Raw genomic sequence first — 144,179 nt, 5'->3', positions numbered from 1 at the left:
ACATTTTCTCAATTTAGATAAAGATCTATATGTTAGTTAATAAACTAAGCTTCTTAAATTTCTATTGCTTCTTTGAATAGAAATACACTATTTGAAAAGCTGTTTATTTCCTTAAAAGAAAAAGAGAAAGTCATTCATTTTAATAAATAATGTTCCTCTCCTTTAATAAATAAATAAATAAATAAATAAATAAATAAATAAAAGACGGTTACTACTTGGAAGGAAAGTTATGACCAACCTAGACAGCATATCCAAAAGCAGAGACATTACTTTGCCAACAAAAGCCTCTCTAGTCAAGGCTATGGTTTTTCCAGTAGTCATGTATGGATGTGAGTGTTGGACTGTAAAGAAATCTGAACACCAAAGAATTAGTGCTTTTGAACTGTAGCAGATTAATTCTTAAAAAAAATAAAAAAGATTTCCAGTGGTGTTTACTTATTGAGTGATAAACAAGGGTTTCTCCTTTATCTTATTCTGCAATGACCTTCCTTAAGTTTTCACCTTTCACTTTTCTTTACAAAAACAAGAAAGGTAAGCAACAAAAGGCAAAGTTATACTTTAGTAATTTTGAAATTTCATCATCAGTTTCACTAGTACAGTTTTTGGTGGGAGAGTTATGTCAAATCTTGGATAGAATTCCCAGTTACCATTTCCTACCTCCTAACACCGCAATTGAGTTCAATAAGACACATTGTATATGGCTACTATATACAGAGGGCTTCCCTGATGGCTCAGATGGTAAAGAATACGCCTGCAATGCAGCAGATCTGGCTTCTATTCCTGGGTCAGGAAGATCCCCTGGAGATAAGAATGGCTACCCATTCTAGAATTATTGCCTGGAGAATTCCACAGACAGAGAAGCCAAATAGGCTACAGTCCATGGGATCACAGAGTCAGATACAACTGAACCATAAATTTGAAACAATATATAATTTCAACTTTTTCTGTAGTGAAAGAATAAGACAACAATCAATTATTTTGTATTATTCATTTTTGAAAATTCCTAGGGAAAATAAAATATAAAGAACATCCTTTTGTTTTTTAACATAAAAAGGTAGATTTCCTCAAAATTCTTCATAAATTTTCAATGTTTATAGGGTACATTGAAAATAGAACAAGTGACAAGAAAGATCACCTGTTTGATGGATGACAAAGGCAAACTGTGGAAGCTTCATAAACACTAATCAAGATAAAAAATAGCCTAAGAGTTTTACCAAACACCACATGTATACTTTTATTTTAAATTTAAAATATTATATAATAAAGTTAGTTATCTTTACAGTAGTCAATATTATTTATAATCTTAAAAATCTATATGAAAGTAAGTTTCAGCTAAGGATTCTAAAAAGAGTCATTGTTTAAAAAGTTGCAGAAGCTATATAGTTGATCATTTTTCTTTCTCCAGGTTGGCTAAGTCTGGATGACAAAAATTTAACTTCTAGACAAAAGAATGTAATGAATTCAGAGATTCAGTTTAACTTGAGTAACTATATGTGTTTTTTGCAATGGCGGTATTTTAAGGATTTAATTCATTTGGTAATTTGAAAATAGTTTTTGAAGATAAAATTAGCAGTTAACATAATGCTTACCTAAGGTGAGTAGCACTAATGTATTACTAATTTTTAAAATGACAAAAATGATCACATTTAGTAATAAATGTATGAATAGAGATTTTTCATGTTGTTATACTTTGGGCAATTATATGCTATTTTTTCTGGTGTTCAGGCATTGTCCCATTTATTCTTGAGTGTTTTACCTTATTTCATAATTACCAATCTGTACCTATATAGAAGCCTAGTATGCTCACCCTTCTGATAGGTTTTTTAGTAACAAAATTTTAAATCATTGTGAAAACTATCTAATACATTTATATTTTGAAGTTCTTAAAGTATTTTATCATTTTCATTACTAATTAATATGATGCTATGGCTGACTCAAAGTATAAAGAAAAGATAAGGCATTTAAGCATCACTAATGCAGTCTTTGTAGAAAATAAAATTATGTTAATGATGAAAATAATTCTGAAAAAATAACTAACAAAAGCACACAGTCAAAAGTCAATGTATAGAACTTAAAATGTGTGGTTCAGAAAAAAAAAAAAAAAACCGTGTCTCATTTAACTCAGTTCACTAACATATTTTTAAAACATGTCTCAAATAATTGCCAACATGTTGGTTCTTTTTAATAAAATTGTAAGCTTTTAAAAATGCATATTATCCAAAAGATTTTAGCCTATTTGTATCAAAGCAATAATCAAATGCATTTTACTTCAATAAAATGCTTTATTAAATATGTATCTTCCATCCTGAATTTAAAAATGAAGAACTAAATGTGATTTGTGAGTTAAACTAATATATTTGTTATCCTGAAAAGATTACCTAGTAAAATCTTTGCCTCTTATCTGCTTTTATAAATTATTTCTGAACTTTACTGAATATCTTCTGCTTACCTACTGCTAACCTCCTGAATATATTTGGGCTCCACAGACATGGTGGTAGACAAATATCTATGCTGCCAATGGCACTGCTAATGGCTCATCTCCTTCATTTGGAAATCAGCAGGGAGAAAGTTAGGGATACTATTAGATATTACTATCTACTTTAGGTAGATCTTCCAGAGGCTACGTTCAAGGGCACTCATTTTCATTTGTAGAAGCTTTTCTTTGGGGTTAAAAATAGGTTTTTTTTTTTTTTTTTCAATCTTTAGACATCTATATAGGAGTACAAGAAACTACTACTCCCATGTTGATATGCAAGGTATTACCAACTCAAGAGACCCAAAATTTGAATCATCTCATTCCACCCTCCACCCCCCACATGAAGCTAGTTAGAACTGTCCTAACTTAAGTCAGAAATATCAAACTTGTTAAGGAAGAGTCTAGCCTTGCTAGAAAATCATGCTTTTCTTTTATATAAAACATTTTGCTCCTCCTCTATGAGAAACATCATAGTATATCAATGTACCTTATATTATAAAACCTATTAGAAAGCATTGAACTTGAAAGCTGCTCAGTCATGTCCGACTCCTTGGGCCCCCATGAACTATACAGTCCTTGGAAATCTCCAGGCCAGAATACTGGAGTGGGTAGCCTTTCCCTTCTCCAGGGGCATCTTCCCAACCAAGGGGTCAAACCCAGATTTCCTGCATTGCAGATGGATACTTTACCATCTGAGCTACCAAGGAAGCCCATAGAAAGCATTATTAGCATTTAAGTGTGACTATCTACTGAAAAAAGTTTGTATTTTCAACTTTCAGCTGGCCCAGCCAGTGACCCAGATTCAGTCAGAGCCGATGTTTGCAGATTACTTACCCAGAGACCATCACACTATGCCATATAACAACACAAATAAATCCTGTGAAAGACATTTTTCTCTGGACCATAAATATATGCAATTATAAAGCCCCTTGCTTTCCAACCACTGTGGCCATGAGATTTATGAGATTGATTGGGGAAAGGGTTGCACTTTAGAATGTTGCAATACTCCGTTAGCACTAAAAAATTAATGATATGAAAAAGTCTGCATGACAAAAAGTAATGGAAACGCTCCATGGTTCAATAATCACTCTGGTATTTAGTATTTCAAGATGGGTAGGATTGTTTCCAATGTATCATTCTGCTAAAATGAAAGAGTGCTTTAAACAAAGAAGAACCTGGGGTGTTTAACAAAGAATTGAAAAAAAAAAATCTTAATAGTGTCTAAGAAGATGAAACAACAGCAGCCAGTTTCCCTTTAAATTGATGTGTTGTAAGATGTATTAAAAGCTGAAGCTTTCTATAATTATGGTATTCAAAACATCTAATTATTTAACATATGTGTAGCTCTTTTAAGAAAAATTAATACCTAACATACTTAAATCATAAGCTTTACTACTAATGTTAAAAATAGCATTTCATAGACTTTGAAAAATGCTACCATGCTATTAAATGTCTCATTTATGTTTCACACAGAGTTTTTTGAAGTAGAGACTGATTTACTACTGAGCACTTCTGAACTAAGGGATTAAAGATAGGGAAAATAAAAGGACTCTCAAAAGCATAGAAAATCACAAAATGTTTTTTTCTCAATATCAGAGAGAAAGCTACATTTTCTGTATACAAGAGGCCTAAAAGCAAGTAAAGAAATAAAGTCTTGCCTGGACTCTGCAAAAACTAGTTACAAGATATCCATTCACCATAAATGGTAAGATGTCAGCAACATATTTTCCATAATGATCAATAAACAAAGCCATGGATGACTCATAGAGAATAACTGAAAATTGGTTCATATGTAATCATTTTACATTTGACTATGTAATTAATGAAAAAAAATGCTCATGCCTAAAAGTTTTGGGGAAGATATGAGTTCATTATAATTCTTAGGATAACATCATTTCACCTCATTTATTCTGTAAATATTTTATTTATTACCTACTCTATTCCAGTACTGAGGGTCCTGATAAATGAGACAGACTGGCTTCTCTGTGGAGCACACATCTAGTGAGAATATGAAGAAGAAACAATTCCCACATAAACACAGATAATTTTAGCCTATTGTAAGTGCAGTAGATCTGATTGGGTTAAACAGTGAGATAGGGTGGAAGAGGGGATTTTTCATTCAGCCAGATTAGCCAAGATTAGCCAAGATTTCTTTAAGAGATCATGTTGGAGATGGGCTCTGAATGTTGAGTTGGAATCAAGTATGTAAGGCTATGGAAAAACTGTGCTCCTGGCTGAGAATTAAATACAAAGATCCTAGGATAGCAAACACTTAGGTTTCATAAATGTTATTTGACATTTTGATAGTGGACTTAGTTACTCAGTCGTGTCTGACTCTTTGTGCCTGCCAGGCTCCTTCTCCTCCAAGACTAAGAATACTGGAGTGGGTTGCCATTTTCTTTTCCAGGTGATCTTCCTGGTCCAGAGACAGAATCAGGTCTTCCACATTGCAGACGGATTCTTTACCATTTGAGCCCTTGAAGGAAGACACAAAGTTAATACTACAGGTATGTAAATTCAAAGATCCCTTCATCTACTAAGCTCAAGTAATTATTCTTCTATTATTTTTTCAGTACAATTCTATTTAAAGAAACACAAAAAAACATGATCCAAACATATGTAAGATTGTAAATATCTTTGTTTCAATGTCAAAATTAAGTGATCATGTCTTCAGAAGCGCAGACTTTACTTGTATGATTTATGCTTAAACTCATCTGGCATACCTTTCCAAACCCAGTAGTGCAGAGAAATAACAGGACTAAAGCTAAATTTAAACTTGACTTTCAAATTATTTTTCCACTTTAGAGGAAGTTTCATAAACACATTTTTTTAAAAAGAAACTTTTGCGCATTAAAGGATATTATGAGCAGAATTAAAAACAATCCACAGAATGTGAGAAAATAACACATTTTTATTATCCAGGTTGACATGCTGGATGTAATTTTATTATCCTGGAGGTTAATATCCAGGATATATAAAGAATTCCTGAAATTCAACAACAGCAAAAAAAAAAAAAAAAAACGTGATTAAAACTGGGCAAAGGACTTGACTAGACATTTCTCAAAAACATATATATATATACATATATATATATGTGTATATATATATACACACACACACACACAAATGGCCAATAAGCACATTAAAAATACTCAACATCACTAATCATTAAGGAAATTACTTTATTATAAAGGTTCAAGCTCCATAATGAAATGTGAGAAAGCAGAAAACATTTTTTAAAATGTTATGTGCTGAATAAAACTTATCTAGATATACACTGTTATTGTTGTTGTTCAGTCACTCAGTTGTGACTGACTCTGTGACCCCATGGACTGCAACACACCAGGTTTCCCTGTCCTTCTCCCTGCCTCCCAGAGTTTGCTCAAATTCATGTCCAACAAGTTGATGATGCAATCCAACATGTCATATAAACAGACAAAAAGTAGATATGATTTGATGACTAACTTGTAACATATTTTGTTAAAACTTAAGATGGATGCAAAATTCTAACAACTGCACCTGAACATTATATTACTGGTTAAGAAAGTGATTTTTCTCTGGAGTCAAGTGATTTATAAGAAACACTGCACATTTTACACGACATGACTTTGTATGAATACACATTTATTTCTACTAATGCCATGGTAAATCCCCAAAGTATTGCTTTAATTAACCTTTTCATGAATTAATATAAGCCACAGGTAGTGAGGAACAAAATACACTGCCTTCTTTCAGCTCACTGAGTTACAAAAGCTTTAAGACAAAAGATAGAAACAAAGATTAAAGCTCTAAGACAAAAGATTAAAACAAAGAAGCACATCATAAGATAAAAAATCATGGTGGCATCCTTACATCATGCGGAGGTATTCCAGGGAGCACTTTAGCCTCAAAATCACTAATCTCTGGCCCAAACCTACAAAAGACCATGAGACACTCCCCAACATTTCTGGGCAAAGAAAACTCCCAGGCGCCTGGAAGCTGTTTCCAGTGAACCATCGCTTGTGCTACATGCAATTTATTGCAGCAGAAGTAAGGAGAACTAGGAATAAAAAGACACTATAAATGTTGCTGAACTCTGAGTGCAAAAGCCCCTATTTCAATTCATTCTCCCTTGTGTTTGCTTTGCCTAAACCCATCTCTTTGCCTAGACATAACGCTAGACCCACGCTAGACCAACTCAAGTGACTATGACTGGAAAAGTAAACCAATGGTGATTTTAAAGACTCGTGCTAAATCATAACATCTTATTATCCCACTCAGTGTGCTCTCTCTCTGGATTCCACATTCCTTGTCTTTCTTCAAAATTCCATCTCTTTTCCCATTCTCCTACTCATGACTGGTGACCTCACTCTTTAGTTCACTGAGAAAAAATGTAAGCAATGGTAGCTAACCACCCAAGCCTTTGTGCCCCTGCCCTCTCAATGGCCAACTGACTGCACTCCCCCCTCCATTCCCTCCCCAGGCCAAAGCCTCCCCTCCTGCACTAGATCCCATTCCCTTACTATGATTCTTCCTATGAGAATACGAAGTAAGTTCCTATTTTCATAACCTAGTAATTCCCCTCTGTGACCCCATTTCCCGTCCAACTGCCTCATGCGCTTACTGTCCTTTGTAGCAAAGTACATGGAAGTGCAGTTGCACTACACTTTCTACATCTCACCTCTTGTTGTTCTCTTTAGATTCTGATCATGCCTCTGTCTTGATCTTAACCACTCCTTGAAATGACTGCGCTGCAAAATTCCATGATAGAAGCTGAGATCTTATAATCATGGCCCAATCATTTTTTCTTTTATTTTTTGAAATTTCAAATTGTTACTTTGCTTTTACACAAAAGAAATAAATTCAACGTTGAACAAAGAAACAGTTAAGGAGCATTTATTTCCTGAAATAACCAATTAAAAACGTATTGTCAAACTTCTTCCTGTTTTTCTGTTGTTATACAACATTGCACGATCTTATGTATACAGTTTGGTTTGGTTTAGAAAAAATGGAATTATACTATAAAAGAGTCTCATGATTTATGTATGCCTTCTGATGTATGTTGATTTAACCTAGTTTTTTTTTTTTAATTGGAGTATAATTTCTTTACATTGTTGTGTTAGTTTCTGCTGCTGTTATACAGCTATGTGGATACATATATCCCCTCCCTCTCGAGCCTCCTCTCAACTTTCCGCATTCCACCCACCCAGTTCATCACAGAACACCAAGCTAAGCTCGCTGTGCTGTGCAGTAGCTTACAGCTAGCTACTTTACACATGGCAGTGTATATATGTCAGTGCTGCTCTGTTAGTTCTTCCCACCCTCTCCTACCTGCTGTTATGTCCAAAAGTCCATTCTCTATGTCTGTGTCTCTATTCCTGCCTGCAAATAGGTTCATCAGTACCATTTTTCTAGATTCCATATATATGTGCTAATGACTTATTTCACTCTGTGTGAGCAACTCTAGGTTCATTCACATCACTACAACTGATTCAATTTTATTTTTTTTATGGTAAGTAATATTCCATTGCATATATGTACAACAACTATTTTATCCATTTCTCTGTTGATGGACATCTAGGTTGTGTCCATATTGTGGCTATTGTAAATAGTGCTGCAGTGAACTTTGGGGTACATGTGTTGTTTTTAATTATGATTTTCTCTGGGTATAGCCCCAATAGTGAGGTTGCTGGGTCATATGTTAATTTTATTCCTAGTTTTTTATGGAACTTCCATGCTGTTCTCCATAATGGTTATATCAGTCTATATTTCTACCAACAGTGCAAAGAGGTACTCTTTTCTCCACATCCCTTCCAGCATTTACTGTTTGTAGATTTTTGATGGTGGCAATTCTGACTGATGTGAGGTGATACCTTATGATAGCTTCCATTTGAGCGATGTTGAGCATCTTTTTATGTATTTGTTGGCCATCAGTATATTTTCTTTGTAGAAATGTCTGTTTAGGTTTTCCGCCCATTTATGTCATTTTTTTTTTTTTTAATGTAGAGCTGTATGAGTTGCTTATATATTTTGGAGATTAATCCTCTGTCAGTTGCTTCATTTGCAAATATTTTATCCCATTCTGAGTATTGTCTTTGGTCTTATTTATGGTTTCCCTTGTTGTGCAAAAGCTTTTCAATAACTTGATCTTTTTAATAGTCGATTAACGTTCCATAATAAGGACATACCAAATTATGTTTAATCATTCCTCTTTTGGTAGTCGTTTTCATTTGATTTCATTTCTTTTTTTTAATTTAAATTTTTATTTTTACTTTATTTTACTTTACAATACTGTATTGGTTTTGCCATACATTGACATGAATCCACCACGGGTGTACATGAGTTCCCAGACATGAACCCCCTCCCACCTCCCACCCCATATCATCTCTCTGGATCATCCCCGTGCACCAGCCCCAAGCATCCTGTATCCTGCATCGAACATAGACTGGCGATTCGTTTCTTACATGATAGTATACATGTTTCAATACCATTCTCATAAATCATCCCACCCTCTCCCTCTCCCACAGAGTCCAAAAGTCCGCTCTACACATCTGTGTCTCTTTAGCTGTCTCTCATACAGGGTCATCACTACCATCTTTCTAAATTCCATATATATGTCTTAGTATACTGTATTGGTGTTTTTCTTTCTGGCTTACTTCCCTCTGTATAATCGGCTCCAGTTTCATCCATCTCATTAGAACGGATTCAAATGTATTCTTTTTAATGGCTGAGTAATACTCCATTGTGTATATGTACCACACCTTTCTTATCCATTCGTCTGCTGAGGACATCTAGGTTGTTTCCATGTCCTGGCTATTATAAACAGTGCTGCGATGAACATCGGGGTATATGTGTCTCTTTCAATTCTGGTTTCCTCGGTGTGTATGCCCAGCAGTGGGATTGCTGGGTCATAAGGCAGTCCTGTTTGCAATTTTTTAAGGAATCTCCACACTGTTCTCCATAGTGGCTGAACTAGTTTGCATTCCCACCAACAGTGTAGGAGGGTTCCCTTTTCTCCACACCCTCTCCAGCATTTATTGCTTGTAGACTTTTGGATTGCAGCCATTCTAACTGATGTGAAGTGGTACATCATTGTGGTCTTGATTTGCATTTCTCTGATAATGAGTGATGTTGAGCATCTTTTCATGTGTTTGTTAGCCATCCGTATGTCTTCTTTGGAGAAATGTCTATTTAGTTATTTGGCCCATTTTTTGATTGGGTCATTTATTTTTCTGGAATTGAGATGCAGGTGTTGCTTGTATATTTTTGAGATTAGTTGTTTGTCAGTTGCTTCATTTGCTATTATTTTCTCCCATTCAGAAGGCTGTCTTTTCACCTTGTTTATATTTTCCTTTGTTGTGCAGAAGCTTTTAATTTTAATTAGATCTTATTTGTTTATTTTTGCTTTTATTTCCAGAATGCTGGGAGATGGATCATAGAGGATCCTGCTTTGATTTATGTCCGAGAGTGTTTTGCCTATGTTCTCCTCTAGGAGTTTTATAGTTTCTGGTCTTAGTTTACATGTTTAATCCTTTTTGAGTTTATTTTTGTGGTGTTAGAAAGTGATCTAGTTTCATTCTTTTACAAGTGGTTGACCAGTTTTCCCAGCACCACTTGTTAAAGAGATTTTCTTTACTTCATTGTATATTCTTGCCTCCTTTGTCAAAGATAAGGTGTCCATGTGTGTGGATTTATCTCTGAGCTTTCTATTTTGTTCCATTAATCTATATGTCTGTCTTTGTGCCAGTACCATACTGTCTTGATGACTGTGGCTTTGTAGTAGAGCATGAAGTCAGGCAAGTTGATTCCTCTTAAACTAACAAGAATGATGATATAATTAATCTCTTGTTCATATAATTCTGTTTTTTTGTTCCTCAGAAATCAGAACCTAAAAACAATGGTCAGGTGTGAGGGTTTTGCTAGGGCTTCCCTGGTGGCTTAGTGGTAAAGAATCCACCTTCCAATGCAGGAGCCACAGAAGACTCTAGTTTGATCCCTGACTTGGGAAGATCCCCTGGAGGAGGCAATGGCAACTTACTCCAGTATTCTGGCCTGGGATATCCCATGGGTAGAGGAGCCTGGCAAGCTACCAATCCATGGGATTGCAAAGAGTTGGACATGACTTAGTAACTGGACAGCAACAATAGCATCGTTTAAGAAGCAAGAGTGAGAGCAAAACAAAGCAGGCAAGACAGAGAGCCATACAAAGATAAGCTATTGAATTGGCCACCACTAATTGCTTGCTTGGTCATTCCCTTGAGAATTTTTGAGGAATTATGATTTTCTCCAAGAAGGGAAGGAGAAAGCATTTATTCATTAGCTCTGCTCACTTAACAATCAGTTGAGTGCGTCAAAGGTGGGGTGGGGGGGCGGGGTGCTGCATATGCATGAGTTTTGAACTATTTGCCAAGATGTTCACCATCACTATGTCAACTGTAAATCTCTGGAGCTGTGAGCCAGAAGAGTGCAGAAAAAAAACTGGAGATGTGTTTAGGTCAGGCTGTACCTGTGCAACTCTATTGAGTCCACAAGAAGCCCATTTTCACAGAAATGGGAAAAAATAAGTTAAACCAACAGAATCTAATATGTGCTTAAAGAGATGTTCAACAATGCTCAGCATTTGTACCACTCAAAATTTCCCATGTAATTTCATAGAAATTTCCAAGAGTTTTCCAGAGTTTCTTTTGGAGAGGTAACTGGTTGCAATCTCTGCAGAGACTTAAAGTATTATGATAATAAATAAGCTATAATTCTCACTGCTTCAACATGTTTCAGGGGCACAAATGATATTCAAGATCTCAGTTCTCCACTTCTTACCCTGTTTTTCTTATACTCAGCCAGGATTTCAACTGATTTGAGCCATTAGTTGCCTTGAGATCGTTGGGTTGTGGTTTCCATAACTGTCTCATCACCACTATGCCCAATAGGGCACAGATAAACCCAGGAAATGCTATGGCTTCTTTATACATTCTTTCCTGACCCCACAGTGTCACATCAGTGATGCTTCCTAGTAGTGACCTAAGTTCATGACCCCTATCCCATATAGAAATTCTTTTCTTTTGGTCTGCAGGTATGAGTAAAACTCATAATGGTCAAGTGGTAATCCCAACTTCAATTTCAGTGGTTGATTCTCTGTTTATCCTATAGGTACTAGTAACTAGGACTTTAAGTCTGGTAGACCCTAATTTGAGGTAGATGGGAAAATTGTTGCAGGTGACTTAGAGTAACCAGTCTTTTGTTCCTGAATCTTACTTTCTATTAGGAATACAGCACACACTGTATGTTGAGTTTTAATTCAGCACACGAACAGCATCCTCCTGTCATGCTGTTAGGAGTCAGCTAGCTGTTCTGAAAATAGGGTATGTTTTAAGACAATGAATCATGTAATCTTGTGTCCCCCTTACATTTTTCCCCCTAAAAAATGGGCCTTTTGTTCTGAGACCATATTGTAGGGGCCATCTTGCTGACGTTCACAGGACAGCCATACTGCCTTTACAGTGGACATCTTCTGGAGAGACACAAGTACCTAAAGGCCTTGCAGATGGTCCCACAGTCCCTCCATGTATCTCTTCTCCAGACTCTTATCCCAAATCTCTGAATTCCATCAGGAGCTCTTTTTCAAATAGACAGTGTAGAATACCTATGGAATCCTAAAGGTCTGCATTGTAATTATCCTATTGAGGTTTTTCAGAAATCTATAGGGTTTATTATCCTTTCCAGATAATTCATATTCTGTTGGACATTCTGCATCACTGAGCTGGGAGGTCAGGATACTAGGTCCACCTACCTAACTTACTCTCTGGCTCTGTACTCACTGTAAACTGGGCATCATATTCTGGTGCATGAGCATAGGACCAGTATTCTCAACTGTGATATATACACTGCCTCCAAATACAAAGACTGACAATGAGCTCTGTGCTTCTTTCTGAACACAGGGTGCCCGGCAATAAACTTCATTAAATAAAGACAACTAGGAACTTCAGCAATGCTGACAAACCCTGAATTTATTTTATATGTCAATACTTTGTATTCAGCATTGGGAATATTATTTATATTAGAAAATAAAGCTAAACAAAGGATAGATGAGGACAAACTGTAGCTAGATATATAGAATATAATTTGAAAGAAGAAAAGAGAAAACATTTTGTTTCAATAGGAAGAAAGTAGAGAAAATGACAGAAAATAAAGTATTCCACATTATTACCTCCTAGGTAATAGATGTAAGATAAATATATCACTTAAAGCTGATAGGCTGACTGTTTGACTTTAAAGTTCAATAATGCAGGTAGCTGTGAGCTGGCTCACTAAGTGCAGGTGGCTGTGAGCCGGCTCACTAAGCATGGCCGAGGGGAGCTTCCCCAAGTCCAAGGTCCCAAAATTCAGACTTAAATTGAAGAAAGTAGGGAAAACCGCTAGACCATTCAGGTATGACCTAAATCAAATCCCTTATGATTATATAGTGGAAGTGAGAAATATATTTAAGGGCCTAGATCTGATAGATAGAGTGCCTGATGAACTATAGAATGAGGTTCGTGACATTGTACAGGAGACAGGGATCAAGACCATCCCCATGGAAAAAAAATGCAAAGAAGCAAAATGGCTGTCTGGGGAGGCCTTACAAATAGCTGGGAAAGAAGAGAGGTGAAAAACAAAGGAGAAAAGAAAAGATATAAGCATCTGAATGCAGAGTTCCAAAGAATAGCAAGAAGAGATAAGAATGCCTTCTTCAGCGATCAATGCAAAGAAATAGAGGAAAACAACAGAATGGGAAAAACTAGAGATCTCTTCAAGAAAACTAGAGCTACCAAGTGAACATTTCATGCAAAGATGGGCTTGATAAAGGGTGAAATGGTCTGGACCTAACAGAAGCAGAAGATATTAAGAAGAGGTGGCAAGAATACATAGAAGAACTGTACGAAAAACATCTTCACGACCAAGATAGTCATGATGATGTGATCACTAATCTAGAGCCAGACATTTTGGAATGTGAAGTCAAGTGGGCCTTAGAAAGCATCACTATAAACAAACATAGTGGAGGTATGGAATTGCAGTTGAGCTATTTCAAATCCTGAAAGATGATGCTGTGAAAGTGCTGAACTCAATATGCCAGCAAATTTGGAAAACTCAGCAGTGGCCACAGGACTGGAAAAGGTCAGTTTTCATTCCAATTCCAAAGAAAGGCAATGCCAAAGAATGCTCAAACTACCACACAATTACACTCATCTCACACGCTAGTAAAATAATGCTCAAAATTCTCCAAGCCAGGCTTCAGGAATACGTGAATTGTGAACTCCCTGATCTTCAAGCTGGTTTTAGAAAAGACAGAGGAACCAGAGATCAAAGTGCCAACATCCGCTGGATCATGGAAAAAGCAAAAGAGTTCCAGAAAAATATCTATTTCTGCTTTATTGACTATGCCAAAGCTTTTGACTGTGTGGATCACAATAAACTGTGGAAAATTCTGAAAGAGATGGGAATACCAGACCACCTAATCTGCCTCTTGAGAAATCTGTATGAAGATCAGGAAGCAACAGTTAGAACTGGACATAGAACAACAGACTGGTTCCAAATAGGAAAAGGAGTACATCAAGGCTGTATATTGTCACCCTGCTTATTTAACTTATATGCAGAGTACATCATGAGAAACACTGGACTGGAAGAAACAAGCTGGAATCAAGGTTGCCGGGAGAAATATCAATAACCTCAGATATGCAGATGACACCACCCTTATGGCAGAAAGTGAAGAGGAGCTAAAAAGCCTTCTGATGAAAGTGAAAGAGGAGAGTGAAAAAGTTGACTTAAAGCTCAACATTCAGAAAACGAAGATCATGGCATCCGGTCCCATCACTTCATGGGGAATAGATGGGGAAACAGTAGAAACAGTGTCAGACTTTATTTTTTTGTGCTCCAATATCACTGCAGATGGTGACTGCAGCCATGAAACTAAAAGACGCTTACTCCTTGGATGAAAAGTTATGACCAATCTAGATAGTATATTCAAAAGCAGAGACATTACTTTGCCGACTAAGGTCCATCTAGTCAATGCTATGGTTTTTCCTGTGGTCATGTATGGATGTGAGAGTTGGACTGTGAAGAAGGACTGTGAGTGCTGTAGAATTGATGCATTTGAACTGTGGTGTTGGAGAAAACTCTTGAGAGTCCCTTGGACTGCAAGGAGATCCAACCAGTCCATTCTGAAGGAGATCAGCCCTGGGATTTCTTTGGAAGGAATGATACTAAAACTGAAGCTCCAGTATTTTGGCCACCTCATGCATAGAGTTGACTCACCGGAAAAGACTCTGATGCTAGGAGGCATTGGGGGCAGGAGGAGAAGGGGACGACTGAGGATGAGATGGCTGGATGGCATCATGGACTCGATGGACGTGAGTCTGAGTGAACTCTGGGAGATGGTGATGGACAGGGAGGCCTGGAGTGCTGCGTTTCATGGGGTCACAAAGAATTGGACACAACTGAGCAACTGAACTGAACTGTACTGAACTGAACTAAAGCTGATAAATCAAAGAATAGAATCTTAAGTACATATAAGAAAAACATTAAGTAAAATAACTTCACTAAATAAAATCAGGTAAAAAGATAAAAGGGTTACAATTTTAATTTGCTTTGCTCACACAAGGAAATCCTGAAAGAAATAAACAAAATACACTCTATGCTAGTATAAATGTAATTTATAGAACAAAAGTATGAACTTTATTAAATATCAGAGCTACATCATAATGAAAAACATGCTGCATATGTTATTTTAAAATAAGTCCTCCAGTTCCATTCTTCTTTCTCAAAATTGCTTTGGCTATTCGAGGTTTTTTGTTTTTCCACACAAATCTTGAAATTATTTGTTCTAGTTCTGTGAAAAATACCACTGGTAGCTTGATAGGGATTGCATTGAATCTGTAGATTGCTTTAGGTAGTATACTCATTTTCACTATATTGATTCTTCCAACCCATGAACATGGTATATTTCTCCACCTATTAATGTATCTCTGCCTTGGAAAAGAGAAGTTGAAATAACACATTTTGCTAAAAATTAAAATAAAAGAGTTTTAACTGTAAAAAATAAATAAAATAAAATAAGTCAAAGTAAGATTTACATATGTACTGATTATATGAATAATGTAAATAAGAATGGCTCACCTATTAGAATAATTTCCAGATTGTCTTTCAAAGCAAAAACCAACTCTATGCTACAGACATAAACCTAAGCAAGTTGATTAAGAAAAGTTAAAAATAAATAAAAAAGCAAAAAGCATGTAGACTACTGCAAGCAAAAGGAAAGTGGAATTTTTTTGCTATTAGGCAAGCTAGTTTTGAGTGCAAAAACATTGAATATAAAAATAAACCATTATTCACTGCCATTCACAATGTTTTAAATAGTGTAGCATATATGTATGCTCCAAATATCATGAATGATCCAAATATCATGAATATTTTTTGTGACCATCCCTCACTTCCCGCTTTAAAGAGTAAATGATCTCAAAACTTTTTCAAATATTGAAAAACATAAAAAGAAAATAAACATTAAGTGATTTCTATGAAATATGTATCATAGTTGATACCAGAACTTTAAAAATATTGTAATTAATTATTCTTTTGGTGATTACATTGAAGAGATGAATAGTTCTCTCTCACAATCGCGCCTTCAATAGTTTGGTGATGGTGACTAGAATTTTATGTTGAGAAGGATTCTGAGTGCATCTGAGTGCAGTGAATGTCTTAGTCAGACACTGTTCTCATCAGGATAAAAGTAAGCTGTCATTGGCCAGATAATTATGACTGCTTACTTAAGGCCCAAAAAAAAAAAAAAAAAAAGACTTGTAGAGTTATTGTACAAATGATTTTTATTTTACATCTGTGTGTATGTGTGCATATGCATCTAAGTTTATTATTTTGATCTGTTTTCCACAAACTATATCACAATGATAAATTTAGTTACTTAAGGTAGGTTTCCCAAGAGTAAGTTTGCTGAATTCTAGTCCTGAGTTAGGAAGTGACAGTTTATAAATAAGCAAGTCATATGTATGAAATGCTTCTCTTGTGGCTCAGCTGGTAAAGAATCTACCTGTAATGCGGGAGACCTGGGTTTGATCCCTTGGTTGGGAAGATCCCGTGGAGAAGGGAATGACTACCCACTCCAGTTTTGTGGCCTAAAGAACTCCATGGACTGTGTAGTCCATGGGGTCACAAAGAGTCAGACACGACTGAGCCCCTTTCACTTTCATGTATAATATTGGTCTTCCCAGGTGGCACTAGTGGTAAAAAAAAACCCACCTGCCAATGCAGGAGATGTAGCAAAGGCAGGTTTGATCCCTGTATTGGGAATATCCCATGAAGTAGGGCATGGCAACCCAGTCAAGTATTCTGCCTGGAGAATCACATGAGCAGAGGAGCCTGGCATTCTACAGTCCATAGGGCCACAAAGTCAGGCACAACTGAAGCAACTTACACAAACATGTAACATATTTAGCAAAACTGCCAATTTGGGAATTCACCCTGGGTTAATATAAAACTGGGCTAACTCCTTTGGAGAGTTGTCTTATTTAACCATATTGTCAGAGTTTATAGAAAAGAAACATTTTATGTGGTTAAGAACACAAAATCTGTAATGTAGCTATTACTGTTTAAATGCTCACATCCTGGCTGTGAGACCCTGAGTTACTGCTCTGCCTCAGTTCCTCACCTGCACAGTAGAGGTTATAATAAGACCTGTATCTCAGAGCTGCAGGAAGGTTAAGCAAGTTAAGATGAATTATGGACTGATAATGATGCTAACACATGCTCTGTCCTATATAAATATCTGGGATAAGATATGGAGCCCAAAGATGAATCCTTTCCTCACAAGTTAACAATTTTGACTCATAGTTGACATCAATATTTTCCTGTAATTCAAAAATATCATACTCAACGGGAAAGATATTTACAAATTAACTTCAGAAAAACATTGTTTTTATTTTAATTATGCATAGATAGAAACACAATGCAGTTTCAATTATCCAATAACTAAAAGTGACTGGGTTAAATATTTATATAGTTTGTTAATGAGTGTTTATGAGTTCTTAGAAACGTTTCATAGTATATTTCATCTGAGGCATATCATATCTGTTAAAATTGTAATCTGGAGATGGAATTAGCAATTTATGTAGACAAAAGCCTTTAGAAAGATTCAATAAGTTAGATTTTTAAATTAAACAGTTTTTCCAAGTATCTGAGAGTCACATGTATTGCCTATGTACTAACATTTTTCAATACATTTTATAAGGCTTTAGGTAATGCATGATTTCATTTATAATTTAATTTTACTATTCTCAAAATCCTCCTCAATACCAAAGATAGAGATGTGTTATATTCTCTATCACAGAGATTAAAATATAAATAATTTAGACAATGTTGCCCTATTCTTTTATGAAACAAAGGAAAATGATTAGGAAAAATATTATAGGAACAACTTAAAAATGTTGAATCTAAGTTGTCATTTTAGTTAAGAGGATTTCATAATTTTTTACATTTTATTATAGATCATGAAAAAATTTGTATTTAGTGATCAAAAGTAAACCATATGAATTCTTAGCATTATTTTGCCTCCTTTTGTGACTAGAAATATTTATTCAAAATTATTTTTTTATGACCATCCCTCACTTCCCATTTAACTTACTGAACCTAGATGCTTTGGTTCATCCTTGCCTACACAACTTTTGCTTTATTTTCTTTTACTATTATTTGAGTTGACAACCAGAATCTCACCTTTTCTAATAGATATATCCTGTTTAACTAAGTGTCTTAGTAGGGCACACTGAAATGCTTCTGCTTCGCTATGTTTTCATTAAATAAACATTTCCTGATTGTCAATTGTATTAAGGAATAAGGAGAGGGCACTTTTAAAATCCCCACAATGATATTGGGAAAATAAATATACATCAGTGAAACACTAGAGACTAATTAAAAGGCAACAAATCAGTAAGCCCAAGATTATGTGGTATAATAAATATACAGGAGTACCTGGAGAATAAAAAATTAGGGAAAATAAGTCTTGAGTGTAGTTAGTTCTAATTACACTTCCTAGTAATAAGCCTGATCATCTGGTGGTGATTTTACATTTATTGTCTGAGGTCATGTGGAGCAGTTTGCACATGCAGTAAGGGCAATGCTGCAAAGGTTTATTTTATTCAACTTAAGCACGTCCTTAGTATAATTTCTCTCTTGACTAGTAACTGATATAATTTTGTGTTTTGCATTTTTTTAAATGTCAAAATAGGGATCACATACAAAGAGATAATTCTTTATGGGTCTTTTAGATGGAAAGTTAACCTGTTTTTATCTTTCAATTTCAACTTTGAACTCACACAGCAAAAATTAAAATGCATTTTCCTCATTAAGTATTAATAGCATTAGAATACCAAGAAAAAGATCATCATAGAGGAAGATGAAAATTAAGTTATATATATATATATATATATATATATATATATATATAACTTGCTATATATATACATATATAGCAATATATATTGCTATATATATATATAGCAATAAAGAAACATAGAGCTTAAAGTAAAGCTAAAATTTCCAGTTTTGGTTTCTTCTTCAAAAATAGAATCCCATTTGAATCCAACTTTAGGGAGTGGGCCGCTATTAACATGGAGTGACATTGTACACATACACACATAGCCTAATCACAAATGTGCTTTCATAGAACAGGCAAAACATGTGCATATTTGCAATTTAAGAAAGAGACAGCTCTTTTACCCCTTTAATATTTGCCCATTTCTGTTCCTGTCTAACCTTAAAAACCTAATTATAGGCATGAGATCACTAAGCAATTGATATTAACTCCTGACTTATGCTCTCCTGTATGCGCTCTATGCCTTGCCTAACCTGGTGATTCTTTTCCTAGATTAAAAGAAGTAAGAATGACAATTTAGCAGTTAAAACTGACTAGACCTCTACCCACAACAGTTCTCTAAGCAATCCTGATCACAGTAAGCAAGATAACATCTGAAAGAGTCTCCCAGCCTGCACTCTTGGAGACAGATAATTCACTGGATAATTCACTAAGATTCTTGGATAATTCACTAAGATTCTTCCCCTTGTTTCCCTTAAAAACCGTCCTGGCTGCACAGAATCTTTGGAATTGGTCTCTGGACATGAGTCCAGCCTCTCTGTAGATGGCCCACTTTTACAATTAAAAGACCTTTCTTTTCTCCTGACATTTGTCTCTCAAGTTATTGGCTTTTGAGTGGTAAGCAGCCTGAAATCAGTAACTAAATGATGGTAACTTATTGAACAAATTTGCTACTTATGAGCACTGATTATTCTTAGATCTTTTTGACTAGTGAAGAACTACTTGGAAACATTTTATACTAGAGTTTTGCACATTTACTTAGGCATATTTACTCACAAGATATATGTACATATATTTGCATCTCTAGCTGCCCTGAAGAAAACTAACGTGGTTAATGAGACAGCAAATTTAGCTGTTCTTTCATTTGTGTTTGCCCAAATATTTCTTAAAAAGAAATATATGACTTTATACTTCTATTAACAATGTTTGGAAGGCTGTTTGTTTTTCATTCTCACCAAATATGAGTATATTTTAAAATTTTGTATAGTGAATAACAGTACCTCACTGTTATTTTATTTTACAATATTTAATTATAATGAGACATCCTTTCAAGTTCATTGCCCATTATATTTTGCTAGTTTTTTTTTTTTTTGCCCATTTGTATATTGTTTTCAGTCCTCATTAATTTGTAAGCATTCTTTACATGTTAACAAGTTTAGTAAATTTTCATATATTTCTTAGATTCTTATCTTTTATTTTGTATTACTTATTTTATTCAAAAACATATAACCACATTTAGAAGATAGTATTTATTTTTAGAAATAGTGTCTTTTTCCTTGCAAGCTATACTATAGCAACACTCTATTCAATAAACAGATAATTAGGAATATTTACATTTTCAATATAAAAATAGCCATAACATTATACACTTGTTTTTATTTTAAAGTTACAGATGATCTGGTTAGCTTTGCATACATCACAGAAACCTAGTGCCAATTACCAAGTTTTATGAATTAGTGAACAAGCCAACAAATGTGACTTACAGTGACCAAGACCACATCACAAAATTTGCTTTGTTCATTTAGCTTCACAAATGTAGCTTGGTATCGACTCTTGAGAATGCTTCAGGGTAGACTAGCAAATTTCTTCCAACACATTTTGTGAAAATTGTTTAGTATGAGGGATAATGAGGTCTCACTCTCATTCTCAGCTGATTTGCTACTGAGAACTGAAGGCCTGCCAGGAAGCAGGGTTTTGAAATGATGGGATTTGCAAGCTGTGGAAGAGACACTTAACAAGGTCACTTAATGGGGGAATCATTTTATCTTTTTGGAGAAGTATGTGATTTCATGCCCATTTGTAATTTTAAAAGGCTGTGGTGACACTTGAGTGCCATTGCAATTGAAAAAGAAATGCTAATGAATGAAACGTATTGAGTTGCAATGAATAAAACTATCTGTGACCTCAGAGAAAAAGTGACTTAACAGGCAGAGATTAAAGGGATATCCCGCAACATCTATTTTTAGTTTTCCAAGAACTTTTGTCTCTTTGTTACCATCCATGTGATATGAGTACTTGCATGAATTTTGATACAATATGTTAGCAGTTCATAATGAAAATTATTAAACAAATTTAATATTGATTGGCATTAGACTTTTAGAAAAAGTAGATTACAAGGTACTATATGTGCATTACTACAGGATTATGCATGTGTTTTTGCAAAACTGATTAGGTCATAAAAATTTTTTGATGCAGGCACAATTAGGATGAAAGCTAACAACAAACAAATTGGATGATCATACATGGTTCCAGTAAATCATGTGTTCTGGGAGTTGTGATTTTCATCTGCTCTCTTCCAGCTCTTGTATTTAAAATATATTAATTTGTTTCTAATGGAAGCTTCAGTAAAGATACACCCAACTGAATACACAGTTCCAAAGAATATCATAGAGAGATAAGAAAGCCTTCCTCAGTGATCAATGCAAAGAAATGGACAAAAACAGTAGAATGGGAAAGATTAGAAATCTCTTCAAGAAAATTAGAGATACCAAGGAAACGTTTCATGTGAATATAGGCACAACAAAGGACCAAAATGGTATGCATCAAACAGAAGCAGAAGATATTAAGAAGAGCTGGCAAGAACACACAGAAGAACTAAACAAACAGATCTTCATGACCCAGATAATCACCATGGTGTGATCACTGGCCAAGAGCCAAAAATCCTGGAATATGAAGTCAAGTGGGCCTTAGGAAGCATCACTATGAACAAAGCTAGTGGACATGATGGAATTCCAATTGAGCTATTTCAATTCCTAAAAGATGATGCTGTGCAACTGCTGCCCTCAATATGTCAGCAAATTTGGAAAATTCAGCAGTGGTCACAGAACTGGAAAAGTCAGTTTTCATTCCAAACCCAAAGAAAGGCAATGTCAAAAATGTTCAAACTACCAGACAATTGCACTCATTTCACATGATAGCAAAGTAATGGTCAAAATTCTCCAAGCCAGGCTTCAACAGTATGTGAAATGTGAATTTCTAGATGTTCAAGCTGGTTTTAGAAAAGGCAGATGAACCAGAGATCAAATTACCAACATCTGCTGGATCACTGAAAAAGCAAGCATGTTCCAGAAAGACAGTTCCAAAAAAACTATGTTCTACAAAAACATCTTTTGCTTCATTGACAAAGCCTTTGACTGTGTGGATCACAACAAAATGTGGAAAATTCTTAAAGAGATGGGAATACTGTACAGAGAAATCTGTACGCAGGTCAAGAAGAAAGAGTTAGAACCATACATGGAACAATGAATTGATTCCAAATTGGGAAAGGAGCATGTCAAGGCTGTACATGTCATCCTGCTTATTTAACTTATATGCAGAGTACATCATGAGAAATGCCAGGCTGGATGAAGTGAAATCTGGAATCAAGATTGCCACAAGAAACATCACTAACCTCAGATATGCAAATGACACCATCCTTATGGCAAAAAGCGAAGTAGAAGTAAAGAGCCTCTTGACGAAAACGAAAGAGGAGAGTAAAAACGCTGGCTTAAAACTCAATATTCAAAACACTAAGGTCATGGCATCCAGTTCCACCACTTCATTGCAGAGATGAGGGAATGATGGAACCAGTGAGAGACTTTATTTTGCGAGGACTCCAATTTCACTGTAGGTGGTGACTGCAACCTTGAAATTAACAGACACTTACTTCTTGGAAGAAGAGCTATGACCAACCTAAATAACATATTGAAAAGCAGAGACATTACTTTGCCAACAAAGGTCCATCTAGTCAAGGTTATGGTTTTTCCAGTAGTCACGTATGGATGTGAGAGTTGGCCTATAAAGAAAGCTGAGCACCGAAATATTGATACTTCTGAACTCTGGTGTTGGAGAAGACTCTTGAGAGTCCCTTGGACTGGAAGGAGATCCAACCAGTCAATCTGAAAGGAAATCGGTCCTGAATATTCACCGGAAAGACTGATGCTGATACTCCAATACTTTGGCCACCTGATGCAAAGAACTGACTCATTTGAAAAGACCCTGATGCTGGGAAAGATTGAAGGGAGGAAGAGAAGGGAATGACAGAGAATGAGATGGTTGGGTAGCATCACCAACTTGATGCACATGAGTTTAAGCAAGCTCTGGGAGTTGGTGATGGACAGGGAAGCCCGAGGTGCTGCAGTCCATGAGGATGCAAAGAGTCGGACATGACTGAGCAACTGAACTGAACTGAAGGCCTCACAGACTGAGCCTGGGAGGTTTCTTACTCTGCAGTTTTGGGAAGAGTTTGAGAAGGGTAAATATTAGCTCTTCTCTAAATGTTTGATAGAATTTACCTGTGAAGCCACCTGCTCCTGTTTTTGTTTATTGAAATATTTTTAATCACAGTTTTTATTTCATTACTTCTGATTCTTATGTTCATATTTTCTATATTTTCCTGGTTCAGTTTTGTAAGTTTGTGCCTTTCTGCCAATTTGTCCATTACTTCCATGTTGTTCTTGTTATTGGCATATAGCTGCTTGTAGTTGACTTTTATGATCCCTTGTGTTTCTATAATTTCTCCTCTTTCATTTCTAATTTTACTGATTGAGTCCTCTCCCTTTTTTTCTTGATGAGTCTTGCTAAAGTTTTTTTCAATTTTCTTTGTCTTCTCAAAGAATCAGCTTTTGGTTTCATTGATCTTTGCTATTGCTTTCTTCAATTCTATTTCATTTATTTCTGCTCTGATATTTGTGATTTCTTTTCTTCTACTAAATTTGGGTTTTGTTTTTTCTTCATTCTCTAGTTGCTTTCAGTGTAAGGTTCAGTTTTCTGCTTGGGATTTTTCTTGTTTCCTGATGTGAGAGTGTGTTGTTATAAACTTCCTTCTTAGAACTGCTTTTGTTGTTTCCAATGTTTTTGGATCATTGTGTTTTATTTGTCTCTAAGAATTTTTTTTTCCTTTTGATTTCTTCAGTAATCTGCTGTTTATTTAGTAGCATATTGTTTAGCCTCCATGTATTTGTGTGTTTTTACCGTTTCTTTTTTTTTTTTTTTCTTTCTGGTAAATGATGTCTAATCTCATATTACTGTATTTAGAAAAAGATGCTTGATATGATTTCATTTTTTTTTAATTTACCAAGGCTTGATTTGTTAACCAAGATGTGATCTATCCTGAATAATGTTTTATGTGTGCATGAGAAGAAAGTGTATTATGCTGCTTTTGATGTAATGTCCTAAAAATACCCATTGAATCTGTCTTATCTAATGTGTCACTTAAGTTTTGTGTTTCTATATTAATTTTCTATCTGGATGATCTATGAATTCTTATAAATGGGGTTGTAAACTTTCCCACTATTTCTGTGTTACTGCAGATTTCCCCTTTTATGACTATTAACATTTGCCTTATATACTAAGGAGTTCCTATGTTGACTCACCTGGTGTGAAGGGCTGACTCATCAGAAAAGACCCTGGTGCTGGGAAAGATTGAAAGGAAAACGAGAAGGTGGCAGCAGAGGATGAGATGGTTAGATAGCATCACCCACTCAATGAACATGAATCTGAGCAAACTCTGCAAGACAGTGAGGGACAGGGAAGCCTGTTGTAGCTCATGGGGTTACAGAGAGTCAGGTATGGGTTAGTGACTGAGCAACAATAACACATGTTGGGTGTATATATATTAACAATTGTTATATATTCTTCTTGAAATGATCCCTTGATCATTATGTACTGTTTTCCTTCTCTCTTGAAACAGTCTTTATTTTGAAGTCTATTTGGACAGATTTGAGTGTTGTTACCCCAACTTTCTCTTAATTTCCACTTGTATGAAATATAATTTTCATCCCCTCACTTTCCATTTATAGGTGCCCTTGGGTCTGAAATGGGTCATTTGTAGACAGCATATATATGGATTTTTTTTTTTAAATCCATTCAGCTATTCCTTGTATTTTGGTTGGAGCATTTAAACCATTTACATTTAAGGTAATTATTGAAATGTGGTCCTATTCTCATTTCCTTAATTGTTTTGGGTTTTCTTCAGAAGGTTTTTTTCCTTCCCTTTCTCTTTTGTTCTCCTCTCTTGTGTTTTCTGCCTAGAGAAATTCATTTTACATTTGTTGTAGTGCTAGTTTGATGGTGCTGAATTCTCTTAGCTTTTGCTTGTCTGTAAAGCTTTTGAAGGTAACGGTGACCTCCTTCAAAAGGTTTCATGCATGTGCTGCTACACTCTGTGCACCCAACCCTGCAGTAGGCCATCACCAACCCACGCCTCCACTGGAGACTCCTGGACACTCCTGGGAAAGACTGGGTCAGACTCTTGTGGGGTCGCTGCTCCTTTCTCCTGGGTCCTGGTGCACACAAGGTTCTGTTTGCACTCTCCAAGAGTCTATTTCCCAGTCCTGTGTAAGTTCTGGCAGTTCCGGTTAATGGTAACTTCTTCCAAGAGGGCTTATGCCATACTCAAGTCTTCTTCACCCAGAGCCCCTGCCCCTGTGTCAGTCCACTGCTGATTCGTACCTCCAAAGGAAATGCTGTGAAAGATGCTGTGAAAGATGATGCTGTGAAAGTGCTGCACTAAATATGTCAACAAATCTGGAAAACTCAGCAGTCGCCACAGGACTGTAAATGGTCAGCTTTCATACCAATCCCAAAGAAAGGCAATGTCAAAGAATACTCAAACTACTGCACATTGCTCTCATCTCACATGCTAGTAAAGTCATGCTCAAAATTCTCCAAGCCAGGCTTCAACAGTATGGAAATCATGAACTTCCAGATGTTCAAGCTGGTTTTAGAAAAGGAAGAATCAGAGATCAAAATGCCAACATCTGCTGGATCATTGAAAAAGCAAGAGAGTTCCAGAAAAATATCTATTTTTGCTTTATTGATTATGCCAAAGACTCTGGCTGTGTGGATCATGACAAACTGGAAAACTCTGAAAGAAATGAAAATATCAGAGCACCTGATCTGCCTCTTGAGAAATCTGAATGCAGGTCAGGAAGCAACAGTTAGAACTGGTCATGGAACAACATACTGGTTCCAAATAGGAAAAGAAGTATGTCAAAGCTATATATTGTCACCCTGCTTATTTAACATATATACACAGTACATAATGAGAAACGCTGGACTGGATGAAGCACAAGCTGGAATCAAGATTGCTTAGAGAAACATCAATAACCTCAGATATGCAGATAACACTACCTTTATGGCAGAAAGTAAAGAAGACTAAAGATCCTCTTGATGAAAGTGAAAGAGGAGAGTGAAAAACCTGGCTTAAAACTCAACGGTCAGAAAACAAAGATCATGACATCTGATCCTGGGAGAGTCAATTCCAAGGCAGGTTGATAAGAAGTCTGGAGTTCCCCAAGGAGAGAAGGTTCTGGATTTTCAAGGAGGAGAAAAGGAAAACCCCCTTTTTTTTTTCCTCTACATTCCTTAGGATTATATAACAATGATGTATCCTGCTTGAGGACAGTCTCTGGAAAAAACCTTTTGGCTAATCCTGTTATCTTAAAACATAAATTATGGGAGTGGGTCTAGTGAGGTCTTTACAATCTCCAGACATTCTTTTGATTCACTGTAATAAGTAATTAAAAAGTATATAACTCCATTGCTAACACTAGGGAGGGACACCCTTTCTGGCTTCTACTGATATCTATGTCAGAACCTTTCTCTATGTCTTTTATACTTTAATAAAACTTTATTGTAGAAAAGCCCTGAGTGATCAAGCCTCGTCTCTTGCCCCGGATTGAATTCTTCTCTAGAGGCCAAGAATCCCAACGTTTTTCATGGTTCAGCAACAACATTTCAGTCTCATCACTTCATGGCAAATAGATGGGGAAACAGTAGAAATAGTGATAGACTTTATTTTGTGTGTGTGTGGGGGGGGGGCTCCAAAATCACTGCAGATGGTGACTGCAGCCTTGAAATTAAAAGACACTTCTTGCTTTACAGACAAGCAAAAGCTGATAGAATTCAGCACTGGCAAACCAGCTCTCCAACAAGTGCTACAGGATATTCTCTAGACAGGAAACACAAAAAGAGTGTATAAACCAGAACTCAAAACAATAAAGTAAATAGCAATGGGATCATACTTTTCAATAATTACCTTAAACGTAAATGGATTGAATACCCCAACCAAAAGACAAAGACTGGCTGAATGGATACAAAAACAAGACCTCTATATATATTGTCTACAAGAGACCCACCTCAAAACAAGGGACAATACAGACTGAAAGTGAAGGGCTGGAAAAAAAAAATATATTCTACTCAAATAGAGACCAAAAGAGAGCAGGAGTAGAAATACTCATATCAGATAAAATAGACTTTAAAACAAAGGCTGTGAAAAGAGACAAAGAAGGACACTACATAATGATCAAAGGATCAATCCAAGAAGATATAACAATTATAAATATATATGCACCCAACATAGGAGCACCACAATATGTAAGACAAATGCTAACAAGTATGAAAAGGGAAACTAACAATAACACAAAAATAGTGGGAGACTTTAATACCCCACTGACACCTATGGACAGATCAACTAAACAGAAAATTAACAACAAAGAAACACAAACTTTAAATGATACAATAGGCCAGTTAGACCTAATTGATATCTATAGGACATTTCACCCCAAAACAATGAATTTCACCTTTTTCTCAAGTGCTCACGGAACCTTCCCCAGGATAGATCACATCCTGGGCCATAAATCTAGCCTTGATAAACTCAAAAAAATTGAAATTATTCCAAGAATCTTTTCTGACCATAATGCATTAAGATTAGATCTCAATTACAGGAGAAAAACTATTAAAAATTCCAACATATGTAGGCTGAACAACACGCTTCTGAATAACCAACAAATCACAGAAGAAACCAAAAAAGAAATCAAAATATGCATAGAAATGAATGAAAATGAAAACACAAAACCTGTGGGACACTATAAAAGCAGTGCTGAGGAGAAATTTCATAGCAATACAGCCATACCTCAAGAAACAAGAAAAAAGTCAAATAAATAACCTAACTCTACACCTAAAGCAACTAGAAAAGGAAGAAATGGAGAACTGCAGGGTTAGTAGAAGAAAAGAAATCTTTAAAAATTAGAGCAGAAATAAATGCAAAAGAAACAAAAGAGACCATAGCAAAAACCAACAAAGCCAAAAGCTGGTTCTTTGAAAAAATAAATAAAATTGAGAAATCATTAGCCAGACTCATCAAGAAACAAAGAGAGAAAAATCAAATCAATAAAATTAGAAATGAAAATGGAGAGATCACAACAGACAACACAGAAATACAAAGGATCATGAGACTACTATCAGCAATTATATGCCAATAAAATGGACAACGTGGAAGAAATGGACAACGTGGAAGAAATGGACAAATTCTTAGACAAGTATAACTTTCCAAAACTGAACCAGGAAGAAATAGAAAATGTTAACAGACCCATCACAAGCATGGAAATTGAAACTGTAATCAGAAATTTTCCAGAAAACAAAAGCCCATGTCCAGACCACTTCATAGCTGAATTCTACCAAAAATTTAGAGAAGAGCTAACACCTATTCTACTCAACTTCTTCCAGAAAATTTCAGAGGAGGGTAAACTTCCAAACTCTTTCTATGAGGCCACCATCACCCTAACACAAAAACGTGACAAAGCCGCCACATTAAAGAAAAGTATAGGACAATCACTTCATGGGAAATAGATGGGGAAACAGTGTCAGACTTTATTTTGGGGGGCTCCAAAATCATTGCAGATGGTGACTGCAGCCATGAAATTAAAAGACGCTTACTACTTGGAAGAAAAATTATGATCAACCTAGATAGCATATTCAAAACAGAGACATTACTTTGCCAACTAAGGTCCATCTAGTCAAGGCTATGGTTTTTCCTGTGGTCATGTATGGATGTAAGAGTTGAACTGTGAAGAAGGCTGAGCACAGAAGAATTGATGCGTTTGAACTGTGGTGTTGGAGAAGACTCTGGAGAGTCCCTTGTACTGCAAGGAGATCCAACCAGTCCATTCTGAAGGAGATCAGCCCTGGGATTTCTTTGGAAGGAATGAAGCTAAAGCTGAAACTCCAGTACTTTGTCCGCCTCATGCGAAGAGTTGACACATTGGAAAAGACTCTGATGCTGGAAGGGATTGGGGGCAGGAGGAGAAGGGGACGACAGAGGATGAGATGGCTGGATGGCATCATGGACTCGATGGACGTGAGTCTGAGTTAACTCCGGGAGTTGGTGATGGCAGGGAGGCCTGGCATGCTGCAGTTCATGGGGTCGCGAAGAGTTGGACACGACTGAGTGACTGAACTGAACTGAACTGATAGGCCAATATCATTGATGAACATAGATGCAAAAATGCTCAAAAAAATTTTAGCAATCAGAATCCAACAACACTAAAAAGATCATACACCATGATCAAGTGGGCGTTATACCAGGGATGCAAGGATTCTTCAATATTCACGAATCAATCAATGTAATTCACCACATTAACCAATTGAAAAATAAAAGCCATATGATTATCTCAATAGATGCACAGAAAACCCTAAAGACTCCACTGGAATATTACTAGAGCTAATCAATGAATATAGTAAAGTTGCAGGACATAAAATCAACACACAAAAATCCCTTGCATTCTTATACACTAATAATGAGAAAGTAGAAAAAGAAATTAAGGAAACAATTCCACTCATCATTGCAATGAAAAGAATAAAATACTTAGAAATATATCTACCTAAAGAAACTAAAGACCTATATAAAGAAAACTATAAAACACTGATGAAAGAAATCTAAGAGGACACTAATAGATGGAGAAATATAGCATGTTCATGGATTGGAAGAATCAATATAGTGAAAAGGAGTATACTACCCAAAGCAATCTACAGATTCAATGCAATCCCTATCAAGCTACCAGCGGTGTTTTTCACAGAACTAAAACAAATAATTTCACAATTTGTATGGAAATATAAAAAACCTCGAATCGCCAAAGCAATCTTGAGAAAGAAGAATGGAACTGGAAGAATCAACCTGCCTGACTTCAGGCTCTACTACAAAGCCAGAATCATCAAGACAGTAATGGTATTGGCACAAAGACAGAAATATAGATCAATGGAGCAAATTAGAAAGCCCAGAGATAAGTCCACACACCTCTGGACACCTTATCTTCAACAAAGGAGGCAAGAATATGCAATGGATTAAAGACAATCTCTTTAACAAGTGGTGCTGGGAAAACTGGTCAACCACTTGTAAAAGAATGAAACTAGAACAGTTTCTAACACCATTGCTAAGTCACTTCAGTCATGTTCGACTCTGTGCAACCCCATAGACGACAACCCACCAGGCTCCCCCATCCCTGGGATTCTCCAGGCAAGAAAACTGGAGTGGGTTGACATTTCTAATACCATACACAAAAATAAACCCCAAATGGATTAAAATTTAAATGTAAGACCAGAAACTATAAAACTCCTAGAGGAGAACATAGGAAAAACACTCTCTGGCATAAATCTTAGCAGGATCCTCTATGACCCACCTCCCAGAATATTGGAAATAGAAGCAAAAATAAACAAATAGGATCTAATTAAAAGTAAAAACTTCTGCACAACAAAAGAAACTATAAGCAAGGTGAAAAGAGAGCCTTCTGAATGGGAGAAAATAATAGCAAATGAAGCAACTGACAAACAACTAATCTCAAAAATATACAAGCAACTCCTGCAGCTCAATTCCAGAAAAATAAATGACCCAATCCAAAAATGGGCCAAAGAACTAAATGGACATTTCTCCAAAGAAGACATACAGATGGCTAACAAACACATGAAAAGATGCTCAACATCACTCATTATCAGAGAAATGCAAATTAAGACCGTAATGTGGTACCATTTCACACCAGTCAGAATGGCTGTAATCCAAAAGTCTACAAGCAATAAATGCTGGAGAGGGTGTGGAGAAAAGGGAACGCTCTTACATTGTTGGTGGGAATGCAAACTAGTACAGCCACTATGGAGAACAGTGTGGAAATTCCTTTAAAAAACTGGAAATAGAACTGCCATATGACCCAGCAAGCCCACTGCTGGGTGTACACACCAAGGAAACCAGAATTGAAAGAGACACGTGTACCCCAATGTGCATCGCAGTACTGTTTATAATAGCCAGGTCATGAAAGCAACCTAGATGTCCATCAGCAGATGAATGGATAAGAAAGGTGTGGTACATATGCACAATGGAGTATTACTCAGCCATTAAAAAGAATACATTTGAACCAGTTCTAATGAAATGGATGAAACTGGAGCCGATTATACAGAGTGAAGTAAGCCAGAAAGAAAAACACCAATACAGTATACTAACACATATATATGGAATTTAGAAAGATGGTAATGATGACCCTATATGCGAGACAGCAAAAGAGACACAGATGTATAGAAGTCTTTTGGACTCTGTGGGAGATGGAGAGGCTGGGATGATTTGGGAGAATGGCATTGAAACATGTATAATATCATATAAGGAACGAATCGCCAGTCCACGTTTGATGCAGGATACAGGATGCTTGGGGCTGGTGCACTGGGATGACCCAGAGAGATGGTACTTTGAGCGAGGTGGGAGGAGGGGTTCAGGATTGGGAACATGTGTACACCCATGGCAGATTCATGTTGATGTATGGCAAAACCAATACAGTATCATAAAGTATAATAAAAACATAAAAATAAAAATTAATAGAAAAAAATAAAAAAATAAAAGACACTTCTTGGAAGAAGAGCTATGAGAAAACTAGACAGCACATTAAAAAGCAGAGACATTACTTTGCCAACAAGGGTCCATCTAGTCCAGGCTATGGTTTTTCCAGTTGTATGGATGGATGTGAGAGTTGGACTATAAAGAAAGCTGAGTGCCAAAGAATTGATGCTTTTGAACTGTGGTATTGGAGAGACTTGAGAGTCCCTTGGACTGTAAGGAGATCCATCCAGTCCATCCTAAAGGAAATCAATCGTGAATATTCATTGGAAGGACTGATGCTGAAGCTGAAACTCCAATACTTTGGCCACCTGATGCAAAGATCTGACTCATTTGAAAGACCCTGTTGTTGGGAAAGATTGAAGGGAGGAGGAGAAGGGGATGACAGAGGATGAGATGGTTGGATGGCATCACTGACTCAATGGGTATGAGTTTGAGTAAACTCAGGGATTTGGTAATGGACAGAGAGGCCTGGAGTGCTGTAGTCCATGAGGTCACAAAGAGTCAGACAACTGAGCAACTGAACTGAACTGAACTGAAATAAAAGGTTTTGAGCTCTCCATCAAATCTATATGAAACCCTTGCTCGGTTGAGTATTGTTGGTGTAGGTTTTCCCCTTTCATTACTTGAACACTTTCCTGCCACTCTCTTCTGACCTGCAGAGTTTCTGCTGAAAAATCAACCTTATGGACATTTCCTTATGTGTTATTTTTTTCCTTTTCCCTTGTTGCTTTTAATATTTTTTCTTTGCATTTGATTTTTGTTAGTTTCATTAATATGTGTTGACGTGTTTCTCCTAGTGTTTATCCTGCATGGAACTGTTTGCACTTCCTAGATTTGGGTGGTTATTTCCTTTCCTATGTTATGGAAGTTTTCAATTTTAACCTCTTCAAATATTTTCTCAGATCCTTTCTCTTTTTCTTCTTCTTCTAGGACCACTATAATTTCAATGATGCTTCATTTAATGCTGTGCCTGTGATCCTTGAGAGTGTTTTCATTTCTTTTCATTCTTTTTTCTTTATTCTGTTTCATGGTAGAGATTTCCACAATTTTGTCTTCCAGACCACTTATCCATTATTTTGCCTGAGTTATTCTGCTATTGTTTCCTTTTAGTGTATTTTTTATTTCAGTTGTTTTGTTTATCTGTTTGTTGTTAAGTTCTTCTGTGTGTGTTACTTGCTCAGTTGTGTCCAATTCTTTGTGATGCCATGGACTGTAGCCCACCAGGACCCTTTGTCCTTGGAATTCTCCAGGCAAAAATATTGGAATGGGTTGCCATTCCCTTCTTGTTAAATATTTTTCTATCTTTTCAATCTGTGCCTCCAGTCTTTTTCTGAGACCTTGGAACATCTCTACTATCATTACTCTGAATTCTTTTTCAAGTAGATCACCTATCTCGTCTTCATTTAGCTGTTGTTATAGGTTTTTAATCTTGCTCCTTCATCTTTGTCATTTCTGTCAAAACACTATATTTTTAGCCCCCTTTGCTCAGACTGTAGGATAATAGCTCCTCTCGCTTCTGGTATCCTCGTGAATGAGTTTGATCCAGAGATCTGTGCCATTATCCCCTTATAGGAGGTTTGACTCATATTATAATGAAAAGAACCTTCCCTAGATATTGAGCAGGGTCTCCTCTTTGCTCTGTGGTTGTCCCTTCCTTACCAGAGGTGGGGTCTGCTCCATAGTTATTGGAGTAGAGGCCCCAGATCTGTTTTCTAGCTGTGATTCTTATCCATGGTCCAAAGTAGGTTGAATTGGAGCATTAACACTAGGAAAGAAGCCACTTAATATCCCTCCTCTGGAACTGTTCACCTGTGAGTGAACTCTAATGTGTTCCCTTCTGCCCGTGCTGTGGGCTTATACAGTACATTGCTGTTGACACTGCTCTTGATCCTGACTCAACTATGGGTATGCTAGTAATTGACCCTGGTGATTCATAGGTGGTGTTTTCTCGAGATCACTGGTGCTAATCCACTAAACTCAGGTCCCAGAACTGCAGTAGTTGTGCATCAGGACTTGCTGTGGGAGCTATGAAGGGAACAGAGAGTCTGGTCTGACCCATATCCTATGTGTATATGCCCACAAAGCCCACAGCTGCTTAAACAAGACCCACCCCAGCTGCAGAAGCATTTGTTGTCCTTTCAGATGTTCCACAGGTGCCATCAACAGAGGTGTGACTTTGCAATTCCTGCATCTGAAAGGACAGATTTCAGCACTTCTTCCTTACTCACTCAGCCCCCGGAACTCAGCTGTGATTTCAGTCTATCAGTGGATTTTCTTGTGTGGGCTGCTGTGACTTTCTGACACAAGGTGGGTCCTGGCACCACTGACAGATTTCCTAGTCATAGAAGTTCTCTTCATCCTCCTAGGACAATGTGGGCAGGTCCTATGTCCTGCTGGTGGAATTCCTAGTGAGAGAATCTGTCTGTGCCTTTCCAGTTCAGCAGAGGTGGGGCCTGGTGTCTGCTTTTAGGTATGAAAGAGAGAGCCAGTGCCCAGCTATGGAACCCAAGTTGGCAGAGGCAACTCACACCTGCCCCTGGAGCTCCTGTTGCCTGGGAGTTCTCAGAGAGATAGAAGTTCTTATGGTGATCTCACTTCTCTCCTCCTGTGCCTTCCACTAATGGTCCTCTGCCTCTCTGGTGGGCCCATGCTCCCTCCTAGTACACCTTCATTTGCAATAGCCTGATGATTTCAGGCTGTTTCCACATTCAACCCTGGCCCTCTCCCTGGGTTTGACCACTAGAGTCTGAGGTTTATCATCCAACCCCCATCTACACAGACAGGGGTTATCTCAGTTTGGGGAGTGCAGGGTGATGCTATTGATCCTCTGTGAAGTTTAATCTCTGCTGTGCCTCACACAAACTATTCTTGCTTTCTCTCCTCTTAGGCTCAAGATCCTCCTCTCCATCTAGACTGATTCCCCAGCTAATGAGAAGACTTCCCTAGTATGGGAAAAATTCCTCCTTCACCACCCTGGGGTGCAGGCCCCATCCTGATTCCTTCTTTTTCTTTTGACTTTTTTCCTATCCAGTTATGTGAACATTTTCTTGTCTTTTTCAGACATCTGGCATCTTCTTTCATTGCTCTGTAACTGTAGAGTGTGAACTGTTTCACTTGTAGATGTATTTTCACTATTTTTGTTGAAGAAGGTGAACTCTGCTTCCTACTTCTCTGCCATCCTGATCGAACTCCTGAACATTTTTTTTCCCCACAAAATGAAGCTTTATCAATCCAGCTAATAGACCATGATTTATTTCAACTTTGAAGCCTGTTATCACAGATGAAACAGGTCACAAAATTTCCTTAAATTTTGGGAAAAAAATATGACTTATAGAATGTAATGGAAAATATTCAAGCATGATGGCAGGAAGATATGACGACATCACTGTGGCATATTTTTACTATACTTTGCAAATAACTTTTTAGAATTCATATCAAATATACATGGAGCCATGAAGACTGTTTGAGAAATACATAGGAACTTGTTGAAGGTGCACTTAATGACATAAATGATGACAGGAAACGGCTGTGATAGAAAGATAAATATATCCCAGAAGTGACATGGGTAAAGCTTTACATCAAAGCAACTCACATCAGTACTTCATGATATTGAAAGAACAAAGGGTAATAGATCTGTTATGTTATCTATAAATTAATAATATGACCACATTTCTCTGCAGTAGTAGTTGAGAAATGGTTTAATTTAGCAGGTTATGTACACAGCTAAACACTCGAAGTTTTATTATTCTGCAGGAGAAGAAGAGACTGGATACTGGGAAACACACAATAAAATATGCCAAATATTCCAGTTTTGTATTTTCTCCTTCAAAAGAAAGTTCAATAAAATTTATGACTATATCCATGAATTTAAATCCAATGGGCCTTTTTTCTGTATTTCTCCCATTGTTTCTCTCAGCAACAATGGGCAGAGTTTCTTTCTTTCTTGAGAGGATCTCTCAGCTTGATCTCTGTGACACAGTAGTCTCTTTGATTTCCTTGATTTTTTGGTCATTTGCATACTCACTTTTTTCTATTTAGGAAATGCTGGGGTCCATTATGAGTAACACTACAGTGTTTTTCTCTATATTCTATGCCCTGTAGGCAAAGGTCTTATACAGATATATGTCCTCTCTCAGCTCCCCTGATCTATGCCACCAATCAAGGCAAATTCCAACACTCCTCATCCCAGTTAATGGCACCCAGGTTGAACAATTCCAGGGCTGACACAGTTCCTAGTTTACTGTGGGCACTTGACGTATATTTGTGAAAGAAATAAACTCTGCACCAGTGGGAGGACACCCTATCCATCCAAGAGGGTCAGTGAAAAAAATTTGTATTGAAGCATAATTGATTTACAGTGTTGTATTATTTTCTACTGTAGAGCAAAGTGATTCATATATATATATATATATATATATGTATATATGCACATATCTATATTTATCATAAGAAATTGAATGTACTTCTTTGTTCCATACTGTAGGACCTTGTTATTTATCCTTCCTGTATATGAAAGAGAATCATTTCTTTAATACTAGGCTATATTCTGTACTTACTAAAGATGACCACACTGAGGCCTAGGGAGATGAAATTATTTTATAGAGTCACCTAACAGAGAGAAGGAAATCAATTCAAAGCAAGGTTTATCTTTCTGCAAACCTATGGTCTTTCCAAATGCTGTGTCTGTCTTGACAGGGTCTGAAAGAAGTGAGAAGAACAGAGAAGGAGGACCATATGGCAACTAATTTTACAATGTATTATATGTAGGAACAAAAGAGAAGAATGTGGAATTTTGAATTTAAGTCTTTTGAAATTCCCTGTGCTCTGAACAGAAAGAAATATCAAGTTGAGTTTTCATTTGTTGTTGTTTAGTCACTATGTCCAAATCTTTTGCAATTTCATGTATTGTAGCCTGCTAGTCTCCTCTGTGCATGGAATTCCCCAGGCGAGAATACAAAAGTAGGTTGCCATTTCCTTCTACAGGGGACCTTCCTGACCCAAGGATCAAACTCACATTGCGTTCATTGGAAGGCGTGTTATTTACCACTGAGCCACCTGGGAAGTCCCTTTTTTCACATAATACATTTAAACTGCTAAATATCTAAGTAAGATTTCCAAAGGTTATTTTGAAGAGTGGTTCTAGATGTACACCCTAAAAGTAAGAATTGGTACCATCAGGAAGATCCCCTTGAGGAGGGCATGACAAACCACTCAAGTATTCTTGCCTGGAGAATTCCATGGATAGAAGAGCCTGGCAGGCTACAGTCCATAGGGTCGTACAGAGTCGGACACGACTCAAAGACTTAGCACACATGCATGCACAATATATGGTTAAAATACCAAAAAAGGAAGTATTCAAATGGGGAAAAAAAAAAAAAAACTTTTTGATAATATTTTCTTTGTGATGCTTCTGGCTTCTTTGGCTGAATGTCACATTTACAACAAACTTTACTTTCTCGTGAAGTCTAGTCTTGATAATTTGATGGAAAACTCCTTTTATCACTTCTGACCCCTCCTCAAAAATTTCCTTGAACTGCAGTTTGCAGGTTACTCACTGTTCTTTTCCCTTTGTTGTCTATATGGGAAAGAAATCCCTTCTCTGTGGTATCAAATCGTTTTCTTTATCTGCTCAGTTATGATTGTAATGTACATATATATTTACTTCCTATGAACCTTCTCAGTTTTTGAAATCAATGTCCAGTCTAATGAAGCTGGTAATTTAAAGTGTTATCCTCACTTGAACATATACTTGGGTCTTTCCCACATTTTTTTTCTGTTTTGATAAATCAGTTCAGTTCAGTTCAGTCACTCAGTTGTGTCCAACTCTTCATGACCATATGAATCGCAGCATGCCAGGCTTCCCTGCCCATCAAAAATTCCCAGAGTTCACTCAAACTCTTGTCCATCGAGTCGGTGATGTCATCCAGCCATCTCATCCTCTGTCATCCCCTTTTCCTCCTGCCCCCAATACCTACCAGCATCAGAGTCTTTTCCAATGTTTCAGGTCTTCACATGTGGTGGCCAAGTATTGGAGTTTCAACTTTAGCATCACTCCTTCAATGAAAAACCAGGACTGATCTCTTTTAGGATGGACTGATTGGAACTCCTAGCTGTCCAGGGGCTCTCAAGAGTCCTCCCCAACACCACATTTCAAAAGCATCAATACTTCGGCGCTCAGCTTTCTTCGCAGTCCAACTCTCACATCTATACATGACCACAGGAAAAACAATAGCCTTGACTAGACAGACCTATGTTGGCAAACTAATGTCTCTGCTTTTCAATATGCTATCTAGGTTGGTAATAACTTTCCTTCCCAGGAGTAAGCATCTTTCAATTTCATGGCTGCAGTCACCATCTGCAATGATATTGGAGCCCAGAAAAATAGAGTCTGACACTGTTTCCACTGTTTCCCCATCTATTTCCCATGGAGTGATGGGACCAGATGCCATGATCTTAGTTTCCTGAATGTTGAGCTTTAAGCCAACATTTTCACTCTCCTCTTTCACTTTCATCAAGAGGCTTTTTAGTTCCTCTTCACTTTCTGCCATAAGGGTGGCGTCATCTGCATGTCTGAGGTTAGTGATATTTCTACCAGCAATCTTGATTCCAGCTTGTGCTTCTTCCAACCCAGGGTTTCTTATGATGTATTCTGCATATAAGTTAAATAAGCAGGGTGACAATATACAGCCTTGACATACTCCTTTTCCTATTTGGAACCAGTCTGTTTTTCCATGTCCAGATCTAACTGTTGCTTTCTGACTTGCATACATGTTTCCCAAGAGGCAGGTCAGGTGGTCTGGTATTCCCATCTCTTTCAGAATTTCCTACAGTTTATTGTGTTCAACACAGTCAAAGGCTTTGGCATAGTCAATAAAGCAGAATTATATGTTTTTCTGGATCTCTCTTGCTTTTTTGATAGTCCAGCAGATGCTGGCAATTTAATCTCTGGTTCCAATACCTTTTCTAAAATCAGCTTGAACATCTGGAAGCTCACAGTTCACGTATTACTGAAGCCTGGCTTGGAGAATTTGGAGCATTATTTTACTAGTGTTTGAGATGAGTGCAACTGTGCAGTAGTTTGAGCATTCTTTGGCATTGCCTTTCTTTGGGATTGGAATGAAAACTGACATTTTCCAATCCTGTGGCCACTGCTGAGTTTTCCAAATTTGCTGGCATATTGAGTGCAGCACTTTCACAGCATCATCTTTCAGGATTTGAAATAGCTCCCTTAGAATCCCATCACCTCCACTAACTTTCTTTGTAGTGATGCTTTCTAAGGCCCACTTGACTTCACATTCCAGGATGTCTGGCTCTAGGTGAGTGATCACACCATCGTGATTATCTGGGTCATGAAGCTGTTTTTTGTATAGTTCTTCCGTGTATTCTTGCCACCTCTTCTTAATATCTTCTGCTTCTCTTAGGTCCATACCATTTCTGTCCTTTGTCGAGCCTGTCTTTGCATGAAATGTTCCCTTGGTATCTCTAATTTTCTTGAAGAGATCTCTAGTCTTTCCCATTCTGTTCTTTTCCTCTATTTCTTTGCATTGATCACTGAAGAAGGCTTTCTTATCTCTCCTTGTTATTCTTTTGAACTCTTAACTCAGATGCTTATATCTTTCCTTTTCTCCTTTGCTTTACACTTCTCTTCTTTTCACAGCTATTTGTAAGGCCTCCTCAGACAGTACTTTTCTTTTTTGCATTTCTTTTCCATGGGGATGGTCTTGATCCCTGTCTCCTGTACAGTGTCACAAACCTCATTCCATAGTTCATCAGATCTAGGCCCTTAAATCTATTTCTCACTTCCACTGTATAATCATAAGGGATTTGATTTAGGTCATACCTGAATGGTCTAGTGGTTTCCCCTACTTTCTTCAATTTCAGTCTGAATTTGTCAATAAGGAGTTCATGATCTGAGCCACAGTCAGCTCCCAGTCTTGTTTTTGTTGACCACATAGAGCTTCTCCATCTTTGTCCACAAAGAATATAATCAATCTGATTTTGGTGTTGACCATCTGGTGATGTCCATGCGTAGAGTCTTCTCTTGTGTTGTTGGAAGAGGGTGTTTGCTATGACCAGTGCATTTTCTTGACAAAACTCTATTAGCTTTTGCCCTACTTCATTCTGTATTCCAAGGCCAAATTTGCCATTACTTCAGGTGTTTCTTGACTGCCTTATTTTGCATTCCAGTCCCCTATAATGAAAAGAACACCTTTAATGGGTGTTAGTTCTAAAATGTCTTGTAGGTATTCATAGAACCGTTCAACTTCAGCTTCTTCAGTGTTACTGGTTGGGGCATAGTCTTATATTACTGTGGTATTGAATGGTTTACCTTTGAAATGAACAGAGGTCATTTTTGAACAGAGGTCGTTTTTGAGATTGAATCCAAGTACTGCATTTCGGACTCTTGTTGACCATGACGGCTACTTCATTTCTTCCAAGGGATTCCTACCCACAGTAGTAGATATAATGGTCATCTTTGTTAAATTCACCCATTCCAGTCCATTTTAGTTCGCTGATTCCTAGAATGTCGACATTCACTCTTGCCATCTCCTGTTTGACCATTTCTAATTTGCCTTGATTCATGGACCTGACATTCCAGGTTTCTATGCAATATTGCTCTTTACAGCGTTGGACTTTGCTTCTATCACCAGTCACATCCACAGCTGGGTATTGTTTTTGCTTTGGCTCCATCCCTTCATTCTTTCTGGAGTTGTTTCTCCACTGATCTCCAGTAGCATATTGGGCACCTATCAACCCGGGTAGTTCCCCTTTTAGTATCCTATCATTTTGCCTTTTCATATTGTTCATGAGGTTCTCAAGGCAAGAATGCTGAAGTGGTTTGCCATTCCCTTCTCCAGTGGACCACATTCTGTCAGTTTTGATCCATATTCAGATGCAAAATTTTTTTCTGGATTTGATGAGGTTTTGATAGTGCTTAGGTGCTGCAGAAACTTAATAGAGAACATAACAGAAGTGGAAGAAATTGGTGAAATATGGGTTCATTTGTGAGATATTGAAAGACTAAGAAGATCACGTGATGATGTTAAATGCATCAGAATTTTCTCCAGAGTCGAAATTCCTTGATGACTAGGAATGGGTCATGTTCATTTCTATTTCTTCAACAGTTAATCCCTTATCTGGCACATAGAAGGCACTTGCCATTTTCAACTGAAATAAACTGAATAGTTAAATATGTTTTTTCTCACTAAAAAATAGACAAAATTCAAAGCTAAATTTCTACTAAAATAGAAAAAATTTATTGCCTTAACCAATTGATGGATTCAAATTCGAAAATATTTCGGCAAAAATTGTTAAAGGCCAGAAAAAAAATGTTTGTTATCACTATTTACAAATTTAAATTCATGAACCAGTTTTATCTATTGGTAATACAATTGAAAAGGTAAAAAAGCAAAAACAAACATAGAAACAAACCCAGCAAGGACAATTTGCTTCAAGTGAGTGAAAATCACTCAGTTGTGTCTCAGTCTTTGCTACCCCATGGACTATCCAGTCCATGGAATTCCCCAGGTCAGAATACTGGAGTTGGCAGCCTTTCTTTTATCCAGGGGATTTTCCCAGTCCAGGGATTGAACCTAGGTCTTCTGCATTGCAGGTGGATTCTGCACCAGCTGAGCCACAAGGGAAGTCAACTTACTTCAAATTGTTGGAAAATTGGAGGAATTTTTTACTCTTGAACATAGTGCCACACAATTTATCATGATTGTTCTAGCGATTGTGTATGCCTTTAGGGGAATTTCAAAGCAGGACTGTGTATTATACTACCTCAGCATGATCTCTGCAGGCAAATACATCACCACATGGCAGTGTGCCACACTGAAACAAACTTCCCTGTGCAAGTCTGAAAATGATAACTCCGAATCCCTGTAAGATGGATGACAGCATAACACTAACTGCTTTCCATTCCCTGGTTTTTAAAGCAATTATACTGTAGGCTGCAGGGCACACAGTTAGATGCATTTCCATCCTTTTCTTTAGCTCGAATATTTTTCCAACATGAACATTTATAAATTACTACGGATACTGAATACGAAGCACAGAAGTTGTAAAAGCAACTGGAAAGTCTGAGTTTTGAAACAAAGAAAGAAAGGGTAACTTATTCTGGGATTCAGTAGCAAAGAAATAAACTCTCTCATACACAGCTGTGCTTCCTTAATGATATTTATGTGGATGTTAGCTATTTCAGTGCATCTTGACAAACTTGAATTTTGAAAATATTTAGTAGCTCATTGACATTTATTAAGGATATGTATTTATTAGGAATTCTAAGAGTCTTTAATATCTCTATAGTAAGTGCTTTTTCTCACAAAGTATTTGAAAAGGATGTGTGGATACCCATTAAATTTTTAATAACTCTGTAACAAAAGAGTCACTTATAAATGTGATTAAATGCATTTTGCTTGAATCATATTTCACAGAGTTCTGTTTTCCTTGTGCTTATCTTTATAAAATGGACAAAAATAATATGAAAGTTGTTTATACCAATTAGCAGAGAAGAACAGCACTTCACTGTAGTGTAAAGTAGGAGTTGCCCACTCTACACATGAAAGCTGAAAGAACATCTTGTTCCCTCTCTCTATCCCTCCATGTGTGTCTCAAATTTATTACCCAGTGGAAGTGAAAGTAAATTATCTGCCATGGATGGTCAAGCCTATTGTAATAAGTTGACATGAAAAAAATTCTGCTCCAGGAAAAGAATTAAATGAAGACATTGAATTGAAAGCAGGCAAATATATTAACCTTTGATCTCTATTGGTGGGTTCATCTGTGGACCCTTCCACAGCCCCTTTAGGCAGCTACAGTTTCCAGGGTTCTGTAGTTCATATGGCACTCACTATTATTCACTCATTTATTTATTCACTCAAAAAAAATTTGAACAATTCTAAATGTTATGTTACGTGCAAACTTAAAGAGTGGGAGAAAGAGGTACTGAATACCTAAATTCAAGAAGTATGTAAACACATAATTTCAAAAATTGTGATACATTCTTTGGATGAAAACCCAGGATAATAAGAGAGATTGACACCAGGGCTAGTCTTCAGATTGGATGGTTTGGAAAAGCTTTCAACTATCTGGCTAGTCTACAAATGCCGCTGTTCATACCTTAGAAGCAGTTATTCATCAGGACCCAAATATATTTTCACTAAATGTTAAATCAAGATGCTTCACTTCCAAAGACTGCCCATTTTTTATTGTAGCTGTCACACTGGCAGTTTCCTTTGTTTAGCTCTTCGACCAAAGATAATTTCTCCAGGAAGAAAGACCTGACTGCTGCCAGAGTGAAATTCTTCTCATCTAGAGATACATCTTTTCTCATCCTTGAAGCTGGGCTGTCTCTGCCTTTATGCTCACATAGAGTAGACTTTGCCACAACTCAGCCAAGATATGCTTTTCATATTTTTAAAAGAAGAGTAAAGAATGTTTCTCCAAGTGAATACTGTCTAATTTGGGGGGTTATAAATACTATATCTATATCTACTCTGCTTAACAGAATAAAGCTTTAACTATATTACTCATGCCCAAACCATATATTTCTCACTTCTCCCCTCCACACCAACCTAAAATCCAAGGTCAACACTGTTAGCATATTGCCCATGAAATTTCAGAGATGACTTATTTTAAATACTTTCTGCCTAATTCAGGGTTTTAAGACTATGAAGAGTAATCAAGCAGGACTCTGAGATCTTTCTCTTTCAAAAAGACTTTCTACCTGATTGGCGATCTAGCAACTGAGAGGGACCCTATCAAATCTTCACAGAAAAACTTAGCCAAAGAAAAAATATAATCAGAAAAGTGAGAAAATACAGAAAGAAAAGAAAATGGTCAAACAGGAAAATAATACTTTAGCCATTAAACAAAGTATAGGACCTTTAGATCTTCCTCAAAGATTACAGGTAATATTCTGGGCCATGTCTTTTGAACTGTTTTGCAGATACTGAAATTTCCACCATGTGGGAGAAGTTAACTATATTCTGCCCATCAGCAGATCGACCCCCAGAATGGTTGAAACCAGAAGGTTGATGATGCTGATTCTCACTTGCCTCACCACCAACCAATCAAAAGAGTGTCCACGAGTTGACCACTACCTCTATGAACCATTACTATAAATCTCTTCACTACATACCCACAGTTTTGAGGGCATTAGCTCACTGTGGTCCGCTTTACCTGGCAAAGTAGTAAAGCTATTTATTTTTACATCACCCAAAACTCTATTACTGAGATTTAATACAGCATCAATGTTCAGAGACCAAATTTGGGGAACAATCTCTGTAGGATTTTGTTGGAAAAAACAACAACAACAACAACAACAACAACAACAAACTCTATATTCTATAAGAGTATGAAATCACTCATTTACTTAAGTATATTATGTTTATTTTTTTTTTAAATTCAGGAATTGAAGCAAAGTATGTGACTCACAGCATCAGTACGTCTTCTTTTCATTCACCCATCAATTTTTCCCTTGCCAAAAATACACTGTTACTTGTAATACGCGTATTAAAAACATGACATATACAAAAATGATACAAGCAGGGAAAATAAAAGTTGTGCCCAAAACTGGATTCTCCTTTCCTTAGAGGTTTACCATTTTAACCTTGCACTGCCTCTCAGAATTATCCCAGACTAAAATGCTTCCAAGAAGGCACAGTCTCTTTGGGAGTGCAAGGAAAAATCATTTACAAAAAGCAGTCTAAAGTCAAATATACATCCAACCCAAAGTCAGAACCAAAGAAAGAAAAAAGTTTGCTAAATGCAGCCATCAATTCATTTCACAGTGCTTTTATTCTTTCCAATGGCTCAAACTAATTGAGCACTTGTCACCTGTCAGACTTAATGAAAAAAGAACAAAAGGTCTAGTTAAAATGTTGTAGCTTAGGAGTATTAAGTGAATGCCTCAGAATGACACTAGAAATACTGCTAGGCAATTCAAGAGAAGACAATCTATTGACCAAAGTCACTAATATTCCAAGCTTGTGACAGTTTAGTAAAGGTAAGAAATTTATCCTTGATAACCTCTAGCTGTTTTTTTGTTCTGTTACAATCACTAAGTAATAACACATGTAGACATGGTCACTGCTATTTAGACTTCAGAACATAAGAAACCTAGAATCTATTTCTTATTAGTGGTTTGTCACAGGATTGTTGTTTAGTTTCTAAATCATGCCCAAGTCTTTTGTGACCCCATGGACTATATAGCCTGTCAGGATCCGCTGTCCATGAGATTTCCTAGGCAAGAATACTGGAGTGGGTTGCCATTTCCTCCTTCAGGAGATCTTCCAGACTCAAGGATCAAACTTGTGTCTCCCTCATTGGCAACATGTACTTTACAGCTGAGCCACCATGGAAGTCCTGTCATAGGATGAGGGAAATCAAATAGCAAGTAAGGAGATGTATTTTTAACAAGCTCATCATTGAATACATTGGATGAAACCTATTATTCAAGCCAGCTTGAATTAATATATAGATTTCCCAATAGATATATTTCTAACAATATTTTCAGTACATATTATGCTTATTTCATTGTTCATATGACATCAAAGTTCATCTCTGCTCTTCTAAAATCAAAACAAAATTTCCTTTATTCCTCATTGCTGCTGCTCTTTTTTGCTATGATGTTGTTGCCTTTTTTTTTTTTAAGCACTCTTCTTAAGCTAAAGAAAAGTCAAATTCCAAGATGCAAAAGTTTCCTAAAATGTCTTCATTATAGTGCAATTCCTGCCCTCACATAAATATTTAAAGTCTGGTGATTTTGTCTCCAGTTCTGTTGTTGAACTTGTGCAGCATTTTATTACTTTCTCTGCCTAGAAACTGTCTGCCTTGTGCCTTCTATTCCATGTCTCTGGAGTGCTCTTTTTACCTCTGTGGTCTGTTTCACTAGTTCTTTAGCACATTCCAGTCCTTATAGATACATCCTCCAAATACTCAGTTCTGCCCATTGCTGGAATTTGAAAAATCTCAGTTAAATTTCATCATTCACAATATCCATCATATTGTCAAGCCTCAGCTTTTTTCACAGTAGTGGAAGTATAAAAATCATAGCTGGATTTAGTTAAAGAATTGCAATCAGAAGGGGCGGTCCTAAGATGGCAGAGGAATAGCATGAGGAGACCACTTTCTCCCTCACAAATTCATCAAAAGAACATTTCAACGCTGAGTAAATTTCACAAAACAACTTCTGAATACTGTCAGAGAACATCAGGCACCCAGAAAAGTGGGTCATTCTCTTCAAAATCAAAGAGACGAAATCCAGCTCCAGCCACCAGAACTCTGACACAAGCTTCCCTAACCAAGAAACCTTGACAGCCATTAATACAGCCCCACCCACAGCACGGAAACTCCATAATAAAGAGAACTCCACAAACTGCCAGAATACAGAAAGGCCACCCCAAACACAGCAATATAACCAAGATGAAGAGACAGAGGAATACCAGCAGGTAAAGGAACAAGATAAATGCCCACCAAACCAAACAAAAGAGGAAGAGATAGGGAATCTACCTGATAAAGAATTCTGAAAATGATAGTGAAAATAATCCCAAATCTTGAATCAAAATGGAATCACAGAAAAATAGCCTGGAGACAAGGATTGAGAAGATGCAAGAAAGGTTTAACAAGGACCTGGAAGAAATAAAAAAGTGTCAATATATAACGAATAATGCAATAAATGAGATCAGAAACACTCTAGAGGCAACAAATAGTAGAATAATGGAGGCAGAAGATAGGATTAGTGAAATAGAAGATAGAATGGTAGAAATAAATGAATTAGAGAGGAAAAAAGAAAAACGAATTAAAAGAAATGAGGACAATCTTAGAGACCTCCAGAACAATATGAAACGCTCGAACATTCGAATTATAGGAGTCCCAGAAGAAGAAGACAAAAAGAAGGACCATAAGAAAATACTTGAGGAGATAATAGTTGAAAACTTCCCTAAAATGGGGAAGGAAATAATCACCCAAGTCCAAGAAACCCAGAGAGTCCCAAACAGGATAAACCCAAGGTGAAACACCCTAAGACACATATTAATCAAATTAACAAAGATCAAACACAAAGAACAAATATTAAAAGCAGCAAGGGAAAAACAACAAATAACACACAAGGAATTCCCATAAGGATAACAGCTGATCTTTCAATAGAAATGATTCAGGCCAGGAGGAAATAACAAGACATACTTAAAAGTGATGAAAGAAAATAACCTACAGCCCAGCTTACTGTACCTAGCAAGGATCTCATTCAAACATGAAGGAGAAATCGAAAGCTTTACAGGCAAGCAAGAGCTGAGAGAATTCAGCACCACCAAACCAGCTCTCCAACAAATGCTAAAGGATATTCTCTAGACAGGAAACACAAAAAGGGTGTATAAACAAGAACCCAAAATAATAAAGTAAATGGCAATGGGATCATACTTATCAATAATTACCTTAAATATAAATGGGTTGAATGCCCCAACCAAAAGACAAAGACTGGCTGAATAGATAGAAAAACAAGACCCCTATATATGTTGTTTACAAGAGACCCACCTCAAAACAAGGGACACGTACAGACTGAAAGTAAGGGGCTGGAAAAAGCTATTCCATGCAAATAGAGACCAAAAGAAAGCAGGAGTAGCAATATTTATATCAGATAAAATAGACTTTAAAACAAAGGCTGTGAAAAGAGACAAAGGACACTACCTAATGATCAAAGGATCAATTCAAGAGGAAGATATAACAATTATAAATATATATGCACCCAACATAGGAGCACCACAATATGTAAGACAAACGCTAACAAGTATGAAAGGGGAAACTAACAATAACACAATAATAGTGGGAAACTTTAATATCCCACTCACAACTATGGACAGATCAACTAAACAGAAAATTAACAAAGAAATGCAAACTTTAAATGATACAAGAGACCTGTTAGACCTAATTGATATCTATAGGACATTTCACCCCAAAACAATGAATTTCACCTTTTTCTCAAGTGCTCACGGGAACCTTTCCAGGATAGATCACATCCTGGGCCATAAATCTAGCCTTGATAAATTAAAAAAAAAAAATTGAAATCATTTCAAGCATCTTTTCTGACCATAACACATTAAGATTAGATCTCAATTACAGAAGAAAAACTATTAAAAATTCCAACATATGGAGGCTGAACAACACGCTTCTGAATAACCAACAAATCACAGAAGAAACCAAAAAAGAAATCAAAATATGCATAGAAACGAATGAAAATGAAAACACAACAAACCAAAACCTGTGGGACACTATAAAAGGAGTGCTAAGGGGAAATTTCATAGCAATACAGGCATACCTCAAGAAACAAGAAAAAAGTCAAATAAATAACCTAACTCTACACCTAAAGCAACTAGAAAAGGAAGAAATGGAGAACTGCAGGGTTAGTGTAAGGAAAAAAACTTTAAAAATTAGGGCAGAAATAAATGCAAAAGAAACAAAAGAGATTATAGCAAAAACCAACAAAGCCAAAAGCTGGTTCTTTGAAAGAATAAATAAAATTGACAAACCATTAGCCAGACTCATCAAGAAACAAAGGGAGAAAAATCAAATCAATAAAATTAGAAATGAAAATGGAGAGATCACAACAGACAACACAGAAATACAAAGGATCATAAGAGACTACTATCAGCAGTTATATGCCAATAAAATGGACAGCGTGGAAGAAATGGACAAATTCTTAGACAAATACAATTTTCCAAAACTGAACTAGGAAGAAATAGAAAATCTTAACAGACCCATCACAAGCATGGAAATTGAAACTGTAATCAGAATTCTTCCAGCAAACAAAAGCCCATGTCCAGACCGCTTCACAGCTGAATTCTACCCAAAATTTCGAGAAGAGCTAACACCTATCCTACTCAAACTCTTCCAGAAAATTGCAGAGGAAGGTGAACTTCCAAACTCATTCTATGAGGCCACCACCACCCTAATACCGAAACCTGACAAAGATGCCACAAAAAAAGAAAACTACAGGCCAATATCACTGATGAACATAGATGCAAATATCCTTCACAAAATGCTAGCAATCAGGATCCAACAACACATTAAAAAGATCATACATCATGACCAAGTGGGCTTTATCCCAGGGAAGCAAGAATTCTTCAATATCCACAAATCAATCAATGTAATTCACCACATTAACCAATTGAAAAATAAAAGCCAGATGATTATCTCGATAGATGCAGAGAAAGCCTTTGACAAAATTCAATATCAATTTATGATAAAAACTCTCCAGAATGCAGGAATAGAAGAAACATACCTGAAGACAATAAAAGCTATCTCTGACAAACCCACAGCAAACATTATCCTCAATGGTAAAAAATTGAAAGCATTTCCCCTAAAGTCAGGAACAAGACAAGGGTGCCCACTTTCACTGCTACTATTCCACATAGTTTTGGAAATTTTGGCCACAGCAATCAGAGCAGAAAAAGAAATAAAAGGAATCCAAATTGGAAAAGAAGTAAAACTCTCACTGTTTGCAGATCACATGATCCTCTACATAGAAAACTCTAAAGACGCCACCAGAAAATTACTAGAGCTAATCAATGAATATAGTAAAGTTGCAGGATATAAAATCAACACACAGAAATCCCTTGCATTTCTATACACTAATAATGAGAAAGTAGAAAAAGAAATTAAGGAAACAATTCCATTCATCATTGCAATTGAAAGAATAAAATACTTAAGAATATATCTACCTAAAGAAACTAAAGACCTATATATAGAATACTATAAAACACTGATGAAAGAAATCTAAGAGGACACTAATAGATGGAGAAATATAGCATGTTCATGGATCGGAAGAATGAATATAGTGAACATGAGTATCCTATCCAAAGCAATCTACACATACAATGCAATCCCTATCAAGCTACTGGCGGTATTTTTCACAGAGTTAGAACAAATAATTTCACAATTTGTATGCAAATACAAAAAACCTCGAATAGCCAAAGCAATATTGAGAAAGAAGAATGGAACTGGAGGAAACCACCTGCCTGACTTCAGGCTTTACTACAAAGCCAGAGTCATCAAGACAGTATGGTCTGGCACAAAGACAGAAATATAGATCAGTGGAACAAAATAGAAAGCCCAGAGATAAATCCACACACATATGGACACCTTATCTTAGACAAAGGAGGCAAGAATATACAATGGAGTAAAGACAATCTCTTTAACAAGTGGTGCTGGGAAAATTGGTCAACCACTTGTAAAAGAATGAAAATAGAACACTGTCTAACACCATACACAAAAATAAACTCAAAATGGATTAAAGATCTAAATGTAAGACCAGAAACTATAAAACTCCTAGAGGAGAACATAGGCAAAACACTCTCTGACATAAATCACAGCAGGATCCTCTATGATCCACCTCCCAGAATTCTGGAAATAAAAGCAAAAATAAACAAATGGGATGTAATTAAAATTAAAAACTTCTGCACAACAAAGGAAACTATAAGCAAGGTGAAAAGACAGCCTTCGGAATGGGAGAAAATCACAGCAAATGAAGCAACTGACAAACAAATAATCTCAAAAATGTACAAGCAACTTATGCAGCTCAATTCCAGAAAAATAAATGACCCAATCAAAAAATGGGCCAAAGAACTAAATAGACATTTCTCCAAAGAAGACATACAGATGGCTAACAAACACATGAAAAGATGCTCAACATCACTCATTATCAGAGAAATGCAAAATAAGACCGCAATTAGGTACCATTTCACACCAGTCAGAATGGTTGTGATCCAAAAGTCTACAAGCAATAAATGCTGGAGAGGGTGTGGAGAAAAGGGAACCCTCTTACACTGTTGGTGGGAATGCAAACTAGTACAGTCACTATGGAGAACAATGTGGAGATTCCTTAAAAAGCTGGAAATAGAACTGCCATACGACCCAGCAATCCCACTGCTGGGCATACACACTGAGGAAACCAGAATTGAAAGAGACACGTGTACCCCAATGTTCATCGCAGCACTGTTTATAATAGCCAGGACATGAAAGCAACCTAGATGTCCATCAGCAGATGAATGGATAAGAAAGGTGTGGTACATATGCACAATGGAGTATTACTCAGCCCATTAAAAAGAATACATTTGAATCAGTTCTAATGAGGTGGATGAAACTGGAGCCGATTATACAGAGTGAAGTAAGCCAGAAAGAAAAACACCAATACAGTATACTAACACATATATATGGAATTTAGAAAGATGGTAACGATAACCCTGTATGTGTGACAGCAAAAGAGACACAGATGTATAGAACAGACTTTTGGACTCTGTGGGAGATGGAGAGGGTGGGATTGTTTGGGAGAATGGCATTGAAACATGTATACTATCAGGTAAGAAACGAATCACCAGTCTAGGTTCGATGCAGTATACAGGATCCTTGGTGCTGGTCCACTGGGATGACCCAGAGATGGTATGGGGAGGGTGGTGGGAGGGGTGTTCAGGATTGGGAACTCATGTACACCCGTGGCAGATTCATGTCATTGTATGGCAAAACCAATACAGTATTGTAAAGTAAAATAAATAAATATATTAAAAAGAATTACAATCAAATGTAATAATATAAATGAAATTAAAGCATGAATTTAAATCATTTATAAAGATATGTTGAGCTATGTCTAACTGATTAGAATCACATTAGCAAAGGAGTGCCTGTGACAGAGACTGACCAATCAAAGAATTTTTTTTTTTTTTTTTTTTTTAGTTTCTCCCTGAGCTATCAAGGAAGACTCTTTCTTATGATGGATAAGCTGGAGGATACAACCATATTGGGCCCATCTTACAAATAAAGGCTATTAGAGTCACACAGATGGGCAGAGTCCAATGATGTAGTCTGAGGGTTTGAATCCACCCACATTGTTGAATGCTTCTGTAAAACAAAGCAATCATTTCCTCTTGAAACCTGTTTAATTCTTATTTTAGGCTACTGAATGACAACTGTTTAATAGCATACTTTTCATCTTGTTCAATTAATGGTGGATAGGTGGCTTGACTCTTATCAGGAAGAGAGTGATGATTTATTTGAATACATGTGTTATATTACTTACATCATATTATCAATATAATAAATGTATTTATATTGTCAATGGACATGAATTTGAGCAAACTTTGGGATTCAATGGAGGACAGAGGAGCCTGGTGTGCTGCAGTCCATAGGGTTGCAAAGAGTTGGAAACGACTTAGCAACTAAACAACAACAAATTTATATTACTCATTAAAAAATGTCAGAGGCTATAAGAAAATGAATATCATAAGGCCTTCTCTACTTAAACTGAAATTGAGAGCTCAAGCAGTGTCAAGCCCCTACCTTGTCTGCTGACATTTAGCTATTTACCTTGAATGGCATCCTTCTTTCTCATGCTTTTACTCTCAGTTGGAACATTATTAAATATTTCATAAACATCAAATACCATTTCACTTTTTAAGATCCTTCCCACTGTAAAACAGGACACACTCCCTTCCTTCCCAGGGTTCTATTTCTATATTTTTATGGCAGTCCTTTGTTTCATTATCTAGACACCTCTCAAATATCTCTTAACTATGAAGGCAGGCACTGGGAGGGCAGTCAATTTCTAGGTTAGGCCCATCAATAAATAAATAATAAAAGATTCTCTGGATCCTCTATCTTATTACATAATGGGATCCAAAAGATATTTCTATTGTTGCTTCTTCTCATATCTGGAACCACGTTATTACAAATATTTTACATTATAAATATGATCTATTTCCTTAAGATACTAAGCTATCATTAATTTGGCCAGAGGCTGGTTATATATCATGTAATACAAAAGGCAACAATCATATAAATTAAAAAGATTATAAATAATAAGCTAATAGCATGATTAAAGCTACAAATAGTGATTTAAGCCATGAGTTTCTAGAACCAAACTGTCTTTTGAAAACATCACCTATTTGAGGATTCATCTAGCATATAAACACAACATTCAGTTTGAATTATAGTACAGGTGCCCCCTTGAGATGCTGTAAGGAGATCAAGGGCCATATGATTTTGTAAGACAACATTTCTTACATAGAGACCTCAGAATTTAGTATATTAATAGTCTGGTTGCTACCATTTAATGCCTTTTGAGTGAATTTTGTTAAGGCTTCAATGTGAGAAATAACATTTTCCAATCCTACTGAAGGCACAAATAGCTGCTAAATGATCATGCCAGTGAAATACAGATCTCTTGGTCCACAGGGTTCATATTAATGGTAAATTTGCCAGAGTCACATCTAAGATTGTTCATAAGTAGCTTTGAGCCCAAGGGAATCATAAAGTATGCCTTCTTAGCCAGCCTGGTAGAAGCCATGATCATAGATTGTACCCACAAAGCCATTGCATCCTGTTAGGTGCCAGTCAGTATATTTTTGGACATATGATCCAATCTGTTGCTTACCAATCACTGTCTTTAAGAGAAATGGTATATTAGCAATTTTCAAAAGACACCCAGCCTAATTTTCTACTGCTATTAGGTTGATTATCTTTGGTATGATTTAATTGTTTCCAGCATAGGGGTGGCCTTTAAGCTTAGATTACCATAGCCTGGTGTTAGCCAGATAATCCATCCCATAACTGAGGAAATGTCTCTCCTAATAGTCTAGAGTTTACATTTTTTGACTGGAATTCAACTTGTTGCTCTTACTGAGATTGAGTAACCTTAAGAGAAAACATGTTTATGGTCAGGTTCAGAATAAGTATGTTTGATTGGCCAAGTGAGTGGGTCCCATTTAGTGATATCAATAGTAGCCCAGATAGAACTGTAATTCTTTTCTTTCAAAATAAACTTTCTAAGGGCCATACAATCAGAGCCTTGGAGGGGAGAAATGCATCAGGGTAAACCAGAAGTACTGGATGCAGGTAATCAACCACAAACCCAACAATTTAACTGATTTTTAAAATTTGCATAAGATTTTTTTTTTTGATTCATAAATTTTTTTGATTCATGTGTAAGAGCCCAAGAAACTAAGAAGAAAACTTATGAACAATCATGTGGATCCAGTCTGGCATCTTGAGACAGCTATTTCTGAAGTCATCTTCTTCTCTTCCTGGCATTGGTATTCCCTTTATATCAGAGCATTTTTTTAAGGTGAGTTTGAAGGTCATCATTTCTCTCTGTAGACCAGCCTGGTGCAGAAGCCCTTTTTAGATGGGAAATATGAATCCAAGAGTCAATTACCTTTAGTTACACTACAGGGAAAGAACCTGATAAGGGCCTTTCCATCTAGTTTGGAGGGAGTCCTTTAAATGATGTCTTTTTTAATATACATAATCTCCTGGTTGTAAGTCTTAGGACATCTGATCTTCATTTGAGGGTATATTATTACAATAAGCTGAGAAACATGTTTAGTATTACTTTTAAATAATTTGATTAAACCCTTGTAATAATACAATATATCTCCTTTAAGTAATATTGGTTCAGTTCAGTTCAGTTCAGTCGCTCAGTGATGTCCGACTCTTCGTGACCCTATGGACTGAAGCACCCCAGGCCTCCCTGTCCATTACCACTCTCGGGGCTTGCTCAAACTCATGTCCATCGAGTCAGTGATGCCATCCAACCATCTCATCCTCTGTCATTCCCTTCTCCTCCTGCCTTTAATCTTTCCCGGCATCAGGATCTTTTCCAATGAGTCAGTTCTTTGCATCAGGTGACCAAAGTATTGGAGTTTCAGCTTCAGCATCAAACCTTCCAATGAATATTCAGGACTGATTTCCCTGAGGATTAACTGGCTTTATCTCCTTGAAGTCCAAGGCACTCTCAAGAGTCTTCTCCAACACCACAGTTCAAAAGCATCAATTCTTTGGCGCTCAGATTTCTTTATGGTCCAACTCTCACATCCATACATGACTACTGAAAAAATCATACCTATGACTAGACAGACATTCATTGGCATAGTAATGTCTCTGCTTTTTAATATGCTATCTATTTTGGTCATAGCTTTTCTTCCAAGGAGCAAGCATCTTTTAATTTCATGGCTGCAGTCACGATCTGCAGTTTCATCTGGCAAAATGGCAGAGTAGAAAGACATACACTCATCTTCTGCTGTGAGAACTCCAAAATTATAACTTACTGCTGAACATCTACCAAAAGGAGAATGTTAGATCCCACCAAAAAGAAGATACCCTATACCCAAGGGCAAAGGAGAAGCCCAGTAAGATGGTAGGAGGGATGAAATCACATTTATAATCAAACCCCATACTTGCTCAGCTGCCCTTGTGGCTCCGTTGGTGAAGAATCCACCTGCAATGCGGGAGACCTGGGTTTGGTCCCTGAGTTGGGAAGATCTCCTGGAGAAGAGAAAGGCTCCCCACACCAGTAATCTGACCTGGAGAATTCCATGAACTGTATAGTTCATGGTGTCTCAAAGAGTTGGACACTACGGAGCGACTTTTACTTTCATTTTCCATACCCACCAGAGACTCTCGGAGGGCTCAAATGAAACCTTAAGTACTATAGGATCATCTGATCTATTATCTCATTGGTCTCCTTGCAATAATTTCAAAGGGAGACAAGTGATATTTGTCAAAGGAGATCTGAGGTTGAGAACCAATGGAAGGTCCTTAAGTCAAAGGAAGGAATAAACATCTGTAACTTTAGCCAACTGAGTTTTAATTGTTCCATTTGTCTTTTCTATTAACCCAGAAGACAAAGGGTGACATGCACAATGGAAATGTTGCATCAGTTCAGTTCAGTTCAGTCGCTCAGTCGTGTCTGACTGACTCTTTGCGATCCCATGAATCACAGCACGCCAGGCCTCCCTGTCCAGCACCAACTCCTGGAGTTCACTCAGACTCACATTCGTCAAATCAGTGATGCCATCCAGCCATCTCTGTCGTCCCCTTCTTCTCCTGCCCCCAGTCCCTCCCAGCATCAGAGTCTTTTCCAAAGAGTCAACTCTTCGCATGAGGTGGCCAAAGTACAGGAGTTCCAGCTTTAGCATCACTCCTTCCAAAGAAATCCCAGGGCTGATCTCCTTCAGAATGGACTGGTTGGATCTCCTTGCAGTCCAAGGGACTCTCAAGAGTCTTCTCCAACACCACAGTTCAAGAGCATCAATTCTTCGGTGTTCAACCTTCTTCACAGTCCAACTCTCACATCCATACATGACCACTGGAAAAACAATAGCCTTGACTAGATGGACCTTAGTCGACAAAGTAATACCTCTGCTTTTGAATATGCTATCTAGGTTGGTCATAACTTTCCTTCCAAGGAGTAAGCATCTTTTAATTTCATGGCTGCAGTCACCATCTGCAGTGATTTGGGAGCCCAAGAAAATAAAGTCTGACACTTTCCACTGTTTCCCCTTCTATTTCCCATGAAGTGATGGGACCAGATGCCATGATCTTCATTTTCTGAATGTTGAGCTTTAAGTCAACTTTTTTACTCTCCTCTTTCACTTTCATCAAGAGGCTTTTTAGCTCCTCTTCACTTTCTGCCATAAGGGTGGTGTCATCTGCATATCTGAGGTTATTGATATTTCTCCCGGCAATCTTGATTCCAGCTTGTGTTTCTTCCAGTCCAGCGTTTCTCATGATGTACTCTGCATAGAAGTTAAATAAGCAGGGTAACAATATATAGCCTTGACGTACTCCTTTTCCTATTTGGAACCAGTCTGTTGTTCCATGGCGAGTTCTAACTGTTGCTTTACTGACCTGCATACAGATTTCTCAAGAAGCAGATCAGGTGATCTGGTATAATCATCCAAATTTTACAAATTCCCTTAACAATTTGTCCATAAAAATGGGTCCCTCTGTCATTGCGTAGTTGAGAGGGGATTCTCCAGATGGGAATCCATCTTTCTAAAACCAACTTTCTTACCGATTGTGCCATGGCTCTTCTGCCTGGTTAAAGATTTGAAAACAATGCAGTTAGGAAAAATGGATATTTTTGCAACAAAACATTTTAGTATTATTACTAGAATTATAACTAATAACATTATTTCAGAACATGGCAGATGTTAGGGATTCTATGTAAAATTTGAAACAGTTGTATTAGTGATATTTATCTATATATTACAACATAAAGTTTGCACTTGACAAGGTCTTTGAATTAAAAATACCAAATAAATTTAACATTCGTCTCTGTTTCCTCAGAGATGTTTCCTCAAAGGATTCATTCCATAGTCAGCTGGAGGCTAAAAAGTTTGGGGAGATTTTGGTCTGCGGGAAGTTTTCAGAAATATGAGAAACATTTTAAAACACAGGATCATAGGTCACTAAAACAATACCTATTCATTTAACCAAGGCCACAAAGAAAATAAATATAGACTATAGATCATTTAAGGGCACAGAAACTCAGTTCATTTAGTGCGTTTTTTTAACCTTTCTGAAGTCATCAGGTTTTCCATTAGAATTGCTTAATTTCTTACCCAGTTCAGAAACTTTTATTTATCCAAAAGTTCTTCCAATAAATCTTTTTCAAGAAGAATCACTTTTGTGAGAAACTTGGTTAGTGCTGTGACAACACTAAGATAATAAGTAACTAGGATTGCAACTGATAGCATTTTACCTGAACTTTTCAGAATTTTAGGAACTGCATATAGTTTCTAGGATATCTATATAAGTAACTTTTACCATATAATATAACCAGAGATTTATTACTCAATTGACAATACTTCCCATGTAATTCTGCATATAAAATGACCCAAATTAGTGCAATATCTCTCTTTGGGATGTTTCAGGGGCCCTCTGAATCAACCCAAAGTTAGCTAGAAGTTAAAAGTGCATCATTAGAATGATTTAGGAAGTTTTATTAACAAATATCCAAAATGTTTAGAACACTCAGTCAGGTAGGACTATAGGTCATTGTCAAACAATAGCTATTCATTTAGTCAAAGTAATGATAAAGAATTTCAGACGCAAATAGAGATCATTTAAGAGGTAAATAAACTTAAATCTATTATCAAAGGCATTTCAGCATCTGAAGAAAGCATATCCTCTTAACAGAAAGAAAAGCCAAATTCAAGTTGCTTTATTATTTTGCATCAAGCTACTTTTTTTAATTTATTTTAATTGGAGGTTAATTACTTTTTTAAAAAATTCATTTAAAGATAAACTCAATTAAATTTATTTTAAACTTAGTCCTAACTGGTAAGTAGTAGTTAAAGTAGGAAAAAGGAGTCCAGAATGGTGGTGGCTAAAAGGCAAAGAAGGGGAAAGACTACGAAAATAGAATAAAGGAAGGTCCAAGGACTGGAATGAGAACCTCAGGTAACACAAACAGCCCTCCTGGCTAGGCTAATTTACATAGGGCAGGCTCAGGGAGAGGAGAAAAAAAAAAAAAAAAACATTTAAAAAGAAGAGCCAAAATTTGGCCGGTTGGGGGCAGGGGGAGGTTCTCTTTTTGAATCTTTTGGGTTGGCATCCCCTCATGCCTCAAGGATGTATTTTCCTTTACTTTCTAAATAAAACTAAATTTTAACATGGGGCTGTAACACTGGTCCTTCGAAGAAAATTACATGGGGCTATAACATTGGTCCGTCTGAGGGCTATAGCACTGGTCTATCCATTGCTTCAAATTTTTGTTGCGATGAGACAGAACCGAAAAAAATCACAAACTGCTACAGCATCTCTGGTGCCATTTCTCAGTTTTAACTGGCTGAAAGAACCTTGGCTTGCCCCCGTGAAGGGGAGGCCAATCACAGCAGAAGCCCAACTCAGTGAAAACTCCCATGGTGGAAGAAGTGAAGTGAAAACAGCTCAATCAAGTCCAACTCTTTGTGACCCCATGGACTATACAGTCCATGAAATTCTCCAGGCCAGAATACTGGAGTGGGTAGCCTTTCACTTCTCCAGGGGATATTTCTAACCCAGGGATTGAAGCCAGGTCTCCTGCATTGCGGGCGGCTTCTTTACCAGCTGAGCCACAATGGAAGCCCCAGAATACTAGAGGGGGTGGCCTATCCCTTCTCCAGCGGATCTTTTTCACCCAAGAGCCAAACCAGGGTCTCCTGCATTGCAGGTGGATTCTTTACCAACTAAGCTATCAGGGAAGCCCTCCCCAGCACAGGGGAGGTGACAAGAAGCCCAGTGTACTGGAAACCAGGACAGCAGGAAAAAGAAAAACAAAAAAACAAAACAAAAAAAAAACACCTCAGCAGAAAGCTTACTTGGCTCATCTCAGATTCCAGAAGACCTCCGGTTAAGGTAGGAGGTCCTCGCTCCTATGACTGGAAGGATTTAGGGCTAACAAAATCTTAATTCCTTTACAATCTCATTTCTTGTTTCCTCTAACACTTCTGCAAACAGGCAAGTGGCAGTGAGTGCAATTGAAGGACTCTGGCAGGGGCTACTCCTCAGTGTGTCCCAAAGGCTCCACTATCAGTTAGGCCCTAGTAGCTATTGCCCAAGCAGGTGGGGGTTCTTCTGTCCTTAATCTTCTTTGTGCCAAGTATCAGGCCAATGAAAACTGTGAGCACAGGTCAGGTATTTAACAGATTTTCCAGCAGGTTATGAAAGGGGTTCTTCATTTTTACCACTTCTTTTTCCTCCCATCCTTCAGCTCCTCTCTCCCAGGACTTGAGGCCAGCCAAAACACATAATGCCTGACTTCAGGACCTAATGAAGCTCAGGCTCTGATGTCTCATTGCAAAAATTCGGTGAGAGACACAGTGGTAGGTAAGAGGTGGATTTGTTCGGATTCAGAGAGAAGCACATTCCACAGGGTGTGGGCCATCAGACAGGAGAGTGCAGTAGCCATGGAATGTAGTGGTTAGCTTTTGCAAGCTGGATGATTTCATATGCTAATGAGTGAGAGGATGATTCCAACAACTAGGAAACCACCCAATCCTCAGTCTTTTCTGTCTTTTGACAGTGCCTTGGAACTGTCTGGGCACCTTAGCTTGCAGATTAAGGATCAAGGTTTAGTTGAATTTAACTTGTCATCTTGGACCTATTTTATTTTAATCAGTGTGTTATGCTCTTGGGCTATGTCGTTCTTTCAAAAGTTGTGCCCTGCCCTCTTCCCTCCTGTTTCATGCTTTTTTCCTGAGCCCCATCTGATCCCACAATGTTGGCTCTACAGTCTTCTGGTGAGGGACAACCAGAAAACAGCTGGCCCTTGGAAGAGAAATACTGTATAATATCCAACCCCTCTAGATATTCAGACCTTCATTTTCCATGCTTCCTACAGCATGTGCAACAACAGCATCTCTCAGAGAACCCACTAGGGCGGGTGACAGATACACTATGCCTGTTAGAAGTTCATCTGTTGGTGGCATCACCTCAAGGGCAATTGGGCTTCCAGGGATAATGTTTGGGAGTTAACCCTGCAGGCCAATTGGACCCAAATCCTTACTACCCTTCTCCTAAAGTTACAAACATACCCCCGGATAAAATCTCCACTCCACTTTAATGGAACATCTGGTCTGTTGCCTCATCAATTTGTTCTTAAACCACTTACTAACTCCTACAGTCAGGACCCTGCCTCCTTATAGGCACCAGTGCTTCACCCCACTTATTATTAAAATACTCTTAATGCCCCTAACAGGACCAGATAAGCCACTCCTATGTCATTACTTGTGTTATTACCTAGAGTGGATCTATGACAATGAAATGTTTACCATTGGAGACACCCTAAACTGCTCTTGTGGAGGACTAGAGGAAGAAATCAGTGACTTACTTTCCCTCAGAGCAATAAAAGGATAAGGCTTATGTCTGTTTCGCCAGGTTCCCAGTCTCAGGGCACAGGCTTAGATTGCTTTACATCATGATATCTATTCCCATCCGCAGTGGACAAACCAGCAAAGAGTTAAGATTACAACCCCTTAAACCTACACAGCACTGGTCACACTGGAGACCATGGGGATGCCCAACTCCATTCCGGGCATCCCAAGAGGCTGACTTGCCTCAACCTGAGTAGGGATCTGGTCCTTGAAAGTTGTCACACCTCAGTCTTCTCGGGGATCTACCAGTTCAGGGGTCCTAGGAGATCGACATGCCTTGACCTGCCCAGGAATCCACTTCTCGGGAAGCTGACCTGTCTCGACCTGCCTGGGAATTTGATCTCCAGTAGGCTGTCATGCCTCAGCCTGCCTGGGGATCTGCACCCTGACCTGTGGATGTCTGGCTCTCAGGTTACAACAGTACTGGCTAGGATAAACTTCAAGAAGACTCACTCCTAAGGAAGTCCACCCATGGAAATTGAAGGAGGCCTATTAGGTTTTTGTTTTTTTTTTTTTTTTCTTTTCCTCTCTGTCATCACTGTTTTTCAGATGGGAAATAACCGATTCACTTCCCCACAGATGCCCTTGAGATGTATCCTTGATAACTGGAAGTTGTTCGACCCTCTAACTCCTCTGCATGACCATGGTATCCACTGGGGGACAAGGAACACTGACCTGAGGATGAGAGTTTAAATTACAATACCATCTTGCAGCTAGATTTATTTTGCAAAAGACAAGGGAAATGGGCAGAGACCCCCCCTATGTCCAAATTTTCTTCTGGCTAAGAGATATAAGCAACTCTGTTTTAAGTATCAGATTGTTATGTACCCTAAAAGTGAGACTACTAGGCAAATTGTGTGAGGCATAGACAACTAAGAGAAGGAACCCCCCACACACACACCCCCACCCCGCTTGAAGGCTCACCTCCCATGACTCCTGAGTTGCCTGGTGCTCCTTCCTTGTATCCAAATGTGTCCCCATATCTGGAAGCACACCCTTGAGTAAGCCAACTCGAGTATGTCCCTTTGTCGAAACTAGAAGATAATTTGTCTAGTCTATAAGCCCTTCTCCATCTTAGAACTAAGACAGCTGAGACAAGACCTGGGAAGCTACGCAGATGACCCAGGCAAATATATAGATACTTTCCAACACATTACCTTGGCTGTTGACTTGACGTGGAAGGGCATCATAGTCATATTTAGTTAAACTTTATCCAACCCTGAGCTTGCTTGGGTCTTAAAGAAAGCCTGAAGTTACGCTATGGGGCTTCACATGTCAAGTGATAAATACCCAGTAGGGGAAACTGCAGTCCCCTCCTCAGACCCTAATTGGAATTATAATGACCCTGAGAACATCTGGGAAAGGGATCATTTTCTGATCTGTGTGAAGGCAGGATTGAAAGCAGCCCAGTAAAAAGTAGTCAGCTATGCCGGGGTCTCAGCCATAACTCAGGAGCCCAGTGAGAACCCCATTGCCTTTCTGGAAAGGTTAAAAGAGGCCCTAGGAAAGTTTACCAATCTGGACTTAGGCTTTTACGAGGGACGTGTCCGACTCTTTGAGAACCCATGGACTATAGTCCACCAGGCTCCTCCATCCATGGGATTCTCCAGGCAAGAATACTGGAGTGGGTTCCCATTTCCTTCTCCAGGGAATCTTCCTGACCCAGGGATCGAACCCAGGTCTCCTGCATTGCAGGCATATACTTTAACCTCTGAGCCACCAGGGAAGCCTCCTTACGAGGGACAGGTGATTTTAAAGGACAAATTCCTGTCCCAGTGTACATCAGACATCACGATGACAGCAGCTACAGCAGAGGGACCCTGCTGCCTCTTTAGATGAGATGGTCCAGACACCCATCAATACCTTTTATAACAGAGAACAGGAGAGGGAGGATAAGGCCCAGGAAAGGGATCAAAGGAAAGTGACAAGGCTTGCCCGGGTGCTGGCCACCCTCCAGGGAAGCCCTATGGCAAACCCCAAGTGCTTGAAGAACAAGGCCAGAGGCAAATGCCTAATCTGTAGTCAGGCAGGACATTGGGCCAAAGAGTGTCCAAACCATGACAAGTCTCCTAAAATGACTTGCTACAAATGCCATCAATTGGGCAGCATTCTGCCCTTGGGATCCAAGAGCCTCAAGGTCAAGCACCAAGCACCTCACGATAGTTCAATAGGACTGAAGCAGCCCACTCCGGCCAGTCTGCCTGTCACAGAAAACCATCACATGGCTGGAGCCAGGGGTGCAACTGGATGTGGCAGGTAGGTCCGAGAATTTCTTTGTTGACACAGGGGCTACCTACTCTGTCCTGACCTCCTACTCTGGAGCCTCCTCCTCCCAAAATTGTACCATTTTGAGTGCTACAGGAAAAACAATTACTGAAAGATTCACCCAAGCACTTATTTATTGCTGGGGTGGACAAGTATTTCCCACCAGTATCTGGAGGTCCCTGAGCATCCTACTCCCTTGTTGGGAAGAGATATACTCACTAAACTAGGGACCACCCTTGTGATGGGAAGTTTTTCAGCCCCTAGAGCCCTAGAGCCCCTAGAGTAACTTCTGGTTACTACTGAGGAACCCATGACACCCTCTCTAATAGAGAGGGACCAAAAACTATGAGAGGACAAAATTAATCCCCAAGTGTAGGACCAGGGGACTTCTGGATGAGCCCACCAAGCTGAACTGGTCATCATTGTCCTCCCGGGATCCCACTTAGTTTCCAAACCAGAAACAATATCCCCTCAGAAGAGAAGCTTGGGAAGGACTACAGCCTCTAATAAATTAATTCCTTGCCTGTGGGCTATTCAGTTCAGTTCAGCTCAGTCACTCAGTCATGTCCGACTCTTTGTGACCCCATAAATCGCAGCACACCAGGCCTCCCTATCCATCACCAACTCCCGGAGTTCACTCAGACTCACGTCCATCAAGTCAGTGATGCCATTGGTCCCCACCAATTCATCATGTAACAACCCAGTCTTCCCTGTAAAGAAAAAGGATGGGACCTGGAGAATGGTTCAAGATCTCCAGATCATAAATGAAGCTGTAGTCCCCCTCAATCCCACAGTACCTATCCCTATGTAATCTTGGGAGAAATTCTTCCCAGTGCCATATCCTGGATCTCAAAGATGCTTTTTTTTTTTTTTGGGTATATTCCTCCATATCACTGGCTAAAGAATCCCGATATCTTTTGACTTCAAGTGGGAGCATCCAGGAGATAAACACCAACAGATGTCTTGGGCAGTATTACCTCAGGGGTTCAGAGAGAGCCCCCACCTGCTTAGGTAGGCTCTTAGCTGGGATCTCCTAGATCTGGACCTGGGACCTAATGGGAAAATATTACAATATTATTATACACTCTCCAGATAAGAAAAATGCACGACAACAGGCATTTCAGGTTCTAAACTTTTTGGCAGAGGTAGGATATAAAGTCTTCTGTGTTAAGGCACAGATGGTTGAGACAAAGTTCACTTACCTGGGAGTTCAGATTACACACGGTTCCAGGAAGCTGTCCTCTGATCGGGTACAGGGAATCCTCCAGTTGCCCTTCCCCATGACTCAGAAACAATTGTGAGCTTTCCTGGGGTAACTGGGTATTGTAGAATCTGAATAATTGCCCAGCCCTTATATGAAAGCTTGAAGGGATGCTGCTGCTGCTGCTGCTGCTGTCGCTTCAGTCGTGTCCGACTCTGTGCGACCCCAGAGACAGCAGCCCACCAGGCTCCCTCGTCCCTGGAATTCTCCAGGCGAGAACACTGGAGTGGGTTGCCATTTCCTTCTCCAATGCATGAAAGTGAAAAGTGAAAGTGAGGTCACTCAGTTGTGTCTCACTCTTAGCGAACCCATGGACTGCAGCCTACCAGGCTCCTCCGTCCATGGGATTCATGGCAAGAGTACTGGAGTGGGGTGCCATTGCCTTTTCTGTGAAGGGATAGGATGATTCAATCCAAATTATGTGGGAAACTCCTCAAAAGAAGGCAGAGGCTACTCTAAAACAAGCCTTAACTCAAGCACCTGCCTTGAGGTTGCCAAAACCAGTAAAAGCATTCCAGCTTTATAACCATGAAAAAGAAGGAATAACCTTGGGAGTGTTAACTCAAAGGTTGGGACTGAGCCCCAGCCTGTAGCTTACTTATCCAAGAGGCTCGACCCAACCCTCCAAGGCTGGCCTCCCTGCCTTTGAAATCTTGCAGTTATTGCAATCCTGATTGTAGATGCTTTAAAACTCTCTTTCAGGGGCAAACTGACTATTTTTACCAGCCATCAAGTGAAATAACTCCTAAGTGGGGGAGGGCATTTGTGGATGTCTGAGCAAAGAATCCTCAGATATCAAGTAGTGCTGAAGGAAAATCCAGGCCTGACTATATCCCCTTGTGAGGTTCGTAACCCAGCCACCCTCCTGCCTACCCCCAAGGGCTCTCTCCCCTTTCACTCTTGCCTAGAAACCTTGGACCACTGTACAAAACCCCAAGAGGGATTGTTAGAAGATCCTCTGACCAATCCTGAGGAAATCTGGTACCCTGATGGAAACAGCTTTGTTTTGGATGGAAAAAGAAAAGCTGGATGTGCAGTAGTCTCCAATTTTGAGATCAGGGAGGCTAAACCTTTGCCACCAGGAACTTTAGCCCAATTCGCCGACCTCATGGCCTTGACTCCAGCTTTAGAGCTGGGAAAAGGAAAGAGTAGCCATTTATACTGACTCTAAGTATGCCTTTCTGGTGTTATATGCACATGCTGCTATTTGGAAAGAAAGAGGCCACTTGACAACCCAAGTGTCCCCAATCAAATATGGCGATCAAATTCTTAGGCTCTTGAAGGCAGTTCATCTACACACTGAGATTTCAGTCTCCCATTGTAATGGATACCAAAAAGGGAGCACAGAAGTGGAATGAGGGAACCAAGCAGCTGATCAGGCAGCTAAGAGAGCAACATTACAGAACAATGACCTAATAGGGGTTGCCACCTTAGTTCCACAGACAAATTTGCCAGAAACTCCTTCATATACTGAAAGTGAGACACTTAAAGCTAAGAGTGAAAGCTTTCAAGAAGATCATATGGGGAGGTTCAACAAGGAGAGACTTATTTTTCTGCCTGGGAACCTCCAATGGAAGTTGGTTAACTCCTTACATACCACCACTCATTTAGGGGAAAAGCCCCTCCAAAGATCACTAGAAAGATCCTTCAGAGGAACAGGCCTCCAAATGACTATAAGGCAAGTAGTCTCCTCTTGTCCCACTTGCCAATTAAACAACCCTCAAGGATCTCAGAGACCCCAGCTGGTCCAGCCCATCCAACGACATGGGCCTGCCCAGGAGAGGACTGGCAGATGGACTTCACCCAGATGCCAGTTTCGCAAGGGTATAAATACCTATTAGTCATGATAGATACATCCACAGGATGGATTGAGGGCTTTCCTATTTGTACTGAGAAGGCTGAGGAGGTGGTAAAAACAAACAAACAAACAAAAAAAAAACTGCTCCATGAACTCATTCTGAGATTTGGTCTGCACAGGACATTACAAAGTGACAATGGGACATTATTTACTTCTAAAGTCACCCAAGAGGTCTCTAAAGCATTGGACATTACTTATTGTCTTTATTGTGTATGGAAGCCTCAGTCTTCAGGAAAAGTAGAAAGAGCCAACCAATTTTTAAAATCAGCAATAGCAATGTTAACCCAGGAGACCTCCCTGGGATGGAAGGAAGCTTTACCAAAAGCTCTCTTCTGCACCCATATTGCCCTTGAGGAACAGGTTTGTCGTAGGCCTTATGAGATGCTATAGGGGAAACCTTTTGCTTAAGTCAATGACATCTTCCTAGATTCAGAGGCACAGACTCGCCAATCTTATACTATGACCACTGGGCAATTCCAACAGGATATAGGCTCATGGAGTGTCACCCAGGACCCATTATATTCGAAAGAGTCACCTCTATATGCTCCAGGGACTCAAGTCCTAATTAAAGTCTGAAAAGATGGGTTCCTAAAGGCTCAGCTCCAGCCCACATGGAAGGCCCCTACACTGTAATACTTTCTACCCCCATAGCAGTCAAGGCACCAGGACACAACTCCTGGAATCACTACTTATGAGCCAAGCCATGGAAGAAAACAGAAGAGAACACTCAATACACCTGTGAGCCCATGGGAGATCACAGATACCTATTCAGAAGTAAAAATGAGTGCCATTCTAATGAACACCGCCAAAATTAAGTTTCTGGGGATAATATTTCTCAGGATAACTCTAAAGAGCTGGTTTGTCAAGGCTGTATATTGTCACTCTACTTATTTAACTTATATGCAGAGTCAGTTCAGTTCAGTTCAGTCACTCAGTCGTGTCTGCCTCTTTGCGACCCCATGAATTGCAGCACGCCTCCTGTCAATGGCAGTTGGCCTCCCTGTCCATCACCAACTTCTGGAGTTCACTCAGACTCATGGCCATCGAGTCAGGGATGCCATTCAGCCATCTCATCCTGGGTTGTCCCCTGCTCCTCCTGCCCCCAATCCCTCCCAGCATCAGAGTCTTTTCCAATGAGTCAACTCTTCTCATGAGGTTGCCAAAGTACTGGAGTTCCAGCTTTAGCATCATTTCTTCCAAAGAAATCCCGGGGTTGATCTTCAAAATGGACTGATTGGATCTCCTTGCAGTCCAAGGGATTCTCAAGAGTCTTCTCCAACACCACAGTTCAAAAGCATCAATTCTTCGGCGCTCAGCCTTCTTCACAGTCCAACTCTCACATCCATACTTGACCACAGGAAAATCCATAACCTTGACTAGATGGACCTTTGTTGGCAAAGTAATGTCTCTGCTTTTCAATGTGCTATCTAGGTTGGTCATAAATTTTCTTCGGAGGAGTAAACATCTTTCAATTTCATGGCTGCAGTCACCGTCTGCAGTGATTTTGGAACCCCCAAAAATGAAGTCTGACACTGTTTCCACTGTTTCCCCATCTACTTCCAATGAAATTATGGGACCAGATGCCATGATCTTTGTTTTCTGAATGTTGAGGCTTAAGCCAACCTTTTCACTCTCCTCTTTCACTTTCATCAAGAGGCTTTTGAGTTTCTCTTCATTTTCTGCCATAAGGGTGATGTCATCTGCATATCTGAGGTATTGATATTTCTCCTGCCAATCTTGATTCCAGCCTGTGCTTCTTCCAGCCCAGGGTTTCTCATGATGTAGTCTGCATATAAGTTAAATAAGCAGGGTGACAATATACAGCCTTGATGTACTCCTTTTCCTATTTGGAAACAATCTGTTGTTCCATATCCAGTTCTAACTGTTGCTTCCTGACCTGCATATAGATTTCTCAAGAGGCAGGTCAGGTGGTCTGGTATTCCCATCTCTAAGAATTTTCCACAGTTTATTGTGATACACACAGTCAAAGGCTTTGGCATAGTCAATAAAGCAGAAATAGATGTTTTTTCTGGAACTCTCTTGCTTTTATCATGATCCAGCAGATGTTGACAATTTGATCTCTGGTTCCTCTGCTTTTTTTAAAACCAGCTGGAACATCTGGAAGTTCACGGTTCAAGTATTGCTGAAGCCTGGCTTGGAGAATTTTGAGCATTACTTTACTAGCGTGTGAGATGAGTGCAAGTGTGTGGTAGTATGAGCATTCTTTGGCATTGCCTTTCTTTGGAATTGGAATGAAAACTGACCTTTTCCAGTCCTGTGGCTACTGCTGAGTTTTCCAAATTTGCTGGCATATTGAGTGCAGCACTTTCACAGCATCATCTTTCAGGATGGAATTCCATCACCTCCACTAGCTTTGTTCATAGTGATGCTTTCTAAGGTCCACTTGACTTCACAATACAAGATGTCTGGCTCTAGGTGAGTGATCACACCATCCTGATTATCTTGGTCGTGAAGATCTTTTCTGTATAGTTATTCTGTGTATTCTTACCACCTCTTCTTAGTATCTTCTGCTTCTGTTAGGTCCATACCATTTCTGTCCTTTATCGAGCCCATCTTTGCATGAAATATTCCCTTGGTATCTCTAATGTTCTTGAAGAGATCTCTAGTCTTTCCTACTCTGTTGTTTTCCTCTATTTCTTTGCATTGATCACTGAAGAAGGCTTTCTTATCTCTTCTTGCTATTCTTTGGAACTCTGCATTCAGATGTTTGTATCTTTCCTTTTCTCCTTTGCTTTTCACTTCTCTTATTTTCACAGCTATTTGTAAGGCTTCCTCACACAGCCATTTTGCTTTTTTTGCATTTCTTTTCCATGGGGATGGTCTTGATCCCTGACTCCTGTACAATGTCACGAACCTCCATCCATAGTTCATCAGCAACTCTATCTATCAGATCTAGGCCCTTAAATCTATTTCTCACTTCCACTGTATAATCATAAAGGATTTGATTTAGGTCATACCTGAATGGTCTGGTGGTTTTCCCTTCTTTCTTCAATTTAACTCTGAATTTGTCAATAAGGAGTTTATGATCTGAGCCACAGTCAGCTCCTGGTCTTGTCTGTGTTGACTCAATAGAGCTTCTCCATCTTTGGCTGCAAAGAATATAATCAATCTGATTTTGGTGTTGACCATCTGGTGATATCCATATGTTGAGTCTTCTCTTGTGTTGTTGGAAGAGGGTGTTTGCTATGACCAGTGCATTTTCTTGACAAAACTCTATTAGTCTTTGCCATGCTTCATTCCACATTCCAAGGCCAAATTTGCCTGTTACTCCAGGTGTTTCTTGACTTCCTACTTTTGCATTCCAGTCCCCTATAATGAAAAGGACATCTTTTTGGGGTGTTATTTCTAAAAGGTCTTGTAGATCTTCATAAAACTGTTCAACTTCAGCTTCTTCAGCATTACTGGTTGGGGCATAGACTTGGATTACTGTAATATTGAATGGTTTGCCTTGGAAAAGAACAGAGATCATTTTGTTGTTTTTGAGCTTGAATTCAAGTACTGCATTTTGGACTCTTTTGTTGACCATGATGGCTATTCCATTCCTTCTAAGGGATTCCTACCTACAGTAATAGATATAATGGTCATCTGAGTTAAATTCACCCATTCCAGTCCATTTTAGTTTGCTGATTCCTAGAATGTCGGTGTTCACTCTTGCCATCTCCTGTTTGACCACTTCCAATTTGCCTTGATTCATGGACCTGACATTCCAGGGTCCTATGCAATATTGCTCTTTACAGCATCTTACCTTGCTTCTATCACCAGTCACATCCACAACTGGGTGTAATTTTTGCTTTGGCTCCAACCCTTCATTCTTTCTGGAGTTGTTTCTCCACTGATTTCCAGTAGCATATTGGGCACCTACTGACCTAGGGAGTTCCTCTTTCAGTATCCTATCATTTTGCCTTTTCATACTGTTCATGGGGTCTCAAGGCAAGAATACTGAAGTGGTTTGCCATATATACAGAGTACATCATACCAAATGCCAGGCTGGATGAAGCACAAGCTGGAATCAAGACTGCTGGGAGGTATATCAATAACCTCAGATATGCAAATGACACCACCCTTATGGCAGAAAGCAAGGAAGAACTAAAGAGCCTCTTGATGTAAGTGAAAGAGGAGAGTGAAAAAGCTGCCTAAAAACTCAACATTAAAAAAACTAAGATCATGGCATCTGGTCCCATTACTTCATGGCAAATAGATGGGAAAACAATGGAAACAGTGAGAGAATTTATTTTCTTGGGCTTTAAAATCACTGCAGATGGTGACCTCAGCCATTAAATTAAAAGATGCTTGCTCCTTGGAAGAAAAGGTATCACCAACCTAGACAGCATATTAAAATGCAGAGACTGCTTTATGAATAAAGGTCCTCCTTGTCAAAGCTATGATTGTTCCAGTACTCATGTATGGATGTGAAAGTTGGACCGTAAAGAAAGCCGAGTGCCAAAGAATTGATGCTTTTGAACTGTGGTGTTGGAGAAGACTCTCGGGAGTCCCTTGGATTGCAAGGAGATCAAACCAATCAATCCTAAAGGAAATCAGTCCTGAATATTCATTGGAAGGACTGATGCTGAGCTGAAACTCCAATACTTTGGTAACGTGATGTGAAGAACTGACTCATTGGAAAAGACCCTGATTCTGGCCAAGATTGAAGGCAGAAGGAGAAGGGGATGACAGAACATGAGATGGTTGGATGGCATCACCCACTCAATGGACATGAGTTTGAGCAAGCTCTGGGATTTGGTGAAGGACAGGGAAGACTGGTGTGCTGCAGTCCATGGAGTCACAAAGAGTTGGACACAACTGAGTGGCTGAACTGAACTGATCTAGATTCTACCAACTTTTATACCTTTAATTTAGCTTTCAGAAAGATACAGTCAACAAACTTTCAGCTTAAAGGAGAGTTTAGATGACTTTTTCTTTTTGTTTCCTATTTTACCTACTTTTATATAAAAGGCTCTGGGATCCCCAGAGTTGGGTAGAACCGAGGAATTCAGGCCTTAGCCTATTTGGCCCAAAATAACTGGTCAGATATCTCAGTATAAATTTTTCTAGCCTCTAAAATATATAACTTAAAACTGGGGTAAATACTATAAACTTGTTTAATTTTTAATGTTGTGGGCCCGTAGCATGTCCCTCTTGGCTCATTAACTTTAGGTGAAATTGAAAGTGTTAGTCATTAGTCTTGTCAGATTCTTTGTGACCCCATGGACTGTAGCCTCCAGACTCCTTTGTCTATGGAATTCTCCAGGCAAGAATACTGGAGTGTGTTGGCATTCCCTTCTCTAGGGGATCTTTCTGACCCAAGGATTGAAACTATGTCTCCTGCATTGGCAGGCAGATTCTTTACAATCTAAGCCACCAGGGAGGCCAACTTTAGGTTGTGTAATAATATACAATCCTGTTTTAATTACATAAATGTCTATTTTATTTATCCCATTATAAATAAACATGCAAAGAATCTTTTTTAAAATTCAACTGCGGTGACTCCTTTTCTGTTAAAAAAAAAAAAAATTACCCTTGAAATCATAGCTAGACCCCCCTTTTTTTTTTTTCCGGTTTGTTTGTTTCCAAGTTTTTTATTGATATTCATAATTGTTCTTATTAGCATCTTTAAGGCCCATTGAGAAGGCCTCAGTGAAGCTTTCTACAACAGTTTTTCCCTTTCAAAAAAGTTCTTAGGTTAATTTGACTTTCGTTTTATAGGTACCAACAAAAAACTTTTTACAATGAGATTTAAAATTTTTCTTCTCTAATTTTAAAAGGATACATTACTTGGCCACCAATTAAAAATTCAAAGTGATCTCTTATAGGCCTAATATAAACAAACATACAATAGAACAACCTTGAAAGATCACATAGGATATTTACATCTCAAAGACACAGAGAAAGCTGAGCTTCTCTAGAAGGCCTTACTTAAGGTTTTACCAAGCCAGCTTTTAATCTTTAACTGCATAGGCATTAAATAACCCCCTCAATATTTAGGGTGATATTTATTTTCTACAGTTAATTAGATACTTGCAAGTATGATCTCCGTTCCTTATGTCTTTCTACAAGGGAGCCACCTCCCTCCTCAATGTCTTTCAACCAAGCCCTGAGTATTTCTTGGTAAAAACTGGCTTCCCTCACCTGTGCCTTTCCACAGATGGGTTTTTATGTGAGTGTTTCAACCTAAACCTGAGTGACTGAATGACTTAACTGACTCCCTCCCCCTCCCAGTGTCTTTCAACTGGATGGGAACTCTCCCAGTATCTTCCAACCGAGCCCCACCAGTATCTAGATCCTGAGTGGGTATTTTCTGGTGTGTTCCCACCGCCAACACTCACCAACACCCACCCCCCCCCACCCACCCAGTACCTTACTGAGAGGGGGCAGGTACCTGCTAACTCCACCAAATAAAAATTCAGGATCTCAACCAATATGGGAGATCCAAGGAGCAGGACAGACTTATTCAAATCCACCCCATGGCTCAGCTGGTAAAGAATCCGTCCCACAATGCGGGAGACCTGGGTTCAGTCCCTGGGTTTGGCAGATCCCCTAGAAAAGGGAAAGGCTACCCACTCCAGTATTCTGGCCTGGAGAATTCCATGGGCTGTATAGTCCATGGGGTCACAAAGAGTCAGACACGACTGAACAAATTTCAGTCACTCACGTCCCAAACTCCTGAAGAAGTGGATGGGCACAATGGGTGTCTGCTGGTGCCATGGCTCCAGTGTCTCATAGAGTTCAGGCAGAGGAGAGGAATTTGCTCTGTGCCCCTTAATGTTGATTGCCAAAACTGTTGACTAAAAAATATAATCACAACATGAAAGTAGAGAGTTTTTATTTGGTGGGAATGTTTAGAACTCAGAAACCAAGAGACAACATCTCAGTAGCTCTGAGAAAACTGCTCCAAGGAGGCAGGGAGGAAGTCAGGATGTATACAAGCTTGCAACAAAAGGAGCAAGCATTCTGAACATCAAAGATCAGGTATCAAGCTAAGGAATTTAGCTTTCTATTTATGGGAGGATGCAAGCTTTTGTGCCCACTAAAATAATTCCTTTCTTATGCACCTTGGCTATTTGGGGCCAGTCTTGTTTCCTTATTCACCTTGCTTCTTGCATTCCCCCAATTCCTCAGCCATCACCATGCAGGGGTGGGAGTGGGAGATGGCAGTATCTGCTGGATCTGTTCTGGGAGCCTCATTCACATTTGGAGGCCATACATTGCTGACGGCTGTGATATTTCTTGTTGATTAGTATGGCAGGAGATATTTTCATTTCACACTAGTTTTAAAACCAGCAGAATCCTCTGGGACTCCTGGACACAAAATCATTTCTGGGTCCCTTATTTTCTGATTACAGGAAATAAGCTTCATTCAGCCTCCATAAACTTCCATGAGTTCCAACATGCAGAATCAAACAGTTGCTAATCAGGGAAGAGAAGGGATGTAGAGACAAGGAGAAACAGTCAATGAACAGTAGTGCAGCCTTAGGAAAATATTCCTCCTGAAGGGATACACACAACAATATCTTTGAGCAATTTTGCAGATACTGAAACCCCCACCAGATGGGAGAAGATAACCGTATGCTGTCCACAACACTTAGACCCCAGATCGGTTGGAAACAGAAGGTTCATGATGCTGATTCCCACTTACCTCACCACCAGTGAATCAGAAGAACATCCATGAACTGATCACACTGTCATTGAATCATTTCTATGAAACTCCTCACTACCCCCTCCAGAGTGAGTCACACAGTCTTAAAAACATTAGCCCACTGTGGCCCCCTTTGCCTACCAAAGCAAAAAGCTATTATTTTCTACTTCACCCAAAACTCTGTCTCAAAGATTTAATTCAGTGTCAGGGCACAGAGACTGGATTTGGCATCAGTTTCTGAATTTTCTTCAGAGAGAATTGCTCTGTGCATAAATGTAGGGTTTTTTGTGTCTGTAGTAATAGATGTGTTCAGGAGCCTTCCATGTCCCAAACTTGGACAAGACAATAGACAGTTTTTTAGGGGATTAAATCTCTTCAAGAAAATAAGGGTAATACTTGACGATATAGCTGATATAGTAAGTGTTAGTTATTTCAGTCATGTCTGACTCTTTGCGAGCCCCCACCTGGTTCCTCTTTCCATGGGACTTCCCAGGCAAGAGTGTTGGAGTGGGTTACCATTTCCTTCTCCAGGGGATTTTTTCAACCCAGGGATCAAACAGTGGTCTCCTGTATTGCAGACAGATTCTTTACTGACTGAACCGATATACCAGCTCAGTATTCAAGACCTGAGCCCATAAGTGTCACAGAGAATCTTGGTGGGAATTGGGAATTTCTCTTTTAATTCAGTAGTTTAAGTTATTATCATTCATTTAGATCATTTCAAAATATTTTTTTTCTAAACTTATATTGCATAATATCATGGGGCTATCTCCAGACAGAGGGCCAACGACTTTGTTTCTAGTTACAGTGAGAGTAAATAACGACTGGGCTGAACCCAGTACTCAGAAGAAGAAACAAATAACCCCAGATTAAGGAAATTGCAGTTATACTTGACATTGAGGTTACACTTACACATTAGGAAAAGAGCAAGGAGAGGTGAGTAAAAGCTTAACTGAAAAATGAAGATACAAATAAAACTGCTTATTATATTCATGGGGTGAGGGGCAGAAATGGCTCTGGGTGGGGACTAACTGGACTTGCTCTAATAGGCAGAATTTGTTTAAATGTGTCAGGAGGGCTTGCGTAAGCATTTAATAGCAATAGAAAGAAGCTGACAAGATTAAGTTGTATTTGGTTTATAGCAAATTCTATTTGTAGGAAAGACAATTTACTTCTTTCAGGAGATAAGGAAAAAGTATATTCTATACAGCAACAAAATATTGTTACCTATAGCTAACACTGTGGAGTCTCTGCCCTAAAATGTACAAAATAAGTGAAGATACTGTTTTAGAGGTCCAACAACATGTCATGTAGCAGTTGTTTGCATTAATGAAATTCTAAACAGAAAAAAAATCACATCCTGATGATCTGACTTTATGTGTAGCTTTTAGTTGTTTGAATACAGAAAGACAAAATGTTATTCTAGTATCTTCACATAGAAGGCCTGACTGAATTAGGCCACTGGGAATGGAAATGGAAGCAAAGGAAAAGAATGGAAAGAGGAAGCTGCCAGCAGAGCAGCTACTTGCAGTGGGATTACATTATCATCGTCATCAAGCCATCAGTACCATTAACCATGGACTGAAAAAAGTCAGTGGTTCAGGGAATTTCTAGTCCTTCCTTAGGTATGGATAATACCTAATAATTTGAATAGTTGATTTATGTTGTCATCTCTTAGCTCAGTTTTGTTTCGTTTTGCAAATGAGTTCAAAGCATATTACGAAGGAAAGCATTAACAAATGCTTGAGCAAATTGAGTAATAAATGTCTCAGGCACAGTGCTTCTTTGGAGAGTGGGTCAATTCACCATTTTTGTGGGATTCATCAGTGGTTCAACATTAAAATGATATAAACTTCCAGATTTTTCTTCAACAGTAACTGCTGTCAGTTATGGTCGAATGGACTAGATTTGAGATTGTATTCCACACAACCTGAAAGCACATTATGATTGATGATACCAAGGAACTTTAGTTTATAGTTGCCTCATATTTACCTAGTAAGAGGAGATTATTCTTAAACTGACTTGTTTTGAAACATTTTGTGATTTTAGCAAAAATCAAAAAGTCAATTAAAGGCAGACAAATTCAGATAAGAAATCTCAAATTTCTTCTAATATAGTTCTAGATATGTGAAGAACTGTGACTTCTTGACGTAAAATTAGATTAATTACTACTAGCCCATTAGCTTTATTCTGTCTAAACTTATATTATGCAAGAGTCTTGCAGCTCTGATCAACCATGCTTTATGTTAGAATGTATGTAAATGCAGCAAATACCATGCCTGTCTCTTTAGCCTGTAACTGACATGGGGCTTCTTTCATGGCTTTCTATGTGTCCTCTCTCTCTGACAGTAAAACCACAGCACTCGTGCCAGCCATGAACTTATCCTGTCTTCTCTCTTCTAAAAGTCTAATGCATTCTTTCCCTAATCTGATCAATAAATTGTTTTTTCTTTGATCCTGATCACATTTCTTCCCAGTTCTCTAACAAATGTAATTTGGACACATTCTATTTTTTTATATATATTTATTTGTTAGAGTAGTTTTTAATCAATAAATTCAGAGCAAAATTAAGTAGAAAGTACAGAGATTTCCCATCTACTCTGTCCCTACACATTCATAGATGCCCCATCATCAACATCCCCCCAGAGGGGGGGTCTGTTACACCTTTTGAGCCTGCTCTGACACATCATTGTTACCAGAAGTCCACAAATTATGTTACATTTTACTGTCAGTATACTTTCTGTGGATTAACAACATGTGCCTAGTGTTAAGGTGTGACATGGTGTATTTTCATTGCCTTGTAATCTGATTCGTCCCTCTCCTTGCTCCCTCAGTCCCTGGCAAGTGAAAGTGAAAGTGAAGTCGCTCAGTCGTGTCTGACTCTTTGCGACCCATGGATTGTAGCCCACCAAGCTCCTCCATCCATGGGATTCTCCAGACAAGTAGTGGATTGTCATTTCCTTCTCCAGGGGATCTTCCTGACCCAGGGATTGAACCCAGGTCTCCCACATTGCAGGCAGATACTTTTAACTTCTGCACCACCAGGGAAGCCCTGGCAACCACTAATGATATTACTGTTTCCACATTTTTTTGCCTTCTCCAGTCTATCATGTAGTTGGAATCATACAGTATTTCTCATTTTCAGATCTTCCTTGTTAACTTAATAATATGCATTTAAGGTTCTGATAGTTTACAGGAAATGGTGTCAGATTCACGATCTTCAAAGAAGATAATTTAGCTTTGGGTCCAGAGACAAGGCTTCAGGCATATGAAGCCTTCATGTGGCAGAAGTTTTATTACAGTGAAAAAGAGACAGGGAAAGTTTCTCACATAAACATCAGAAGGGGGCAGAGAGTGTCCCATCCCTAGTCTTAGCAAAGGAGCTATTTACTTTTCCAACTGCTTATTAACAATAAATCAAAATAATGTCTTAAGGTTGTAAAGGTCTTACCAGACCCACTCCCATAACATACATTTTAAGATAACAAGATTACTTAGGAGATACTTGAGGAGAAATTTCCTAGAGCAGGAAACATTGTTGTTATATAATCATTGATACAGAGTTTAAGCCAAAACATACCCTTGAAGAAGGTAAATTGTTTTGTTGTGTAATCATTAGTTCTGATGTTAAAGAAAAAAAAAAAAGTGGCTAAGACACAGAATATAGAAAGAAAAAAACATTTGTTCTTTTCTCCTTTTGGAGGGCCCTGGATGCCTTTCTCCTCTTCAGGATCTCCAGACTCCTTACCAGCCTACTTAAAGATTTGACACTCTCTGTTCCTACATGTATTTTCATGGCTTGGAAGCTCATTTATTTTTAGCAGTATACAATATTTCATTGTCTGGATGGACCACAGTTTATTTATCCATTCACCTGCTGAAGAACATCTTGGTTGCTTCAGAATTTTGACATTTATGAATAAAGCTGCCATAAACATCCATGTGTAGGTTTTTGTGTGGATCTAACTTCAACTCCTTTGGGTAAATAACAATTATTGAATTGCATGGTTTTTTAGAAAGCTGCCAAATTGTCTTTCTAAGTTGCTGTACTATTTTGCCTTCCCTGCAGCAATGGAATGAGAGATCCTGTTATTCCACATCTTTGTCAGTATTTAATATGTTCTGGATTTGGCCATTATAATAGCTGCATGGAGGAATCTCATTGTCATATTTTCATTTCTCTGATGACATATGATGTGGAACATCTTTCCATGTGTTAATTTGGTATCTGTATATCTTCTTTGATGAGGTCTGTTTAGATCTGTGCCCCATCCTTTAATTGAGTTGTTTGAGTCCTTATAGATAAATCTTTTTTTTTTTTTTTTGTATATTTTGGATAACAGTCTTTTATCAGATGTGTCTTTCATAAATATCTTCTCTAAGCCTGTGGCTCTTTTTTGCATTATCTTGACATTCTCTTTTGCAGAGTAGGTTTTAGATTTTAATGAAGTTCAGCTTATCAACTATTTCTTCAACAACTGTGTCTTTGGTGTTATATCTATAGGAATCACCATATTTAATAGCACCTAGGTTTTCTCCCATATTATCTTTTAGTGATTTTAATTTTACATTTAGATCTGTGGTTCAATTTGAGTTAATTCTTGTAAAGAGTGTAAAATCTTATTTAGTGTAAAATTTATCTAAGTTTACCATTGCATTGCTCTAGTTCCTTTGTCAAAGATCAGCAGACTATATTTAAAACAATATATTTCTGGGCTTCTTAATTTATTCCATTGATCCATTTGTCTCTTCTTTCATCAGTACCATACTGTCTTGATTACTGTAAGGCTTGAAGTTGGGAAGCATCAGTCCTCTGACTTTTTTCTTCTCCTTTAGTATGACATTAGTACTATATTAGCTACTCTGGTCTTTTGCCTCTTTGTAAAAACTTTAGAATCAATTTGTCAGTCTCCAAAAAGTAATTTTCTGGGAGTTGAATTGGGATTACACTGAATTTATAGACAAACTTCTGGAAAACCGACATTTTAAGAACACATTTTAAGATGACTGAATCCATGAACATAGGATACCCCTCCATTTAGTAAGTTCTTTGATTTGTTTCATCCTTTTAGAGTTATGATTTCTTTTCTTCTGTTTACTTTGAATTTAATTTGTTCTTATATTTTTACTTTCCTAAGATAAAGCTTAAGTGATTGCTTTTAGATCCTTCTTGTTAGGTAGAAGTCCAAAATGGTGGTGGCTACAAGACAAGGAAGGGAAAAGCCCATGAAAATGAAACAAAAGAAGGTCCGAGGACCGGAGTGAGGACCTCAGGTAAAACAAACAACACTCCTGACTGGCCCAATTTACATAGGACAGGCCCAGGGAGAGATAAACATATAAACAGAGAAGCCAAAGCTAGCTCTCTCTCTCTCTCCTGCGCACTGGGGCGCTCTTCTCCTCGTGTCTTTAGATCGACATGCCCTCACGCCTCAAAGATGGATTTTCCTGCTATCTTCTAAATAAAATAGAATTGTAACACTGAGCTGTTACACTGATTTGTCTAAGAGCTATAACATGGTCCATTCGAGACCTGAGAGCTATAACACAGTCTATCCAAGACCTGGGAGCTGTGATACGCCGAGGGGGCTTTAACGTCCGTCACTTCAAATCTTTGTTGTGATGAGACAAAGAATCAAGGAACATACACTTGCGTGACATCTATGGTGCTGTGACTCGGGTTTAACCTGGCTGAAAGAACCTCCGCATGGAAGAGGCCAAGCACAGCAGGAGCCCAACTCAGCAAAGCTCCCACGGTAGAGGTGGAACGCGAAGAAAATCCAGTGCATGGGAAGGCCCATCGTGCTGGAAACTGGGACAGTGGAAAGCCCACACAGCCCAGTCTCAGATGCCAGAAGACCTCCAGTTAAGGTAAGAGGTCCTCACTCCTTTGGCTGGAGGGACATGCCTAACGAAATCTTAATTCCTTTACAATCTCTCATTTCTTGTTTCCTCGAACTTCCCACAAACAGGCGTGTGGCAGGGGCACAATTGAGGGACTCTGGAGAGGCTACTCCTAAACATGTCCCAAAGGTGCTATCTGCTGACCCCCAGTAGCTGTTACACAATCCGGTGGGGGTTCTTCTGTCCTTTCTCTTCTCTGTGCTAAGGATCAGACCAATGAAATTGTGAGCACTGGTCAGATATTTAGCAAATTTTGTAGTGGGCTATGAAGGGGATTCCTTGGCACGTTTTTTCCCACTGCTTTTTCCTCCTGTCCTTTAGCTCTCTCCCAGGACTCAAGCCCGGCCAAAACTAATGAGGTCTCATCACAAAAATTCATTGAGAGTCAAAGCGATAGATAAGAGGTAGACTTGTTAAGATTCAGAGAAAAGGGCTGCACTCTACAGGGTACTGGCCATTGAATGCGGCCTGGCTAGGTTTTGTGAGTAGGGTGAATTAATATGCTAATGAGTGGGAGGATCATCCCAGCCATCGGGGAACCACCCACTCCTCCATCTTTTTCACAGTGCCTTGGAGCTGTCCTGCCACATCTGGGTGTGTCTGTTGGCTTATAGATTGGAGATTAAGGTTTACTTGAATTTGACTTGTCATCTTAGACCCAATTGATTTTAATTGGTTTACATTATACCCTTGTGCTATGTCATTCTTTCAAAGGTTGTGCTCTGCCCTCTTCCCTCCTGTTTCATTCTGTTTTCCTGAGCCCCATCCAGACTCACAAGTTTGCCTCTACAATCTTCTGTAAAGACAACCAGAAAATAGCTGGCCTTCAGAGGGAAATACTCTATAATATCCAACCCCCTAATCTTACCCAGTACTGGTCACACTGGAGATCTTGGGGATGTCCAACTCCAGTCCAGGGGTCCCAGGAGGTCATCACGCCTTGACCTGCTTAGGGATCTGGTCCTCGAAAGTTTGTCATGCTTCAACCTACTCAGGGATCCACCAGTCCCAGGGGTCGCAGGAGGTCGTCACGCCTCGACCTGCCCAGGGACTCAATTCTCGGGAGGCTATCATGCCTCGACCTACCTGGGGATTCAGTCTCTAAGAGGCTGTCACGCCTCAGCCTGCCTGGCGATCTGCACCCTGACCCAGGGACATCTGGCTCTCAGGTTGCAACAGTACTAGGTAGGATGAGCTTACATCATATCTGTTCCCATCCACGGTGGGCAAACTAGCAATGAGTTACAAACCACTTAATTCTACCCAGCACTGGTCACGCTGGAGACATTGGGGACGCTGAAACTCCAGTCCAGTGGTCCCAGGAGGTCATCACGCCTTGACCTGCCTAGGGATCTGGTCCTTGAAAGGTTGTCACACCTCAACCTGCTCGGGGATCCGCCAGTCCCCAGGATCCCAGGAGGTCATCACGCCTCGATCTGCCCAGGGACCCAATTCTTGGGAGGTCGTCACGCCTCGACCTTCTCGGGGATTCAATATCTAGGAGGCTGTCACACCTCAGGCTGCCTGGGGATCTGCACCCTGACTCAGGGAAGCCTGGCTCTCAGGTTGCAACAGTTCTGGGTAGGATAAGCTTCAAATAGACTCACCCCTAAGGAAGTCAACTCTTGAAAATCGAAAGAGATCTTTTTCTTTTCTTCCTGTCATGACTGTCTTTCAGATGTGAAATAACCAATCCATTTCCCAGCAGACGCCCTTGAGATGCATCCTTGATAACTGGAAGCTGTTCGACCCCCCAGCTCTAAGGAGAAGTCTCTTGAAATTCTTTTGTGCCACTGCATGGCCACAGTATCCACTGGGGGGACGAGGAACACTGGCCTGAAGATGGGACTTTAAATTACAATACCATCTTGCAATTGGAATTATTCTGTAAAAAACAAGGGAAATGGACAGAGATCCCCTGTGTCCCAATTTTCTTCCGACTAAGAGATATGAAGGAACTCTGTCTTAAGTATGGGGTTGTTGTACGCCCTAAAAGTGAGGCCACTGGGCAAATGGTGTTAGACACCGGCAACCAAGAAAAGGAATCCCCTCATGAAGGCTCACCTTCCACAGCTCCCTAGTTGCCTGGTGCTCTTTCCTTATATCCAAACATGCCTCCATATCCAGGAGCACCCCCTCCACAAAAGCCAGCTTGAGTATGTCCCTTAGTTGAAACTGGAGGAGAATTTGGACCAACCCAGATCCACAAGTCCTTCTCCCTCTTAGAACTAAGACAGATCAAACAAGACCTGGGAAGCTATACAGATAACCCAGGCAAATATATAGATGCATTCCAACAAATTACCTTGGCCTTTGACTTGACGTGGAAAGACACCGTCAAACTTTATCTGACCCTGAACATACTAGGGTCTTAAAGGAGACCTGGAGGTATGGAACGGGGCTTCACATGTCCAGTGATAGATACCCAGTAGGGGAAACTGCAGTCCCCTCCTCCGATCCTAATTGGAATTATAATGACCCTGAGCGCATCTGGGAAAGAGATTATTTTCCAATCTGTGTGAAGGTAGGACTGAAAGCAGCCCAACAAAAAGTAATTAGCTATGCCTGGGCCTTAGCAATAACTCAGGAGCCCAATGAGAACCACATTGCCTTTCTGGAAAGGCTAAAAGAGGCACTCCAAAAGTTTACCAATCTAGACTTAGACTCTAACGAGGTACAGGTGATTTTAAAGGACAAATTCCTGTCCCAATGTGCATCAGATATCAGAATTAAGTTACAACAGCTACAACAGCAGGACCCTGCTGCCTCTTTAGATGAGATGGTCCAGACAGCCACCAATACCTTTTATAACAGAGAACAGGAGAAGGAGGCCAAGGCCCAGAAGAGGGAGAGGAATAAAGAGACAAGGCATGCACAGATGCTGGCTGCCCTCCAGAGAAGCCCTATGGCAAACCCCGAGTCCTTGAAGAACAAGGCACGAGACAAATGCCTGATCTGTAGACAGGTGGGGCATTGGACCAAAGAGTGTCCAAATTGTGACAAGTCTCCTAAAATGGCTTGCCACAAATGCCATCAACTGGGACATTGGGTGACACTCTTCCCTAGGGACTCAAGAGCTTCAGGGTCAAGCGCCATGCTTACCCTCATGATGATTCAAGAGGACTGAAGCGGCCCACTCCAGCCAGTCCGCCTGTCACAGATAACCATCATGGGGCTGGAGCCAAGGGTGTAACTGGATGTGGCAGGCAGGTCCGAGAATTTCTTGGTTGACACAGGGGCTACCTACTCTGTCTTGATCTCCTACTCCAGAGCCTTCTCCTCCCAAACCTGTACCATTTTGGGTGCTACAGGAAAGGCAACTACTAAAAGATTCACCCAAGCACTTCTTTGTTACTGGGATGGACCAATATTTTCCCACCAGTTTCTGGTGGTCCCTGAGTGTCCTACTCCCTTATTGGGAAGAGATATACTCACTAAACTGGGAACCACCCTTGTGATGGGAAGTTTTTCAGCCCCTAGAACCCTGCAACTCCTGGTTACTACTGAAGAACCCACTACACCTTCAATAGAGAGGGGCCAAAAATTATGGGAAGACAAAACTAACTCCCAGGTGTGGGACCAGGGGATTCTTGGATGAGCCCACCAAGCTGAACCGGTTATCATTGTCCTCCGAGATCGCACTCGGTTTTCTAACCGGAAAAAAATATCCTCTCAAAAGAGAGGCTTGAGAGGGACTACAGCCTTTAATAAATAGATTCCTTGCTTGTGAGCTATTGGGCCCCACCAGTTCACCATGTAACACCCCAATCCTCTCAGTAAAGAAAATAGACGGAACCTGGAGAATGGTTCAAGATCTCCAGATCATAAGTGAAGCTGTAGTCCCCCTCCATCCCACAGTACCCAATCCCTATGTAATCTTTGGAGAAATCCCACCCAGTGCCAAGTGGTTTACAGTACTGGATGTCAAAGATACTTTTTTTTTTTTTTTTGCATAGCATTGGCTAAAGAATCCCAATATCTTTTTGCTTTTGAGTGGGAGGCCCCAGGAGAAAAACACCAATAGATGACTTGGACAGTATTACCTCAGGGGTTCAGAGAAAGCCCCCACCTGTTTGGACAGGCCCTTAGCGAGGTCTCCTAGATCTGGACCTGGGACCTAATGGGAAAATATTACAATACGTAGATGACCTACTAATCTGCTCTCCAGATGAGAAAAGTGCCCAACAACATGCAATTCAGGTTCTAAACTTCTTGACAGAAAGGGGATATAAAGTCTCCCGTGCTAAGGCACAGATGGTTGAGACAAAGGTCACTTACCTGGGAATTCAGATTACACACTGGTCCAGGAGGCTGTCCTCTGATCGGGTACAAGGAATTCTCCAGTTGCCCTCCCCTATGACTCAAAAACAATTGTGAGCTTTCCTGGAGTTAACTGGATATTGTAGAATCTGGATACCCAGCTATGATCTATTGCCCAGCCCTTATATGAAAGCTTAAAGGGACGAGATGATTCACTCCCACTGATGTGGGGAACTCCTCAAAAGAAGGCAGAGGCTACACTAAAACAGGCCTTAACTCAGGCACCTGCTTTGAGGTTGCCAGACCCAGAAAAAGCATTCCAACTTTATGTCCATGAAAGAGAGGGAATAGCCTTGGGAGTGTTAACTCAAAGGTTGGGATCTGAGCCCCAACCTGTAGCTTACTTATCCAAAAAGCTCGATCCAACTACCCGAGGCTGGCCCCCCTGCCTTCAAAATCTTGCAGCTATTGCAATCATGATAGAAGATGCTTTAAAACTCTCCTTTGGGGGCAAACTAACTATTTTTATCAGCCACCAAGTAAAACAACTCCTAAATGGGAGAGGCCATTTATGAATGTCTGATCAAAGAATCCTCAGATATCAAGTATGCTGATGAAAAATCCAGGCCTCACTATATCCCCTTGTGAGTTTCTTGAGAGTCCCTTGGACTGCAAGGAGATCCAACCAGTCCATTCTGCAGGAGATCAACCCTGGGATTTCTTTGGAAGGAATGATGCTAAAGCTGAAACTCCAGTACTTTGGTCACCTTATGCAAAGAGTTGACTCATTGGAAAAGACTCTGATGCTGGGAGGGATTGGGGGCAGGAGGAGAAGGGGACAACTGAGGATGAGATGGCTGGATGGCATCACTGATTTGATGGATGTGAATCTGAGTGAACTCTGGGAGATGGTGATGGACAGGGAGGCCTGGCGTGCTGCAATTCATCGGATCGCAAAGAGTCGGACATGACTGAGCGACTGAACTGAACTGAACTGAACTGTCTTTATTCCTGATAGCTTTCCTTGTTCTGAAGACTGCTCATTTCAAGTCCACTTTCAAGTAATGATGCCAAAACCTCAGCTTCTATGTACTGGTGCCCAATCAAATCTCAGAAACACAGTTTTGGGAGAAGTAGAAACTAATAGCTTTATTGTTTTGCCAGTCAAAGAGTGATACAGTGAGCTTCTGCCCTTGAAATCTATGGGTCATAACTTGAGAGGATTTGATGAAAGGTTTTATAATATTGGTTCAAATGTGGAAGTCTATGACAAGATTAGGGTGTGAGCATGACTTGTACTCCTTTAATCTAATCTCAGGTGAACTTCTCCATGAAATTCTCTGATCCCTTTAATCTTACCTCTGGTTATTTCTTGTTTCCTTCTCCCTTAATTAGCAACTGTTTGGATCTGCCCTTTGCAACTCAGGGAAAGTCATAGAGGCTGGAGTCTTGCCTGAGAGAAAAGGGACATAAAAAGCCTGAACACCCTGGATCCCCAAAAGGCCCAGCTCATTTTCAGGACCACTATACTCTTTCACAGATAATGGTGCATGCCTGAGTTCTTCCTTTTTTTACACAGATGTAAGTTTCATGTCTTTATAGTTTTCCTTTTCTCTGAAAAATTCACTTTATCATTTCCTGAAAGGTAAATTTACTAGTAACAAATTTGTCCAGTTTTTGTTTGTCTGAGGAAGTCTTTATTTTTCCTGTACTTTTCAAGCATAATTTTGGAAAGGACAGATTCTAGGCTTTTTTTTTTTTTTTTTCCGCTCAACACTTTAAATATTTCACTCCACTCTCTTCTTGCTTGCATGTCTTTCATGGAAAAGTCAAATATAGTTCTTATTTTTGCTCTTCTATAAATAAGATCCCCACCTTCTTGCTTCTTTCAGATTTTATTGTTGACTTTTCATAGTTTGAAAACATGGTTGGTTTGGTATATGCCTTTTTTGTCATTTATTCTTGCCCTGGGTTCTCTGAGTTTTATGTATCTGGGGTTTGATGTCTGATACTCATTTGGAGAAATTTTCAGTAATTATTTTTTTAAGTATTTCTTCTGTTGCTTTATCTCTTTCTTCTCCTTGTGGAATTCATATTTACATATGTTGATACATTACAATTGCAGGCTATTATGCAATATTTCTCTTTGCATCTTGAATCAAGGCCAATTGGAAATGGTCAAACAGTAGATGGCAAGAGTGAACATTGATATTTAAAAAATCAGTGAACTAAAATGGGCTGGAATGGGTGAATTTAACTCAGATGACCGTTATATCTATTACTGTGGGAAAAAGTCACGTAGAATAAAAAGAGCAGCCATCATAGTCAACAACAGAGTCTAAAATGCAGTACTTGGATACAACCTCAAAAATGACAGAATGATCTCTGTTTCCAAGGCAAACCATTAAATATCACAGTAATCCAAGTCTCTGCCCTGACCAGCAATGCTGAGGAAACTGAAGTTGAAAGGTTCCATGAAGACTTACAAGACTTTATTGAATGAACACCAAAAAACATGTCCATTTCATTATAGGAGACAGGAATGGAAAAGTAACAAGTCAACAGATACCTGAATAACAGGAAAATTTGGCCTTGGAATACAAAATGAAGCAGATAAAAGGCTAACAGACTTTTGCCAAGAGAATGCACTGGTCATAGCAAACACCCTCTTCCAACAACAGAAGACTCTTCACATTCAGTTCAGTTCAATTCAGTCGCTCAGCCGTGTTCGACTCTTTGTGACCTCATGAATCACAGCATTCCAGGCCTCCCTGTCCATCACCAACTCCCGGAGTTCACTTAGACTCATGTCCATCAAATCAGTGATGCCATCCAGCCATCTCATCCTCTGTCATCGCCTTCTTCTCCTGCCCCCAATCCCTCCCAGCATCCGAGGCTTTTCCAATGAGTCAACTCTTTGCATGAGGTGGCCAAAGTACTGGAGTTTCAGCTTTAGCATCATTCCTTCCAAAGAATTCCCAGGGCTCATCTCCATCAGAATGGACTGGTTGGATCTCCTTGCAGTCCAAGGGACTTTCAAGAGTCTTCTCCAACACCACAGTTCAAACGCATCAATTCTTCATTGCTCAGCTTTCTTCACAGTCCAACTCTCACATCCATACATGACCACAGGAAAAACCATAGCCTTGACTAGACGGACCTTTGTCGGCAAAGTAATGTCTCTGCTTTTGAGTATACTATCTAGGTTGGTCATAACTTTTCTTCCAAGGAGTAAGCGTCTTTTAATTCCATGGCTGCAGTCATCATCTGCAGTGATTTTGGAGCCCCCCAAATTTAAGTCTGACACTGTTTCCACTCTTTCCCCATCTATTTCCCATGAAGTAATGGGACCAGATGCCATGATCTTCGTTTTCTGAATGTTGAGCTTTAAGCCAATTTTTTCACTCTCCTCTTTCACTTTCATCAAGAGGCTTTTTAGTTCCTCTTCACTTTCTGCCATAAGGGTGGTGTCATCTGTTTATCCTTAGTGTGATTTAATTATTCCCAACATAGAGGAGCTTTTAAACTTAAATTGCAATAGTCTGATTTTAACCATATAGATCCATTCAATGATTGTGGGAATTTTCCTTTTACTAGAAGAGAAGTTATAGTTTTTGACTGAGACTTAGCTCATCATTCTGATTGACTTTGATTGACCTTATGGCAGAAAGTGAAGAGGAACTAAATAGCCTCGTGATAAAAGTGAAAGTGAAGAGTGAAAAAGTTGGCTTAAAGCTCAACATTCAGAAAATGAAGATCATGGCATCCGGTCCCATCACTTCATGGGAAATAGATGGGGAAACAGTGGAAACAGTGTCAGACTATTTTGGGGGGCTCTAAAATCACTGCAGATGGTGATTGCACCCATGAAATTAAAAGATGCATACTCCTTGGAAGAAAAGTTATGACCAACCTAGATAGCATATTCAAAAGCAGAGACAATATTTTGCTGACTAAGGTCCTTCTAATCAAGGCTATGGTTTTTCCTGTGGTCATGTATGGATGTGAGAGTTGGACTGTGAAGAAAGCTGAGTGCCAAAGAATTGATGCGTTTGAACTGTGGTGTTGGAGAAGACTCTTGAGAGTCCCTTGGGCTGCAAGGAGATCAACTAATCCATTTTGAAGGAGATCAGCCCTGAGATTTCTTTGGAAAGAATGATGCTAAAGCTGAAACTCCAGTACTTTGGCCACCTCATGCAAAGAGTTGACTCACTGGAAAAGACTCTGATGCTGGGAGGGATTGGGGACAGGAGGAGAAGGGGACAACAGTGGATGAGATGGCTAGATGGCACCATTGACTCGATGGAGGTGAGTCTGAATGAACTCTGGGAGTTGGTGATGGACAGGGAGGCCTGGCATTCTGTGATTCGTGGGGTCGCAAAGAGTCGGACATGACTGAGTGACTGAACCAAACTGAACTGACACTAAGGAAAAATTTGAATCGATGACCAGGGTCAGAGTAGGATTATTAATTGGTCAGGTGAGAGGATCTCATTTAGTAATATCATGACTAGACAGAACAGAACTGAACTCTCTTCTAAAATAAAGTTCATAAAGGGCCATCCAATTAGAGCCTTGGAATGGAAAAAATCCACCAAGGTAATTTAAAATTAAAAATCCACCAAGATGAGTATTAACCATAGGTAACTGGCCAAAAACTCAACAATTGGGTTGAGTTTTAAAACAGCATACGATTGTGTCCATTGTAGAAACATTTTATTTATATGCAAAGGACCAGGAAGTCAAGAAAATATTATAAATGATCATGCCAGTCAGGTCGAGCATCTTGATTAAGCTATCTACATCTAATGTCTTCTTCTCATCTTGATTTGTGTAAAATCTCTGATAAAATAGTGCTTCCATCTGGGTCAGAGACAGTCTTTTAAATTAGGTCCATTTCCAGTCTTGGTTGCAGATCATGAGGTATATGATCTTCATCCAAAATGATTACTGAGATAAGCTTCAGAAAAAAAACTTAGAGTATCCTTTAAAAATTAAATTAAAATTTACACTAATATAGCACAACATCAAAGAATTTTCTAAGAAATGAGTCTTTGGAAAACACAGATTCACACCAGTAATGTTTCAGATAGAAACCACAAAAATGATAAGCATATTTACAAGTTTATTTAGTCCTTTTGTTAATCTTTGTGAAGCAAAGGAATCAGGCTTTCTGTTAGAATCTTTTAATTTCTTATCCAGTTCAGAATTATGGTCTGAAAGTTAGAAACTTGTATTTATCCAAAAGTCTTTTCAAAAATCTTCTTGAAGAGGAAGCATTTTTGCAAGAGCATCAGAATAAAACAATAACTGTCTACAATGACAAAAGACATAAGAAAGCATGTTTGAAATCTGATTACAATGCAGTTGACATAGGAACTTGGTTACTGCTGTGGCAATGCTTTAAGAGAATAATTAGAGTTCTGCCTAATAATATTTTACCACGACATATCAGAATTTTAGGAACTCCATGTAATTTCTAGAATATCTTTATTATTAGTTTAATATCTCTCTTTGGGATGTTTCAGGAGCCCTTTGAAGCACTGCAAAGTGTTCAGTTCAGTTCAGTCACTCAATTGTGTCCGACTCTTTGCTACCCCATGAATCGCAGCACACCAGGCCTCCCTGTCCATCACCAACTCCACTTTCATCAAGAGGATTTTGAGTTCCTCTTCACTTTCTGCCATAAGAGTGGTGTCATCTGCATATCTAAGGTTATTGATATTTCTCCCAGCAATCTTGATTCCAGCTTGTGCTTTTTCCAGCAGGGTGACAATATACAGCCTTGATGGACTCCTTTTCCTATTTGGACCCAGTCTGTTGTTCCATGTCCAGTTCTAACTGCTGCTTTCTGACCTGCAGATAGGTTTCTCAAGAGGCAGGTGTTAGAGAAATTAAATAGTCTTGTTTAGATTTCAGAGACAAAGCAGAACAAACCTCTGACCTTGTTTCTAACCTGGACCCTGCTCTGACTGTGAGTGACTGGGAATGACTGCCTGTTATGAGTGCAAGACTTGCAGCACTATAAATAAGATGGGGGAAGGATTTTGAGATTGCTGAGCCCCTGTAGGGGGGCCTGGCCAGCCAAGCTCTAGGCTTAACAACATTCCAAGTTTCACAAGAAAAAATAAACAGCATTAACATGAAAACAGAGGTACAATTTGGTCATAGATTGATGACACTATCAGTTTGTGGCCTGGGGTTTACAAACAGTAACCCCAAACTTTGAAGTCTCACTCCTCATCCATGAAAAGGACATGCTCCTTCGGACCTTTTCCTAACTGGGACTTCAGATGTGCTGCGACACAGGACTTCCGAGGACTGTTTAAGTCTGGATGTCGGTCAAAATTCAATTTGGTGATGTATCCTCTGCTCTATTTCTCTTTTCTTTTAATATTAGAATATTGAAAGCAAGATAAATGATTATCTAATAAATGTTTGTATTATTTATTTGGATAGGATGAGTGACTTATTTTGTTATTAAATCCTTTGAACCTGAGATGAAAGTGAAAACTTTTGGCAAAATACAAATTAACTAGAGGTCAAAAGAATTTCAATAGAATTTGTTTTAAATTAGGAAGTTTTTTTCAATAAATACCAAAACAATTTAAGACACTCAGTCAGATACTATCACAGGTCACTATGAAACAATATTTATTCACTTAGTCACAATAACAATAAGAGATTTCAAAGACACAGGACAGATAATTTAAGAAGTGAAGAAACTTTAAAGTCTATTATCGAAGGCAGTTCAACATCTGAAGAAAGACTGTCCTCTTAGAAAAGCCAAATTCAAGTTTTGCACCAGTTTACTTTTTAATTAATTTACTCAATTAAGTTCATTTTAAACTTAGTCAATCCTGACTATGCCCAAAACTCTTTTCATAGGGTCCACTTTTCAAACATATTTTAAAAAAAAATCACAAAATCACTTTCTGTATTCATAATTTTATTTTCCAATTCAGAAATAAACCCCTGTAAGGCAGGCCTATCTTCTTTTCCCTTCAGTCAATCAGTCAGTTCAGTTGCTCAGTCATGTCCAACTCTTTGCGACCCCATGAATTGCAGCACACCAGGCCTCCCTGCCCATCACCAACTCCTGGAGTTCACTCAAACTCATGTCCATCAAGTCAGTAATGCCATCCAGCCATCTCATCCTCTGTCATCCCCTTCCCCTCCTGCCCCTAATCCCTCCCAGCATCAGGGTCTTTTCCAATGAGCCAACTCTTCGCATGAGGTGACCAAAGTACTGGAGTTTCAGCTTCAGTATTAGTCTTACCAAAGAACATCCAGGACTGATCTCCTTTAGAATGGACTGGTTGGATCTCCTTGCAGTCCAAGGGACTCTCAAGAGTCTTCTGCAACACCACAGTTCAAAAGCATCAATTCTTCAGTGCTCAGCTTTCTTCACAGTCCAACTTTCACATCCATACATGACCACAGGAAAAACCATAACTTTGACTAGACGGACCTTTGTTGGCAAAGTAATTTCTCTGCTTTTTAATATGCTGTCTAGGTTGGTCATAACTTTTCTTCCAAGGAGTAAGCATCTTTTAATATCATGGTTGCAGTCACCATCTGCAGTGATTTTGGAACCCCCCAAAATAAAGTCTGACCCTGTTTCCCCTGTTTTCCCATCTATTTCTCATGAAGTGATTGGGCTAGATGCTATGATTTTCGTTTTCTGAATGTTGAGCTTTAAGCCAACTTTTTCACTCTCCTCTTTCACTTTCATCAAGAGACTTTTTAGTTCCTCTTCATTTTCTGCCGTAAGCGTGATGTCATCTGCATATGTGAGGTTATTGATATTTCTCCTGGCAATCTTCATTCCAGCTAATGCTTCTTCCAACCCAGCGTTTCTCATGATGTACTCTGCATAGAAGTTAAATAAGCAGGGTGACAATATAGAGCCTTGATGTACCTTTTCTACTAAAAACACACATCCTACTTTCCTTAAGCTCATGAGCTGTCCTTTACACCAATTCTGTAGATTGGTGAACATAAATACTAGTGATAATTTCTAAAAACATTTGCTTTTTTATAGAGAATGTCTAAGGATGGCACCAAACGTTATTCATTACTAGTCCAAAATATCTTTAGTTTCTGTGTAAGAGTAAGTCAGTGTTAAGTAATTAATATTTCAGAATCTTATTTTATTTATAAATGACCTAGCTATTCAATAAACCTTCGTTACTTAGTTTAGCACAACCCTAGATATTCCAAGTCACCCATATTTGGAGAGACTATTTTAGACAGACATTCCTAAAGTATAATTATTCTTAAAAGTTTGTGTATAAGTTGCTATCTCATTACATTTTATTTCCTTAAAAGTTTCTTCACTCGAGTTACTTTCCTTACTGACAAACTTGTAGGAGACATAATAAGATTTTATTTAACTTATATTAAACTAGGCACAATGAAAATTCTATGCTTAATGTTAGTGACCTTTAGATATATCTATATTATTAATAATTAGATGAACAAGCAAACATTAATACCAGGAATTTTATACTGAATGTTTCCCAGTTCACATAAACCTGAAATTTATTTAGGTTAACTTCTCTTGTATTTAGAATTGTTTGATTTGTAAGTGCTTACTTTCCTTTAGGCTAATTTGCAAATTAGGACTCAGCATTAGGTCCTCATTTGCAATTTAAATGATTAGGACTTATTTGCAAATTAACCTCAGCATTATTAATCCAAAGACATAGAGACACATCCCCATATCCAGACAGACACAGTGTATAGATCTAGCTTCATTTTCTAAACTTATTCATGAATCAGATATCACAGTATAGAACTCACTAACTATAGACAACAGTTGGAATAAGAAAATTTTAGAAAGTTTCATTTCTTTTTTTCTCAGCTTCAGGAATTAAAGATATAGTCTAAATGAATGATCCACAGAGCTCTGGTCTCAAGGCATAGGGAGTGAAAATCAGGTTCTCCTAGTAAGAATATTCCCTCAGGGCAAGGATTCTAAAGATATTCTTTTTTTCTTTCTTTCTTTCTTTTTTTTTTTTTTTTTCCTTCAAACTTTCTCTACTGTTTGGGAATTAAACAGGTTGGGGGCAATTATCCTTCTACTGGTATTGTGTACTTAATGGGCGCAATTGAAATTTCATAATTTTCATAGATAGCCCATTTATTTTCTTTTTAATGGTTTTGAAAAGTTGGTCGGACAGTATAACAAGGGTATTTTGTGTGTAACTCAGACAAACCTACGTTATCTTTTTGATTAGAATAACAAAATCTGTATCTAAGCCTCCTTTAAAAGTGCAGTTAAGCAAAGGACCATTTTAGTGGTTAGAGAAAAATTCAGGTGTCAAACCAGAATATTACTTAAAAGGTTGTTTCCCCCCCCCCCCCAGTCTCCCATAATAGTCCAGATTGACTCATCTGATCTTTGCTTACACTGTTGAATCTTTGTCCAGTTTACAGCTTTTGGAGAAAGCTTTGGAATAGGTTTGAGTAATTTTCAAGCTAATTGCTTGCATTCAGTGAAAGTCTCTAGACTATGTGATTCAAAGTCCATTAAGAGATATTTCCATCTTGTTTTCTCTATTCATTACCTTGCTTTACTTTCAGGAGCTAACAGCTGTATTATTTGATATAGATCTGAAAACCCAGGTTCGTAGGTTCAGATGGTTAATTTAGATTCCTTAGCAAATCCCAATGGATCCTCACTTGGATGGGAAAATTCCTTAGCTAGGGCTGTAAGTTCCACTTGGCTCCTGGGTGTATAGGTAAGCATTGAAGATTATTCAATTCTCCCTGTAGCAGGTTTCTCCTTAAGGGAGTTATAGTCCTGTCTTATTTTATTATTATTTTTTAATCCTCCTTTGCTGAAGAAAGGACACCAGGAGGAGGAAGAAAAAAAGTTGGAAGAGAAAAAGCATCTGGGCCAGGTAGTTCGGATAGAAGAGGATACATGGGAGGAGCAGAGGGAGAGGCAGAGTCAGTGCCAGGGGTCTTTCTCAGTTCTGATACAGGGTTAAGCAATTTCTTGTTAGTTTCCTGAAAAGAATTTACTCTATAATATCCTCTTTTAGAACCTTCTAGATACCAAAGTAAGCATTCCATTTAGTCTTCTTGATAGTATAGCCACATTTTTCTAACTGTGCATGCAAAAATATCGATTTAAGAATATCAAAATAACCTCAATTTGGTCATTTTATATTGAAATCTCCTATAGTATAATTTCCCCAATTAAGTAGGTACTTGCAAGTAAATGTATTGCACATATATAACCCTGGTTGGAGTGTTAGAGGCTGCTTTCTGATGCATCTTGTTTCTGTGTTTGAGAGGCTCTATTTCCCATTTTAAATTGAAATTTTCATGGTTAAAATTCAATAGTGAAATTGTGTGGTGGGCCAGTATGCTGCATGTGAGCCTAACTCCTCCAGAAGACACCCCAGAGTCTTTTCAGCTTATCTTACATGTCTTAGTTTCTCCTTCTGGCCACATAAGACCGCAGTGGGTGCTTGGATGGCTGAATGGCTAATTATTATTGTGACCTTCAGCTGAGCTAGTGTTTTAAGTAATGAGTGTGTTTTCCCTGTGGGACCATTTCACAGTTTAGAACTCAACCTCTACCACTCCCATAAGTATCCCAGTTGCCTGACAAAACCATAACAAACCAGGAAGAGTCTTATTACTTTTCCTTGGAACAAAGCTCTCACTTAATATCTTCAATTTTATCCTGGCAAATTCTATTCTATTCTATTCCATTCTATTCTATTCTATTCAGAATTGAGGAAAAGCATCAGATCAACCTCTTACCTAACTACACAGCACAAACCACTCAGTCTACTAAAACTGAGAAACTTTGGTAGCTTTTAACTGAGCCCTGGATATTCCTCAGTATCTTTTAACAGAGAACCCCCCATACCTTCCCACTGGGTGGGTATTCCCTTGATATCTTTCAGCCAGATCCCTCCAGTATCTTTCAGCTGGGTGGGCATTCCTTGATATCTTTCAACCAAGCCCCATTCAGCGTCTAGACACTGAGTTGGTATGCCCTGGTATATTTCAACTGTGCTCTCCAGTATCTTTCAACTGGGATGAGACAGGTAATCTCCTCTAGTGCCAAATAAAATTCAGGATCATCAACCAACAGAAGAGATACAAGAACCAGGAGAGCCTTATCTAAATTCATAAGAATTTTGAATTCTTACGGACTCTCTGAGGAGGTGGATGGACACAAGTGGCCGCTGCAGGTAACAAAGCTCCAATTCCTCACAGAGTTCAGTGAGAGGAAGGAATTCCACACAGGGTTGCTTCACATAAGTCCACATATGGTTGCCATATTGGTCAAATAAATAGAGATGATGCACATGGTGAAGTATGAGTTTTTGTTGTTGTTGTTGTTTTGTTTTAACTTTCTACACATTTAATGATTTCCTCTTTGTCTCAACTGGGTTGCAACAATTATTATTTGTTCTAACACGTTGGGTTTTTTGTTTATTTATTCACTATTTTTAAAATAAGGAATAGAGTAATGCACAGATTACTTGAAAAGATAGGTATAACAATTATCCTGATGTAGAACTCTCAGCTGTCTATCAAGAGAAGGATAAAGACATTCAAAACACTTGTCATCTCATATCTGAAAGCCCCAGGTAACAGTGGGTTAAAAGTATCAGAATGTAGAGTACAGTATTCAACTATGAAAGGTATGAAGGCTGAGGAAATCCAATATGGAATTCTAGATAAGATCAAAATGTCATCTAATGTCTGTCTTATTCAGTGAGTGATATCTGAATAATGGATTGGCAATTAAGAAAAAATATAAAAGAAGTTATTAGGTTGATATAAAAGCAATTGCAGTTTCAGACCACGAATTTTAAATCATTCTAACTAGGCTCAAACACATGTTTATTAATTAAAATAGGGACCATTACAATCAATGCATTTTTGCTAATGAGAAATAAGTGTTTATTCCTGTAGTGTAAAAATCCATCCTTGGGGATTTGATGAACACTTGGAAAACATTTTCTACCTCCTGCTGATTGTAGATGTGCTTTCTCTGCAAAAAGTTGTCGATATGCTTTAAGATGTGGTAGTCTGTTGTTGAGAGGCAATTGAATATGGAGGATGAGGCAAAATTTTGCAGCCCAATTTGTTCAACTTTTGAAGCATTGGTTGTGAAACATGTGGTCAAGCATCATCATGGAGAACTGGGACCATTCTGTTGACCAATGTTGGGTGCAGCCGTTGCAGTTTTCAGTGCATTTTATTGATTTACTGAGCATACTTCTCAGATGTAACGATTTTGCTGGGACTCAGAAGGCTGTAGTGGATAAAACAGGCAGAAGACCACCAAACAGTAACCACAATCTTTTTTGGTGCAAGTTTTGCTTTGGGAAGTGCTTTGGAGCTTCTTGGTCCAACCACCGAGTTGGTCATTGCCAGTTGTCATATAAAATCCACTTTTCATCACATATCTTAATCTATTTGAGAAATGGTTCATTGATGTTGCATAGAATAAGAGAAGATGACACTTCAAAAGGATGATTTTTTAAATTTTATTTTCATTCAGTTCATGAGGCACCCACTCATCAGGCTCTTTCACCTTTCTAAATTTCTTCAAAAGCCAAATCATGGTACAATGGTTGATGTTGAGTTCTTCAGCAACATTTTGTGTAGTTATAAGGAGATAAGCTTTTTCTAATTTATTAATCATTTTTATTCAAGGATAATTGCTTTATAGAATTTTGTTGTTTTCTGTCAAACCTCAACATGAATCAGGCATGGATATACACATATTCCCTCCCTTTTGAAGCTTCCTCCCATCTCCCTACCAATCCCACCTCTCTAGATTGATAACAGAGTCCTTGTTTGAGTTTCCTGAGCCACACAGCAAATTCCTATTGGCTATCTATTTCACATATGGTAATGTAAATTTCCATGTTACATTTTCGATACATCTCACCCTCTCCTCCCCTCTTCCCATGTCCATAAGTCTATCCTCTATGCTTGTTTCTATAAGTTTTTCTTGTAAATTTTTCCTGTAAATTTTTCTTCAGTACCATTTTTCTAGATTCTACACACATATAGATGTTAAAATATGATATTTATCTTTCTGTCTGTGACTTACTACACTCTATATAATAGGTTCTAGGTTCATCCATCTCATTAGAACTGACTCAAAGGTGTTCTTTTTTATGGTTGAGTCATAGTCCATTGTGTATATGTACCACTGCTTCTTTGTCCATTCATCTGTTGATGGACATCTAGGTTGCTTCCATGTTCTAGCTATTGTAAATAGTGTTACAATGAAAAATGGACACATGTGTCTTATTCAATTGCGGTTTCCTCAGGGTATATGCGTAGGAGTGGGATTGCAGCATCATATGGTGGTTTTATTCCTAGTTTCTAAGGAGTTTCCATATCATCTTCCATAGGGGTTGTATAAATTTACATTCCCACAAACAGTGAAAGAGTGTTCCCTTTTCTCCACATCCTTTTCATCATTTATTGTTTGTAGACATTTTGATAGTGGCCATTCTGACTGGTGTGAGATGATATCTCACTGGTACTTTTGACTTGCATTTCTCTACTAATGAGCAATGTTGAGCATCTTTTCACGTGTTTGTTATTCATCTGTATGTCTTCTTTGGGGAAATGTCTGTTTAGGTCTTTTCCCCACTTTTTGATTGGATTGTTTGTTTTTCTGGTATTGAGTTGTATGAGCTGCTTATATGTTTTGGAAATTAATCCTTTGTCGGTTTCATTAACTCTTATTTTTTCCCATATTGAGGGTTGTCTTTTCACCTTGCCTATAGTTTCCTTTTCTGTGCAAAAAATGTTAGTTTAGTCAGGTCCCACTTTTTTACTTCTGTTTTTATTTCTGTTACTCTAGAAGGTGGGTCAAAGAAGATCTTGCTTTGGTTTATATCATCGAATGTTCTGCCTATGTTTTCCTCTAAGAGTTTTATACTTTCTGGTCTTACATTTAGGTCTTTAGTCCATTTTGAGTTTATCTTTGTGTATGGTGTTAGGAAGTGTTTTAATTTCATTCTTTTACATGTAGCTGTCCAGTTTTCTTACCACCACTTATTGAAGAGGCTATCTTTGCCCCATGGTATATTCTTGCCTCCTTTGTCAAAAATAAGGTACCCATGGGTGCACAGGTTTATTTCTGGGCTTTCTATCTCATTCCTTTGGTCTATATTTCTGCTTTTATACCAGTATCATACTGTCTTGATAACTGTAGCTTTGTAGTATAATCTGAAGCCAGGAAGGTTGATTCCATCAGCTCCATTCTTCTTTCTCAAGACTGCTTTGGCTATTCAGGGTCTTTTGTGTTTCGATATGAATTGTGAAATTTTTTGTTCTAGTTCTGTTAAAAGGAAATGCCATTGATAATTTGATAGGGATCACATTTAATCTAATCTGCAGATTGTCTTTGGTAGTATGTTTATTTTCACAATATCAATTTTTCCTACCCAGGAGCATGGAATATCTCTCCATCTGTTTATGTCATCTTTGATTTCTGTCATTACTGTCTTATAATTTTATGTGTACAAATCTTTTGTCTCATAAGGTAGGTTTATTCCTACATATTTAATTCTTTTTGTTTCAATGCTAAATAGGATTGATTACTTAATTTTACTTTCTGAATTTCCATTGTTAGAATAGAGAAATACAAGTGATTTCTGTGTATTGATTTTGTACCCTGCAACTTTGCTAAATTCACTGATTAGCTCCAGTAGTTTTCTGATAATGTCTTTAAGGTTTTCTATGTACAGTATCTTGTTATCTGCAAACAGTGAGAAGTTTACTTCTTCTTTTGCAGTTTGGATTCATTTTATTTATTTTTCTTCTCTGATAGCTATAGCTAGCTAGGACTTCTGGAACTATGTTAAATAATACTGGTGAAAGTGGACACCCTTGTCTTGTTCCTGATTTTAGGGGAAATGCTTTCAGTTTTTCACCATTGAGAATAATGTTTCCTATAGGCTTACCATATAAGGCCTTTACTATGTTGAGTTAGGTTTCTTCTATGCCCACTTTTGAAGAGTTTTAATCATAAATGGGCACTGAATTTTGTCAAAGGCTTTTTCTACACCTATTGCAATTATCATATGGATTTTATCTTTCAGTTTGTTAACATGGTGTATCACATTGAATGACTTGTGTATATTGAAAACTCCTTGCATTCCTGGGGTAAACCCAAGTTCACATTTTGATGTGTTGCTGAATTCTGTTTGCTAAAATTTTGTTGAGGATTTTCACATCTATTTTTATCAGTGATATTGGCCTGTAGTTTTCTTTTTTTGTGTGTTGTCTTTGCCTGGTTTTGGTATCAGGGTGATTGTGGCCTCGTGGAATGAGTTTGGAAGTGTCCCTTCCTCTGAAATTTTTTGAAAGAGTTTTAGAAGAATAGGCATTAGATCTTCTCTAAATGTTTGATGGAATTCTCCTGTGAAGCCATCTGGTCCTGGGCTTTTGTTTTTATGGGAGATTTTTGATCACAGCTTGTAATTTGGTTGTTCTTAATTTCTATTTTTTCCTGGTTCAGTCTTAGAAGACTGAACTTATCTAAGAATGAATCCATTTCTTTGAGGTTTTCCTTTTCATTGCCATATTGTTGTTCATAATAGTCTCTTATAATCCTTCATATTTCTGCATTGTTTATTGTAACCTCTCACTTTTCATTTCTAATTTTGTTAATTTGATTCTTCTCTCTTTTTTCTTGATGAGCCTGGCTAAAGGTTTGTCAATTTTGTTTATCTTCTCAAAGAACCACCTTTTAGTTTTAATAATCTTTACTATTGTTTCTTACATTTCTTTTTAAGTTATTTATGTTCTGATTTTTATTATTTCTTTTCTTCTACTAATTTTTTGTTGTTGTTCTTCTTTTTCCCAGTTGTTTTAGGTGTCAGGTTAGGTTGTCTATTCTATGTTTTTCTTGTTTCTTGAGGTAGGATTGAATTGCTCTAATATTTCTTATTAGAACTGCTTTAGCTGCATTCCATAGGTTTCGTGTTGTTGTGTTCTCATTGTCATTTCTTTCTTGAACTTTTTTTAAATTTTTCTTTTGATTTCTTCAGTAACCTGTTGATTATTTAGAAATGTATTTTTTAATCTCCATGTGTTTATGTTTCTACATTCCCCCCCCCCCTTAGAATTGGTATCTAGTCTCATAGTGTTGTGGTCAGAGAAGATGCTTGATACAATTTAAATTGTCTTAAATTTACTGTGGTTTGATTTGAGACCCAAGATGTGGTCTATCATGGAGAATGTTCAATGTGCACTTAAGAAAATGTATTCTTCTGCATTTGGATGGAATGTCCTGAAGATGTCAATGAGATCCATCTCATCCATCTCACAAGTCATTTAAGACTTGTGTTTCCTTACTAATTTTATGTTTTGATGATCTATCCATTGGTGTGAGTGGGGTGTTAAAATCTCTAACTATTATTGTGTCACTGTCAATTTCTCCTTTCATGTCTGTTAGTGTTTATCAAAGAAGGCAATGGCACCCCACCACAGTACTCTTGGCTGGAAAATCCCATGGACGGAGGAGCCTGATAGGCTGCAGTCCATGGGGTCGCCGAGAGTCAGACACGACTGAGTGACTTCACTTTCACTTTTAACTTTCATGCATTGGAGAAGGAAATGGCAACCCACTCCAGTGTTCTTGCCTGGAGAATCCCAGGGACAGGGCAGCCTGGTGGGCTGTGGTCTATGGGGTTGCACAGAATAGGACATGACTGAAATGACTTAGCAGTGTTTATCTTGTTATGAGGTGCTCCTATGTTGGGTGCCTAGATATTTACAATTGTTATGTCTTTCTCTTGCATTGATTCCTTGATCATTATGCAGTGTCCTTCCTTATCTCTTGTAGTCTTTATTTTAAGGTCTATTTTGTCTGCTATGTGGATTGCTACTCCTGCTTTCTTTTGCTTTCCATTTGTATGGGATATATTTTTCCATCCTCTCAATTTCAGTCTATATGTATCTTTAGGTCTGGGGTGGGTTTCTTGTAGACAGCATGTATATGGATCTTGTTTTGTAGGCATTCAGCCAGTCTGTGTCTTTTGGTTGGAGCATTTAATCCATTTACATTTAAAATAATTATTGATATATATGTTCCTATTGACATTTTCTTAATTGTTTGGGGTTGATTTTGTAGATCTTTTTTTCTTCTCTTTATTTCTTGACCATATAAGTCCCTAACATTTGTTGTAATGCTGGTTTGGTGGTAGTGAATTCTTTTAACTTTTGGTTATCTGAAACCTTTTTTAATTTCTACATAAATTTTGAGTGAGATCCTTGCCAGGTAGACTAATCTTGGTTGTATATTTCCCCCTTTCATTACTTTAAATATGTCCTGGCATTCCCTTCTGGCCTGCAAAGTTTCTACTGAAAGGTGAACTGTTAAATGAATGGGTTTCCCTGGTATGTTATTTATTCTTTTTCCCTTGTTGCTTTTAACATTCTTTCTTTGTGTTTAGCCTTTGTTAGTTTGATTAGTATGTTTCTTGACATGTTTCTCCTTGGGTTTATCCTGTATGGGACTCTTTGCTCCGATTGGGCATGATTGACTATTTCCTTTTCCATGTTGGGGAAGTTTTAAACTATAATCTCTTCAAAATTTTTCTCATAGCCTTTCTTTTTCTCGTCTTCTTCTTGGACCCTTATAACCCAAATGTTATTGTGTTTGACATTGTCCCAAAGGTCTCTGAGACTATCCTCACTTCTTTTCATTCTGTTTACTTTATTCTGCTCTTCAGAAGTTATTGCCACCATTTTATACTCCAGCTCACTGATTCATTCTTCTGCTTCAGATATTTTGGTATTGATTCTTTCTGGAGTATTTTTAATTTCAGTAATTGTGTTGTTTGTCTCTGTGTGTTTATTCTTTAATTCTTCTAGATCTTTGTTAATTAATTCTTGATTTTTCTCCATTTTGTTTTCAAGGGTTTTGATCATCTTCATTATCCTTAGTCTGAATGCTTTTTCAGATAGTTTTCCTATTTCCTCTTCATTTATTTGGACTTCAGTGTTTCTAATTTGTTCCTTCATTTGCATAATGTTTCTCTTCCTTTTCATTATATTATTATTATTTTTTAACTTATTGTGTTTGAATTCTCCTTTTCTCAGGGTTCACGGTTGAATTCTTTCTTCCTTTTGGTTTTTCCCTCCTAAGGTTGGTCCAATGGTTTGTGTAATTTTCATATAGGGTGAGATTTGTGACTAGTTTTTGTTTGTTTTTCCTCTGATCAGCAAGGCTGAGTGAGGTGGTAATCCTGTCTGCTGATGACTGGATTCGTATTTTTGTTCTGTTTGTTGTTCAGATGAGGCATTCTGCACAGGGTTCTGCTGGTGGTTGGGTGATGTCAGGTCTTGTATTCAAGTGGTTTTCCATGTGTGAGGTCTCATTATTTGATACTCCATAGGGTTAGTTCTCTGGCAGTCTAGGGTCTTGGGATCAATGCTCCCAGTCTAAAGGCTCAGGGCTTGATCTCTGGTCAGGGACAAAGATTCCACAAGTGGTTTGTTATGGCATTGAGTGAGATTAAAACAAATACTGCAAAATGAGAAAACAAAGATTAACCCCAGAAAAATGGCAGTTACAAAATCAGGCAAACAAAACTTAAAATAATGGAATGTACACATGTACATACATAACCATAAACAAAGTCAAAACAGTCCAACTAAAATAAAGTACAGTAGATTGACTCGGCAAACAAAGGAAATAAAAAATTAAATTTACCAGTTAAGAACAAAACTTACTAACGCACAAACTGGAAAACAAAACTAAAGAAAGGTGCCAAGTGGGCAATAAAGCAATGAAAATAAAACTAGCAAATATGTTGAGAGGGAAGGAAAGAAAGACAGAATAGATATGCAAAGTTAAAAAGAGATAGACAAAAAGATTTATATACTTTGAAGATTAACTATAAGGGGAAAAGAACAGTAGGAAAAGCAATGGAACAAATGTGGAAAAAAAATAATATTAGGTTTTAAAAGTCAAAATGAAAAAAGAAAAGGGAAACTCCACAGAACTGCAAAAGCCCAAGGCAGAGGTATGCTGCTGCTGCTGCTGCTAAGTCGTTTCAGTCATGTCCGACTCTGTGTGACCTTATGGACTGTAGCCCACCAGGCTCCCCCGTTCCTGGGATTCTCCAGGCAAGAACACTGGAGTGGGTTGCCATTTCCTTCTCCAATGCATAAAAGTGAAAATTGAAAGTGAAGTCGCTCAGTTGTGTCTGACTCTTAGCGACTACATGGACTGTAGCCCACCAGGCTCCTCCATCCATGGGATTTTCCAGCCAAGAGTACTGGAGTGGGGTGCCATAGATTTATAATAACCATAGAAAAATGTGACTGAGAAAAAATAAAAAGCTCAAAAGCTTAATTACATTTCATAGTGCCAATAAAACTGCCAACTAAAACAGAGGGAGGAAAAAAGGGGGGGAGGGAATCCAAAAGAACCTACAGAACTTGATTCATGTTGATGTATGGCAAAACCAATACAGTATTGTAAAGTAAAATAAAGTAAAATTTAACAAAATAGTAAATAAAAAAATTAAATTAAAAAACAAGGGAATAATAAATGTTTTTTTGAGTCATTGCTGTCATAGTTCTTTCCCTCGCTGGGAGTCACAGTCCACCTCACCTCCCTAGGATGCCCTCTAATAATGTACTGATCTCTGGACCTGCTGTAGAGGTTGCTCAGATTCTATTCTGATCCTACGCCTCTGTGTTCTTGCCTCCAGTGTCCACACCTCTCAGGACTAGTGTGCTTTCTTTTGTGGGAGCTCTCAATGTCCTTCTATATATTCCATAGACACAGAGTCTGCTTAGTTGATCACGTGGATTTAATCTGCAGCTTGTATAGCTGTTAGGAAGGTTTTGGGTCTTCTTCCTTAGCCACACTGCCCCTGGTTTTCAATTGTTTTATTTCCACATCTGCACATGGGTTTTCCACCAGAGTTTGCCCCTGAGGCTGCCCTGGAGGACTTGGGCTTGCCTCTGTGAGGGCCAGGTGTAGAGGTGGTGCAGCTGCTTGGGTCTCAGGGGTTCTGGCAGCGCCAGGTACTCAGGGGGGTAGGCAGTGAGGGAAGTGGGAAATACAGTGCTCTAGAAGGGTATGATAACCTGTATTAGCTAATATGCTCCATTATTCTTGCCTGCCAAACCCCCTTGAAAGAGAAGCCTGACACACCACAGTCTACATAGTCACAAAGAGTTGGACATGACTGAAGCGATCCTGCACGTATAGATGCAAGACCTTTTTTTTGCCTGTGGCCACTCTGCCCCAGTGAGAGTTGAGTGTGAAGGTGGCGCAGCTGCTTGGCTTGTGGAGACCTGGAGGCACCAAGTGTACAAGGACACAGACTGCCTCAGCCACAGGAGTTATGGCCCTATCAGAATCTTTTTCTGGGCCTCTTGGTGATCAGAAGGCCTCTTTGGCCAGTCTTTCTCTGTAGCTTCATCCATTCAGGCACTTAGAGGGCTTCCTTTCCTGGGGTTCTTCTCTGTTGTTTGGTGCATCAGGCACATGGAGGGACCCCTTTGGCTGGGGCCTTACTCTGTAGATTGGCACATCAGGCACTTAAAGGGGCACGCTCGGTGTGGTCCTACTCTGTAGTTAGGCACACATCAATCACTTAAAGAAGCACCCTGTGTGTGGGCCTACTCTGTATTTCAGTGCATCAGGCATTTGTTTGGCCAGCCTTTCTATTATTCAGCTGCCGATGCTGGCATGTGGGGAAAGAGAGGCTCCAGTGGTGGCTCCACCTCTTACGTGTGACTCAACAGTATCACCTTGCTTTCATGGCTGCCCAGCTTTCCACCAAAGGCATTTTCCACCACAATCTCCTCCTTCACATCCCCTCCATCAGTCTCTACACAGTCAACAGCAGCCCTCAACTGGGGATTGCCACACAATCCCTAAACTCCAACTCCCAGCCACTGCACCTTCTAGGGGACCCATGTCCCTGCCTGGGATACATATGGCTGTGGCAAGGACTATCTGATTCTCATTCCATTTAGGCTGCCACAGATCAGCTGTTTCACTCTCAGCCTAAAACAATTGCCCTGATGTGGGGATCGGATCCTTGCTTCAGTACCCCCACCCTCCAATGGCAGGTCCAGTCCTACTTACACTCCTTTTCCCCCTCTAGTTCCTTCATCCTACCGAGCTTTGCATGGTTCTATATATTATTTTCCACTGGGCAGGTATTGTGTCTGCTCTCAGCTGGTGCTTTGCATGCACTTCTGTGTCTGAAGGGGTATTGCTGATATATCTGTGGAGAGAGATGTACTCCACATCCACCTATTCCTCCACCATCTTGTTCTCTGAGGGTGAGCTTTAATGATCCTCTTAGTTGGCCATTGTCAACTTCCAATGGCCAGTCATTGCATTCCTCATCTTCAAGGCTCTTGTCTCCTTTGCAAAACTTCTTAAATCACCATTGCTCTTTACATTCATTAGCAATTCCTGGACCAAATGAATTGTTGATGTTCTGAGTTGTCTCAGCTGCTTTACAACCCATTCTGAACTCAAATAAGCAAATAGCTCAAATTTGCCTTTTGTCTAAAATTATTTCTATCATCTAAAATAAATATAAGATAAACAGCAAGTAATAAGTCATTGGTGACTCAAATGGTAAAATATCTGCCTGGAATGTAGAAGACCCCGGTTTGATCTCTGGGTTGGGAAGACATCCTGTAAAATGAAATGATTACCAACTTCAGTATTCTTTCCTTGAGAATTCCATGGAATTCTGGCTAGCTACAGTTCATCAGGTCGTGAAGAGTTGTACAGGACTGAGTGACTAACACACTTTCAGTAAGTCATTAGCAAAAATACACAAAGTGAGAAATAGTGAGCTGTTAAATTTGGGGCAAAATGAGAACTGTAGCCTAGGAAACTGTAGTAGAAAGCACAGCATTGGAAAGAAGACAAGCAGCACTCGAAGATGCATAACAGCAGGGTTTATTCAGCACTGGTGAGGGTTCAGTGGAGTCTTCTCCAAAAGCTGAGCACCCAGGCTTTGGTCTGGGTATCTTTTGTACACCATGAACTTCCTGCTCAAACAGCTCAGATCCCTCCCTTCCCCAGGTAGCCCAAGTTCCCGCAGATGTAATGATGTAACGAGTAACCAAGATCAGAAACGTGGAAGCAGTGATTGATGGGCAGTAGCTGTTAACACAAAATAAAGGAAGGGTAAGCAAAAGGTTTTAAAAAAGGGAGTTTTTATCTCACTTCTATCTAATTTCTCACTCTTGATGTTTAGGGTGCATCTGCAAGCTTCAGAGAACCTCATCTTCTGGAAGTTTCTGGTATCCCTTTCAAAGCAACACCTGGGTAGCCATTCTCCATTTGACATCTGTCTCTATGAACCCTGTTACAGCTCTGATTAGGAGGGATATGAGGCAGGAAATAAGCAGACATCCAGTGAGTATGACTATGACCATCCCAATCATTGTCTTAAACCCCCTAGCCAAGAGAACCATCCTCCAAAGAGGTCATCTGCATCCCATCCCTTCCAGGTCTGAAACAGAACATGGGAAATCTTCCTGATATTTTTAGCTATGTCTGTCACAGCTTTTTCATTATCATCTATTTGGATACAACAGCCAGTTTGGTTGAATTTCCCACAAACTCCTCCTTCCTCTGCTAGGAGGTAGTCTAGTGCTAACCGATTTTGATAGATGGCAGCCCTCATCTGGGACTGTTGTCATGCCAAAAGTTTCAGTTTCATTAGTTATATTCTCGAGTACCACCTGCAGTTGTATTTTTCAGTTGAGCATGTTAATGGAGATCCTGTATACTCAACTCCCATCTTGTGCCCATGTGGCCAGACCATAATATTGGATTATCTGTTGGATGGGGCACTCATCTTTGCCTCAGTTTTGTTTTCCCTTTAGTTTGAGAGATCATTTTTCTCTATGTCTGAGGTTGTTGTAGGTTGGGACATCCAGTGTGTCTCCTTGTGAGTCAGGTAAGAGGAAAAAACCTGGCTGAATTATTGTTATGATACAGGTCCCTTCCCATCTGGATGGGAGCCATGAGTAGGTCCTTCTCCCACAAATCCAAAAAAGCCCCTCTGGGGCCTGCCATAAATCTGAATTTGTGGAGAAAAGATGGTTCCAATATGGGCTAATGCCTGGGATTGCAAGAAAGGGGTTAATATCAGGTTGATTTTCTGTACAGTTCTGCACTAGAATCCTGGGGGTGGAGTCGAAGGGAAGCAAGTGTGATTTCCATTCCCTCCTTCTGAGGGAGCCCAATGTCAGACTGGGGCCCCTGGCCACCACAGAAAGCTCTTACTGATATCATTATAGATCAGGGCTCTTCTGCATTTTATCTCTCCAGCCCAGGTATAATTTATCCATTCTCAGCTTAGACATTATTTGCCTACTGTCTCCATGGGCAGGGTCCAACTATGAATAGGACCCTCTGCTTGCCTGCTAATTTTTAGATTCCACTGGAATAGCAGAAAGGTATCCCATCCAGTACCATTCTGGGGCCATGATTCACTCATCAGGGCCTCTCCTCAAACCCAGCAGCTAGTGACATTTAATTACTAGGCCACCTCTTTGGCTAGATGGTTAAGAAGTTTATTTCCAATAGTGGGCATTTCTAACTTTTTATTTATTTATTTTTTTAATTTCCTTAGATTTTATTTATTTATTTATTTTTTATTTCATTTCACAATATTGTATTGGTTTTGCCATACATCAACATGTATCTGTCACAGGTATACATGTGTTCCCCATCCTGAACCCCCCTCCCTCCTCCCTCCCTGTACCATCCCTCTGGGTCATCTCAGTGCACCAGCCTCAAGCATCCAGTATCATGAAAATTTATTCCAAATTGAATGATCATTGCTTTATGATATTAGCCACATATATACATATGTACCCTCTCTCTTGAACCTCCTTTTCACCTCCCACCCTTTCCCACCCTGATAGATTGTTACGAAGCCCCAGTTTGTGTTCCCTGAGGCATATAGAAAAGTTCCATTGGCTATCTATTTACACATGGTAGTGTATATGCTTCCATGCTCCTCTCTCCATTCATCTCATCTTCTCCTTCCTCCTCCTGCCCCTGCTCATGTCCATAAGTCTGTTCTCTATGTCTGTGACTAGATTTATTTAGTTTTAAATCTTTATTTCTTCAGATGCATTGGGCCTTAATTGCAACATGCAGAATCTTCTTCACATTCTACAGGATCTTTCATTGCAGCATACCAAGACTCTATAGTTGTGGAATGTGAGGTCAGCAGCTGCAACATGTGGGCTCCAGAGCAAAAGGCTTCAGTAGCTGTGGCACAAGGTCTCTTTAGTTGTGTTGTGTAGGCTTAGTTGCTCTTCAACATGTGGGATCTTAGTTCCCTTTCCAGGGATTAAACTTGCATCCCCTGCTTTGCATGTTGGATTCTTAACCACTTGACCACCAAGGAAGAACACTTGCAACTTTAAATTTTAAAGTTGTACTAAATAAGTTAAATGATGAAAGTATACCTAGGTCATTGAGTACTGAAGGGTTAATGCGGCCACAATAGGGAAAGCGGAGATGTGCTGCTTACAACCAGATGTTCTGCCAAGGAGACGGACATAGCCTTGAGATTAATGGTCCCTTGCTAACGAGGAGACCTTTCCTTCTTGTGATAAGGGCTCTGGAGAGACTTTGCAGTAGACAGGGATTTCACTCCCCTTTGCTGTACGATAACATGTATGCACCTGCACTGTACTGAAAAGGCTTATTCATACAGTCTGGAATTCTGCCTAGGGGGGCTTTATAATAATAAATGGTAATTAGTTTGCCCAGTTGTTCCTCTGGCCAGAGTGGTGTCCTGTCTGTCTCTTGTATGTTTTATGTCATTTCACTCGTAATCACCAGTAATCTACAGAGTACCTAGGCCATTCCCTAATAAAATAAGATACTTAAACATTAGTTGATGATTATTGGCTTTCTTTTACAGAGGAGCGAAACCAAATATTTGGTACCACCTTAAGATATTTTCTATAAAAGGAGCACAGTTCTTTGGAAATTATTGCTGGTATTTATGTTTGCCAACTTACAGAATGAAAATGTAAATGACAGTTCATAATTGCCTAGTTCTTAGTCTTCACTAGAAAGTAAAGTTTTAACAGTTGTGGATTCTAACTTAAATATGTAATTAAAGCTACTAGAAATAATAAATGAAACATTTCAGTATATATAGTAGCAAAATAGGAAGTGTGTTTTCAATAAAAGAAGGTATGAGGAATGCAGTTGGATTTTGTTAAGGGAAAAGAAACCTGAATATTCACTAGAAGGTCCGATGCTGAAGCTGAAGCCCCAACATCCCACCAACCCAACGTGAAGAGACAGTTCACCAGAAAAGACCCTGATGCTGGGAAAGACTGAAGGCAGGAGAAGGGGGTGACAGAGGATCAGATGGCTGGATGGCACCACCAACCCAATGGACACGAGCCCGAGCAAACTCTGGGAGACAGTGAAAGACAAGAAGGTCTGGTGTGCTGCAGTTCATGGTGTTGCAGAGTAGGACATGACCTGGTGACCCAACAATAAAGGGAAAATAAAGTAATTTTTGTCCTGGAGCTGGTTGTTTCTGGGTAGGGAAAAAAAAAAAAAATTAAGGGATAGGGCTTCCCTGGTGGTTGAGTGGTCAAGAATCTGCCCTGTAATGCCAGAGACTTGGGTTTGATCCCTGGTCTGGGAAGATCCCACTTGCTGCAGAGCAACCGAGCTTGTGCACCACTAACTTATCTTTGAGGGAGGCTCAAAGCTGATAGTATGGTCCAGTGGGTCACAGCTTCAGAACTGATGCCAGTGAGTCTGGCTTGGTTACTTGGGCCTTTAACCATTTGACCACCTCTTGGACCACTTCTTTCCTAGCCTGGTCCTGACCACCTCCCTCCCCTACGCCCCCCGCCCCTTGCATCTGACATCCCAAAATGAGTCTGTCAAGTCCAGCAGGTCATCTGTCTTAGGGTGCCATAGCACATTAGGCCATTCATACTGTGGGCTCTAATTTTTCCCTTCTGGTAATGTTTCCCTTCCCTAGTGCATGGGGAAGCTGAACTATAACATACAGTCAGTTGATATGTATAGTAAGTAAATCCTCAGATCCATTTTCCCTCATGGTAGAAATATTTCATACATTCAGAACAATCATCCTAACTCTCGGATGAGGAGGGGATTTTATAACTTAACAGAATTATAAGGCAAAAATACACTGTTTTTACATTTAAGCTGATCACAGTAGGAAGAGACTCCAAAAAACAAGAACTATGAAAAAGTAGACAAAGCAGAGGGAGATTTTTGGATACAAGTCAGAGAGGGGAGACAGAGAGTAAAGCCCTATTCCAAATAAGATAAGTAGGGGAGTCCCAGTCCAGTTACTAACCAATACATTTGCCTTTTGTCGGTCTTGTTTGTTCCTCAAGCTTCAGCCTTGCATTGACTGACCAGTTTCCAGGGTGTCCAGAGCAGAGCTTTGAGGTGGTTGCTTCCTTCTTCACAAAGTCAAGCACAGGGGCTCCTCTGGACTGAGGGCCATTTCCCATATTTCTCAGCTATTGGTTGGCCTTGAAGGTTTGACTCTGGAGTAATGGATCCAAGCGTCTATTCCTGCCACCTTGAGAGCACTAGGGGTAGTTCAGATTACAGAATAAGGCCCTTTTCACATGGGTTTTAAAGGATCTTTTTTCCAACATTTTATCCTTATCCATTTACCTGGTTAGTGGGGATGTACTGTTATGCCTACAGATATGGGTATTCTATCAATTGCCCATATAAGTATCTGAGAGATTGTGTGTCCTAACCCTTATAGCTGCCTATGTAAGTGCTAGTTTCCCAGTTCTCTGGTGTCTCTCTTCAAGTTGACTAGCAGGGGTGGTCATTCATACAGGATTTCAAAGGGTGAAAACCCTATCCCTGCCCACGGTGACCACCTTACCTTTAAGTGGGCCACAGGTAACATGTCTACCCAAGATAAGCTGGTCTTCTGGTATAGTTTTGCTAGGGTTTGTTTGAGGGTTCAATTCAAGAGTTCCACTTTCCCTGAGCTCTGGGGACAGTAGGCAGTATACAATTTCTACCAGACTTTCAAAGCCCTTGCTACCTGTTGTACTGTCTTGGCTACAAATGCCAGTCCATTGTCCGACCTTGTGGTCAGAGGTATTCCGTATCTGGGAACAATGTCTTTCAGGACTGCCCTTTTCTTAGATACCTGGTACCCAGCTTCCATTAACAAAAAGAGGACGGACTTTGTTCCTTCTGGGCATCAAGCCTATGTTGCACTGGCCAGCAGAAGTTCATTGGTGTATTACAACAGGACACAGTCTAAGTGTCCTGTCCAGGAAATTTACCCAAGTTTGTGGTCAAAGCTCCACTGAAGAGAGTAGAGGAGTTCTTGAACCCCTTAGGAAGTCTTGTCCAAGTGAGCTGTTCCTTGTTTCCCATGTGTGGATTTTCCCATTCAAAGGCAAATAGTGGTTGACTGACTGGTACAACCCAGAGTCAGAAGAAGACATCTTTCAAGTCCAAGCAAGTAAGCCATTTGGCTGTGGAAGGCATCAGTCCTAGTAAGCTGTATGGATTAGGCACTGCTAGATGCAGAATAATCGTTGCCTCATTTATGGCTCTTAAGTCCTGAACTGGATGGTAGTCATTGGTCCCTGGCTTCTTCATGGGTAGTGATGAGGTTTTCCAGGGTGACTGGCATTTCCTCAGAAGTTCATTTTGGAGTAGTCTGTCTAAATGAGCCTGGATTCCCAGTTGGGCCTCCCAGGGAATCAGGTACTGTGATAATTTTACAAGCTGAATTCCCAGTTTCAGATCAATCAGGATGGGAGCATGGCGTTTTGCCAGACCCAGAGGATTTTCCTTGGCCTAAACTAGTGGGTTCCCAGTCTCTAATTTAGGAGGAATGGTCCCTTATCCTGGAATGGAGGAATACAGACATCTTTCTTCTTCTCTCCATACAATGAGAGTCATAATCAAGGAGAATGGTGGTCCTGCCAGCTTTAGCTGGTCCATCAGCAGAAAAGAGATTCAGGTCCCCATCTTGGCAAGCAGGTCACTTCCTATCAAAGGGACAGGGCAGTCAGGCAGGTAGAGGAAACCATGCACTACCTCATGCCCCTCAACCCAAAGTCAGCATTGTCAAGGACTGTAAAATGGTCTGCGGCTCTCATTGCCTGTGGCCCTGATGATGGTAGTTTCTTTTCCCAAGAAGGGAGCTATTTGTTGGGTGACCACTGAATGCTCAGGACCTGTGTCCATAAAGCCCATTGAATGGCCCCGTACTTGAATTCTGACCATGGGCTCTCAGAGGCCCGGTTTGAGAGAGCTTGGTCCCCTCCAGTTGGATTCTGTTACAGTTAGCCTGATCAGATTAGTCCACTGGGTGGCTTGGGATGATATCAGCTCAGTGGGCCTGCTGCTTTGGTTTTCTTCTCAGGGAGACTGGGACACTAATTTTTCCAGTGTCCTCTTTCCTTGCAAAAGGCACACTCATCATGGCTGAGGGAAATTCTCCTTTTCAGATCTGGGCCCCTTGCCTTACTAGGACTGCATGTTTTGAGAAGGCAGCTGCCAAGAGTGTGGCTTTTTGCTTGATCCCCTTTTCCACTTCTTGGCATGCTGTTTGATCTTAATTGACAAAGACTTTATTGGTTATTTCTAGCATTTTTACCTGCAAACCCTTCTAACTTCTTTAATTTCTTTGGATGTCTGATTGGGCCTGTCCTACAAAGGCTGCATTTATCATCCATTGATTTTTCAGGAGCTCCAGGATCAAAAGAGGTGAAGACCTGGAAGGCCTCACACAGCTTTTCATAGAAATTGGCTGGGCTTTCATCTGGTTTTTGTAGCACCTCAGTGATCTTAGCCATGTTAGTAGGCTTCTTAGCCCTGGCTTTTACCCAGAGGATAAGAGGGCCTGTTGATACCTATCCAACTGGTTTCTTCCCCCTTTGGTACTGGGGTCCAGTAAGGCTCTTTCTTCAGGAAGTTCTCCTGAACCAAGTTCTCTGCATCTAATTGACCCCCTGGGGCATTGGCCTGGAGCCATTTTTAAGCCTCTGTCCTGACTCATTTGCACTCCTCTGTATTGAATAGGGTGAGAAGAAGCTGTCTACCCAGTGGCAGTCTACCCAGGTGGAGCAGTGGGTCTGGAAGATGGATTCTAAGACATCAACTAGCGCTTGGGGCTTTTCAGAGTATGAGGCTGTGTGATGTTTCCAGTTAAGGAGATCAGTCATGGAGAAAGGCTGGTAGTAAAAAATGGGTTCCCCTTCTTGTAGGAGCCCATTGGCAGCAACACTGTGGCTCTTGAGTCTTTCATAAGCGTATTTGTGGTGCTCAGGCAAACTGCTCCCTAAGCCAACTGGAGGCATCTAACCATCAGTTCTGGGATGGCTGGCCATGGGGGCACAACAGCTTCAGGAGCATCAGGAGGAGGAAGTGAAATGGAAGGCATTGGACAGTACGGTAAATGGGGATCTGCCACTATCAGTAGAAGAGTCATGGGGATATAAGGTAGGGGCTTTGGAGGCATTTCTTCAGCCTCACCCTGGAGGATAGGTGGTTCCTTCTCTTGGTGTGAGGTCCTTTCCTTCACTTGAGCTACTAGGACCTTACACTGTCCCTGACTTGTGGGAAAGAATCAAACCCAAAGGGATCTTAACTGGGCAATTTCCAAACATTGATTGATACATGAGAATGTGGGTGGCCGGGGTCTCCCATTATAACTCTGCACTGTTCAAACAATGGGCATATCTAAGTTTCCTTCTGAGGGCCATCTGTCCCCGAAGGAGGGCCACTCCAGGGTACAAAGAATGTGTAGCTTTTCAGGACTCAATTTTACACCATAATCTCCAGAAAATCCTTTCTTAAAATTCTTAACCATACACTCTGAGACAGTGGACTTAGAAGTCCAATTGCCCATTATGTGAAAGTTTCCACCATGAGGCAGTGTCACACAATGAAACAAAGGGAGGCACTCACTGCCTGGCTGCTTCCCTTATGGAGATTTAGACACCACTTAGCATTGGCTGGTCAGTACAAACTGCAGACCAAGACAGACTCCCAGGGAGGGATTAAATCCCCTAGAGGCTGGTGCTGCCTTGAGCCATACAAGGTTGTCACAGAACTGCAGGTTAGGACCTATTCAAACTTCAAAGTCTGAAGATGGTGGAGCATGGGCTCTCACTGCTCAGTCACTCTTTCACACACACACCAGAATTGACAGACCACCTGAAGGAACAAACCCTATTCTGAGTGACTCTCCAGTCACTGGGAGGTGATCAGGCTCCCCTTCCATCATATGGCAGGTCCTGACTTTCACAGATGTCTCTGGGCCACTCATCTGTCTGACGTCTTGTGTCCTGCTTCTGCTCTCCTGAGTCCACTCAGGAAGCCACATGGGCTGAGGCCAGTGCAGCTCGAGTGAGAGTTGGGATCCAGCAAATGGCCAGGTGACACCTATCTGTCACCATGCCAGTGGCCACGGCTTTCTCTGGTACTCTGACAATGATAGCACAAGGGGCTAGCTCGGTTGTTGACTTGTCGACTTTCTGGCCAATACACCAGAAACCAGGGTGTGGGAAAGAGACAAGTGGCATTCAAAGATTTAGAACAACAGGGTTTATTCAGCACCAGTACAGGATCAGGGGAGTTGCCTCCAAAGGCTGAGTGCCCTGGCTTTGTTCTGGGTATCTTTTATATACCATAAACTTCCCACTCAAACAGCTCAGATCCCTCCCCTCCCCAGCTAGCCCAAGTTTCTCAGTTGTAAGAGCAACCAAGATCACAGAACAGAAGCAGTAATTGATGAGCAGAAGCTATTAATACAAGATAAAGGAAGGAAAGCAAAAGGTCATTGTTAATTGGGGGCTTTGATCTCACTCTTACCTCAAAACAGCACCTCAGATAGTTCTGAGAAACTGCTTCAAAAAGGTAGTGGCAGAAGGTCAATATATGTGATTTTGGTGAAGGGAGAATTCAAACAATCAAGCACTTATCTTACAAAAGGCTTTCTGCTAGTCATGAGGAGTTGATGTCACTATGAGGGGATTTAGTGCTTTTCTAGACATGAGGGGAGATACAAAGATTGGGATCAGAAGTCAGTTCCTGAAAATATCTAACTATCTAAAGACCCATTCCACCAATTTTTCTGGAGCACATAGTGCCTTATTCTCAACCCTGAAGTCCCTTCAGGGCATATCACAGGTCAACAGCTGCAGAGGTAGATGGCAAATGCCCTTGGCAATTACCAATTTGTAGTTGACATCCAGTAAGCCCCTCGACAACTTAATCACAATTGTTCTAAATTCCTAGCCTGATAATTTCAATATTCCTGTCATATGTGAATCTTGTCCTGATGTTTGTTCTGTCTGTCTTTTGAAACTCTGTGTGTGTGTGCTTCTTAAGTATGTCTTGAAGTTTTTTTCTTGATAACTGGATGTAATGTACTGGGTGAAAGAAACTGATATAATTGGCCTTTATTAGTAATGTGGTGATAAGGTGCAGGGAGAGGGGAATTGTTCTATATCTTGTGAGTAGCTCTCAGTCTTTAGTGAGCCATGAACTGTGAAATTTTCACACATACTCCTCATTCTTGTTCTTGGTTCTCTCCCCCTCACATCCCTCTTTGATGGAACAAGACAATTAGAGGGACTGGAGTTGGGTTATTTTCTTTCCCTTAGTTCTGTGAGGCTCTGATAAAGCTTCAACAAGTTAGGCTCTGGTTTAATAGTTTCTCTTAAAGGCAGGAATTTAGAACAGATTACTCTGGTTTATTTCAGAATGGTTCCACTCCCCCTCCCTTTCCAGAAACACAAAGGGATTTTTATCCAGTATTCACTGTGAGAACCTGCTCGAGTTCCTAGAGGTAAAACAACAGAAGTGTGGAAACCTCCAATGACAGGTAATCTGAAGTTTTATGTCTCAGACTTCTGCATGCTAAGCTTACAGCAGAGTGTCAGTTATAGCTATTTCCCTACCAAGGTGCTGGTTCCTGTGGAGATTTAATGCTTTGGTTAAGTCACCATTCTTCTAATTGACCTGTTTGTCTCTAACTTGCAGAACTGTGATTTACCCATGACTCAGCCTCTCTATGGGTTTGCTAGAAATTGAATTTTTTTTTTTTTTTTAGTTTGTTTAGCATTTTACTTGTTAGTGTAACATGGCAATGTCCATCTTCTTACACACTAGGTTGGAAACTGGAAGTTTCAGACACATTTTAAGAGCAGTAATATGTATACATTTTTCTTCAAAATTTTAATTAATCAATCTCTCCTTTTGCAGCTCAGTTCAGTGCTCAGTTATGTCCAATTCTTTGCCACCCTATGGACTGCAGTATGCAGGCTTTCCTGTCCATCACCAAATCTGGAGTTTGCTCAAACCCATGTCCATTGAGTCAGTGATGCCATCCAACCATCTTATCCTCTTTCATCCCCTTGTATTCCTGCCTTCAATCTTTCCCAGCATCAGGGTTTTTTTCAATGAGTCAGTTCTTCACTGATGCTTTTCTGGAATTACAAACTTTTTCTGGAATTCTCTTGCTTTTTCTATGATCCAGTGGATTGTTGGCAATTTGATCTCGGATTCCTCTGCCTTTCCTAAATCCAGCTTGAACATCTGGAAATTCTCTGTTTACATACTGTTTAAGAATAACTTGGAGAATTTTGAGCATTACTTTGCTATCATGTGAGATGAGTGCAATTGTGCAGTAGTTTGAACATTCTTTGGCATTGCCTTTCTTTGGGATGGGAATGAAAACTGACCTTTCCCTGTCTGGTGGCCACTGCTGAGTTTTCCAACTTTGCTGACATATTGAGGGCAGCACTTTTATAGCATACTCTTTTAGAATTTGAAATAACTCAGCTGGAATTCCATCACCTAGACTAGCTTTGTTCATAGTGATGCTTCCTAAGGCCCACTTGACTTTGTGTTCCAGGACATTTGGCACTAGGTGAGTGATCACACCATTGTGGTTATCTGGGTCATGAAGATCTTTTTTGTACGGTTCTTCTGTGTGTTCTTGACACCTCTTCTTAATATTTTCTGCTTCTGTTAGGTCTATATTGTTTCTGTCCTTTATTTTGCCATCTTTGCATTAAATGTTCCCTTAGTATCTCTAAATTTGATGAAATCTTCAAGAAATTTCTAATCTTTCTCATTCTATTGCTTTCCTCTATTCTTTGCATTAATTAGTGTGGAAGGCTTTCCTATCTTTCCTGCTATTCTTTGGAACTCTGTATTCAGATGGATATATCTTTCCTTTTCTCCTTTGCCTTTCACTTTTCTTCTTTTCTCAACTATTTGTAAGGCCACCTCAGACAATCATTTTGCCTTTTTGCATTTCTTTTCCTGGAGGTGGTTTTGATCACCACTTCCTGTACAATGTTACAAACCTCTATCCATAGTTCTTTAGGCACTCAATCTATCAGATCTAATGCCTTGAACCTATTTCTCACTTCCACTGTATAATCGTAAGGGATTTGATTTAGGTCATACCTGAATGGGCTAGTGGTTTTCCCCATTTTCTTCAATTTAAGTCTATATTTGGCAATAAGGAGTTCATGATCTGAGCCACAGTTCTCTCCCTGTCTTGTTTTTGCTGACTGTATAGTTTCTCCATCTTTGGCTGCAAAAACTGTACTGATTTTGTTATTGACCGTCTGGTGATGTCCATGTGTAGAGTCTTCTCTTGTGTGGTTGGAAGAGGGTGTTTGCTATGATCACTGTGTTTTTCTTTGCAAAACTCTGTTATCCCTTGCCCTGCTTCATTTTATACTGTAAGGACAAACTTGCCTGTTACTCCAGGTATCTCTTGACTTCCTACTTTTGCATTCCAGTCCTCTATGATGAAAAGGACATCTTTGTTCTAGTGTTAGTTCTAGAAGGTCTTGTACGTCTTCAGAGAACCATTCAACTTCAGGTTCTTCAGGATTACTGGCTGGGGCATAGACTTGGATTACTATGATATTGAATGACTTGCCTTGGAAACAAACAGAGATCATTCTGTTGTTTTTGAGATTGCATCCAAGTACTACACTTCAGACTCTTTTGTTGACTATGAGGTCTACTCCATTTCTTTTAAGGGATTCTTGCCCAGAGAAGTAGATATAATGATCATCTGAATCAAATTCACCCATTCTGGTCCATTTTGGTTCGCTGATTCTTAAAATGTTGATGTTCACTCTTGCCATCTCCTGCTTGACCACTTTCAGTTTACTTTGATTCATGGACCTAACATTCCAGGTTCCTAAGCAATATTGTTCTTTAGAGCATTGGACTATGCTTTCATCACCAGTTACGTCCATAGCTGGGCAATGTTTTTCCTTTGGCTCAGTCTCTTCATTCTTTCTGGAGCTATTTCTCCACTCTTCTCCAGTAGTATATTGGACACCGATAGCCCTGGGGAGCTCTTCTTTCAGTGTCATATCTTTTTGTCTTTTCATACTATTCATGGGGTTCTCAAGACAAGAATGCTTAAGTGGTTTACCATTCCCTTCTTTAGTGGACCCCTTTTTTTCAGAACTCTCCACCGTGACCCATCCATCTTAGGTGGCCCTACACAGCATGGCTCAGAGTTTCATTGAATTAGATAAGGCTGTGATCCATGTGATCAGTTTGGCTAGTTTTCTGTGATTGTGGTTTTCATTCTGTGTGACCTCTGAGGGATAAAGATGAGGTTTGTGGAAACTCTCTGATGAGAGGGACTGGCTGTGGGAGAATCTGGGTTTTGTTCTGATGGCTATGCTCAGTACATCTTTAATCCAATTTTCTGTTGATCAATGGAGCTGTGGTCCCTCCCTGCTTTTTGGCCTGAGGCCAAACTATCATAGAGTCAATGGCAGTAATGGAGACCTCCTTCAAAAGGACTTATGACAGTGCTATTTTATTCGGTGCTCCTGACCCTGCTACAGGCCACTCTCAACCCATGCCTCCACTGGAAACTCCTGGACACTTACAGGTAAGTCTGGGTCAGTCTATTTTGAGTCACTGCTCCTTTCTCTTGGGTCTTGATGCTCACAAGGTTCCGTTTGTGCCCTCCAAGAGTCTGTATCCCCAGTCCTGCGGAAGTTCTCTAATCAAATCCCACCGGCCACCAAAGTCACATTCCTTGGGGCTTCTGAGCCCTTTGCTGGATCTCCAGGTTGGGAAATCTGTTGTGGTCTTAGAACTTTCATAACAGTTTGATAACTTCTTTGGTATAATTATTTTCCTGTTTGTGGGTTGTCTACTCGGTGGCTCTGGGGTGGGACTAATGACGGCCTCCCCCAAAGGATCTCTGCCACATGGTGTGCCTCTCAGGTGTGCTTAAGCCAGAGTTTCTGTCCCTGTGGCAGGCCACTGCTGACCCATGCTTCCACAGGAGACATGCAAACACTCAAAGGCAGCTCTGCCTTACCTCTGTGGGATCTCTGGGTCCTGATGCATGAAAGACTTTATTTGAGCCCAAGTGGATATGGGGTTTTGATTCTAAAAACAAGTTCACCCCACCCCCACCATCTTGTTGGGGCTTATATCCTTTGGCCTTGGACATGGGGTATCTTTTATTTGTGGTATCCAACATTCTCCTGTCGATGGTTCTTCAGCAGGGACTTGCAATTTTGGAGTTCTTACAGAAGATGAGCACACATCCTTCTACTCTGCTATCTTGGACTTTGCTGCTATATATATATTTAAACTGAATAATCTGTTTTAAATTTCTGTACTAGCCTACAGATCATCTTTTAATTTTATATAGAGGTATAATTTACACACTTAAAATCCTGAGATCTTACATGTTCTCTTTTGATGAATTGTAACATTTTTATTCACCCATGTAACCCATACCCATAAGCAAAAAATATGTCCACTCCTCATAAAGTTTCCCTGTGTCCCCTGCAGGTAATTTTCCCAACCCTAAAAACAACAATATTTATATGTATTTATAAAGAAGTATGAATGAAAGCTAATGAAAGTGCTAGTTGCTCAGTCATGTCTCACTCTTGTGACCCCATCACCCACCAGGTTCCTTTCTGTCCATGGAAATCTCCAGACAAGAATACTGGAGTTGGTAACCATTCCCTTCTCCAGGGGAGTATATATAATATTTATTGAGGTATCAGTTTTGCCTCTTCATGGAAATCATCTAAATGTGATGATTTAATACATGCATATAGAAACTGGTTTTATTATCAAGACACTCATGAGATTAATCATGCTTAATTTTTCATAATTAATCAATTTTTGCTGCTGAGTATTATTCAATTGTATCACAATTTACTTATCTCTATAAACAAATTTATTCACTTTTTAATGAACCTTTGGTTTCTAAGGAAACCCATAATAATGGGTAAGGCAACCATGACTATGCCTATACAGGTCTTTTTGTGGATAAGTTCAATTAAGTTCAGTTGCTCAGTTGTGTCCAACTCTTTGCAACACCATGGACTGCAGAAAACCAGGCCTCCCTGTCCATCACCAACTCCTGGAGTTTACCTAAACTCATGCCCGTCGAGTCAGTGAGGCCATCCAACTATGTTGTCCCCTTCTCCTCCCTCCTTTAATCTTTCCAAGCAGCAGGGTCTTTTCAAATGAGTCAGTTTTTCACATCAGGTTGCCAAAGTATATGTTTTCATTTATTTAAATATCCACAAATAATGTCACTCATCCCAGGGGAGTATCTAGCTATCTTTCTTTCTCCTCATAATCTTTTTTGAAACCATCTCTTGAGTAACTTCTGTTCATTCTGCTGCTAAACTTTTTCTCCACTATGGAATAGTCCTTCTGAGTGTGTCTTTGCTACCTTGAATTGATTGAAGACAATATCATTATTATTTATTTGGTAATGCCATTCTTTAACCTCCACATAGCAACCAGCACAGTGCTAGACATCATCAGAGGTGAAATGTACATAAAAATTTAAAATCATAGACTATTTGATATAAAGGGGACATTATCTTGTCAATGATTTGCTTTGCAGCTGCTGTAAAGTATTCAGATTTTATCTATACAATGCCATTGCCATGATCAAATTTCATGGTGACTGAGTTCATGTGAGAAAGCAGATCTTCTAACTTGTGATGTGGAACATTGCATACTATACCAAGATGCTTCTCTTAATAGATTGACAAGTAAGTTTTGTTGTTGTCGTCGTCGTTGTTGTTTTTAACTCTAACACTTTTGAGAGTTAAAAAATTGAGGGCATTCTGATTAGAGAGTCCCTAAATGAGAACATGTATATCCTCAGGGATGCTGGCCACCATGTGGCATTCATTGTGTATTCCTAACTTGGTACTCATAACAGCTACCCTGTTCTGGGAAGGCAATCTCAAGCTTGATTATTTTTCTGCTTAAACAACCTGAAAGTTTTATTTAGAGAGTCATTTGGAAAATAAGGGATTGCTTTGGAGTTCTCAGAAACTACATTTTAGTTAATATACAAACATTATATTTAAGGGGCTCTTCATTCATTATTTTACTGTATGTATTATTGTATTTTTCATTGCAATAGGGCCCTGAGCAAAAGAAAGAAAGAAAGAAAGAAAGAAAGAAAGAAAGAAAGAAAGAGAAGCCCAACTCACTCCTTGGTGATTGTAGCAATTGCTAGATTAGCTCATAATGTGAGGCACATCTTGCAACATAAGAGTCTTTACAAGTTTTACAAGTACCTGGAAAACTTGGACAAATAAGGAATGGACCAAATATTCATGTACTTCAGTTTTTTTGTTTTTTGTTTTTTTCTTTTTTCCACTTAGGCAGTTCTTTTATTTTTAATACTATTCATCTTCAAAGAAGGCATGAATAAGGCTTTACAATATTGTGGTGGTTTTGGCCATACATCAACATGAATCAGCCATGGGTGTACATGTGTCCCATCATCCTGAACCCCCTTCTTACCTCCCTCCCCACTCCATCCCTCTGGGTTGTCCCAGAGCACCAGCTTTGAATGCCCTGCTTCATGCATTGAACTTGCACTGGTCATCTATTTTGCATATGGTAATATACATGTTTCAATGTTATTCTCTCATATTGTCCCACCCTCACCTTCTCCCACATAGTCCAAAAGTCTGTTCTTTACATTTGTGTCTCTTTTGCTGTCTTGCATATAGGGTTGTTGTTACCATCTTTCTAAAGTCCATACATATGCATTAATATACTGTATTGGTTTCTCTTTCTGACTTACTTCACTCTGTATAATAGGCTCCAGTTTCATCCACTTCATTAGAACTGACTCAGATGTGTTCTTTTTTTATAGCTGAGTAATATTCCATTGTGTATATATACCAGAAATTCCTTATTCATTGGTAGGCTGATGGACATCTAAGTTGCTTACATGTCCTAGCTATTGTAAACAGTGCTGCAATGAACATTGGAGTATATGTGTCTCTTTCAATTCTGGTTTCCTTGGTGTGTACGTTCAGCAGTGGCATTGCTGGGTCACATGGCAGTTCTATCTCCAGGTTTTTAAGGAATCTCCACAACTTTCTCCATAGTGGCTGTACTAGTTTGCATTTCCACCAGCAGTGTAGGAGAGTTCCCTTTTCTCCACACCCTCTCCAGCATTCATTGTTTGTAGACTTTTTGATGGCAGCCATTCTGACTGGTGTGAGATGGTACTCATTGTGGTTTTGATTTGAATTCCTCTGATAATGAGTGATGTTGATCATCTTTTCATGTTTGCTAGCCATCTGTATGTCTTTTCTGGAGAAATGTTTGTTTAGTCCTTTGGCCCATTTTTTTGTTTGGGTTGTTTACATTTCTGCTATGGAGCTGCATGAGCTGGTTGTATATTTTGGAGATGAATTATTTGTCAGTTGTTACATTTGCTATTATTTTCTTCCATTGTGAAGACTGCTTTTTCACCTTGTTTAGCTTCCATTGGTGTGCAAAAGCTTTCCAATTTAATTAGGTCCAAATTGTTTATTTTTGTTTTTATTTCCATTACCCTGGAAGGTGGGTTGTAGAGGATCTTGCTATGATTTATGTCAGAGAGTGTTCTGCCTATGCTTTCCTGTAAGAGTTTTACAGTTTCTGGTCTTACATTTAGGTCTTTAATCAATTTTGAGTTTATTCTTATATATAGTGTTAGAAAGTGTTCTAGTTTCCTTTTACAGTGGTTGTCCAGCTTCCCCAGCACCAATTGTTAAAGAGATTGTCTTTTCTTCATTGTATATTCTTGCCTCGTTTGTCAAAGATAAGGTGTCTATAGGTGTGTGGATTTATCTCTGGGCTTTCTATTTTGTTTCATTGATCTATATTTCTGTCTTTGTGTCCATACCATACTGTCTTGATAATTATAGCTTTGTAGTATAGTCTGAAGTCAGGCAGGTTGAGTCCTCCAATTTCATTATTCTTTCTCAAGATTGCTTTGGCTATTCAAGGTTTTTGTGTTTCCATACAAATTGTGAACTTATTTGTTCTAATTTTGTGAAAAATGCCATTGGTAGTGTAGCTTGATAGGGATTACACTGAATCTATAAATTGCTTTGGGTAGTATACTCATATTCACTGTAATGATTCTTCCTATCCATGAACATGGTGTATTTCTCCAGCTATTTGTGTCATTATTTCAGAGTCTTAAGGGACCAGATCTGCATATATTGCTGCTCACACCTTTTCTAAGTGAAATTCGTACATTTTCACTTATGATAAATGATGTATAAATTATTGACAAGATAAAATTTTTAAACTATGCATTTAAAGTTGAGATATTATCTCTTTATATATCTGTGAATTTTCTTCCTTTAAATATAATGATTATGTTTAATTATGGGCATGCCAGAAATTATGACAATGATGATCAAAAGCCTGGAATATGTTTAATGTAGTTTATTCGTACTTTTTCCCTTGAAAATCTACTTATTCTTCTATTGACTGATCTGTTCCATAAATCTTGGAGAAAATGCCTTTGTAAACATATTTTTTCATAATGAGTTGAGTGTTTCAAGACACATTTTTTTTTTAACATCAACATGAATCTGCCACAGGTATACACGTGTTCCCCATCCTGAACCCCCCACCCTCTTCCCTCCCCGTATCATCCCTCTGGGTCATCTCAGTGCACCAGCCCCAAGTTTCCAGTATCATGTATCAAACCTGGACTGGCGATTCATTTCATATATGATATTATACATGTTTCAATGCCATTCTCCCGAATCATCCAACCCTCTCCCTCTCCCACAGAGTCCAAAAGACTGTTCTGTACATTTGTGTCTCTTTTGTTGTCTCACATACCGGGTTATCATTACCATCTTTCTAAATTCCATATATATGCATTAGTATACTGTATTGGTGTTTTTCTTTCTGGCTTACTTCACTCTGTATAATAGGCTCCAGTTTCATCCATCTCATTAGAACTGATTCAAATGTGTTCTTTTTAATGGCTGAGTAATACTCCATTTTGTATATGTACCACACCTTTCTTATCCATTTGTCTGCTGATGGACATCTAGGTTGCTTCCATGTTCTGGATATTATAAACAGTGCTGTGATGAACATTGGGGTACACCTGTCTCTTTCAATTCTGGTTTCCTCAGTGTGTATGCCCAGCAGTGGGATTACTGGGTCATAAGGCAGTTCTATTTGCAATTTTTTAAGGAACCTCCACACTGTTTTCCATAGTGGCTGTACTAGTTTGCATTCCCACCAACAGTGTAAGAGGGTTTCCTTTTCTCCACACCCTCTCCAGCATTTATTGCTTGTAGACTTTTGGATCACAGCCATTCTGACTGGTGTGAAATGGTGCCTCATTGAGGTTTTGATTTTCATTTATCTGATAATGAGTGATGTTGAGCATCAAGACTCATTTTGAAGTTTGGCAGAATATCTCATAGCACCTAGGCTCAGATTCAAAACTCTATTTTTCATAATGTATGAGCTTGGACCTGGCTGCTCTTAAACACTGACAAATGTTTCATTGTTCTGCATCTCAATACCACTGAGGCAGTCAACATGGAATCTTGCTTTGTAGTTATCATTCACACAAGTGCTGATCCCCTGAAACAATGCAAATGTGTTACAGGCTACTCTGCCGGAAATATATTTCTACCTTCAAATTTTATTGCAGTTCTTTCTAGGAGATTCTGAAAGGCATAAAATGGTTTCTCTTTTGATTCTAACTTTGTTTTTCATAATATCTGGTATCAATAAATAATTTATAGGATTTAATACCCAGTTACCATCCATACCATGATATTTCAGAGGAATTATAGATGATCTTGCCATACTGTAAATAGGAATTTATTATTTTATATCCTACAAAGGATTATTATGTTTTTCTACATGATGCAATATATTATTAAAAATCATGATATGCTGGGTTCATCACAAAACATTGAGCTTTCAGGGGCTCAGGATGGACAGGGGTAGTATATTTCTAGTGTTTTATAACTAATTACTAATGCAGATGTTTTTGATCTGTAGATGTAAAATAATTACACTTGCAACCTATGAGAAGTATTTTCCAGGATATCTGAAAAAAATCCTTTGTTTAAAAATTTCAGCATCATATACATGTGTACTAAAAATTCTTTATAATAAAAGTCATTCAAAGACTTCATATATATATTTAAATTTTTTTATTTAAGTGAAATACAGATAAAGTGTACAAACCTTAAATGTGAAAGTCAATGGACTTTTACATGTATATACTACATATATATGGCATCTAAAGTACACTTAATAGAATACTAAATTTTTAGCACATAGTTATATAACAAAAGAATCTATCTCTTTTCTTTTGTGAGCAAGAGAAGTGGGTTTAGTGTAACAAATCTCTTGCTTTTAGGTGGCATAGAAGCCAAGGGTGATGGCTGTTTCATGTGCCAACATGGTAAGGCTACAGAACTCAGTTACACACCCAACACTAATACAAGTACTGCAGACATGACCCACATCTCCAATCAGTCAACTTTAAATAAAGGAGACTAATCTTAGTAATCTCAGTGAGCCTCATCAAGGCATGTTGTTATGCCTTGAGAGAAGAACTGAAGTTTCTCTGAAGAAGAAATGTGGCCTATGGTCTGAAGTGCATGGGAATGAAATCAATAATTTTACAGGCGACACATTTCAATGAAATATAAACGGTGGTGCCTTACCACCACAGCGACTTTATTTCAGATGTGTCTGATGCAGTGGTGAGGTCTTGGTTGACCATAAGTCACCTTGATTTACTCCACTCTGAACTGACACAGTTCAGTTCAGTTCAGCCAGTCAGCCGTGTCCAATTACTGGAACCTGATGGACTGTAGCACGCCAGGATTCCTTGTCCATTACCAAACCCTGGAGCATGCTCAGACTCATGTCCATTGAGTCAGTGATGCCATCAAACCATCTCAACCTCTGTCATCCCCTTCTCTTCCTGCCTTCAGTCTTCCCCAGCATCAGGATCTTTTCAAATGAGTCAGTTCTTTGCATCAGGTGGCCAAAGTACTGAAGTTTCAGCTTCAGCATCAGTCCTTCCAATGAATATTCAAGACTGATCTACTTTAGGATGGACTGGTTGGATCTTCTTGCAGTCCAAGGGACTCTCAAGAGTCCTCTCCAACACCACGGTTCAAAAGCATCAGTTCTTCAGGGCTCAGCTTTCTTTATAGTTCAACTCTCACATCCATACATGATTGCTGGAAAAACCATAGCTTTAACTAGACAGACCTTAATTGGCTAAGTAATGTCTCTGCTTTTTTAATATGCTGTCTAGGTTGGTCATAGCTTTTCTTCCAAAGAGTAAGCATCTTTTAATTTCATGGCTGCAGTCACCATGTACAGTGATTTTGAAGCCAAAGAAAATAAAGTCTGTCACTGTTTCCATTGTTTCACCATCTATTTGCTGTGAAGTGATGGGACCAGATGCCATGATCTTAGTTTTCTGAATGTTGAACTTTAAGCCTACTTTTTCACTCTGCTCTTTCACTTTCATCAAGAAGCTCTTTAGTCTTTTTTCACTTTCTGCCATAAAGGTGGTGCCATCTGTGTATCTGAGGTAATTGATAGTTCTCCCAGCAATCTTGATTCCAACTTGTGCTTCATTCAGCCCGGCATTTTGCATGATGCACTCTGCATATAAGTTAAATAAGCAGGGTGACAATACACAACCTTGACATACTCCTTTCCCTATTTGTTTCTAGTTTGTTCCTTTATTTGTGCCATATTTCTCTGCCTTTTCCTTTCTTTCTTTCTTTCTTTTCTTTTTTTTTTGTGTGTGTGTGTGTAACTGTTTGAGGTCTCCTTTTCTGAGGGTTCAAGTTTGAACTCTTTCTTCCTTTTGGTTTCTGCTCTCCTAACTTTGGCCCAGTGGTTTATGTGAGCTTCATATAGGATGATATTTGTGCTGAGTTTTTTTTTTTTTTTTTTTCCCTTTGATGGACAAGGCTGAGTGAGGTGATAATCCTGTCTGCTGATGATTGAATTTTTATTTTTGTATGGTTTGTTGTCTGGATGAGGAGTCATGCACAGGCTGCTACTGGTGGTTGGGTGATGCCAGGTCATGTCTTCATGTGGTTTCCTTGGTGGGAGTTGTCACTATTTGATACTCCCTAGCATTAGGAGATCTCTGGTAATCTACAGTCTTGGAGTCAATGCTCCCACTGCAAAGGCTCAAGGCTTGATTTCTGTCTGAAAGAAGGTCCTGGAGTGACATGCCACCATGTGGCAGAAGGCAGTCAGGATGTGGTGACAGTCTCCTCTCCTGGCTCCTGTCTGCAAGTTGACCAGTGAAATGCTTCAGCAGAGCTTGACTCTGTTGGCCTGACCTCAGCTCAGCTCACTCGTGTATCTGAAGTTAGCTGGCAGGTGAAGTAGGTGCGGGCTGCCCTAAATAGTCTTGGTTTGGGATGATGGCACTCTGCCAAATGGTGTTCATTTCTAGCCAACTCACACAGGCTTGTTCTCACAGCAGATCTTGCACCCAGGGTGGCCAGACAGCTACTCTCATGATGGAATGTAAGCAGAAGCAATGTCCACCAAACATGGGCTGATAGTTTTAAGAAGTTAAATGCACCCTCTTCCCTGAGTATCTCTTGACTTCCTACTTTTGCATTCCAATCCCCTGTCATGCTTTTTGTTGTTGTTGTTGTTAGTTCTAGAAGGTCTTGTAGGTCTTTACAGAATCTGTCAATTTCAGCTTCCTCAGCATCAGTGGTTGGGATATAGACTTGAATTACTGTGAGGTTGAATATGTTGCCTTGGAAACAAACCAAGATCACTTTTTCATTTTTGAGGTTGCACACAAGAATATTTCAGATTCTTCTGTTAACTATTAGAGCTACTCCATTTCTTCTAAGGGATTCTTGTCTACAGTAGTAGAAATAACAGTAATTTGAATTAAACTCAACCATTTTCCATCCATTTTATTTCACTAATTCCTAAGATGTCAATGTTAGGTCTTACCATCCATCTGCTTGGCTATATCCAATTTACATAGATTAATGGACCTAACGTCCCAGGTTCAAGTACAATATTGTTCTTTAGAGCTTCAGACTTCACTTTCACAATGAGACATATACAGAGCTGAATTTCATTTTGGCCTTGGCCCAGCTACTTATTTCATTTTTACTGAAGCTTTTAGTAAAACTAACTAATATATATATATATATATTACTTAGCTCTGAAAATTTCAGAAAGTGGTAAAATATAGCTTAGTTATATTCATTATAATGGTTGGATTAGATTAAGAAAAAATCATGACATGAAAAAATATTTTTGTGTTTTTTTCAACTTAGAAAATAATAATATAGCAATGGTCATACCAGGAAGAATATAAAAATTTATTAAACTAAAATTTTTATATATACCACACCTCACCTTTATTTATACTTCTCTTATTGTATGAATTATAGCATTGATAATATATTTTTATCCTTGATACTTTAATTTTTTTCATTAAAAAGTAAAGTTTTTATATAGATTACATTATCTCTTGAATGATTTTCTAGATATGCTACACATTTTAAGTGCTTTTTAATATGTAAATGTATAGACATTGACTACGTGAAATCTCTGACTGCACGGATCACAAAAAACTGGAAAATTCTTAAAGAGTTGGAAATGCCAGACCCCCTTACGTTCCTCCTGAGAAACCTGCATGCAGGTTAAGAGGCAACAGTAAGAACCAGACATGGAAAAATGGACTGGTTCAAAATTGGAAACAGAGCATGTCAAGGCTGTATATTGTCACCTTGCTTATTTAACTTATATGCAAAGTACCTCATGTGAAATCCTGGGCTGGATGAGTTACAAGCTGAAATCAAGATGGCTGAGAGAAATACCAACAACCACAAATATGCAGATACCAGTCTAATGGCAGAAAGTAAAGAGGAACTAAAGAGCTTATTGATGAAGGTGAAATAAGAGAATGAAAAAGCTGGCTTGAAACTCAGCATTCAAAAAACTAAGATTATCCATCCAGTCCCAACACTTCATGGGCAAATAGATGGGGAAAAAATGGAAACAGTGACAGACTTTATTTTCTTGGGCTCCAAAATCACTGCGGGTGATGAATGCAGCCATGAAATTAAGACACTTGATTTTGGAAGAAAAGCTTTAGAGAGCATATTAAAAAACAGAGACATCAGTTTGCTGACAAAGGTCTATATAGTCAAAATTATGGTTTTCCCTGTAGTCATGCAAACATGAGCTTTGGGGCATAAAGGAGACTGAGTACCAAGTGATGCTTTCAAATTGTGGTGTTGGAGAAGACTCTTGAGAGCCCCTTGGGCAGCAAGGAGCCCAAGCCAGGCAATCTTAAAGGAAATTCACTCTGAATATTCACTGAAAGCTTCCTGAATGTGAAGCTCCAAAACTTTGGCCACCCGATGTGAAGAGCCAAATCATTGGAAAAGATACTGATGCTGGGAAAGATTGAGGGTAAGAGGAGAAGTGGGTAACAGAGGATGAGATGATTGGATGCTATCATCGACTCAATGGACAAGAATTTGAGCAAAGTTTGATAGAAGTGAAGGACAGGGAAGCCTTGTGTCCATGAGGTCACAGAGTTGGACATGACTTAGCAACTGAACAACAATAATCTGTCAATATATAGTCAATCAGTCACAATAATTTTCTGCAACACTCCCTCTGTTCAAACATTGTTAAACTGCTCCTCTGGGTAATGACATATTCAGGATATCACACCATTTACCTCCAGTAAAATAATTTTCTGTGTATGATATAAAGAATGAATAAGTAGTGATAGTAAACATAGTATATAATTCTTAGACTATTCCACATGTTGGAGGCTTTGTGATCTCCTAACTTAACTTCAGAAAGAATTGATCAACGTGAATTATTCAGATTGCATATTTCCTTGGCATGAATAATTTGGCAGTCTTTACCATTTTAATACTTGTATGTCTGTTAGTTCAACTAGATATGTGGGACTTTGGATCAACCATGTAGACAACATTCCAAATAAACAAATGAAAATATTTTTGTGCATAGTCAGTTTTTATGACTCTCCAGGTCCCATCTCTACCCTATGTTTTGTAGCCTGAATAATAGCAACACCACTGACTTTCTCTGGAGAAGATGTCTTAATGGCTGTGAAATACTTTTTTATTTTTAAATGCATAATTATAAGTTTTATATTTGAAGAGTTTAATAATTTAAAAGATGCTTTTCTAGTAATCAAAAGGAAATAATTTTTCCTGAAAATTACTTTCAAGGAGACAGTGATGAATATATTCATGCTGTGATTTATAAAAAGCTGATTAAGTAGAATTCAACAATGTATACTTTTTCTCTCATCCATCTATTGAAATCACTATTAAAATTTAGTACTTACTTTCCTTAATGGAGTATAGTTAATGACATCTTTTTCATTTCAGGATTTTTTTTTTTTTTTCTTCATCCTTTTACAATAAGCATGTGAGGGAGCTGGAAGTAGGCCTGTGCAGAAGTGTGGGTTCAGGTAACATACTCTCTTCAAAGATTAGACCCAGAGTGTCTGCAGAGGCTAGGTCCTATCACTAGAGAGGTCTTAATTTGAGGATGGTCTGAGATATGAAAAATTTAATATTATGAGCAGAGCATAGTATCAGGGAATCCCCACCATAGTTAATACATAATGCTTCATGAAGTGGAGCTCAAGTTTATTCTCATCTTCAGCCTTGGGCTAAGGTGCCTAGCCTGGTTCTGTTCTCAAAAAGAAGAAGATAAAAATCAGGCTTGGATAAAGTTCCTCAACCCACAGTCTGGTGTTTTCACACATTCAGGTTAGAAGTGGGGAACAGGATAGAAGAGGAAGTAAAAAAGTGTTTCATCTTTGGTTCTTTAAACTGAGCCAGTGAGAAGGTGTGTATTGGAGGCAAGATTGGGCAGAGGAGGTTTGGAGAATGAGTGATTGGGAGGGTAAATATGACTCTGTAAGTAACACAACACCCACACCCAACGTGTTTTCTTGAACTATTGATTTCAGGGTCTTGACTGTAAAAACCCACGTGATATCACTTCAGAGCTTGGTCATCATAAGCAAGCATCCAGTTCTCAAACATCTAAATCTGGGCTGTTTAATTCTAGATTGATTTGGCAATAGAGCAGGCCTGGGCTCTGAGCAGGCCAGATGTTGCTACAGAAACTCAAGGAAGAAAGTATTAGGGGGTTCAAGCAAGAAATGGAGGAATGTTCTCCACATTGATAGAGAAGCATCTGACCTCCTAGAAAGAGATTTCTCAAATACCTTCTTCCATTGGGAACAGTTCTAGCTCATCCAAAGAACCATTAACTCTGCTTCATAAAATAGATTGTCAGTGATTGTAAATTTCCTTTTCTAACAATTTCCAGGATCCAAAACTTCAACTTCAAACATCAACTAGATGGTGTTGTTTATGCAGAATATAGTAGAGGAATCAAGGAACTATTACAACCCTATAAATAATGGTCCAAATGCTCACTTTTTCTTGAAAGAGGCTGGTGTCTCATAATCCATGGAATTTGGAAGTGGAGCACTTTTTTTTTCTTTTTTAAATTTTATTTTATTTTACTTTACAATACTGTATTGGTTTTGCCATACATTGACATGAATCCGCCATGGGTGTACATGAGTTCCCAATCCTGAACCCCCCTCCCACCACACTCCCCATATCATCTCTCTGGGTCATCCCAGTGCACAAGCCTGAAGCATCCTGTATCCTGTATTGAACCTAGACTGGCGATTCATTTCTTACATGATAGTATACATGTTTCAATGCCATTCTCCCAAATCACCCCACCCTCTCCCTCTCCCACAGAATCCAAAAGTCTGTTCTATACATCTGTGTCTCTTTTGCTGTCTCACATAAATGCTCATTGTATCACTTATCCTGTTCCTGATGCCAAATGTCTTATTATTCACACTATTTGCACTCATCACTGAACCCAGGGTAGGCAAGGCATGGACTATAGGCTAGAAGAAGACTCAAAGAGCTGCAGGAACTACAGAAATGTTTATTCTCTCCTGGCTAAAACAGCAGCTATAGCATAACCTAACACAACACAACTTCTTATCTGGCTGGCACAGCAGCCATAACAGTATTCTCTCCTGGCTGATGCAGCAGACATAGCAGTAGACACTTTATATTCTCCCCTCTCAGGGCTGACCCAACAGAAACTAACGTGATGCAGCAGTAAATAACCCTACTTTCTAGGTGGAGCTTACACATCAATACAGCACAAAGTAGCATGAGAGCACCTTGAGACACACATGCGTGGTACTGTCAGTGATCTCAGTGGCTACATAGTCATTATGCACGAAATGTGGAGTGACAGAGCCTGACAACATCTTGGCTAATAGGCTCTCTCCCCACACTCATAGATGAGAAAATTATGGTTAAATTATGATTTCTGTCTTTCTAATCAATATTCTCAATATCAAGATTTACTGAGCATAGCCCTGCCCATCAGAACAAGACCACTTTCCCCCTCAGTCAGTCTCTCCTATCAGGAAGCATCCATAAGCCACTTAAACTTCTTCATCAGAGGGAAGACAGACTAAAAATCACAATCACATAAAACTAACCAATCTGATCACATGAACTACAGCCTTGTCTAACTCAATGAAACTATGAGCCATGCCATGTAGGGCTACCCAAGGTGAACTGGTCATGGTGGAGAGTTCTGGTAAAACGTGGTCCAGTGGAAAAGGGAATGGCAAGCCACTTCAGTACTCTTGCCTTGAAAACCCCATGAACAGTATGAAAAGGCAAAATGATAGGTCACTGAAAAATTAACTCTCCAGGTCGGTAGATGTCCAATATGCTACTAGAGATTAATGGAGAAATAACTCCTGGAAGAATGAAGAGACAGAGCCAAAACAAAAACAACACCTAATTGTGGATGTGAGGGGTGATAGAAGCAAAGTTCAAAGCAGTAAAGAGCAATATTGCATAGGAACCTGTAATGTTAGGTCCATGAATCAAGGCAAATTGGAAGTGGTCAAACAGGTGATGGCAAGAGTGAACATCGACATTGTAGGAATCAGTGAACTAAAATGACCTGGAATGGGTGAATTTAACTCAGATGATCATTATATCTACTACTGTGGGCAAGAATCCCTTAGAAGAAATGGAGTAGCCATCATAGTCAACAAAAGAGTCCAAAATACAGTACTTGTATGCAATCTCAAAAGCAACAAAATGATCTCTGTTCATTTCCAAGGCAAACCATTCAATACCACAATAATCCAAATCTATGCCCCAGCCAGTAATGCTGAAGAAGCTGAAGTTGAACGGTTCTATGAAGACCTACAAGACCTTTTAGAACTAACACCCCCAAAAGATGTCCTTTTCATTATAGGGAACTGGGATGCAAAAGTAGGATGTCAATATACACCTGGAGTAACAGGCAAATGTGGCCTTGGAGTACAGAATGAAGCAGGGCAAAGATGAATAGAGTTTTGCCAAGAGATCACACTGGTCATAGCAAAACTCTCTTCCAACAACACAAGAGAAGACTCTACACATGGACACCACCAGATGGTCAACACTGAAATCAGATTGATTATATTCTTTGCAGCCAAAGATGAAGAAACTCTATACAGTCAGCAAAAACAAGACTGGGAGTTGACTGTAACTCAGATCATGAACTCCTTATTGCCAAATTCAGACTTAACTTGAAGAAAGTGGGGAAAACCACCAGACCATTCAGACCGAAATGAAACCGCTTACTATTGGGTTTCATTTGATGACCTAAATGAAACCCCTTACTATTATACAGGGGAAGTGAGAAATAAATTTAAGGGATTAAATCTGATAGACAGAGTGCCTGAAGAACTATGGATGGAGGTTCATGACATTGTACAGGAAGCTGAGCTCAAGAATATCCACAAAATAAAGAAATGCAAAAATGCAAAATGGCTGTCTGAGGAGGCCTTACAAATAGCTGTGAAAAGAAGAGAGGCAAAAAGCAAAGGAGAAAAGGAAAGATATAAGCATCTGAATGCAGAGTTCCAAAGAATAGCAAGGAGAGATAAGAAAGCCTTCCTCAGGAATCAGTGCAAAGAAACAGAGGGAAACAATCAAATGGGAAAGACTAGAGATCTCATCAAGAAAATTAGAGATACAAAGGGAATATTTCATGCAAAGATAGGCACAATAAAGGACAGAAATGGTATGGACCTAACAGAAGCAGAAGCTATTACCAAAGGTGGCAAGAATACACAGAAGAACTATATAAAAAGATCTTCACAACCCAGATAATCACGATGGTGTGATTCCTCACCTAGAGCCAAACATCCTGGAACAAAAAGTCAAGTGGGCCTTAGAAAGCATCACTATGAGCAAAGCTAGTGGAGGTGACAGAATTCCAGTTGAGCTATTTCAAATTCGAAAAGGTAATGCTGTAAAAGTGCTGCACTCAATATGCCAGAAAATTTGGAAAACTCAGCAGTGGTCACAGAACTGGAAAAGATCAGTTTTCATTCCAATCCCAAAGAAAGGCAATGTCAAAAATGCTCAAACTACTTTACAATTGCACTCATCTCACACACTAGTAAAGTAATGCTCAAAATTCTTCAAGCCAGGCTTCAACAGTATGTGAACTGTGAACTTCCAGATGTTCAATTTGGTTTTAGAAAAGGCAGAGAAACCAGAGATCAAATTGCCAATATTCATTGGATCATTGAAAAAACAAGAGAGTTCCAGAAAAACATCTACTTCTATTTTATTGAGTATGCCAAAACCTTTGACTGTGCGAACCACAACAAACTGTGGAATATTCTGAAAGGGTTGGGAGTAACAAACCACTTGACCTGCCCCTTGAGAAACCTGTATGCAAGTCAGGAAGCAACAGTTAGAACTGGACATGGAACAACAGACTGGTTCCAAATAGAAAAGGGATTTTGTCAAAGCTGTATATGTCACCCTGCTTATTTAACTTATATGGAGAGTACATCATGAGAAATGCTGGTCTGAATGAAACACAAACTGGAATCAAGATTGCTGGGAGAAATATCAAAAACTTCAGATATGAAGATGACACCACCCTTATGGAAGAAAGTGAAGAACTAAAGAGCCTCTTAATGAAAGTGAAAGAGGAGAGTCAAAAAGTTGGCTTAAAGTTCAACATTCAGAAAATGAAGATCATGGCCTCTGGTTCCATCATTTCATGGCAAATAGATGCGGAAACAGGGGAAACAATGTCAGACTTTATTTTTTGTGGTTTCAAAATCACTGTAGATGGTGATTGCAGCCATGAAATTAAAATACACTTACTCCTTGGAAGAACAGTTATGACCAACCTAGACAGCATATTAAAAAGCAGAGACATTACTTTGTCAACAAAAGTCCATCCCTTCAAGGCTATTGTTTTTCCATTAGTCATGTATGGATGTGAGAGTCGAAGCATAAATAAAGTTGATCACTGAAGAATTGATGCTTTTGAACTGTGGTATTGGAGAAGAATTTTGAGAGTCCCTTGGACTGCAAGGCAATCCAACCACTCCATCCTAAAGGATATAACTCCTGAACATTGATTGGAGGTACTGATAGTGAAGCTGAAACTCCAGTACTTTGGACACCTGATACAAAGAACTTACTGCTTGGAAAAGACCCTGATCCTGGGAAAGACTGAAGGCGGGAGGAGATGGAGACTACAGAGCATGATGTTTGGATGGCATCACTGATTCAATGGACATGAGTTTGAGTAAATTCCATGAGTTGGTTATGCACAGTTAGGTCTGGCGTACTGTGATCCATGGGTTGACAAAGAGTCAGACAAGACTGAACGAACGAACTGAATTCAGTTCATTATTTCAGTGCAGAAGTTTCATTTATGGATTTTCTTAAACTTAAGCCACAATACATTAATAAAATAATTTACTAACCATAGAATTTAGTCACAGAGTCATAACATTTTAAGAACACTGGAGGAAAACAAAATTAGGGAATTTCTTATTGATGTTAGAGTTTGAAATAGGAGTGGAAACACAAACCTATAGGTTAGGAGATTAGCACTTTAGCAATGCTCAAATCAAATATTTAAGTTTACATTTTGGTCTTTCATGTATATTTGGGCTTCATATCTCTCAATTGTATTTCTTGCTGAAAATAGGAAGCAAAATAATAAATTATATAACATTCTATGCTTTAAGCAGGAGCTTCCCTGACTGCTCAGGTGGTAAAAATATCCACTTGCAATGGAGGAGTCACCAGTTCGATCCCTGAGTAGAGAATATCCCCTGGAGTAGGAAATGGCAACCCACTCCAGTACGCTTGCCTGGAAAATTTCATTTATGGAGGAACCTCGTAGGCTACAGTCCATGGGGTCTCAAAGAGTTGGACATGACTGAGCAACTTCACTTTCACTTTCTTTCTATGCTTTAAGCACTTACTTTTAAAATAACTGGGCAGCAATAACACAAATTTCCATCAAAAAGAGAAACTGACTAATTGATAAACATCCACATAATAGAACAATATGAAAATGGGCAAAATCCTGCTGCCTGAAGTCACATGGAGGAATCGCAAGCATAACACTGAATGAATGAAGGCAGATACAGATGTTAGGTTTCAAAAATATTCTAAAGTCTTTTGAAGCCATTTTCTAGAAAAGACTAGACAAGGGGAGGTCCCTCATAAGACATATACAGTGGGGGTAAGGTGGATATAGAAGAAACAGCTGAGGCTGTCAGTCAGCTGTGCTCCTGAGCAGGAGACCTAAATAAAGTATATTTGTGGTGTCCACAGTCCATTCTAAGAATGTCAACATCTGTTTCAACAGCGTCTTCCCCTGTGTTTCCTCTGGCTTCTCTTCCTAAGTGGTCTCAGAAGGAAACTCAGCTTTGCCATCACCTTGACAAGTCTTGATGATTCCTCTCTGATGTGATCCTAAACTTCCATCACTATCAAGTCTGATAACTCAGTAATAATAAATTTTTCAAGCTGGGGTTTTTGCATGTATCAATTCACAGTTACAATGCTTCAAAGTTTACCAGAGGCTCTTGATGACCACTTGAGATCCACACATCCTCCCCTATCCTGTTGTGAACCAGTAGTCCTAGGGCCAACTATCCCGACAAGATGGTGATTCCTCTTTACAGCTACTGATCCCTGGACACAAGAATCCAGATTACTCTGGAGGCAGGTCCATAAATTATAGTTCTTTAAGTCCTTAGGGCACTAGAACTTTTAGCTGTGAGAGTCCAGAGTTAGGAGATGGGATCCAATATTATTTATGAATTCTCTTTTGGCCGAAGGGATTAGGGTAGTTTAAGGGTTTCACTTGGTTTTCCCTACCATGATAAATATGAAGGACTTGATGTGGAGGTTATTCTGACTGTCCACTATGGCAATCCCAGTGACAAATGCCAACTCGTGGTCCACACATGTGACCTGGATTTGGAAATTGACTCAGCTTCAGAAATGAAGGCGGAGAATGTATGATGACTTTCTTCTGGGGATACATTCCTGGGCCTCCTGCTCCTCCTTTTCCTGGCTGTAAACACTTACCAGTGACCTTTCCTACTGCCTGTTCTTGACCCTGAGGCAAGCCTTCAAGGCACTCCAGCCCCTGGGTGCCCCAGTGATCTTGCCAGTTGTCCTAGTACTTATGGACCCGTGTGTCAAGCAGTGAGGTGAATATCGCTTCCTGCCCTCTGTGACTGGGAGGTGGGGACGGGAAGAGAATATAATTTCGCTGTGTATTATAAGCCCAGCTGTGTGGTCCTCTCTCCTGAAATGATCCCTGTTAGACCCACAGTGATACCCAGGTGTTCTCAGTAGCATGTGGCCTTGGAGAAGGGCGTGTAGGCTGGGCCATGTGGCCTTCCACAATCCGTTCATTCTCATAAGCCCCCTCTTCAGCCTTCACATCTTCCTCTGCATCCACGAGGCAACTCAGGCTCTCCTGCTGCAGTGGCTCTTCATTCTTCCATTCTTCTAAGATCACCTCTCAGCCAACTTGACCCCATCCTTTGAAGTATGTCCTCAAGTATCAAGTTCTCTGTCCTGAGATGTGCCCATGAGTTACCCAATCTCATGTCATAGCCCCTTGACCAAGCATTCTCAATCCTCCCCTTGTTTCTGCAGGTACAAGCTTACCTACAATGAGTTCTTATATTTCCATTGGTGTATATTCTCTTTTTGTTCTGTTAGGCACAGTGACTCATCAGCACGTCTATGGAGGCATTTTACAGTAGTTATAGGTTTGTCCTCTAGAAGGGGATGGGTGATCTGTAAGAGCAGATGCCTGTTAGCACCAGATGAATAAGGCCTCTTCAGTCTCCCAGCACAGGAGATACTAACCCTGCCCCTAAGCCTAAGCCTAACCCTGATCCCGACCCTGACTCTGACCCTGACCCTAATTCTAACTATGTGAGCCTTAAGCAGGGAAAGGGCTAGCTCTGGAGCTTGAGGCCACAGTAGTGCCCCCTTCCTGTGTTTTACAGTCTTGTTACACAGTTTTCTTAGCCAGAAGCCTGCCCACAGCATGAGATCTCTGCCCTGAATGGCTTTTAAAATGTCTTTAGAGCTTTATGCCTAGTTATCAGAATCCCATTCCTGCTCAATGCATCAGCTATTCCACTGTAGGAAATAAAGGCTTCTTTATAAGCCACCAAAGACACTTGAAAGAAATTTATTGAAGGGTGCCTGTGAAGAAAAAAAAGAAAAAGTAGATCGTGCCAGGGAAGGTAGGGCACCTTAAGGTGTTGATGATGTCCATTAGGAGGTAAACCCCAGTGTAGTGCAAAGGAAACTTGAGTAGGTGCATAGGTTCTCCAGCTACAGTTCTGCTTTTAGAAAGTCCACATCTTGCAGAATGGACCTGTGTAAGCACCTCTGCTATGCCAGTTGGCTGGGCACAGCCCTTCAGAGATGTGATTCAAACACAGGGGAAGCAGCTGAGGACATAAGCCTCTCCTTCTCTCCATTAGCAAGGAGGAGGTTCTCTCTCTGGTTTCACAGTTTTTCCATTATCTGAAGAATCATTATCTTTTACTCAATTTCTCATGATCTGAAGAGATAATATGGTTTCTGTTTGCCTACCTGGACCTTAACTGGTAAAATTAGGAATAAATAATGTTAAAACACCTATCACTTTCTTAAAATAATCTTTTTTTTTTCATCTAGTTTTCAGAAAATATGATCATCATAATTTTCTTATAACACAATCCTAAATTAATATATTCAGTTCAGTTCAGTTTCTCAGTCATTTCTGATTCTTTGCGACCCCATGAACCTCAGCACGCCAGATCTCCCTGTCCATCACCAACTCCCGGAGTTCACCCAAACCCATGTCCATTGAGTCGGTGATACCATCCAACCATCTCATCCTCTGTCGTCCCCTTCTCCTGCCCTCAATCTTCTCCAGCATCACGGTCTTTTCAAATGAGTCAGCTCTTCGCATTGGGTGGTCAAAGCATTGGAGTTTCAGCTTCAACATCAGTCCTACCAATGAATACCCAGGACTGATCTCCTTCAGGATGGACTGATTGGATCTCCTTGCAGTCCAAGGGACTATCAATTAATATATTAAACTTATCAATTTTAAGGATATAATTTCCATACAACATATATATATATATATATATATATATATGTATTAATCTATTTTATTTTATTTTTACTTAATTTATTTTAACTGAAGGCTAATTACTTAACATGCTCTCAAAATCACAGCAAAGATGATTTAAGAAAAAGCAAAAAATTAAATTCTATAAAAGATGTTTAATTGTTAACAATATACAGTATTTATACTTGGAAACATATTCTAATCCTATAATGCTGATCCTGACATTTATTAACAAAAATATTCTTATTAGCTTAAAACAAAATCAAAACACATACACTACAAAATAGGAATGTATATTAATTTAATTTTTTTCTTACTTATTGACTTTTCAAGCCAATAGGTAAGGGCAATAAAATGGAGAATGATGCATTTAAAATTGTTAATGCCTTTTTTAATGAACTGTCCAGATACAGATTCATCTACCAGATTGATTCATGTTCACCATTTAGACTGATCTATAATGAATACATTTGTCTGTATCTTGATATCTAATGATATGTTTGAGTAGACACATAGCAGTAGCCTTTCTCAGTGTCTCCGATTAGCCTGCATTTGGGGCTTTATCTATTCAAAAATTGCATAGTTTAACATCATCTGTGGTAAAGAGTTCTTTCAGTACACATAAGAAAGCACAGAGGGGAGCTGAATAAAGGAAATAGAAAGCAGTGGAAATGGAGACTTTTTGCAATTTTATCTTACAAACTTAGCTATGTGATACATAAAGGAAAGGTTACATAAATTGTTGATTTTATGAATTATCTACACACTGTGCTCTTGCTCTTGGACCTTGACATCCACCTTGGGAGGGGGTCCCCTCCATATATATATATATATATATATATATATATATATATTTGCAGCAGGGAGGGGTCATGCCTGAAATCGTATGTGTGTGTGTGTGCCTAGTCACTCAGTTGTCTTACTCCATGACCCTGTGGACTGTAGCCTGCCACACTCCTCTGACAATGGGATTTTCCAGGCAAGAACAGAGGACTGGGTTGCCATTTCCTCTTCCAGCAGATCTTCCCAGCCCGGGAACTGAACCTGTGTCTTGTGTTCTCCTGCATTGGTTTCTTTACCAACTGAGCCATCAAGGAAGCCTGCCTGAAATCATACCAAGACCTAATCACATAAGGCCTCTATTGGATTCCAGACAATGTGTCCCTGTGACCATCTATGGGTTTTTCCCCACCCATACCCTTAATAAATTCTCTGCAACAACTGATTCAATATTTGGTTAGCAGATTGATTGTCCACAGATACAGGGTAAGAGGATAGGCATACAAACCAAAAAGTCTTTGAAGATTTCAGAGAATTTCTACTTCTAAGATAATATTAACAAATGCTTCTGATATGACATGACACATTTGGAACCTTTTGAATTTTTCTTAAATCAAAAAGGTCTAATGGGAATAACTACTCTTTTTTTTTTAATGGATCATACAAAATTACAGATACTTGACAATCTGGGGCCTAAAGAAGAGCAATTGTAAAACATTCAACAAAATAGCTTCCTAAAAGCTGAAACAAAATCATCTAAGAACATCAGTTGAGCAAGGGAAACTTTACAGACATGAGAAATTGCCTAATGTCATTTATAAAATACAGTCATTAAAACCTGTAATTATGTGAATTCACAATTTTCCCAAAGCATTAACATCTTCTCTCTCCTCCCTGGTGATCTGGATCTGGAAGTGTTGTAGGGTCCATGTGCCTGTAGAATTTCAGCAAACCCACCTAAGTTCAGAATCCTTTTGTTCTGACCACTCTGCTTCCAGCAACAATGTAGCAACTATACAAAAAGAAATGTGGATGGTTTTCTTGTTTTATTGTGAGCTGGTCTTGCGAATTTTAACGAATCAGTGTCAGAGCTATCCTTTTGTTCACTTGGAAAGAAAAGAGTATTGACCTGATGATTTCTAAGGTAATTTTCATTCTATAAAAATGATTCGTTATATAATTTTGTTCTTGAAAAGTGGCTTTCTTGGAAGCTTGCAACCTTCTTCTTGAAGCATTATTTTGAAATAAATACTCAATTTAAGTAAGACAAAATTAACTTTGTATGTGATTTCCATAATTATATAAAATGTGCTAATTTAACTTTGTTAAATAATATTCATAAAAGGTTTTTTTATATGTAACTTTGAAATGCTTATTAAAATAATTTTCTTGCTAGATTTTGTGTTCCTAAATCATACATACAAACTAGCACAGTAATTTGATTAAACACAGCAGGTTTATAAAGATTAAGCTCATTGCTTTTGGTCTGTTTCTCTATTCCTCTTATTTTCCCAGTTCACTGAGGGATATATTTCCACCTGCAGCCTATGTAGATGTCATTCATGTGTCCGTACTCATGGAGGAAGATCTTATTGCCTGGAGAAGCCAATTCTGACTCCATATTCGAATTGTTTCTTTGACTTTGGTTTCCATTGCTTTTGTTATTATAATCATACATAGTGGCCAGTCTCAGAGAATCCTGCCCCTCTGCCTGACTGTTAAACTAAAGTGCTTTTCTTTAGAACCCTGTTCACCTGTAGATGGTAGGAAGGAAGAAATTAACACATACTCCTGCATGAGGCTTGTTATTCTATGAGATATTTTCCAGATTAATGGCTTTTTCCACTCTGTTTGCTCACTTCTGCATCATCTCAAGTCTATAAAATAACCTGGCATCCAGACCTCAGTAAGATGGTTATTTTGAGACATTAGTCTGTCATCTTCTTAGTTAGCCAGCTCTCTGAATAAAGTCATATTCCTTGCCTCAACATATCATTTCTCAGATTCATTGACCTCTTGGGTGGTGAGCAGAGTGAGCTTGGACTCAGTAACAAATTTGGCAAGTCAGCCAGGAGCCTTGCTGCTCATGGCTAGATGGACTTAGTCAGGGAAATTTTTGGTTAGCTGCTGGGACCATTTGTCTTGAAGATCTTGCCTTGATCTTCAAGAATCCTTGAGGATTCTTTGAAGCAGTGCTAGCTCCCCCAGCACTTGGGAGTTGAAGCAAGGAACTGAGAAACTTCTATGAGTCAAAGGATTCAATTTCATAGGGAAGACTACCTAATTCAATAGCCAGTTCATTTGTTTGTGGTTTTGTGTGCTCTTTTGTGTTACAAGTCGACAGATTCAATTTCATAGGCTAAGTCACTCTGGTGAGCACACTGGGAAAATATTCCCTCCTCAATTTGGGCTTTTCCTTTACAGAACAAGCCAATTTATTAAGAGTACCATGTTGGAGAGGGAAAATGGTGTTGGACTCTACCAACAGTAGAGGCAGCAAGGGAAAAGCAACAAATAACATACAAGGGGATCCTCATAAGGATAACAGCTGATCTTTGAATAGAAACTCTTCAGGCCAGAAGGGAATAACAGGACATACTTAAAGTGATGAAAGAAAAAAACCTACAACCCAGATTATTCTACCCAGCAAGGATCTCATTCAAATATGAAGGAGAAATCAAAAGCTTTACAGACAAGCAAAAGCTGAGAGAATTCAGCATCACCAAATGAGCTTTTCAACAAATGCTAAAGGATCTTCGCTAGACAGGAAACAAAGAAAAGGTTTATAAACTCAAACCCAAAAACAGCAAAGTCAATGGCAATGGGATTATACTTATCATTGATTACCTTAAATGTAAATGGCTTGAATGCACCAACAAAAAGACAGAGACTGGCTGAATGCATAAAAAATAAGTCCCCTATATATACTGTCTACAAGAGACTCACCTCAAACAAAGGGACACATACAGACTGAAAGTGAAGGGCTGGAAACAGATATTACATGCAGTTTCAGTTCAGTTGCTCAGTCGTGTCCAATTCTTTGCCACCCCATGAACCACAGTACGCCAGGCCTCCCTGTCCATCACCAACTCCCAGAGTTCACCTAAACCCATGTCCACTGAGTCAGGGATGCCATCCAACCATCTCATCTTCTGTTGTCCCCTTCTCCTTCTGCCCTCAATCTTTCCTAGCATCAGGGTTTTTTCCAAAGAGTCAGCTCTTCACATCAGGTGGCCAAAGTTTTGGAGTTTCAGCTTCAACATCAGTCCTTCCAAAGAACATCTAAGACTGATCTATTTTAGGATGGACTGGTTGGATCTCCTTACAGTCCAAGGGACTCTCAAGAGTCTTCTCCAACAACACATTTCAAAAGCATCAATTCTTTGGTGCTCAGCTTTCTTTATAGTCCAACTGTCACATACACACATACCACTGGAAAAACCATAGCCTTGACTAGATAGATCTTTGTTGGCAAAGTAATGTCTCTGCTTTTTAATATGGAGTCTACGTTGGTCATAACTTTCCTTCCAAGGAGTAACCGTCATTAAATTTCATAGCTGCGATACCATCTGCAGTGACTTTGGAGCCCAGAAAAATACAGTCTGACACTTGTTTCCACTGATTCCGCATCTATTTGCCATGAAGTGATGGGACCAGATGCCATGATCTTAGTTTTCTGAATGTTGAGCTTTAAGCCAATTTCTTCACTTTCCTCTTTCACTTTCATTAAGACGCTCTTTAGTTCTTCTTCACATTCTGCCATAAGGGTGGTGTCATCTGCATATCTGAAGTTATTTATATTTCTCCCAGTAATCTTGATTCCAGCTTGT

The sequence above is a fragment of the Capricornis sumatraensis genome, chromosome 22 (assembly GCF_032405125.1).
Source record: "Capricornis sumatraensis isolate serow.1 chromosome 22, serow.2, whole genome shotgun sequence".
Lineage (NCBI taxonomy): Eukaryota > Metazoa > Chordata > Mammalia > Artiodactyla > Bovidae > Capricornis > Capricornis sumatraensis.
Note: the sequence above shows the minus strand (reverse complement) of the source record.